General features: G+C 43.4%; 3 protein-coding genes across 13 annotated transcripts; 2 read left to right on the plus strand and 1 right to left on the minus strand.

Moving 5' to 3' along the window:
- The first annotated feature begins 5,443 nt into the window (after positions 1 to 5,443).
- C15H12orf76 (chromosome 15 C12orf76 homolog) lies at positions 5,444 to 16,362 on the plus strand. 2 transcript variants are annotated; one of them, XR_009534510.1, is made up of 3 exons: positions 5,444 to 5,591; positions 9,744 to 9,950; positions 16,282 to 16,362. XR_009534510.1 is itself a non-coding variant. In XM_060118598.1 (2 exons), the coding sequence occupies exons 1-2, from the start codon at positions 5,459 to 5,461 to the stop codon at positions 9,827 to 9,829; spliced, it is 219 nt and encodes a 72-aa protein (XP_059974581.1). In that variant the 5' UTR covers positions 5,444 to 5,458; the 3' UTR covers positions 9,830 to 11,009. The 2 variants fall into 2 exon arrangements, 1 of the variants encoding a protein (XP_059974581.1); XM_060118598.1 differs by lacking the exon at positions 16,282 to 16,362 and having other exon boundaries at positions 9,744 to 11,009.
- ANKRD13A (ankyrin repeat domain 13A) lies at positions 13,484 to 55,142 on the minus strand. Of its 2 annotated transcripts, none has more exons than XM_060118596.1 (15): positions 54,783 to 55,142; positions 34,464 to 34,596; positions 33,545 to 33,669; positions 31,338 to 31,383; positions 29,691 to 29,834; positions 28,824 to 29,013; positions 24,975 to 25,041; positions 23,541 to 23,622; positions 21,666 to 21,727; positions 20,785 to 20,915; positions 19,976 to 20,133; positions 19,154 to 19,267; positions 17,973 to 18,133; positions 16,350 to 16,417; positions 13,484 to 15,503 (listed from the first exon to the last, which is right to left on the minus strand). In XM_060118596.1, the coding sequence occupies exons 1-15, from the start codon at positions 54,876 to 54,878 to the stop codon at positions 15,308 to 15,310; spliced, it is 1,773 nt and encodes a 590-aa protein (XP_059974579.1). In that variant the 5' UTR covers positions 54,879 to 55,142; the 3' UTR covers positions 13,484 to 15,307. The 2 variants fall into 2 exon arrangements, with proteins under 2 accessions (XP_059974579.1, XP_059974580.1); XM_060118597.1 differs by lacking the exon at positions 54,783 to 55,142 and adding an exon at positions 51,180 to 51,201.
- A 3,763-nt stretch (positions 55,143 to 58,905) lies between these two features.
- On the plus strand, positions 58,906 to 105,766 carry GIT2 (GIT ArfGAP 2). 9 transcript variants are annotated; one of them, XM_060119783.1, is made up of 20 exons: positions 58,906 to 59,084; positions 63,228 to 63,361; positions 64,802 to 64,914; positions 65,546 to 65,651; positions 67,167 to 67,253; positions 67,371 to 67,501; positions 69,711 to 69,805; positions 78,631 to 78,676; positions 80,009 to 80,060; positions 83,351 to 83,423; positions 83,675 to 83,772; positions 84,959 to 85,070; positions 88,473 to 88,615; positions 90,669 to 90,818; positions 94,519 to 94,767; positions 96,395 to 96,484; positions 100,723 to 100,805; positions 101,424 to 101,612; positions 104,776 to 104,839; positions 105,373 to 105,766. In XM_060119783.1, exons 1-20 carry the CDS (start codon positions 59,033 to 59,035, stop codon positions 105,583 to 105,585), a joined length of 2,280 nt encoding a protein of 759 aa, XP_059975766.1. In that variant the 5' UTR covers positions 58,906 to 59,032; the 3' UTR covers positions 105,586 to 105,766. The 9 variants fall into 9 exon arrangements, with proteins under 9 accessions (XP_059975766.1, XP_059975768.1, XP_059975767.1 ...); XM_060119785.1 differs by having other exon boundaries at positions 90,669 to 90,773; XM_060119784.1 differs by having other exon boundaries at positions 80,012 to 80,060.
- Positions 105,767 to 116,501: the final 10,735 nt, after the last annotated feature.

Consider the following 116,501-nt stretch of genomic DNA (forward strand, 5'->3'; position numbering starts at 1 on the left):
ACCAGGAGGTAGAGTGTGCAGTTGTCTCATTTTGTGGATTGATATCATCAGCTTCCTGAAAAACCTGTACTGAAATGGCACATGAGAGGATTAATGTGGGGGCTGTGTCTTTGGCTTTGAAGGCTGCACAGTGGAAGAGTGTGTTTGCTCTGATCCAGGACCCACATCTCACTACGGAACAATCACAGAAGGCTGTGCATGATTCAGACACACCAAAGGTTATTCCCAACAGCCCTGTGGGCTGGATAAAAGGCCCTGTGAAGTCTGTTTCCCCTGAGAAGAAAGACTGTCTGACTCCCCCTATAAATGCCAACTGGTACATCTCAGATGAAGCAGCTGAAATGCTTTGCACACAAGCCATGCTACACTGGCTTTATGGAGATCAGGATTTTAATCCACAGACTATGCCCCTTACCCAGGACATGGTTAAGTGCTGTGATTAAAGGGCCTCTTTTGCATGGACACGCCTTGTAACCTAACTGCTGCCAAGTCAAACAGCACCCCAAAATGATTTATGAGACTTTTCTGTTTCCCCTTATGGGTCTTATAGATGCTAATTAAACAATGGCAAAAGGCAGAAGGGAGAGTCAAGGGACTCATCCCAGCAGAATGGAAATCTTTGCATGGTTTTTGAGGAATGGGATGAATAAAGTTGACCTTAATGGCATTGAAACAAAAGTCTTAATGGAGCACCATCAAAGGATGAGTGGACCAATGGGACGTGGGTCCTCAAACATGTCTTTCCACTCTATTTAACCCAGTTTGGAGCAATTTTAAAAGTCAGGAGGCAAAGACTACAGTGAGAAACCCAACTGGGAGTCACCTGGGATGACAGTCAAGCAGACTCACCTAGATAAAGACTGACAAAGGGGCCAGTGTATCTTGGCTCAAGGCTCTGCTGGGGGACCCAAAGCCTTATGCACATGAGTGGGTGGAGTGATTGGGGAGGGAGGAAGGGAAGTTTCCTGGGCTCCTTGACAAAAGAACTTCATGAACTGTGTAGCACCCAAATCTGTGTGTGAGACAGGACCTCAAAGAGCCTACAATTAAACTGAGAAAATAACAGAAATGCATGAGTTAATCGGATTCAGGTGGAAAGTTTGGATGAAAACTGGAATGATTATGCACGCTCTGTGTGAAGTGGCTGTGTCTGTTTTACCTGAACATATTATGGGGATGGATATTGGGTCTGACTGAGGAATGTTTCCCTTGCCTGGCATAAAACAGAAGGCACAGAAGTCCACTCTTCAAGCAATACTAATTGCTAAATGGGAAGCAGTAAAAATATCAGAACCTACAGAGTATAAAATAGAAGCTTAAGTGTTGGTACAGACAAATTCTCGCTACAGGAGACCCGTGGAGAGTGTAGGCTGGGGTTTATGGCAAAACCCTGTGCTCCCCTCCCAGTGACCACTGCTGGGATAACGGACTAGAGAATTTCCATAAGAGGAGCAATTATTATCTTGCTATCGGACATTAACTGACTCTGCCCTACAATTGAAGGACATAAAATAATCTTGAAACCTGAAATACCCATAATATCTTGGGTGATAGCAGAGGGACACTCTAATAGGGAGGGCAATGCCCAGATGAGCTCCATAATAAAATGGAAATGGTTTGCACAGGAGCATGCTGTGAGGGGACTGCAAAGACTTGTTCAGTGTATTCGTGGGCAAGTACACTCATTTTCTCCAGGACTGACTTTGGAACCACATGCGGAGCTACTGATTCCATTGCCACTTGGGCCAGTGCCCTATAAACAGCTCTTGACTGACCAAAAAAGAGTGGCTTAGCTTTCAGATGACAGTTCCAAGATGAAGAGATAGTTTCCTGTTTGGAAGACCATCACTCTGATCAAAGAAGGTAAAAATAAACTAGCTCCATGCCCCTATATTGCATGCTGTTTGGGTTTTTACTGAAGCATGGGTGGTGACCAATAGCTTGGCCATATGGTCAGGCCAAAAGGCAATGGAAAACTGGCCTATCAGAAGGATGCCCAGATGGCGCATGGCCCTATGGAAATCACTATGGAAATTTGAAGACTGAATTAAAGTAGGATATGTCAATGCACATCAGAAAAACCATTCTTCAGATTTGTAAGATGACTGGAATCGATGAGTTTGGATATACTAATGTGCTTGCCTGAGGTGGCCTCCTCGGTCCACGGACTGTAGAAATGGACTGAATCTGCATGCATTCCTCTTGTACCCTGAGACACAAAATGCCAAGAACTGTTCTGTCGACAAGAGAGACACAGACTGCTGATGGCCGTGGAATAGATTCCCCAGGGGGAAAGCTGGCAAGTGGATTACACTGGACTAATGCTGGGGCCCCAGGGGGCTAGACCTAAGTCCTGACAGGAATAGATACTGACTATGGACTGGAGTGTATGTTATCAGGTGGTACATGCCAATGCTCACACTACAACAAAAGAGTCAGAACAGAAGGTCCTGCCCCGAGCAACACAATGCTCATCCTCAGAGTAATGGTTTGGTAGAGAATTGGAATAGGCAATTAAAGCATTGATTTGTCTAAAACGGGGAGATAGAGGCATAACAGACTTGCTTATGTGCCCTCACAAGCGTTTGCACACTCTCACCGTGACAGGCACCAAAGGCATTTCCCCACTAGATAGATCCTTCTGCTTTTTTGGTGGATCTGAGGGAGAGGGCGTGGGAGAGGATGCTGCTTTGACTATGCAGTTCTTCCCACTGGGGGAAGATGATCGTATGATTATATGTTTTTCTTTTCCTCACCCATCGCCTCAACTTTCTTCCCCTACCTGATGTAAATAGTAGTCACAGGACTGGGCTGTAACTACAATCAGAAGCAGGCATGGGTCCTAGGCAAGAAGTTGTAACTCTACTTTTACACGTTTATGTCAATTTTCCTAATTGAGTCCTGCTTTCACTCCCTCCGCCAAAATGCGCGGAGCAACTAAGCCCGCGCCCCGCAACTACTGAAGCCCTCAACTAATGAAGCCCGCGTGCCCTAGGCTGCAACAAGAGAAGCCACCACAACGAGAAGCCCGGCGACACAACAAAGAGCAGTCCCTGCTCTCTGCAACTAGGGAAAGCCTGCGCACAGCAAAGAAGACCCAACGCAGCCAAAAAATAATAATAATAAATTAAAATAAATTTATGTTAAAAAAAGTGTTTAGTCCTAGATTCCAAATGGTTTACTAGTTGTAGGAGTTAGTTCCTGAGTCTTAACACAAATTTTGGAAGGTCATTTATGTTCCTTTACACAGAAATCCCCCTGGCCAGGGACACAGTTCTCTGGAATAGAATTGTGACTCAGTGTCATCAAACAAACAGAAAAAAGATGCAACTTTCAAAGTGCTTGAAGTAGATGTACTCAAAATGATGGAGGGCAAAAGTTGCCAAGTTGATGGCTTTAAAATTAGAATGTTGATGAAGCTAAATCTCACCTTGTCTCAGGACACAGGAGCATAAACATGATTCTGTTTGAGGAAAATGAAAAAGGCAACCTTGATTAACAATAAAAAGGACAAATGGTACAGGAGAGGACAGCTGCTTCCCTGCTCTAAATGTAGGTGAAAATATACATTTTGAAGCTGTATTTTAAATATATAACTTTCTTGGAAGCCAGTCTCTTGTCATTATTTGACACTCTACTTCTGCTGGGGTTTTAACATTTTGAAAATGCAATCTCAAGTGCCCAAGTAAGAAAAGTGGTCTAAAAGGACATGAAGGTCATATGTGGAATTCCTGTTTCATGTCAACATGCACTGAAATGAAGTAAGGACATGAGAGGGAGGAGGTGAGAGCAAAGATGGCTGGGTCCTACTTCAGCTGAAAGGACAGGTCAACAATTGAGACAGTCACTCCCTTTGCTAAAATGGTTGGGATACTTATTCAACTCAGGTTTCTGCAGGTCTACTATGTCAGGATCCTTTGGGGTGAAAATCACAGCCACCTGACTCAACAAAGAAACTAAAGCAAGAAAAGAAAGGAAGGAGGGAGGGAAGGAAGGAAGGAACGAAGGTAGAAAGGAACGAAGGGAAGAAAGAAGAAAGAAGAAAGAAACTTACTGGGTCAAGTGACTGCAAAGTCTAGCCCAGGTGTCTGGGGCTAGATGCTCAATGTCATCAGACTTCATTTCCATCTCTGCAATCATCTCAGAGCTCCTTTCTTCTGTGTTGGTTTCATCGTCTCAGCGAATGGTAAAATATGCAGAACAATACCTAGGTCAACAATACCTTGACCCAGGTATTATTCTGTGCAGCACTGGGCCAAACACTTAACTAAGCTGTTTCCTCATTTACTCAGCCAACATTCATGGAACATAATATGCTACTCTTCTAGGCTATGAAACAACAGTGAGTAAGAACAAATCTCTGCCCTCATGGACCTTACATTCTAGGATGATAGCAGGTACCCAATGCCAATTAAAAATTGTCTCTCGCCATCTGCCTCTACGAGGATGACGTCACTAGCCACTGCAGTCACTGACCTTCAACACACCCTGAAAGGAGTTCAGGGAAGAGATCAGGAATGTGGCACACTGTGCTCTGGGAAAAACTGGCAGAACAGGCCTTCAGGTAGTTAGATCTTTTTCAGGAGAAGACTTTATGAGCCCAATTTCTTGCATCTTAAATCTAAGAAAGCACTAAAATCATTGACAGAGACATCTGCTCCTCGTGACTAGCAGCAACCTTCTGCCAAAACGTGCGCTTGATTGCACCTATCCCCCTTCACTAAAATCATATATATAGCAACCTGCCCCCCCCCACCTCTTCAGAGCAGTTCCTCAGAGCTATCTGAGAGGCTGTCTCCTGGGCTATGGTCCTCATTTTGCCCCAAATAAAACTTAACTCACAACTCTCACATTGTGATTTTTTTTTTCTCCAGTCAACATCACAAAATAACAAAATGTAGGTTAAATGTATAGGGTAAATGGGGAGAAGTTAAGAGGGGATGAAAGAGGCAAAAGAGTAGGGAGTGTATATATCGAGGGAGTGGAAGGGCTGCAATTTCAGAAAAAGATGTCCAGGTAAAGACTCCCTGAGAAGATGGCATTTGTAAAATAGGAATACAGTGTCTATTTCTCAGGCCTGTGGTGGAGATTTAGTAAGAAAATGCACGGATTTGTAAAATACCTTCGATAGGTCCAAAATGGACCTAAGAAACCTCTCTGGAAAGAGGCCCGCCTAGAACTCAAAGAAAGAGGGAAACTTCGGTCAGGGTGGAACTGGGATCGAGGCGGACGTTGCCGCGATGGAACAGTGATCCCCCTGAAAATTGGCCCGGGCGGAAACGTTGGTCTGGAGGAACGTGGATCCGGGAGGAAGCTTGGTGAGGGCCGAACTCTGGCTGGGGCGTACAGTTACCCTGGCAACGACGCGCGCCCGGTGCGACGGAAGGCGATGCGCGAGAGGTAACAGGGGTGGGGCCTCCGGCGGAAGTGGGTAGGTCTCCACTGCTGGGTAGGGAAGATGTTGCGTTCAGTTTCGCGGTGGCTTTGCCTCGGACTGTGCAGCCTCCTGCTGGGACAGGCGGAGGCCCCGAGCCCCGTGGAGCCGCCGGAGCGGAGCCGGCCGTATGCGGTGCTGCGTGGGCAGAACCTGGGTGAGCGGCCGCGGGCGGGCGGGCGGGCGGCGGGGTCGGGTCTGCGCTTTTGCCGCTCCAGGCAGCCGGAGCTTCGCACGCGCGGGGCGGACGGCGGGGGCCGTGTGGGGGAAGGCGGTGCAGGTGCGACCCTCTCTCTCCGAAGGCCTGGGACAGAGGCCTGAGCTGCGGTTCAGCGGAAGGCCTGGTCCTCGGTGGGCTTGATACATGCTGGTTGCGTGAATGACCCGGGTCACTATCTGGGTCCCCTCCTCTGTGGCTGTGTGGGCCCAAGCTAGGCAATACGGCGCATGATATGTACACCATCCCCTCTTCTTTTCTAATAGAACTAATAGTCATAGTCATAATGATAACTGGCATTTGTTGAGCATTTCCTATATACCGTGTTGTACTAAGCACTTTGTGTACATGAGTTTATTTCAGCCTCACAGTAAGTTAATCAGAAAGGTACGGTTTTCAGCCCTGTTTACAGATAAGGGAAGTGAAACTCAGAGCGGTGAATTTCTTTGTCCAAGGTTACACAGCTAGGAAGTGGTGGAGGCCAGTAGGAGAACCTAAGTTTTGTGGGGCTTGAAACATACCTTTTGGGTGGATGTCATCAGCGTGCACATATATATACACACATACATACGTACATATGGGCGTACATGGCTTTGGAAGGGGCCCTGGAGCTTAAAGCTTGGCAAACTTCACAATAACTCTGCATCTTGTTCTGCCAAAGTCCTTTCTTCGCGCTGAACGTCATTGGTATGTCTGTATATCTGCAAAGCTGCTACATAGTATTGTTTCTGGATTACCTTGACTCTCCATGAACTCATTGTCTGTCATGTATTGACCACTTACTGTGTCCATAGCACTCTGCTAAGTGGTTTCCATACATTATCCTGCTTAATCCTTCAGAACAGGATTTCTCAACCTAGGTACTACTGACATATTGGACCAGATGATTCTTTGTTAGGGGGTGGGGAACATACTATTCTGAGCACACACTGTTCTGAGCGCTGTAAGATGTTTAGCAGCGTCCCCAGCCTTTACCCACTAGATGCCAGTAGCACACCCCACTCCCGGTCCAGATAATCAAAATGTCTCTCGACATTTGCCAAATGGATTTTGCCACTGGGGCAAAATCCCGCTGGTTGAGAACAGTACTATTCAAAGTGTGGTGGCAGAGCAGTGAAGTCTGCAAACTATTTGTTAGCTGCAAAGAGATGTCTTACAGCACTTGAGATTGTTTAGAAATTTAACGGTTTGACATTGTTGCAACATCCAAGCAACTCTAAACCACTTCTAGGTCCCTAACCCGGAATGCTTTCTAGGTAGAGGGAGCTGCTAATTAGTCATACACAGTAGGGCTAGGTAGTGGCCTGGGACAGATTAAAAGTTACCAAAACTAGTCCTTTACCACAGCTTTGTTTGAGAAACACTGCCCTAGACCATTCTGTGCAGTGGGTATTTTTATCTCCATTTTTAAAGAAGAGGAAACAGACACAGAGAGACTGTGTAACTTCTGTAAGGTCATGTGGCCTGTAAGTGTAGACAGGAACCCAGACAGTCTAACCCCAAACCCTGCATTCTTGACCACTGTTCTGCACTGCCTGTCTTGGTGGTAATAACGGCTTTCATTTATCATGTGCTTATTATCTGTCCGGCACTGTGTTGAGTGCTTTTCATGTAAAATATGAAAAAATGTTTGAGCTCTAAAATGAGATTTATTTGAATAAGATACATTTTTGACAGATAAAACAGTAATGATGTGGATATGCTTTTCTAATTTTCCAATATTTTGGTTGGTTGACAAACAAATGTCACAGAAGTATTCCAAATAAGAGTTGGAACTGCCAGGAATATTGTAGAAAAAGTTCACATGCAGTGAAAAGCTGGATCAAATGTCTTTTGGGACCCTTCCAAGGCTAAGATTTTCGGATTCTTTTAGAATATGCCGGCCACTTTAATTATTATATTTAAAACAATAGATTCCATGTGACAGTGTTAACTCAATCTTAAAAAAAAATGCAGTATTAGAATAGTTCCAAAACACTACAAAAACATTTCACTAGAAATTCACTATTTTAATGACATTAATATTTAGGCCTTGTGAGATGGGTTTCATCTGCCCCATGTTATAGGATAGAGAATGAGGCTCAAAAAGGGGAAGTGACCATAAGGAAGGACCTAAGTAGTCTTAACGGCTCTGTCAGGGCCTGCCATTCAGGCAACTAAAGGGAGGGAGTAAAGACAATGGTGAAGAGTGGGAGATCAAGGCCCAAAAGTATAGCTATTCCAGTGGATATCGTGTACCTAACAACTCTTGGTTTTAAGCTCATTTTTTGTATTTTTAAAAAAGACTTCCATTCTCCAATTCTAGTCCCCTGCATTCCTGCTTTGGAGATTTTTGTTTTTGTTTTTGTTTTTGTTTTTGTTTTTTTTTGCGGTATGCGGGCCTCTCACTGTTGTGGCCTCCCCCGTTGCGGAGCACAGGCTCCGGACGCGCAGGCTCCGGACGCGCAGGCTCAGCGGCCATGGCTCACGGGCCCAGCCGCTCCGCGGCATATGGGATCCTCCCAGACCGGGGCACGAACCCGTATCCCCTGCATCGGCAGGCGGACTCTCAACCACTTGCGCCACCAGGGAGGCCCTTGTTTTTGTTTTGTTTTGTTTTTTTAGAGCCTTTCCAAAACGCAAAAAAAATTGATTTAAATGGAATAAGACAGCTTTAGGTCCAATTGTAGTCAGAGCCTTAGAAACTCATGGAATTCTGAACTTTAAAAATTAGGGCAGGGGCTTCCCTGATGGCGCAGTGGTTGAGAGTCTGCCTGCCGATGCAGGGGACACGGGTTCATGCCCCAGTCCGGGAAGATCCCACATGCCGCGGAGCGGCTGGGCCCGTGGGCCATGGCCGCCGAGCCTGCACGTCCAGAGCCTGTGCTCTGCAACGGGAGAGGCCACAACAGTGAGAGGCCCTCGTACCACAAAAAAAAATTAGGGCAGGGACTTCCCTGGTGGCACAGTGGTTAAGAATCCACACGCCAATGCAGGGGGACACAGGTTCGACCCCTGGTCTGGGAAGATCCCACATGCCGCGGAGCAACTAAGCAACTTATTTATTAAAATAAATTAATAAGTTTGTTTAAAAAAAAATTAGGGCAGGTATTTAGGTAACAAGGGCTATTTTGAGATATGACATCCAACTCATGTAAGTCATAGATTTTGTTTAACAGAGACCTTTTTTTAAAAAATTTATTTTTGGCTCCATCGGATCTTCGTTGCTGCACACAGGCTTTCTCTAGTTGTGGTGGGCGGGGGCTTCTCTTCATTTTGGTGCATGGGCTTCTCATTGTAGTGGCTTCTCTTGTTGCGGAGCACAGGCTCTAGGCACGTGGGCTTCAGTAGTTGTAGCACATAGGCTCAGTAGTTGTGGCATGCAGGCCCTAGAGCGCACGGGCTTCACTAGTTGTGGTGCACTGGCTTAGGTGCCTTGCGGCACATGAGATCTTAATTCCCTGACCGGGGATCGAACTCGCGTCCCCTGCATTGGAAGGCGGATTCTTAACCACTGGACCACCAGGGAAGTCCCAGAGTGATCTTTTTTTCCGACTAAATCAGATCCTGTTGCTCTTTGCCTACAGCCCTGTCTTTAAACTTAGAATAAAATCCATGTTTCCTTCATTGTCTACAAGGCCCTGCATGAACTGGCTCCAGCCTTCCTCTCTGGCTTCATTCCCTGCCTTTCTTCCTTAACTCCTTCCTTGCAGCCACACTCGCCTCCTTCCTGTTCATTGACTTTCTGGCTTGTTCTGGCCTCAGGGGCTTTCATTAGCTGATCCTTGGGCATGCAGATCTCCACATGGCCGGCTCCTTCCTCCCATTAAGTCCCCAGTTTGTGTGTCCCCTCCTCACTTGCTTCCTCCATCACCACTCCCAGTACTCTCACATTACCGTTTTCCTCACGGCACGTAAAAGCTGCGTGACATGCTCTCATTTACGTTCTCTCCTCACGTGCATGGAGACACCCCCAGAAAGGGTCTGTCATGGCTGCTTCCCCCACACCTGGCACAGTGCCTGGCACCCAGTGGCATTTGGCATATCGTTGTCAGTGGACAACTTACAGAACCTGAAGCTGCCGTTAGGAGGTAACCTGTTTTCCTTTTGCAGTGCTGATGGGAACTGTTTTCAGCATCCTGCTGGTGACCGTGATCCTTATGGCATTTTGTGTCTACAAGCCCATTCGGCGCCGGTGATGGCCAAGCCAGCCCTCCCACAAGCCTTTGGGAGCAGAATAAGTCGTGTTGCACATGGGTCAGTGGAGAAGGTGGAATCGGAACTTAACTGCTTGGAAACAATCATCGATCTGGACAGTTGGTAAATGCTGAATGATTTAGAAAAAAAACATCTAGCCATTATCTTATCCTAACACTGTAATGCAAGTATGTGGCCACTTGAGCCTGCTTCTCAGTGTTTCTTTTTATTTCCTGCTGTACCTGTTGAAAGTAAGACCTGAAGCTCCAAAGTTCAGTGTAAAGATGGAGTGTTCACGAGAAAGAAAACATGACTTTGTGAGTGACGTAAAATCCACACTGGAAAGGAATAATCATTAATGCTTGAAAATATTAAGAAGCGTAAGACTTAACATGTAGACATTCCCTGCTTAAGAACCATTTGGTCACAACGGGTTAAGAATCCCAAATGTTTTTAATTATCCCGGGTTGGCCTAATTGCCCCGTTTGCAAAGCAGTGTCAGCTGTGGGGAACATAGGCCGCCACTCCTCACTCTGCACGGAGCTCTGCACTCAGACGCCCCCACTAAAGTCGGGGTCACACCAGCTAGGCCTGTGACCACGGGCACCCTTGGGCTGGGAGGCACTGGGGGTGGCTGGAAGTGTTAGCACTTGGCCCATCTGAAAAAGAATTGGTCCCATTCAAACACGTTGATCTCCTTGTCCTGCACTTAAGTCTTCCCAGCCCTTGGCCTAGAAGTCAGGGCAGCTTTTCTGATTCGGAATCTAAAAGAGACTCAGCAGGACCTCTTTTCTGCCCTGGGTAGGGAGGGGCTACAGAAGTGCGTGTTCACTGTGGCGGGTGGGAGTGTGTTTACACAATTTAATTTCAACTTTGAAAATGCTGCTATTCATTTGCACTGTTGGTGAACTGGAATTTTCCCCCATGGAAATACTTTCGGACATACCGTATTTATTTTAAGGGTGCTAGGTTTAACTTTGTTGTTAAATTAAAATGCTTATCTTGTTTGTGCTCCATTCAAGCACAGCACTGATTTTTTTTTTTTTAACAACCGGCACTTAATGTGAAATAACTGATGTGGGATACAGTAACTGACTTAAGGATTTTGTTTGTAACCCTAACACTGAGCCACTGAAACGTGCTTTTGAGCAAAATGTCCATTAAAACTAAAGTAAAATCTCATGTGCTGTTTTATTCCTAGTAATTATTTTCCAAGCGTTTAAAAATGCAGGTGTGTGCACATGTGCGCACACTTGAATCTGATTTAATCTCTTGAGGCACTGTGAAGTGGAATTTTAAATTAATATGTGAAATAACATTACTGCCCCAAGGCAAGCTATTGATTATTTCAGAAAACTGACTGTCAGTAATCTCTCAGGCTGGGCCAGGGGCCAGAAGACCTGGATTCTTGTCCCAGCTCCAGTTATAAACAGGCTTAACTTCTCTAGAGCCTCAGTTTTCTCATCTGTGAAACAGTGATATACACACTTTATCTTTCTTTATTATAGTAAGGATCAAATGATGTGAAAAGTAACACAGATGGAGGTGGGGTCACCACAGTTGGCCTGTGCCTTGGAAGCCTGTGGTTATTGACCGGAGGGAGGAGTGGCAGGGATTCTGAGACTCTGGCACGGACAGGGTTAAGTCCCAGGAGCCCACATCCCCGCCTCATCTGGGACGCCATGTTTTGATATCTGCCTAAAAACTTACTGCCATTTTTAGAATTTTAAAAGGAAACGGTAAAAAACTTGTCAGGCCCATAAACCTTGTGACCTGCCGTTTGCCCAGTAATCACCAGCCAGGTAATTGGATCATGTTCAGTTTTCTGAAACAACCTTGCAATAGTTATTCCACATACAGATCCAAAACCCAGCCTGCGTCGTCATCCCAGTGTTACCGTCTGTTTAAGTATGAGATTTCAGTCAAAAGTAGGACAAAGAATAACCTTTGTAGAAAAAGGCTTATTTCAGAGAAATGAGTAAAGATGAAAACATCAATTCCAGGAGCGAGAGAGCCACAAACTGAAAACTTTTATGCACCAGAAGTTGACCAACTGCTATTTTCAAGTGGAATTATTCTCCTGACCTTCATCTTCAGGAGTGCACAGGGGCAGTGGCTGAACCCTAGTTTTCCTAAACTGAACTGTAACAAACTGTAACAACATGTCCCCTAACAAACACATTCGACTAATTTACACCAATCATAAAAACAAGTTATTTTAGCAAACACTATCTTAACTTTCTTTAAAGGTGAGATTAAGAAGTCTGCAGGTGCTGCTTGAGAGTAGGGGCTTGGAGTCTTATTAGTGGATTACAGTTTTTCCCACAGAATCTCAATCTTATACCCACACTCATTTCTAGACATGGGCCTAGCTTGGACTTTGAACTCCATCATTCACGGCACCGCAGCCATTTGAAGTTGCTGTAGTCCAACTCATCATCTTTGATGTCATCTGCATGCAGGAGGAAACTGGGACCAAGCTGGTGGTTATGGTCTCTTTCCTGTCATTATTTAGAGCAGACTTTGCCCTGACACCTCTCATCAAGTATGGTGTGATGAGCTTGTTTGTGGAGCAAGTATCTTAGGAACTTTGTTACCCAGTCAGCCCTCTGTATACCACATCCGTGGATTCACTGAACCACAGATCAAAAATATTTGGGGGAAAAAAACATTCCAGAAGGTTCTGAAAAGCAAAACTTGAATTTGCCTCACACCAGCAACTATTTACATTAGCATTTACATTGTATTTATATCTATTTATATAATTTACATTGTATCAGGTATAATATGTGATCTAGAGATGATTTAAAATATTCAGGAGGATACAGTAAGTTATATGCAAATACGATGCCACTTTATAAGGGACTTGAGCATCCACAGGTTTTTGGTATCCATGGGGCATCCTGGAAACACGCCCCTGCAGACAGTGAGGGAGGACTGTACTTAATTCCCAGCACTGTCTTATGTGTAGAAGTTGCTCGATGAAAGTTTACTGCTGGTAGTGGTCCACCCAAGCTTTAATAAACCCTGAAGATAAAGTTAGAAACTATTAGTTTAGTGAAATAAGCCGTAGGTATGGCTTGTCTTGACCTAAGAAGAGTAACAGTTTTCACAATGCTCAAAATATTGCTTACTTCCCGCCCGCCCCACTCCCCCCCAAAAAGCAAAGCAGATCCTTAACAACTTCTGGAAATACCAAGGCCTCATTTCTAGAACCCAAACATTTTTTACTGGTCACTGCCTTTTTTGTTTTATTACCAACGTATTTAGGTGTACGGCAAGTCCAGGAGGCTGAATCATCACCTGAACTTCCAAGAACAGCCTCACAAAGCACTTTGGCTTCAAAGGAGAGAGCAGATTTACTGTGATGAAAGAGATCTAATGTTGGCTTGGCTTCCAGCACTCCACAGGAGACAGTCCCTCTCCAGGGCTGCAGAGGTGCTCAGAGCGGCCCGATGCTGGCTGTGGAGTTTCCATTTGAATGGAGTAGCGTGTGGGCTTGTGGACTGTGACTTGGGCAGGACGCTGAGAGGAGTGTGCCACCTTTGTCACCCACGAGCGAGGACTGGGAGGAATTCTAATGTTCCAGTAACATACATAACAGGAAGGGACTAGAAAAATGTGAAGAGAAAAAAAGACTCAAAGGCTGTCTAGAATATTGTACGAGCACCCTCTAAGGAAGCAGTCTTTATTTGTATTTTAAGAGTGAACACATATCGAAAACTGCTGTGACGGTGACAGAAAGTTCAGTCCCTTGTTAACTGACCTCCTGGGGAGAAAGCCAAGACATGGGGAAGCAGAACAATGGAATGCAAACAGATTACCTCTGTTCACCTTAGTGAGTAAACGATGGGGCCTAACTGCAGCCATTCCCAAGGTGTATCTTGGCTCAAGGTAAACACCAAGTAAACAAAATGCCAACTGTGTATCTGAAACAAACATGATGCTGCATATACTGGCCTCGTGTGCAGAGAAGGAATTTTGGTCAGACCATGAAAAGAAAGGCAGGTGGTCATATGGAATCAAAAGCACAGTTCTTTGGGAACGTTTCATTGGCAACGCTAACTGTATATACAGCCGTTAAATGGAACGGTAGTTCCTGTTTCCCTTCCCATCCCCAAAGCAGCACAACAGACAGGAAATGGACGCAAAACAGAGGAGGAGGATATTGTTACTAGGTGATTTCAGTGCAGCCTGTAGGAATGAATCCATGGGCCGGGCTGGAGTGAGGGTGCCCTCGGCCGTATTCCCCAGGTTCTCTATGTTGTGCGGTGGTTATTTACAGAAGGGTTAGACAAAATAGTTAACTACTAAGGGTATCCAAAAAAGGCCTGAGAAAATCTGGTTAAAATGTATAACCTTGTATTGCTACTGATGGGAGTAGTCGTTTTTATATCTTTTAAAAATAATAAAAAGATTCTGTTAAAAAATATATTCATCCAGAAAGATGTTGATTTGAACTCTAAAAAGTAACATAGAATCATCATTTTCCCTTTTGAATACAGAGCCACTGAGTTCCGTTTGTAGCTCCCTTTCTAGTTTCAAGCCCACCCCTTCCTCTCAGGTGCGCCCAGGGCATGCAGTGAGGTCTTCCTAGGCCTCTGCGTGGAGACCCTTCACCAGAGAAGGCCTGGAACACACCCCTGGTTTGGTGATCCTTTGGTCAGCCTGCCCACTTCAGTAACAAGCCTCGGGCTCTCCTAGCTGCTCCTTCAGGGCCGGGATTAGCTGCCTTGGATTTAGCCTGGAGGATCCTGCTCTCAAAGGAACTGCCTTTACAAATTCAAATCAGATCCCTCAATGTGGAGTGAGGTGGTTTGAAACCATTGGTAATTTTTAAGGCTAAGGCAACATCTGTTGGCATCTGTATATCTTAATTTGATGCAAATAGTTAACCCTAATATAAAATAGATCCTGTATTTATCTCCTCTCTAGCTGGGTGTGGAAGGAATGGAATAAGGTGGGGACGGAGTAGAACAGTGACAGTGCCCTAGAAACCCTATAGAAAGGTAAAAATAGAAGAGCAGAACGGCACAAATGATCCATTTCTTTGGTGAACTGTACAGAAGTGTCTCCCAAGTTCTCATACACCACACTCTGCAAAGGCTGCTGCTCTCGTATATAAAAGCACCCTGACTCCGCAAGAACTTGTTTTGTTATCACTCCTTGATAAAAATTAATGTACAAACCTTCGGGGTGGGATTGGGGATTGGGTTTTTATCTAAAGCTGGTAGTAAAAACGTGACCTGCAAGCCAGTACAGCTATGGAAAGTGACGACACTCTCCTCCCCTCAAGCCTGGAGATGGGGCCGCTGGCCCCCCGCCCCTTCACCGGGGAGCGTCGCGGATGGCCCCGGGGGGGCCCTGGCCCCGCACCTCTGTGGAAAGCAGGGGACGGCTGCCGTCCGCTGCTGCATCGTGTGAGGCGCAGTGCCTGGGCCCGCGTGCGAACAGAGCCTCCGGGAGGGAGGCGGGAAGGACTACTTGTCGGTGAGCGACAGCTGTAAGACCTGCTGCAGCTCCGCCTCCTCCTCCCGCAGCCGCAGCTCGTGCTCCTCCAGCTCTTTGGCGGAGAGCTCCATGGCCAGCTGCAGGTCGCTGTCAAAACGGCTGGTCTCACTGGAGGCGCCGGGGCACAGGCCTTCAGAGCCGGAGGGGAGGCTCTCCTGGACAGCCCTGTGTGAGAAAGACACGGGGCAGAGAAACAGTGTTTTAACATCGTCATCGTGGCAGCAGCAGCCATATTTCTTAACTGCGGACCTGGCGCGCGCCGAGCGCGGCGCTTCCTATCCCCTCTTGTACACGACGCCATCGATCCCACGTAACTCTGGGGGTGTAGGTGCTGGGTGCAAGTACATACCTGCCCGAGATCACCCAGCCACTAAGTGATGGGGCTAGGAACTGAACCTGGATCTATTTTAAAGCAAAACCCAACTTCTTCAACAGGTTTTCATATGTGCCCAGACTACAGGAAAAGGCTTTGTAAAATGAATCTTTCCAGTTTAACCCCCTTTAAAACGGATAATCTGGGAACTCCCTGGAGATCCAGTGGTTAGGACTCCAAGCTTTCATTACTAAGGGTGCAGGTTCGATCCTTGGTCTGGGAAGTAAGATCCCACAAGCCATGTGGTGCAGCAAAAATAATAATAATAATAATAATCATCTAATCATCTCTGTAGCCCTTCCCCAAAGTGGCACCATCCTTAACATTGTATAAACTTCCCACTGATGGCACCTAGACCCTCTGTGATCACACGTTCTTCGCAGAAGATCAGACCGATCAGAAAACATTTACTGGGTGCCTTTCTGTCCACGGCAATGGTTAGTGAACTGGTCAGCAATTCTATCACCAGTTCCTGGAAGCTCAGCCCCCGAGAGTTCAGAGCTCCTTTTATGAGGAATTGCCACAAGAGGAAGCAAGAGAGCTGACACTGTATCAAGTCTCTCTTGCCAGGCCCGCTGTCGTGTGTCCTAAGCGCCTGTGCCAACCTCGGGTCAATCATCAAGAGTCACATCAGTCACCTCTCGTCCTGGGCATCACAGGTATGTGCCTGGCCAGTCCCTCCACTAGAAGCTGGTCCTGAAAGCTCCTAGGAAAGACATGTGACAGACACGAATACCCCTTAGAAGGAATAAACTGTTGTACTGATAACAAAAGGAAAGCAGCAAGAACAAGATTAAGAATATTTACAAGTCCGTTATCCACAAAGCTGTGTGAAAAATTAATAGAGACTGGGGTTATCTCTAAAATGACACCCAAATGTCAGATAGTATATAGTCCACTACCCTGCTTGATTTGATATCAAGTATGAGAAGGTGGTAGCTGTCAATCTATTAAAAACAACTCAACCTCAGGCAAAGTTTCAATGAACAAAGCAGATAATTCTTCTAGAGCAAGATTGGAATACATAACTCATTATTTGTCATCTTTGGCTACTCCTCTTCTCAAAATTTATGGCCGATAAGGTTTAAGTAGCTATTGGGGGAAAAAATAAGCTCACTTATAACAGGGAAAGGAAACGCATACTGGATTAACAGTGATGGCTAGGAGAGGGAAGCCTCTCTCAAGGGAAACATGCCAGCACTGGGGTCTGGCCCTTGGCCCAGCAGCCTCAGAAAACAGAATGGCTCTAAGAACAGGTCCATGGGAGGCGGGGCTCATGTTACCCAAGCTGAGACTTCAGAAAAAAACAGGATGCCAAAAACCTCAGCTGGGGGGTGACTGGAGTGTGGGTACCATTCTCAAAGCTTAACGGCCCCATGACGGCAGGTGCTGGGGCTGCTTCATCAAAGAACTCCCAGCACCTGGCACAGAGTCTGGCACAAAGCAGGCACTGTGCAAACGTCTGCCGAATGAACGATGGAAGGACAGAAGAAACCAATGAACAAACAAATGGACAACAGGAGCCCAGGACCACACCAAAGGGCAGTGGAGGGAGAAGCAGATCCCACTCTAGTAGAGCAGGAAGCCACAGAGGGAGGGGATGGAGGAGTTATTGTCCTCAAGCCCTGGATGGTCCCAGGAAGGTGAGGCCTTGAGGAAGAACCACATAGGAAGACAAGAGGCAACTGTTCTCAGGCTGGTCTGTTCTCTCGTTAGTGCTCAAGAGTTTGGGATTATGCCCCTTACCACAGAATGAAACATCTGAGTAAAAAACAATTTTAACAATGAATCAACCATCCTTTTCATCACACACTTATTGAGCAACCACAACGCAATGACTGGTCTTCATTGGGGAGGAAGTTGGGATTAAAATCCACATACCTTTGTGTGAGACTACTGACACATAGATAACATTCTGGGGAAAATATGATGGCATAAACTAGCAAGAATTTACTGTTTCACCACTGGGAAGTTATATAGCATGCTCCGAAAGATACAAGATTATTAGGTACATCAGTGAGTATAAGGAAAAGACAAGTCTGTCAGGCTCTATCCTGTGAGTGATGCTGACTGGGGCTATGCAGATGGTCTCATATAATAAGCTTTTATAAAAGACCAGGTACATAAAATATAAAATAACCCACGTAAATACCATGAATATGCCAAACTTTTCATTTAGATAAGTCTGTCAGGTTAGCCAAAGACTGAGGCCAAACTGAGGCCAAGCTTCCAAGCCCCACCATTTATTCTGATAAATGCACCTGGCTTCTTCTGGACTCCAGTAAGCTCTGCTGGATGGCAAACTGCATTATCTCATAATCTTCATCCTGCAAATACACGTTTCTGCCGTTGTCTTGAACGTGGTAAGATTCAGGAATTTCAAACACAGATTGATCAACCTCAAAGTTTGTGAGAGTGGAAGCTGAAACACAAAAGGTGACAGTACAGTGCCCGAGTTAGTAAAATAAATTTCCACTTCAACTTTTATAAAAATTTTTTTAATTAAAAAAATGAAAAAATTAAAATGATTAAAATCAAGGTTGGCTACTATGTAAGAGAGATTTCAAGGAAGAATAATCTTGACAGAGAAAAGTACTGGAATACTGTTTTTTTCTTTTTGCCTTCACTTTTTTTTTAGTAATAAAATGCATAGTCACACAAAAAATAGACAGAAGACTGTAAAATGAAAAGTGAAGATCTCTCTCCCTACACCCTGTCTCCTATTTCCAAATTCCAGAGGTAACCAGTGTTTACTTGTGGGTCCTTTGAGGAATGTGATGTGTATGTGTATATATCACACAATCACACCAATGTGGGTTTTTTCCTTATTATGAAATATAGTAAATATATGAAAGAAGATATAAGATATCTGTAAACTTAAAATAAAAATGATAATAATAAAACAAAGGCCTGTATATCCCTCAACTGGCCTAAGACACAGAACACTATTTTACCACAATAAAAAAAAAATTCAATTACGTTTTGATATACTAGCAATGAGTAACTGGAAAATAAAATTAAGAAATAAGTCCATTTAAAATAGCATCCAAAATCTGAATTGGATTGATGGCAAAGGAGCCTGAGGAAATTTTGGGAGGTGATGGAAATGTTCTGTATCTTGCCTGTGGTAGGGGTTACGTGGGTGTATACATTTGCCAAAAGGCATTGAACCGTCACATTTAAAATGGGAGTATTTTAATACATACACGTTACACCTCAATAAAGTTGTTTTTTAAGAACAGGCTGTCTTTTTAATTCGAGTGGGGTCATACATATTCTGCAAATTGTTTTTTTCATTTAATTGAAACTAAATCTAAAATTTTCTTTCATTCAAGACAGAGATCTACTCATAAGATACTCTAATTTCAAACTGAATAATTACTATAATGACTAAATGTATGAGTTTTTTTTAAAATCACATAATCCAACTTTTTTTTTTTACCTGAATCAGATGGGGTCCCTTCCACATTTTGAGATACAGTTTCTTCAGCAGTGCTACAGCCATTAACATTTCCAAATGTAATCCGTGCATTTAAGACATGAAACAAGGGAATTTCTAATAAAATAAAAGCTTTTATAAATAAACTTTACTGAGAAGAATAACAGCCAGCATTTACTGAGCGCTTGCTATGCTGGTACCATGCCAAGTATTTTTTATAAGTATGATTTCATTTAATCATCATAACAACCCTTCCCAATATACAGATGGGAAAACTGAGATTCAGAGAGGTTAAGCGACTTCTCCTAGGTCACAGTAAGTGATCGAGTCAGGATTCAAGTGGATACAGGATACAGGAGCCAGGATACAACTATCCAAAATGTAAATTCTTCACAAGTAATATGTATTATATGTGGTATCACGCAGACTAATTCAAGCCCAGAAACATATTAATGTATCAAAGGATCTTAGTGTCAATTGTCTTCCTCAAATAATAAGTTTAATTTGAAGTTTCACTTAAGTAAGGTTTCATATTAAAACAATGAATGTGTCACGTTTTTATGCCTTTTTCATCTGTCAGCACCAACTGTAAATAGAATTGATGGTGGGGGGGCGGGGGGAATCTCCTAATTTTAATATGCAAAATGAACTAAGAATCATGACACTTCTTTAAACCAAATTAAACTAGAGGATAACTCTGCCCTCCTCCGTTAAGTCTACTGTCTGCTTCTTTTGCCTCAGGTGCTCCAATTCCCTGAAGCACACTCTGTCTCTCGCAAAACCGGGCAGAACCTATGGGCGCTCCTGTGGTTTACTGAACGGTACCTATTTTGACAGGAAATCCAGGTGGGAATTCCAGTTTGATGAAGTCTCTCAGTCGGGCAAAATGCGCGCTAGTTCGGGCCATCAGGTCAATGATGGGGATGACCTGCTCCACGAGAGACAGAGGAAACTCCTCACACATCCACAGCATTGCTTTAAACCTGCCAGATTGGATGAGAAAAGACTGAGGCCATCTCCCTCAGACAGGGAGACTGCGTTACTTCTACGCAGTAGGCTAGACAACGTCAGCTTCCTTATGCCCCACGCCCCAGCCTTCCCAGTCATCTTACCTCCCCTACGTCTGAGCTGGGAAGGGATTAGAGCCACAGAGAACTCCCATCACCCTGAAATCGGGCAAGCAGGGGAAATGACCTGCGCTACAAGCCTTAATCGATAGCAAGCAGGAAGAACTGGTAGCTGGTGGAAACCATTTCATTTAATCAGCTGAAGCTTGTTGGCAGTTAAAAAAAATAAATAAGGAATTCTTATATCCAATCTATATTCTATTTGGAGAAGGTCGAATAATAAGATGGGCAATCTACTGTTACCTTTCATCAGATAAAGTAATTTTTGTTTTGGGGGGGTTTTTTTTGCAGCATGTAGGACCTTAGTTCCCAGACCAGGGATCAAACCTGTGCCCCCTGCAGTGGAAGGGTCTTAACCACAGGACCGCCAGGGAAGTTCCAGTAATTTGAAATTATTTTTAAAGGAAGGGAACAGAGGAAGGACCGAACATGACACTGGAAAACAGCACGACTTCTGAAATAAACAAGAATCCGTTAAGTTGACAATGGCTGCTGATTCTCTCTTACTTTTGTGTTCTAATCGTCAGCTCTTTCGGCCTTCCGATGTCTCTGTCCTTCAGATCAAACTCTTTGTTGAAGTACTCATCAGGCGTGATGGCTGTGGGGTTGTTGGCGGTGGCACACTCTGTGGTGAGGTCCTGCCGAGCCAGAACTCAGGGGAGTCAGAAATGCCAAATGATGCTGACAAGTGGAGGCCTAGGGCACCTAGCTTCTGAGGTGGACATGTTAACCAGCTACAGAGCAGGAAGTTCTATTCATTAACTTTTTTTTATTAAGTTAACTGCACAGAACAAGAAAATTGACAAACAGATTACCAAACTACATGACCAAGTCTAATGGATTTCTCCATTTCAAATCATTTCTCCACTCTCCTTTTATCTCCTGATTATAGAAAGGAAAAAGAGAGACAGACAGAAATATCTGAAAGCACATGGGATCTGGAAGATTTGGAGTTCAAGTTCCAGCTCTGTCCTTCTTTAGCCTGTGACGTTGGAAAGGTAATTTCATTTTTCTGACCCGCCGTGACCTCCACGGCAGCAATTTCATATGGTTATTGTGAGGACTGAGAAAGAAAATGTTTGTTCAGGTGCTCTATTAAAATATAAAGTCCTGAATCCTTTTTTCAGTTCAATTTTTATAGAGAGGGCCTAGTTTAAAACAGGAGAGAAAGCAGCTGATTTCTATAATCACTACCTGCCTCTAAAATCTTTATTTTCAAAGACTCATTCATCTTGTTCTCTTCCAAAAGAATATCTCAGATTCCAGATGGGGAGTACTTTTTAGCCTTTTCAAATCGAGTGGTCTGCTCAGGATTCAGTAAATGCCACCACAAGCAGAGGAAAGTCATCTCCTGTTAAACCGTGCCGGAAGCTCACGCTTCGACTTACCCCTTGAGCACTAAATTGGTGTTCCACAGTCCCCAGCAAAGACTCCAGTGGGTTCCTGTCCGCTACAAAGGAGGGAAAAGTTGAATGTCGAATATTATACCTTAATTATGATTACAGAAAAAGATTCTCATCCTACCTTCATGTTTCTCCATCATGCATTAGGAAATCCATCTATGGACAGGCCAATAAAATCATCCCCAATAGCCATCAGCTAACTTATCCTTTTTTGTTTTCGTTTTTTTTTTTTTAATTATTTATTTATTTATTTTTGGCTGCGTTGGGCCTTTGTTGCTGCACGCAGGCTTTCTCTAGTTGTGGTGAGCGGGGGCTCCTCTTCACTGCAGTGCACGGGCTTCTCATTGCGGTGGCTTCTCTTGTTGTGGAGCTCGGGCTCTAGGCACGCAGGCTTCAGTAGTTGTGGCATGCTGGCTCAGTAGTTGTGGCTCGCAGGCTTAGTTCCTCTGCGGCATGTGGGATCTTCCCAGACCAGGGATCGAACCCGTGTCCCCTGCATTGGCAGGCAGATTCTTAATCACTGCGCCACCAGGGGAGCCCCTAACTTACTCTTTCTAGGACACTTTTTATTAGGATCTCTAAGCTAGATGAACAATAGTTATAAGAATTCAATCAGAATAGTAGAAAAAATTTGGATTTAGGAACGAGCCAGCTCTGGATTCTAACTGCACCTTGGCTGGTTGGAGGCCTCAGCTTCCTCACCTGTCAAACTGGACTAATGGGAACGGTAGTGAAGGTGTGAGTTAACAGTGGCCACGTGCTCACCGCATGCTGCAAGCCCCAGTCTCAAAGTTTACGTGTAATAACTCATCTAATCCTCCCGATGACTCTAAGGCAAGTCGGGTAGCACTCGTTTCACTGCTGAGGAGACCAAGGCACAGCAGGTAGGCCCTGAACTGGCCCCGCGCCAGCTGGGACATGGTGCCCAGGTATTGGCCATGTTTTGGCTCAGAGCCCAAGTTCTGTCCAAATCTCTCATTGTGATAGTTTGGACTAAATCACTCATTCCGGTGATAAATATTCTCCAATATCCTTATCTACTTTTTCAACCGAATCCAACCATTGTTCTCTATAACACATAAACAAGCCCTGTGAATGGCTTTCATTACAGCTGGAGCCAACCACAGGGGAGGACCTCCAAGAACGAGTCAGACTAAGGAACATTTTATAAAAAGGAAATTTGGATTGGCATGACCTAATCACATGAACCCCCAAATTTAACAGAGGCAACAAAGACTTCCTCTAGGCTAAAAAAAAAAAAAAAAAAACAGGGCCTCCCTGGTGGCGCAGTGGTTGGGAGTCCGCCTGCCGATGCAGGGGATACGGGTTCGTGCCCCGATCTGGGAGGATCCCATATGCCGCGGAGCGGCTGGGCCCGTGAGCCATGGCCGCTGGGCCTGCGCATCCGGAGCCTGTGCTCCGCAACGGGAGAGGCCACAGCAGTGAGAGGCCCGCGTACCGCAAAAAGAAAAAAAAAAAAAAAAAAAAAAAAAAAGAGTGGGGAGAAGGGGGACTTCCCTGGTGGTGCAGTGGTTAAGAATCCACCTGCCAATGCAGAGGACACAGGTTTGAGCCCTGGTCCGGGAAGATCCCACATGCCACAGAGCAACTAAGCCCGTGCGCCACAACTACTGAGCCTGCGCTCTAGAGCCCGTGAGCCACAGCTACTGAGCCCACATGCCACAACTACTGAAGCCCGTGCTCCTAGAGCCCGTGCTCTGCAACGAGAAGCCCGCGCACCACAATGAAGAGTAGCCCCCGCTCGCTGCAACTAGAGAAAGCCCGCACACAGCAACAAAGACCCAACGCAGCCAAATAAATAAATTTATTTTAAAAAAAAGAGAGAAAGGAAGAGATTACCTTTATATCTCTTTTTTTCTTCCTCAGTCAGGTGTTCTGTCCGTATTTTGGTTATCACACTCACATTGTTCACTGTATAAACCTTGAGAGATGTGTGCGAAAGGAAACAGTGACACGGGGAATCAAAACTCAACAAATAAGCATAGCAAGAGCAAGAATGCTGAAGCCAAAACAAAACAAAACCCAGCAAAATAAAAATGAGAAATGGTTAACATTCATTAGAACCCTTCAGAGAAAATACACAGCTACCAACTTAGAAATGCATCAGCAGTTACTTTGCATCTCTGACATTTTTAATTACCCCTGAGTAGTTAACGGTGACAGGCTGCACTTTCCAACTTGCCCTTCTTGTTGCTAAACACTCTCAAAGAAGGTCCTGCAATTTAGGCCTCCCAGCTGGATTTCTACTAAGGGGCCCAAACCTGCATCGTGTACTTGGACTGATGTGTGGTAATCTTATACTCAGACCAACTTAGACAGCCATCGGACAGAAGGAAAAAGGAAGGAACACAAGGTTCTCTACACTGGTAAGATTTAGAGAAAACCAGCAAGCCACTATTTAAAAGGTATTCCGTATATTGACCTCAAATTATTTTAACTGCCAGGGTCAATGCTCTGTTTTCAAGGTTGATTGAAGAATACTGGGGTCTGGAAAATCAAACATCACAGTTCACAGAGAATTAACTGTATATGCCAAAACGTGGATTCCCAACGTTTAAAGATTCAGGAAACACACCCAGCACTGGAAGGACTGTTTCTAAGTGCATCTCACTGAGCGTGACGTAAGCTTTCTTTGCTCACTCAGAGGTCACCAGAGGACCCTGCAGCTGCTGGCAGCACTGTTGTGAGCCATCAATCCCCGCTGCACTGCAGGGCTAACAAGAGGCCAGGAAACAGCTTTCCAGCTGCCACAGTGCCAGATGACTTGAGCAACTGTCGTCTCCACTATGACAACTATCTTCTAAATTCACTGACATCATGTAAGTGGGCTGGAAGCCTACTGGTTACAATTAGGCTGACTAAAAATATTGGGAGACTCATAAAAGCTACTTTACAATATATATATTTTTAAACCCACTCAGGTGATTAAAAAAAGATGAACGAGCATGTTAAATCTAGTCCTTTCTTTTTCTTTTCTTTCTTTTTTTTTTTAAAAGAATTAAAGGAATTGTCACTCCCACCAGGACAATTGGTACCTGGACTCATTTCTCTACAACATAGTTTCTCTTTGCCATAACTAGAGACCTCCTTGGGATATGCTATTCCATTTTCTGAAAGTCAAATAAGATAAATCCAAGGAAGAGACACACTAGACAGAACTTATTCCCCAGAGCACCTCCATGGCACAGATGCATGACAAAATCTGAACAGACTCCTCATTTGCATAGAAGCTAAATAGCTATGTTAAATCTTATTTTAAGAGTTTCCTTTTACCTTTGCTTCGTAACCATTAACAACTTCTGCTTTATCTGTCCTCCAGCCCCAGAATCCGGATTTAGTTCTGATAAAAAGTGAACACCACAAATTTCCACATGTACAATATGCCATTCAGATTTATCCCTGCAGCCTTTATAGGTTTTCTCCCCCAGCTTAAGTTAGTGAAGGACACTTGGAAATTAGGGTCCTACTGTCCACAAAAGGATGTTATTAACGACAGATGGCTCAAGCATCCCCCACCCCCTCCCACAGTTATTAATCAATTTGCCTCACCCCCGGCAAGAGAAAGCCTCCATTCTTGGCTTCTTTACGAAAGCTGCCGGCAGAGGCAACAAAGGTGGTGACATTTATTGGACAGCTGTCCCCAAGAAGTGAGTGCAGATGACCAGCGTCCAAGGGCTCGCCACTAAGGTGGTATCTGGGCCAGAGCATTCATCGGGGTCATCCCAGCCGTGGGCAACGACAGAGTCAGTGGCTCTATCCCCATAAGCAGCAGTATCTCAATCGAGGAATTCTTAGAACAGTGAGGCACAGACCATCCTGCTCCTGGGAGAACATGGGTGAGGCAGGAACTCATCACTGTGGAGAGCTGCTTGCAGAAGCCATTAGTGCCTGTGGAAAGGCTTGGGAGTCGCCCGCGTTATCAGGTTTGGTGCAGCGGGGGGGAAAGAATATCAAAAGCAGTTTTTCAGCCCAGCCGTTGAGTCCAGCTCTGTGGAACTGCTTTTAAAGCAGCCCAGCACTTCAGCAGCAGCTGTAGCATTGATAAAGTGCCCAAACACCCAGTTACTCAACTCAATATACTCCTGGAAGAAAAATGCATTTAGGAGCCAAATGCGGCCAAGAGGCTCTGATTCTTTTCCAAAGCAGCTCACCCTGGGAAATGCTCCCACTCCCGGGGGAGCCCTGCCCAGACTGCCCCTTTGTCTAGGACATCACATCCCAGCTCCGCTGTGACTGCTGCACTTGGGCCTGTGTCGGGCAACTGGCTGCCTCCTGCTCCGACCCCGGGGTGAAGCAGGACACCGCGCAGGAAGCTCCAGAACGGTGGCCGGGAGGCAGTTTTATCTACATGTTGTGTTTCCAAACAGTTTGCTTTTCTTCTAATGAGATTTGGTCAATGCAATTAGTCCAGACAGGGTATGCGGAGTTTTATGTGTATTACAGTCCCCCAGAGAAAGGAGGGACAAGAGCTTTAACTTTCCTATTCATTACCCCAGTTAGCACAACATGACTGATGGAGGGAAAGAGAGGACTCCTAAAGGGATGATACCGCATGCTAGCTATCTCCAATTTACATTCCAGAAACAAATTTAGGGACCGCACCTGCCTCATTAATGAACCCGAGTCCCCTTTTAGTCAGCGATCAATGAAAATCAAGATATCCCTTTGGGTGAACATTTCGATCCTCAGCTCCTGTCTCTCACTAAGAACCTGGTATCCTGGCCCAGGAAATCATCGCTTTCTGGCGCTCGGACTGAAGGATGGCTACGTCTGCTCCACTTGGTCCTTCGTGGACACTGAGAAGTCAGAGCCGCACTTTCTCCCTGGGAACTGCCACACTCCTCGCTCACCCACATCTGCTCTACCTGCAATCCTGGCTGCTCCATTTCCTTCCCCACATCCACTCTCTGACAGCTTCGTTATTAAACTCAACATCTACCTCCTATTTTAAAACCAAGATTCTAATAAATCCTTGGCTCCTTGATTAACTGTACATGCAGAGGCATCTGATCATGATAGGAGAAAACCCAGCTTCCTCTTTTGCCATTTTCACCTCTGCCCGTCTCCACTGAGACCACCATGCCAAAGGCCACTTAGCACATGCTGGGACTTGGAGGCTGCCACACAATGTGGAGAAAGGCTCTGAGGGTGGCAGGGAATACTCTGTTTAAGGTAGGCAAAGCAGAACCTTTCAGAGGAGAGACAAATCCAAACTGCAACCAGAGGGTATATTTCCACAGGCCCAAAATTCACTCAGGCAAAAGTATTACTTTGCAAACATCAAGCTCAGAGTAAGATTAGGAGAAAGAAAGGGATGAAGAAGACTATCATAATATAACAGGCCCATGTCTTCCAAATTTAATCAGCTGAACACTAGCTCACACCTCGGGTCAGAACCAGGCAAGCACACTTTTTCTAGCAGCAAACCTCACCCTCAAGAGGGGCCCAAGCCCTTGTTTGAACCACGAGAAGCTCACTAAGCACCTATTTCATTCCAAGCACAACCAAAAACAGCAGGTGCCTTCTAGAAATTCTCTCTCAGCAACTCTCTGATGCTCACAAAATGAGGGTTAGCCTGAACCATCTGAAAACCCCGGGACCACAGGAATACAAAATGTAACTCAGTACAAATGGAAGGGGGGCTGTCTACCCTCCGCTGGGTAACAGCCAGTAACCATCACATTCTCTGTAAATTACACTTCAGAGCAAACAATGAGGCTACAACTCTGCTGCTGAACTAGGGGGAACAGTGGCTCCTCTATGACATCTGAGATTTCGTCTTGAGATTCACTCCTTTTTTCTTTTCAGCTGAGGAAAACAGGAACCTGAAGATGAAGTCGCTTGCTCAGAGCTGCACAGTTAGCAGCCCTGCCGATGGCACCAGGTTCCTCCAGCCCTCGGCTCCCCCGTCTTCCAGCTTTATGAGCAGAGCCCTAAGCTGGCGTGCCCTCCCGGCCTGCAGAGGCGAATGCTGAAGCCTGGAGATGTTTTCCCAAGACCCTTCCAGGTAAAGCCACGGTCAGTCCCTAAACCTTGCTGTCCCTGGAAGACAGCGGCTGTCACCTGGTGAGGCCGGTGTGAGGAGGTTGGCAACAGGGGACTGACCCTGCCTCAGGGGGTGTCACTCCCAAAGCAGCAGCATACCTGGCATTTTCTCTTCTGTTACCAACAAATACCCTAATTCCACAGCTTGATCTAAATTAGGGGAAAGGGGCACTTAAACCTTATGTTTGATTAAACCTAAGACTCTCAGTTTTATTAATAAATTTTATACTGGAAACAAAGAAGAAAAGGAAAAGAGAGGTCAGTATATTCATTAAGAGGAAAGAAAGCCTAAATCCAGAAGAATAGTGTCCATGTCAGCTCAGGCTACGCTGCTTTGGTTTACAGAGAGCTGGATGTGACATCCTAGGCAAACACTCAGGGCTCTTACAGACTCCCTCAGTTAGGTGTGTTCTGCGGTAGAAGCACTCAGGCCAACAGCTATGACAGCCTCTGCCCCCTTACAGAGCGCCCCCCCCCCCCGCCTCAGCTCTGCCCACAGGCAGAGGCCCAGAAATGGTGTTCTCACCTGGGTTAACCGAGGCACAGACCTCCCCAGAGGTTTCTCCAGATAAAGTCTGGAACAAAACTGAAACCCCTCCAGACTCTTGCTCTAAACTATTAGGCCTCATGGGGAAGCAGGAGGTGGATGAGGGGGAGAACCACATTGAATTGTATGATAAGTGTGTATTTGACTGACTAATATCAGTATAACCACACTCAGTACTGGACCGATTCTACCTCGGAAACTCAAAGCTTCATGATTTGGGACTAGGGAGTCTTGTGGATTGCCAAACACAGAAATAAAATTCAAGCAAAATCCATGAGAAAAGGGCCCATAAAAGAACATGAAGACATTTCTCCAAGACTTAACCAATGTGCCATAAAAACGATACATGGTGGAGGATGTCAGCTGTGGTTTGTTTGGTTAGAGCAGAGATCAACTTTAAAACCCACTAGTGTTTCTTACACCATATTAGAAAAATCCCAATCCACCCATACTTTCCAATTAATATATACATGGCACTAAAGATGGCAGTAAAGGGATTAGACGTGAAAATACAGAACCTAAATCCATACCTTTCAAAAGCAATGTTTTTAGTGTCAAGGCTGGTGTTAATGACTGGGCTTGTGAGCCGCCTCTCAACCTCCCTGCCTTTTGGCTTCATCAAGTCCAGAGTGAGGCGCTCCATTTCCTGGGAAAGGTCAAAGTGTTCGGTGGTGACCACTTTGTCATCGTGGTTGACTTCCATTAACTCTGCCCAGTTGTCTGCTCATGGAAACAAGGGCATAACTAAGCACAGTGCAAGGAAGATGCAAAACCAAAGAAGCTTTGTATGTTAAACTGCATCATCTTTCACACACACCCCATACCCCCCCACCCCATGGTGCTATCTGATAAAACCTAAAGACTATTGATTATCGATTACCTACTTGCCCAGGAATGATCTGGCCAACTTTCCATAACTCAGAGGACGCTCTGGGCCATCTTCCCCAAAGATGCAGACTTTTAAAATAATTTGTATTTTTTGTTAGCAACACATTTCATCTGTGTACTTCTTTAAGTATATGATTACCTAATTAATATAAATTATTTATGCACAACACTGGGTTAGCCACACCATTTCTCACCCTCCATTAGGGGACCATGCCTGATTATGGAGGCAACATAAAGAGATACAAGACAGAGTCTTGCACTCAGAGGTTTAGGAACGTCATATGTCAAGAGGGTAACAGTGTTGGGTGGTAAATGATACGTGCAAGAGAACTATCCAGGTAAGAAATAAGATATAGGAATTGAGAGTTGAATAACTAATAAGAATAACAGCAACAACAACAAAACCTGCCCCAGAGACAGGCACGGAAAAGGCACATAAATGTGAATACACTTTGATGGTTAAAAAATCACTCAGGAAGAGCAGTGATTACTAAAATAGAACCACTCACCTTCTCCCTTAAAGATAAAACTCCGCCTCCCTCTTATCCAGCTCATGTTCTCAAATCCCAGCAATGTGATATCCACACGCAGTTTGGCACCACTTTTCCAAATGCGACAGACATCATTCGGGCATATTCTGGAAACCAAGGGCACTGGAGAAGAGAAGTGTACTACTGAGAAAAGCCTGAGGGCCAAGCAGAACAGCCAGGCCCCAGAAATCAGGATTCTGACTTTAATGAAAGGACAGGAGTGGCAAGATGGTGTCGGTCATACAGAACTGGGCTTGGCTCCCACACTTACAATACAAGGAGACATTCTTAAAAAATAAAAATGGACTTTCTGTTCTACAGCTGTTTATAAAACTGCAGATCTATGTCTTGTCAAGAGAAAATGCTAAATCAATTTCCCAAGAGCATTCTCAATCCCGAGTGAACCCCTCTCACTGACTACCATCAGGGCTAGAGTGCCTCCATCTGGCTGTCCTTATCCACATATGCTACTCTCGCCATCTGGCTGAGGCCCCCCTATACTGTCAGGCCCACCATTCAAGATATCAAATGTCTAAGATATGCCGCTTTTTAAACAAAAACTGAGATCAGAGTGGTTATTTGCATTAAAAAGAACTCAGTTTCATAGAAGAAGCTGAAGTTCTGTTCTTTCATATACTTTTTACTTCATTTAAATGTTTTATTACAAATATGACTTCTTGCCTGAAAGGGAAGTCTGGAAGTGAAAATAGCTGAAAATCTGGGAGTTAGAAACTGTCATTAACTGATCTACAAGAAACAAAAGTAGAACATCTAGGAAAATTACTGTCAGTCAATTTGCCTTACATAAGATTTTGGAGAAATACATCCATTTTGTTAAAAACAAGCTATTCCAATATTCATCTCATCTTCTTCCTTAGAAACACAAGTTTAGGACTTCCCTGGTGGCGCAGTGGTTAAGAATCTGCCTGCCAATGCAGGGGACACGGGTAAGAGCCCTGGTCTGGGAAGATCCCACATGCCGCGGAGCAACTAAGCCTGTGCACCACAGCTACTGAGTCTGTACTCTAGAGCCCACGAACCACAACTACTGAAGCCCGCGTGCCTAGAGCCCGTGCTCCACAACAAGAGAAGCCACCGCAGTGAGAAGCCCGCTCACCACAACGAAGAGTAGCCCCCGCTCGCCGCAACTAGAGAAAGCCTGTGTGCAGCAACGAAGACCCAACGCAGCCAAAAATAAATAAATGATTAATTTTTTAAAAAAAGAAAAGAGAAACAAGTTTAAAATGATCGCGTTGAACTCCACAAGGAAATGAGTAACTGATTTATGATAAACCTTACTAAGATTTTAGCCATTTAAAGTGAGATATTAAAAAACAAATAATATGGATAAATGTCAGCGATAACTGATAAAAGGAAGAGACAAAATTGTCTATATATTGTACTGATGAATGCTTGGGAGAAAAAGTCTTATGCAGGCGGGAAAAGATTGGAAGGAACACACCTAAAGCATTAACAACAGTTGTGCTTATGTGGGACTGTGGGTGACTGTCTTCCCTTATTCTCGTCTATTCATTTTCTAGATTAAAAAAAATACATATAACTTTTATAAAAAGTTATATAAGCCTATATTCAAGCTAAATAAATTTCAAGCCCACAGCCACTCACCCCAGCTGGTGAATTCCCACTTCATCTGCACGTAGAAATCCGGAGCCTGAAGGACAAAGGTTTAAAATAAATTACCCCTTACAGCGGAAACTAACACAACATTGTAAATCAGCTATATTCCAATTAAAATTAATTTTTAAAAAATAAAAAATAAAATAAAATAAATTACCCTTGGTACCATTAACTAAACACAAACACAGTAAGGTTTATTAGGGTTGTTTAAAAGGGAGAGGGAGAAAGAACAGAGAAGAAGAAACATAAATCGCAAACCCATCAAACTAAATCCTTATTTTATGTTCAGGCTGTTATTTTATCTCAATATAAAATATGTCTACACAGTTAATAAAGTTAACTGCAAGTGACAAGGAGGGAGATGGAGGGAGATAAAGTCAAAGTTGATTTAGGGGCTCAACCGTGTTCCTAACAGTAATGGCCCATGAGACAGGAGGATGGGCTCAAGCACCACCACAAGATATGGGTCACAGGCTGGTCTAAGCAGAGAAGAGGGAGCATGGACCCCATCTGTTCTACGGGGAACTTGACTGTAAAAGGCTTTGTGTGCTGGGAAGTGCTTGGTGTTTATCGGACCACTCTGAAACCAAGAGGCTGCAAGACATCACTGCCCCCAGAAAGTTGAATTTTCCCTCCAGTTAACAGAAGACTTTTGCCCCACTTTCCTCTTAAAGTTTTAGGATTTGGCTTCTTGAGGTTTCACACCACCAGAGCAGGCCTGTTTAGGATGATTTTCTGACCTACCATGAATTCCTACCGAAGGTTCTTGGAGAGCTACTTAAGAAATCCAACAGTTAGCATGAAGGAAGGAAAATGCTAGAAATTCCAGGTGTTTTTCTGCTCAAGAAAAACCAGATTCCAATGATGGGTGAAGACACTCCGAGGGGCAATGGATAAGAAATATGGACACGTAACAAGGAGACACTGTTGAAAGACAAGCCGTCACGCACGGCCTCTGGTGCCACCAAGCACCATGTTATTTGTGGGCTGTCTATAACCTCCAGCAGAGAATACCACTCAGTGCAGTTCACTACTATGGATCAATACAGGTAAAAAAAAGAAAGTCTTTTATACTGAATTTTTTAAGTGTGGGTGACTCCATATTAAATAAGTCATTTTCTGCTTTGTCAAATGGACAAATGATGTCTTTAGTTCCTCCTACAGCGAGTTAGATAAGGAAACAAATCTATGTGATCTTTCTGCACTCAAACACACATCTATTTTAAAAACAGTGGATACAACAATTTAATACTTCATGGACTTTTTTTTGTAGTATGTGTAAAATGAATGTCTTCGGCAGGATTTAGCTTGTGTCACCGAAATTTTTTTTAAGAAGAGTGCTCAGATAACAAGCAGTGATTGTCTCACAGCAAAGTTATTCCTTTTCTCAACAGGATTGTTAATTTTTCTCAAGAAATGTAGAAAGCCGATTTATCTAGCAAATATCTTTGGAAATACTTGGGGAGCTCACTTCTGTGTTTAAACTGAGAATAAACAACATGAAAATTGAACCGCTGGTACTTTCTCGTCTCCTGCTGCCTCGGGAATATTGCACATGGTTGACCAATAAGACAGTTATTGCAAGTGACAAAGGTTATCTGAAGAATGGTAACCATCATCCAAAACAATCCAAGAGCCTAGAAGTAAAGTCTTTTAAGAAAATTCTCTGTCACAGAGCCCATACATCATTCACAAGAGAGAGAAACTGCCCCAAAGCCAATAACTATAAATAAATTAAGGGAATGGATTAGAAGTCACAAAATACAAATGGCTAGAAGTGACAGGGGTGTCAAGGAGAGCTGCACACAGACTTCTGAGCCTCAACAGGCCCTGAAAATCCCCATATAGTCACGATGTTCATTACAATTTCCCCAAGATGACCTGAGCTCGGGATGCTACTTGTAAGAAAACAGGCGGCTACACAAATTAATTTCTTGATGTCCATTTGTCTTTAGTTCTAATTTTTAAATAACACTTAAAAGAGTAAGTCTTAATGACCCGGAAACGTAATCTGTGAAAGACTTCATACATTTAACAAGTTGGAAAAGCAAGGAATAATGCTATTTGGTATTCAGTACATCGTATTCACGACTCATAAAACTCCTTAGGAAGGCACACCAGGATGTCAAACTGTGTCTGCAGCTGCTGTTTCAGCATTTAACTCCAATGATGGCACTGTCAATTTTTATGGCTACCTCGAGAATTTTCTGGAGCAGCTCGGGAACTCCCTCGAGGGCCATGGATGTGTTGTGGAAGTCCCGATGCTGAAGGACTGTGTACACCATCTCGGGATCACCAGTGCTCACAGCCTCGTGCAAAACTGGAAGGCAAAAAAGTGAAATTTGATCCCCCTGTATTCTCACACTTTCTGACAAATTCCAAAGCCACTGTGAAAAGTATCTATCTGGATCAAAGGCCAATATTCTCTTCAAAGTGGGACACAGGCTGAAGCCCCCCCCTGATCTTTATGACCATGACTACTTACTTCGAGCCCTTACCTGACTGAGACGAGAACACAGCACTCTTAGCCTCTTGAGCAAACCCTGCCGTCATTCCCTTTCCCCCTTTCTTACCACTGGCTCTGAAATACTGACAGTGTCTTCAGAGCTGGCTTTCACTGTGTGATCACATAACTATGGAGATGGGCAGGTAGGGTTTGTGTTGTGTATATCCTTGCTCAGTCAACTCAAAATTACTCTGACCAGTAGTATGAGAGTGTGCAAGACAAGCGAAGTGCCAGGATTTCACTGGAAAATACTACGTTCAGCTACAACTTTTTTGATTTTGTCTATCCTCATGGATTCGCTAGAGTTACCACCACATTCCTCAGGGGAAATCCGGCCTTCACACTCATGTCTGATGCACATAGAGCCACTTTCCGGATAAGGAGTCACCCTCTACCCAGGGCTCTTGGCCCAGGACATAATTCGGACCACTGTGCTGCAGACGACCCAGCAGCATCCGAGGCTCTCATCTTCTCGCCCAGCCCCAAGTTCCAAGAGAGAAAGAGTCTTAAGATAAAGATGACGTGGGACAATAAGGATTGAAACTGGCCTTTATTCAGAAAGAGAAAACGAAATGAAAGGCTTTAAATCATTTTACAAGTATACTTGCCTGTCCATCCCTCGCGATTTTCTTTTGTAACGTCTGCTTTATGTCGGAGCAAGACTCTAGCAGATTCCAAATGTCCCAAAGAAACAGCAAGATGCAATAAGGTTCGACCTCGCGGATCCAGAGCCTCCACATTCTGTAAAGTAAACACTGGCATTTATATAATTGTATATATTGCATAAAAACGTGGAAAGGAGTTTGAGAGATAATATGCAGTATAAAAATTAAAAATAGGAGGGTCTGGGAGAACCCTGTTGACATAGCATCACACAGAAGGGATTTGGCGTGTTCACAGTGGTGGCAGAAGAATCTCTCTGACACATCTGGGCCAAAAAGCAACCTCAGGCTACTGAGACAAGACTCCCCATTCTCCTGCAAAGGTAAGCCCAGGAGGCTTGAGGCAGTACCCTCAATGTGCTGTGGATGGTAAATGTCATTTAATCCTAAGACAGTTCAGAATTAAATATGAGAAAGATGAAATACACCAAATCCACAGTATTCATTTTTGTGTTAACGTTAGTAGTATTCTGTGTAATATGGCATTTTCAATGTTTGTAAGATTTAGATAATGTATCAGAGAATCTGACAAATTAGCCTGTGATTCTAATGTAAGATATACCATTGAATAATTGATTTTGGACTCGTATTAGAGATTTTTACTAGTGTGCAAATAATATTAAAAGAGAGGAGGATTGGTTCAAGATAGCAGAGTAGAAGGACGTGTGCTCACTACCTCTTGCGAGAGCACTGGAATCACAACTAACTGCTGAACAATCATCGGCAGGAAGACACTGGAACTCACCAAAATAGACACCCCACATCCAAAGACAAAGGAGAAGCCACAATGAGACGGTAGGAGGGGCACAATCACAATAAAATCAACTCCCATAACTGCTGGGTGGGTGACTCACAAACTGGAGAACACTTATACAACAGAAGTCCACCCACTGGAGTGAAGGTTCTGAGCCCCATGTCAGGCTTCCCAACCTGGGGGTCTGGCAACAGGAGGAGGAATTCCTAGAGAATCAGACTTTGAAGGCTAGCGGGATTTGACTGCAGGACTTTGACAGGACTGGAGAAAACAGAGACTCCACTCTTGGAGGGTACACACAATGTAGTGTGCGCATCGGGACCCAGGGGAAGGAGCAGTGACCCCATAGGAGACTAAATCAGACCTACCTGCTAGTGTTGGAGCGTCTCCTGCAGAGGCGGGACAGAGGTGGCTGTGGCTCACCATGGGGACAAGGACACTGGCAGCAGAAGTTCTGTGAAGTACTCCTTGGCATGAGCCCTCCCAGAGTCCACCATTAGCCCCAGCAAAGAGCCTAGTAGGCGCCAGTGCTGTATGCTCCAGTGCTGGGTTGCCTCAGGCCAAACAACCAACAGGGAGGAAACTCAGCCCCACCCATCAGCAGACAAGCAGATTAAAGTTTTACTGAGCTCTGCCCACCAGAGCAACACCCAGCTCCACCCACCACCAGTCCCTCTGATCAGGAAGCTTGCACAAGCCTCTTAGATAGCCTCATCCACCAGAGGGCAGACAGCAGAAGCAAGAAGAACTACAATTCTGCAGCCTGTGGAAGGAAAACCACATTCACAGAAAGACAGACAAAATGAAAAGGCAGAGGACTTTGTACCAGATGAAGAAACAAGATAAAATCCCAGAAAAACAACTAAATGAAGTGGAGATAGGCAACCTTCCAGAGAAAGAATTCAGAATAATGATACTGAAAATGATCCAGGACCTCAGAAAAAGAATGGAGGCAAAGATCGAGAAGATGCAAGAAACATTTAACAAAGACCTAGAAGAATTAAAGAACAAACACTAAAGAACAAACAAACAGAGATGAACAATCCAATAACTGAAATGAAAAATACACTAGAAGGAATCAACAGTAGCATAAATGAGGCAGAAGAACGGATAAGTGACCTGGAAGACAGAATGGTGGAATCCACTGCCACGGAACAGAATAAAGAAAAAAGAATGAAAAGAAGACAGCCTAAGAGACCTCGGGGACAACATTAAACGCAACAACATTTGCATTATAGGGGTCCCAGAAGGAGAAGTGAGAGAGAAAGGACCCGAGAAAATATTTGAAGAGATTATAGTCAAAAACTTCCCTAACATGGGAGAGGAAATAGCCACCCAAGTCCAGGAAGCGCAGAGAGTCCCATTACAGGATAAACCCAAGGAGAAACATGCTGAGACACATAGTAATCAAACTGACAAAAATTAAAGACAAAGAAAATTATTGAAAGCAACAAGGGAAAAATCACAAATAACATACAAGGGAACTCCCATAAGGTTAACAGCTGATTTCTCAGCAGAAACTCTACAAGCCAGAAGGGAGTGGCATGATATATTTAAAGTGATGAAAGGGAAGAACCTACAACCAAGATTACTCTAGCCAGCAAGGATCTCATTCAGATTCAATGGAGAAATCAAAAGCCTTACAGACAAGCAAAAGCTAAGAGAATTCAGCACCACCAAACCAGCTCTACAACAAATGCTAAAGGAACTTCTCTAAGTGGGAAACACAAGAAAGGAAAAGGACCTACAAAAACAAACCCAAAACAATTAAGAAAATGGTAATAGGAATATACGTATTGATAATTACCTTAAACGTGAATGGATTAAATGCTCCTACCAAAAGACACAGGCTTACTGAATGGATACAAAAACAAAACCCATATATATGCTGTCTACAAGAGACCCACTTCAGACCTAGGGACATATACAGACTAAAAGTGAGGGGATGGAAAAACATATTCCATGCAAATGGAAATCAAAAGAAAGCTGGAATAGCAATACTCGTATCAGATAAAATAGACTTTAAAATAAAGAATGTTACAAGAGACAAGGAAGGACACTACATAATGATCAGGGATCAATTCAAGAAGAAGATAGAACAACTATAAATATATATGCACCCAACACAGGAGCACCCCAATACATAAGGCAAATGCTAACAGCTATAAAAGAGGAAATTGACAGTAACACAATAATAGTGGGGAACTTTAACACCTCACTTACACCAATGGACAGATCTTACAGACAGAAAATTAATAAAGAAACACAAGCTTTAAATGACACAACAGACCAGATAGATTTAATTGATATTTATAGGACATTCCACCCAAAAACAACAGATTACACTTTCTTCTCAAGTGCACACAGAACATTCTCCAGGATCGATCACATTTTCGGGCACAAATCAAGTCTCAGTAAATTTAAGAAAATTGAAATCATATCATGCATCTTTTCCGACCACAATGCTATGAGATTAAAATCCATCACAGGGAAAAAAATGTAAAAAACACAAACACATGGAGGCTAAACAATACATTACTAAATAACCAAGAGATCACTGAAGAAATCAAAGAGGAAATAAAAAAATACCTAGAGACAAATTACAACGAAAACACAATGATCCAAAACCTGTGGGATGCAACAAAAGCAGTTCTAAGAGGGAAGTTTATAGCAATACAAGCCTACCTGAAGAAACAAGAAAAATCTTAAATAAACAATCTAAACTTACACCTAAAGGAACTAGAGAAAGAAGAACAAACAAAACCCAAACTTAGCAGAAGGAAAGAAATCATAAAGATCACAGCAGAAATAAATGAAATACAAACAAAGAAACCAATAGCAAATATCAGTAAAACTAAAAGCTGGTTCTTTGAGAAGATAAACAAAACTGATTAACCTTTAGCCAGACTCATCAAGAAAAAGAGGGAGAGAACTCATATCAATAAAATAAGAAATGAAAAAGGAGAAGTTACAACAGACACTGCAGAAATACAAAGCATCATAAGGGACTACTACAAGCAACTCTATGCCAATAAAATGGACAACCTGGAAGAAACGGACAAATTCTTAGAAAGGTATAACCTTCCAAGACCGAACCAGGAAGAAACAGAAAATATGAATAGACCAATCACAAGTAATGAAATTGAAACTGTGATTAAAAATCTTCCAACAAACAAAAGTCCAGGACCAGATGGTTTCACAGGTGAATTCTCTCACACATTTAGAGAAGAGCTAACACTCATCCTTCTCAAACTCTTCCAAAAAATTGCAGAGGAAGGAACACTCCCAAACTCATTCTATGAGGCCACCATCACCCTGATACCAAAACCAAAGATACTACAAAAAAAGAAAATTACAGACCAATATCACTGATGAATATAGATGCAAAAATCCTCAACAAAATACTAGCAAACAAAATCCAACAACACATTAAAAGGATCATACACCATGATCAAGTGGGATTTATCCCAGGGATGCAAGGATTCTTCAATATATGCAAATCAATCAATGTGATACACCATATTAACAAATTGAAGAAGAAAAACCATATGATCATCTCAGTAGATGCAGAAAAACCTTTTGACAAAACTCAACACCAGGGGCTTCCCTGGTGGCGCAGTGGTTGGGAGTCTGCCTGCCGATGAAGGAGACGCGGGTTCACGCCCTGGTCTGGGAGGATCCTGTGTGCCGCGGAGCGACTGGGCCCGTGAGCCACAATTACTGAGCCTGCGCGTCTGGAGCCTGTGCTCCGCAGCAGGAGAGGCCGCGATAGCGAGAAGCCCGCGCAACGCGATGAAGAGTGGCCCCCGCTCACCGCAACTAGAGAAAGCCCTCGCACGGAAACGAAGACCCAACACAGCCATATATAAATTAATTAATTTAAAAAAATACTCAACACCAATTTATGATAAAAACTCTCCAGAAAGTGGGCATAGAGGGAACCTACCTCAACATAATAAAGGCCATATACGACAAACCCACAGCAAACATTATTCTCAATGGTGAAAAACTGAAAGCATTTCCTCTAAGATCAGGAACAAGACAAGGATGTCCACTCTCACCACTATTATTCAACATAGTTTGGAAAGTCCTAGCTATGGCAATCAGAGAAGAAAAAGAAATAAAAGGAATACAAATTGGAAAAGAAGAAGTAAAACTGTCACTGTTTGCAGATGACATGATACTATACATAGAGAATGCCACCTGAAAACTACTAGGCTAATCAATGAATTTGGTAAAGTTGCAGGATACAAAATTAATGCACAGAAATCTCTTTCATTCCTATATACTAACAACAATGAAAGATCAGAAAGAGAAATTAAGGAAACTATCCCATTCACCATTGCAACAAAAAGAATAAAATACCTAGGAATAAACCTACCTAAGAAGGTAAAAGACCTGTACTCAGGGCGTCCCTGGTGGCACAGTGATTAAGAATCCACCTGCCATGCAGGGGACATGGGTTCAAACCCTGATCCAGGAAGATCCCACATGCTGTGGAGAAACTAAGCCTGTACGCCACAACTACTGAGCCTGCGCTCTAGAGCCCGCGTGCCACAACTACTGAAGCCCACACGCCTAGAGCCCATGCTCCGCAACAAGAGAAGCCGCCACAATGAGAAGCCCGCACACCACAACGAAGAGTAGCCCCTGCTCAACGCAACTAAAGAAAGCCCACGCGCAGCAATGAAGACCCAATTCAGCCATAAATAAATAAATAAACAAACAAATAAATAAATAAGAAAACCTTTACTCAGAAAACTATAAAACACGGATGAAAGAAATCAAAGATGACACAAACAGATGGAGAGATATACCATGTTCTTGGATTGCAAGAATCAATATTGTGAAAATGACTATACTACCCAAAGCAATCTATAGATTCAATGCAATCCCTATCAAATTACCAGTGGCATTTTTTACAGAACTAGAACAAAAAATCTTAAAATTTGTATGGAGACACAAAAGACCCCAAATAGCCAAAGCAGTCTTGAGGGAAAAAAACGGAGCTGGAGGAATAAGACTCCCTGACCTCAGATTATACTACAAAGCTACAGTAATCAAGACAATATGGTACTGGCACAAAAACAGAAATGTAGATCAATGGAACAGGATAGAAAGCCGAGTTAAACCCACGCACCTATGGTCAACTAATCTATGACAAAGGAGACAAGGATATACAATGGAGAAAAGACAGTCTCTTCAGTAAGTGGTGCTGGGAAAACTGGACAGCTGCATGTAAAATAATGAAATTAGAACACTCCCTAACACCATACACAAAAATAAACTCAAAATGGATTAGAGACCTAAATGTAAGACCGGACACTTTAAAACTCTTAGAGGAAAACATAGGAAGAACACTCTTTGACATAAATCACAGCAAGATCTTTTTTGATCCACCTCCTAGAGTAATGGTAATAAAAACAAAAATAAACAAATGGGACCTAATGAAATTTAAAAGCTTTTGAAAAGCAAAGGAAACTATAAACAAGACAAAAAGACAACTCTCAGAATGGGAGAAAATATTTACCAATGAATCAACAGACAAAGGATTAATCTCCAAAATATATAAACAGCTCATGCAGCTCAATATTAAAAAAACAAACAACCCAATCAAAAAATGGGCAGGGGAAGCTTCCTTGGTGGTACAGTGGTTAAGAATCCGCCTGCCAGTGCAGGGGACACGGGTTCAAGCCCTGGTCCAGGAAGATCCCACATGCCACGGAGCAACTAAGCCCACGTGCCACAACTACTGAGCCTGTGCTCCAGAGCCCGTGAACCACGACTCCTGAAGCCCGGGCACCTGGAGCCCGTGCTCTGCAACAAGAGAAGCCGTCGTAATGAGAAGCCCGCACACCACAACGAAGAGTAGCCCCCACTCACTGCAACTAGAGAAAGACTGTGCACAGCAGCAAAGACCCAATGCAGCCAAAAATAAATAAATAAAGTAAATAATAATAAAATTAGAAAAAAAATGGGTAGAAGACGTAGACATCTCTCCAAAGAAGACATACAGATGGCCAAGAAGCACATGAAAAGCTGCTCAACATCACTAATTATTAGAGAAATGCTAATCAAAACTACAGTGAGGTATCACCTCACACCAGTTAGAATGGGCATCATCAGGGCTTCCCTGGTGGCGCAGTGGTTGAGAGTCCGCCTGCCGATGCAGGGGACACGGGTTCGTGCCCCGGTCCGGGAAGATCCCACATGCCGCGGAGCGGCTGGGCCCGTGAGCCATGGCCGCTGGGCCTGCGCGTCCGGAGCCTGTGCTCCGCAACGGGAGAGGCCACAACAGTGAGAGGCCCATGTACCGCAAAAAAAAAAAAAAAAAAAAGAATGGGCATCATCAGAAAATCTACAAACAACAAATGCTGGAGAGGGTGTGGAGAAAAGGGAACCCTCTTGCACTGTTGGTGGAAATGTAAACTGATACAGCCACTATGGAGAACAGTACGGAGGTTCCTTAAAAAACTAAAAATAGAATTACCATATGACCCAGCAATTCCACTACTGGGCATATACCCAGAGAAAACCATAATTCAAAAAGACACATGCACCCCAATGTTCACTGCAGCACTATTTACAATAACCAGGTCATGGCAGCAACCTAAATGCCCATCGACAAAGGAATGGATTAAGAAGATGTGGTACATATATACAATGGAATATTACTCAGCCATAAAAAGGAACGAAATTGGGTCATTTGTAGAGACATGGATGGATCTAGAGACTGTCATACAGAGTGAAGTAAGTCAGAAAGAGAAAAACAAATATTGTATATTAATGCATATATGTGGAACCTAGAAGAATGGTACAGATGAACCGGTTTGCAGGGCAGAAATAGTGACACAGATGTAGAGAACAAACGTATGGACACCAAGGAGGGAAAATGGCAGGGGGATGGTGGTGGTGGTGGGATGAATTGGGAGACTGGGATTGACATATATACACTAATATGTATAAATAGATAACTAATAAGAAACTGCTATATGAAAAAATCAAATTCAAAAAAAATTAAAAATAATATTTGCACATCATGACAGCACTATATGGGAAAATGAATGCTTGCAAGTGGGCAAGACTGAAACATGACTCTGGGAGCTATACATAAAGATGACAGTTACTAAGTTCCTTTTTCTATAAAGTTAAGTGCCTCATAAACACTGGCTATAGGCCTCAGATCATTGAACACAACCTTAAGCACGAATGGCACTCAACACAACAGCACTCAAATTAAGTCTAAATAAGGCTAAGGGCTTTCATGGAAATGCAACCACCCTATGACACGGAACATGGGGGATTTCTCCAGCACATCTCAGCATTCAAGTCAAGAACAGAAAGTGCAGGACTTTAATCAAAACCGAAAGTACAGAAGATAATTTGAGTGAGAATAAAATTACATTCTCTAGCTGGATTCCCACCAAAACACCACTCTCATTATTGTGTGTTGAGTGCCCCAAAGTAGCAGCACCCACAGGTTCCACAGACAACCAGCATGATCCACCAGGCATGTGTGTGGACATATTTGCAGATAAATGTCCATTTGGCTTTGACTCTTCATTCCTATTTTGGCCCTCCTCCCGGCACCTGCGCTGGGTCTCCAGAGCTCAGTCTGAACAACTGAGTGCTGCCTTCCAAAGACGGCTCTGGATGTTCTTCCAAGGACACAAGAAACTGCCATGGGGCTTTTGGAATATAAAAACTTTTACGTGCCATGATACTGCTTAGAAAATGTGCTTTATGTTGATTTGAGATGCTAGTTGTTGTGCAGCCTCCAGAGATATCCAGAACAAGCCACTATCGGCCACAGGAAAGGAAGGTAAGCGGGACTGTGGGTAAGCAGCTTCTATCCAACAGCTACTGAGCTTCCCTGTTTTGCTAATTGTATCATGGCTATTCTGGAGTGAAGACAGGAACTGCTACTGACGAAAAATAGAAGTGGTCGAAGACATTCTGCTAAGTGAACTCGTGTCCTCCTGGACCAACCCCAGACCTCAGCGTTCTCTCAGGTGCTGAAATGCCAACAAGTCTCCTGGAACGGGGCCCACACCACCTCCTGGGATTCCCTGACTTTTCCCAAGGGGACGGCCTGTCTATCTCACCAAAGCGTCCAAAGGGCAGGATCCGAGTTTCATATTTCTTAGCTTCTGCCACCGTAGACTCTAATTTGCATTAAATCATTGTTCTTTAAAAAAAGTAATATGGGCTTCCCTGGTGGTGCAGTGGTTGAGAGTCTGCCTGCCGATGCAGGGGACACGGGTTCGTGCCCCGGTCCGGGAAGATCCCACATGCCACGGAGCGGCTGGGCCCGTGAGCCATGGCCGCTGAGCCTGTGCGTCCGGAGCCTGTGCTCCGCAACGGGAGAGGCCACAGCAGTGAGAGGCCCGCGTACCGCACCTAAATAAATAAATAAATAAATAAAACAAAATAAAATAAAAATAATAAAAAAATTTTAAAAAGTAATATGACTTTAAACTATTAACTAAGCTGAAGTTTATTAGGCAAGAAATAATTAGCAAATTTATTATTTTCTTTCATGTCTCTTACAGATACTGTTTTCTTACTCAACAAGTTCAACGTACTACATGAAAGGTGCTAGGGTTAGCATACTGCCCGACACAGGAGATGCTTAACAATATTTACCACACAAAAGGGGAAACTCTACTTACTTTAATTCATACCCCAGAACAAAACTAACATCTCGGACTAAGCTCCTGGGCAACCATTAAGATACAATGTATAAAATGAAAGCCAAATATATTTTGTCGACTTTTTTCTGTTTTGGACCATGGGGAAAACTGTATGTCGGAGCCACATAGCTGCACACTTTGCATGGCTAACTGTTCAGAGCCTCCTGTGCCTCTCCTCATTTGAAAGGAGAGAAGGAAGGAAGAATAATATAATATATTACGGTGACAGTATGATTTAAAACAATGGATGAATAACAATTAGAGTGGGAAAAAAGGATAGAAAATCAATAGAGAAAATCAACAAAACCAAAAGTTGGCTCTTCGAAAATATCAACAAAATTGACAAAATTTCAGCTAGACTGACCAAGGAAAAAAAAAGACTAAAGTTACCAAAATCAGGAATGAAAAAGGGGATATTACTAACAACTCTACAGAAATAAGAAGTATTATAAATGAATGCTATGAACAAACGTATGCCAACAAATTAGAATTTAGATGAAATGCACATACTCATAGAGAGACACAAACTAGGAAAACTGACTTAGGAAAAAATAGAAAACCTGAAAAAAAATATATAACAAGAAAAGAGATTGAATCAGTAATTTTAAAATTTCCCAGGAAAAAACCTCAGGCCTAGATGGCTTCACTGGTGAATTCTACCAAATGTTTAATGAATTAATACCAATTCTTCACAAACCTAAAAAAACAGAAGAGGAAGGAAAACTTCCCAATTCATTTTATAAGCCCAGTATTATCCTGATGTTGAACACGTCACAAAAAAAGAAAACCACAGACCAGTATCTCTTTTTTTTTATTTTTTTTTATTTTACAAATTTAATCAGTTATACATATACATATGTTCCCATATCCCCTCCCTTTTGCGTCTCCCTCCCACCCTCCCTATCCCACCCCTCCAGGCGGTCACAAAGAACCGAGCTGATCTCCCTGTGCTATGCGGCTGCTTCCCACTAGCTATCTACCTTACGTTTGGTAGTGTATATATGTCCATGCCGCTCTTTCACTTTGTCACAGCTTACCCTTCCCCCTCCCCATATCCTCAAGTCCATGCTCTAGTAGGTCTGTGTCTTTATTCCTGTCTTACCCCTATGTTCTTCATGACATTTTTTTTTCTTAAATTCCATATATATGTGTCAGCATACAGTATTTGTCTTTCTCTTTCTGACTTACTTCACTCTGTATGACAGACTCTAGGTCCATCCACCTCATTACAAATAGCTCAATTTCATTTCTTTTTATGGCTGAGTAATATTCCATTGTATATATGTGCCACATCTTCTTTACCCATTCATCCGATGATGGACACTTAGGTTGTTTCCATCTCCGGGCTATTGTAAATAGGGCTGCTATGAACATTTTGGTACATGTCTCTTTTTGAATTATGGTTTTCTCAGGGTATATGCCCAGTAGTGGGATTGCTGGGTCATATGGTAGTTCTATTTGTAGTTTTTTAAGGAACCTCCATACCGTTCTCCATAGTGGCTGTACCAATTCACATTCCCACCAGCAGTGCAAGAGTGTTCCCTTTTTTCCACACCCTCTCCAGCATTTATTGTTTCTAGATTTTTTGATGATGGCCATTCTGACTGGTGTGAGATGATATCTCATTGTAGTTTTGATTTGCATTTCTCTAATGAGTAAAGATGTTGAGCATCCTTTCATGTGTTTGTTGGCAGTCTGTATATCTTCTGTGGAGAAATGTCTATTTAGGTCTTCTGCCCATTTTTGGATTGGGTTGTTTGTTTTTTTGCTATTGAGCTGCATGAGTTGCTTATAAATTTTGGAGATTAATCCTTTGTCAGTTGCTTCATTTGCAAATATTTTCTCCCATTCTGAGGGTTGTCTTTTCGTCTTGTTTATGGTTTCCTTTGCTGTGCAAAAGCTTTGAAGTTTCATTAGGTCCCATGTGTTTATTTTTGTCTTTATTTCCATTTCTCTAGGAGGTGGGTCAAAAAAGATCTTGCTGTGATTTATGTCATAGAGTGTTCTGCCTATGTTTTCCTCTAGGAGTTTGATAGTGTCTGGCCTTACATTTAGGTCTTTAATCCATTTTGAGCTTATTTTTGTGTATGGTGTTAGGGAGTGATCTAATCTCATACTTTTACATGTCCCTGTCCAGTTTTCCCAGCACCACTTATTGAAGAGACTGTCCTTTCTCCACTGTACATTCCTGCCTCCTTTATCAAAGATAAGGTGACCATATGTCCGTGGGTTTATCTCTGGGCTTTCTATCCTGTTCCATTGATCTATATTTCTGTTTTTGTGCCAGTACCATACTGACAGACCAGTATCTCTTATGAATATAGGTACAAAAATCCTCAACAATATTTTAGCAAAGTAAATTCACCAACATATAAAAAGGGCTATTGTACACCATGACCAAGTGAGTTTATCCCACAAATGCCAAGGGTGGCTTAACATCTGACAATCAATTAATGTAACACAGCATATCAATAGAATAAAATAAAATAAAAAACACATGACCATCTCGATAAATGCATGCTGTGGTCTGAAGGTGAAGTGTCCACCCAAACTTTGTATGTTGAAATCCTAACCTCTAAAGATGATGGTATTAGGAAGTGGGGCCTTTGGGAAGTGCTTAGATCATGAGAGTGAAGCCCTCATGAATGGAATTAGTGCCTTTATAAAAGATGCTCCAGAGAGCTTGCTAACCCCCTTCTACCATGTTAGGACACAGTGAGAAGGCACCTGCTATGAACCAGGAGGAGAGCCCTCAGCAGCCACCACACCTAACCTGCTGGCACCATGATCTTGGACTTCAAGGCTCCAGAACTATAAGAAATAAATTTCTATTGTTTATAAACTATCCACTCTATGATATTTGTTACTGCAGCTCAAATGGACTAAAACAATGCAGAAAAAGCATTTCACAAAATCCCACACCGCTTCATGATAAAAAAACACTCAACAAACTAGGAATGGAAGGGAACTTCCTCAAACAGCATCCGCCTGTGAAAACCCCACAGCTAACATCATATTTAATGGTGAGAGACTGGATGCTTTCCTCCTAAGATAGGAACAAGACAAGAATGTTCTCTTTCATCACTTCTATTCAGCATTGTACTAGAGGTTCTAACCAAGGCAATAAGGCAAGAAAAATAAACAAAAGACATCCAGATTGGAAAGGAAGACATAAAACTACCTCTACTCACAGACAACATGATCTCATATGTAGAAAATCCTAAGAAATCTACTTAAAAACTATTAGAACTAATGAGTTCTGCAAGGCTGCAGGATACGAGAGCAATACAGAAAAATCAATTGTATATCTACGCACTTGTAACAACTCAAAAATGAAACTTTAAAAATTCCTTTTACGGGGCTTCCCTGGTGGCGCAGTGGTTAAGAATCCACCTGCCAATGCAGGAGACATGGGTTCAAGCCCTCGTTTGGGAAGATCCCACATGCCACAGAGCAACTAACCCTGTGGGCCACAACTACTGAGCCCGCACTTACAGCCCATGTTCTGCAACAAGAGAAGCCACTGCAATGAGAAGCCTGCGCACTGCAACGAAGAGTAGCCCCCGCTCGCTGCAACTAGAGAAAGCCTACACGCAGCAACGAAGACCAAATGCAGCCAAAAATGAATGAATGAATGAATGAGTTTTTTAAAAATTCCTTTTACAATAGCATTGAAAAGAATAAAACATTTGGGAATAAGCAACAAAAGAAGTATAAACCTTATACTCCGAAAACCATAAAGCACTGTTGAAAGAAATTAAGATCTAAATAAATGGAAAAGCATCCCATGTTCATGGTTCAGAAGACTTAATATTTTAACATGTCAAAACTCCCTAAACTGAGCTACAGAGTCAATGCAATCTCTATCAAAATTGCAGCTGACTTTCTGCAGAAACGAACAAGCTTATATTAAGATTCATAGGAAATGCAAGGAACCCAGAATAGCCAAAACCATCTTGAAACAAAGAGTAAAATTTGAGGATTCACACTTCCCAATTTCAAAACTTACTACACAAAGCTACAGCAATCAAGACAGTGTGGTACTGGCAAAAGGACAGACATATAAATCAATGGAATACAATCTAGAATCTAGAAATAAACTTATACATTTATGGTCAATTGATTTTCAACAAGGGCGCCAAAATAACTCAATGGGGAAACAATAATCTTTTCAAAAAATGGTGCTTGAACAACTAGATATCCACATGCGAAAGAATGAAGTACTGTATATACCATATGCAAAAATTAGCTCAAAGTTGATCAAAAACCTAAATGTAAGAGCTAAAACACTAAAACTCTTAGGAGAAAACATAGGATTATATCTTAGTGAACTTGCGTTAAGCAAAACCTTCTCAGATACAACACCAAAAGCATGAGACAAAAGAAAATACAGATAAACTACACTCCATCTAAACTGAAAACTGCTGTACTTCAAATGACATAAAGAAAGTAAAAAGACAACCTAAAGAATGGAAGAAAATATTTGCAAGTCATATGCTTAATAAGGGGCTAGTATCCGGAAAATATCAAGAACTCTAACTACACAAGAATAAAAAGACAAATAATCCAGTTGTAAAATGGGCAAAGGATTTAAATAGACATTTCTTCAAAGAAGATATGCCAATGCCCAATAAGCACATGAAAGATGCTCAACATAACTAATCATTAGGGTAATGCAACACAAGACCACAAAGTGATAATACCTCACCCCCATTAGGATGGCTACAATCAAAAAGACAGACAATAACAAGTGTTGACAAGGATGTGGAGAAACTAGAACCCTCATACACTGCTGGTGGGAATGTAAAATGGTGCAGTCAATTTGATAAAGAGTTGGCAGTTCCTCCAAAAGTTAAACATAGAATTACTATAAGACCCAGCAATTCCACTTGCAGGTGTTTACCCCCCAAAAATAAAAACATACAACCACACAAAAACTTACACACAGATATGCATAGCAGCATTATTCATAATGGCCCAAAGGTGGGAAAAAACAAATGTCCATCAACTGGCAAATGAATAAACAAAATGTACTCTATACATACAATGGAATATTATTCAGCCATTAAAAGGAATGAAGTACTAATACCTCCACAACATGGTTGAACCTTGAAAACATCATGTTAGGTTAAAGAAGCCAAACACAAAAGGCCACATATTGTATGACTGCATTTACATGAAATGTCCAGAATAAGCAAATCTGTACAGGTAGCAAGCAGCTTGCTTAATGGTTGTCTGGGGCTGAAGGGGTTGGGAGGAAATAGGGAATGACAGCTAATGGGCGTGGGGTTTCTTTTTGGGGTGATGAAAATGCTCTGGAATGTGATAGTGGTGACAGTCACACAACTCTGAATGTACTAAAAAAAACAGTGAATAATATACTTTAATGAGTGAATTGCATAAGTGAATTATATCTCAATAAAGATGTTTGAAAGTCAACATATGTATGTGGGGTTTTTTGTGTGTTTTTTTTTGCGATACATGGGCCTCTCACTGTTGTGGCCTCTCCCGTTGCGGAGTACAGGCTCCGGACGCGTAGGCTCAGTGGCCATGGCTCACGGTCCCAGCCGCTCCACAGCATGTGGGATCTTCCCGGACCGGGGCACGAACCCGTATCCCCTGCATCAGTAGGCGGACTCTCAACCACTGTGCCACCAGGGAAGCCCTGTATGTGTTTTAAGTAAGACATAAAACTAATCTACCCTCTATCTATATGCTGTTTGATGAGTTGCTTAATTTCTCTTGAGCTTCAGTTTGCTCCCTTGTAAAACGGGATTAAAAAAAAAAAAACCCACCTACCTTACAAAGTTCTTACAAGGGCAAAGACACAAGCCTAACCCCCACAGAAAGCACTTTGAAGAGCCAGCATGTATTATCATACACCTACATTACATAGTTTCATATAAGCCATCACTTTCTCCCTAAAAGGGATTTGTTCAAATTTCCTTATAGTTAATAGTGGAGCTTAGGGTCTTCAACTAATGACGTTAGCTTAGTGAGCAAGAGCTTTCAGAATTTAACTGGAATTCACTGTCGAAGCTGACCATGTAAGTTTTTCCTTTAAGTTTCTTCAGTCATGAGCCGTACCAAATTAAAAATCCTCACCCTCTTAACTATCATCGTGCCCCAAAAGAAGAAAAGGAATGAGATTTCTACACGTCTCCTTATGTGATAATGTAAGACTTTTCTCGTCCAAGCCCTCTTTGCCAGCCCGCTGTCCTCCAGCCGCAGTCAAGGCGCAGCTGAGTGCGGGCTGCAGGGCCAGACAACCGGGCCCACTTCCGGACCCCTCACTAGCCTTGGGTGGATTACTCAACCCCTCTGAGCCTTGGTCCCTAGCACACAGCCAGAACTTCAGCAACTCTCACAGGGGCCTCCTGGGGAGGCCTCGGGTAAGAGGCTGCTAAGCAGCCCTCCATTCGCTTGAGAGAGTCAACCACCCTCATTCCTGTGCACTCTCAGACCGCCCTGGTCCTCTGCGGCTGTGGCCTGAGCTGGTTCTCCCACTCCGAGTCAGGGGTCGGGGGCAGATAGCCATACAGGCCTGGTTCCTAAGCTGAGCCTGAGCCCCTGAGGGCTGAGGAGGAGCAGCTGAGAGGAGGCTCCAGGCTCTTCCCCTTGGATGCAAGGCTCTGGCTCACAGTGGGCCTCTAGCCAACAGGCACTGGCTTGAATGTGTGCCCAGTGGCCTCACCCAGCCTAGCCCCGGGCTGGGATGAGAACCCCAGGGTGGTTCCCTGTCAGACTCCCAGGCACTGCTGCTGCCTAGCACATCCTCTTCCTCTTGCCCAGATTTTGTACTGGCTCCCTAACAGGGGGCTGGCCCTGGAGTCAGGCATCATATGCCAACCTCCACTCCACTCGATCCCAGGGCTTTCTCTCCCCTGCTAAGGTGCACTGACTGACCTTTGCATTTGTCCCCTTAATTTTTCATTCATTCTCCCAGCATCAGCAGGAAGGCCAAAAGATGTTTAACAGACCTCTCTGGCTAAGTGACAAATGACATAACCATAACACAAATCATTTCAACTGCACCAACCAACTTCAAGGCCCCGCTGAATATTAAAGGCAGTAGAGCGGATGGGTTAAGAGGCACTTAATAAAGTGCCTCTGCTGAGTAAACGTTGAAAGCATGAAACAATCTCATCACTGGCAAAGTTACACAAGCACTGAACTCCAGCTATTAGCAAGACGGTGGCACTGGGGCTGACTTACACTCAGAAACACGTGCTTATCCTCTTCATCTGGATAAACTTGATTCTTTCTGTGCCACTGTTCCTAGAACAAAATAAAATTCTTACAGCTACCAGTGTGCCTGCTTCACGTCTCACTCGTGGGATGGAAGGAATGAAGGAACGGACAGCAGAAAATTACTGGCAAACAAAGCCTCAAGTGAAACAGCTGGTTTTACTGTCGGGGTGATAAGAATTTTTTTGTTTTTAATTATGCAACCAATACGTGTTCTTTGTAGAAAAATTGGAACATACATAAAAGAAGCTACATTCCCAGGATGATTATAATAGTAGCAGCAAGTATGGTAAATGTACTGCTCCCATTTACTAAGTGCCTTTGCTTTCTGACCTGTTCTCTGCTTCATTCTCCAGAATCCTGAAATGGAGGCACTTTCACTGAAAGAAGTAAAGCGGAAGGGTTAAGAATACAGGATTAAAGCAGACTGTGACTTTCTGGGTTGACATCCTGGTTCGACTACTGGGTAAGCAGGTGACTGAACCTCTCCACCTCCATTTCCTCATCTGTGAAATGGGAATCACAATAGCACTCACCCCAGGGGACTGATGTGAGAATTAAATCTAAAACTTCACATAAAACATTTCAGCACGGTGCCTGGCAAAATAGCAAAATACCGTGTTTTGACAGGTGATGAACCGATTCGGCAAGGGTAAATTAAGCACCCAAGCTCACAACCTAACCTGCCATAGCACTGGCTATTTTTTTTTTTTTTTTTTCTTTTTGCGGTATGTGGGCCTCTCAGTGTTGTGGCCTCTCCCGTTGCGGAGCACAGGCTCCGGACGCGCAGGCCCAGCGGCCATGGCTCACGGGCCCAGCCGCTCCGCGGCACATGGGATCCTCCCAGACCGGGGCACGAACCCGTATCCCCTGCATCGGCAGGCGGACTCTCAACCACTGCGCCACCAGGGAGGCCCAGCACTGGCTATTAACCTAACTGCCTCCAAGGCACAGGTATAGGCAACTGTTTCGTAATTAACAGAGGATCTCAATAAATATGAAAGCAGAAAAATATTCCCTGCCTTGTACTTTAATGACATCAATTATCAACTTCTTGACCCTGAAGCAGTTACATAATTTGCAGGACCCAGAGAAAAATAAAAATGCAAGGCCCCTTAATCAAAAAAAAAAAATTAAGAATTTCAAGACGGTAACTGCAGAGCATTAAGCCAAGTACGAGGGACTTCCCTGCCTGGTGGTCCAGTGGTTAAGACTCCACGCTTCCACTGCAGGGGGCACGGGTTCGATCCCTGGTCAGAGAACTAAGATCCCACATGCCGTACAGCACAGCCAAAAAAAAAAAAAACAAAAACAAAAACCACCAAGCACCAGCCACTTCTGAGCACAAGGCCCTGTGCAACTGACAGGTCACACACCCTTGAAGCCAGCCCCATGTCCACCCCTTCAATGGCCAAGTTCCAGGATCGAAATTGGATTGCATGGGCATGACACTCAAGCTTCCACAGTCAAGATGTTCTTTCTGAATACACTTCAACTTTCCCCAGAGAAAACAGGATCCTGTGGTATGATCTACAGTGATAACCAATAACAAAGCCAAAACCAAATAATTAGCAAAGATGAATATTCTTCCCTGACCTCCTTGCCAGTCAAAGGCATTAAGGATCAATTTACTCCAGGACAACCTGCTGCAAACTTATAATTCTCTAATCGCAAATGTCCTTAATGTTTTTCAAGGTAAGGGGCATAGCGAACTTTTGATGAACATGTCTATCACAGCTTGCAGGAAAAAGAAATAATTCAACCATGCCACATTGTAGATTATAAACCAAGACTTGGTCTTATCGAACAAGTTTTTCTATAAAGAAAGACTGCGCTTCATTTAAACTCTTTCCCTCACTCCAATGAACAGAGAGCCTGCTGCTTTCAGAAATCAGTATTGAACGTGTGTGTGGTTTAAGGACAATGATGAACCTCTCTATCAAATAGGATTTTAGTTTTGTGACTTTCCTTGTACTTTATCTCAATATTTCATAAGAAGCTGGGCAGCCCCGATACCGAGGAAGTGCAGAAGCAAAACATAGCAGAACTAAAAACAAGACTGTCCAGTCATTTTTAAAGTGTCCAAGGTGAGACTGAAATCTGAGAGCAAAATCATGGAGGATTCTCTCTGAGCCACGTTTAGTAAGAGAAAGGGAATTAAATCATCAGGTATACTGCAATATCTAATGGTGAATCATTTACTCTGGGGGCATGATCTAATTAACAGCAATGACTCTTACAACGAAAGTTTATTCTGTCTGGGATAGAGAATTTAAATGAAAAAAGAGCAACTTTTGACTTCCAGTGGGTGCTCAACAGACTTAAAAGGGAGATGTCAAGGTACAAGAACACACTTAGCAGTAACCGTTCATCAAATGGGGGGATGCTGACCTTGCTCAATTTTTGCCAACCATAAGAAAACCAATGCCCCTTTTCCTCTAAAATTTCTTGACAATTACAGCATCAAGTTGGAGCCATTCAAACACCAGAACTTTAGCACACTGGATAAAATGAAGTCAACCAGAACAATTATACCAAATAATTACAAATCCTCATCCTAACTGCTAAGTCTGTTAGTTTGTAACTTGAGGATACCAATACCTCCCAGAATTGCTGGGATGCCTTTAAGGCAGGGTTTCTCAAGCAAAATGCTACTGACATTTTGGGACAGATAAATCTTAGTTGGGGAGGGGGGTGTCTTACGCATTTGTGCATTATAGGATATTGAGCAGCTTCCCTGGCCTCTACCCATTAGATTCCAGTAACACCCACTCCCCACTTGTAACAACCAAAAATGTCCCCATTAATTACTAGATATGTGGGATGAGGGATGAAATCACTTCCAACTGAGAACCACTTCTTATAAAGATGGGAATAAATAAAAGGTAAGGAATCAAAGCACTTTAGAACAGAAAGTGATTTTAAGGATGCTGTGCACCACTGATTCTCAAACTTGACCTATTGATAATAGTCAAGTACAAGATTTGCCCACAGGAGTATCAACACCCTCATTCTACAAATAAGTGGACGTGGGCCAGAAAAGGAAAATGCCTTGCCCAAGGTCACAGGGCAAGTTAGAACCTGGACTCCAAACCCAACCAAGCCCTTCCTTACAAAAAGTATGGGTGGGGTGAGAGGTGTGTGTTGCTCATACATTTTGGGGAGAGGCAGGCCTAATTGGTTAAGACGGTGCACGCTGGAGCCAGCTGGCCAGAGTTAAAAATCCTGATTTGGTATTTATTAGGTGAGGGACCTTGTGTAAGGCACATAACCTCTGAGAGCCTCAGTTTACTTCTCTGTCAAATTTAACGATAGTACCTACCTCCTAGGGTTGTTGGAAAGGCTGAGAGAAATAATATATATAAAACCTCGACACAGGGCCTGGAACACATTAAACACTCAATACATGTTCTGTTATTATTATTATTATCATTATTGTCCCACGACTGCAGAGTGGAAGGGGTCTGCGGGCCCCCGAGGGCAGAGGGCTGGAGATGGGCTCAGGGAGGCGATGCGACCCCCGACTCCCCCCTCCTCTCGCCGGGGGCGGACCCCCGCCTCGCCCCTCACCTGGCCCTGCAGCTCCTTCTCCAGCTGCCGGTAGTCGTTGTTCCAGACCAGGACGTGTAAAGGGAAGTGGCCGCTAGCGTCGCGGACAGAGGACATGGCGAGGAGGCCGCAGCCGGGCCCTCACCACCCGCTTGCCAAGCCTCAGCACCGGCAGGGTCTACTGCGCCCGACCGCCCGCCCGGCGGCCGGCGAGCGAGAGAACCAGGGGAGCGAGCGAGGGGCGCGGTACGAGGCAAGGGGGACTAGCTGGCCAGGTGAGGGGCACGCGCGGGAGGTCGGCGGTCGCGGGCCGGGTCGGGGTCGGGGACGGGGTCGGCCGCGCCCACCCCGCGCCCCGCCGCGCTCCCGCCTGCGCTGACAGTTCCCGAACCGACTTCTGCGGGCAGAGCTGCCCCAAACAGGGAAGTGCGGGGAGCGAACCACCGCGCGCCGTGGAGGGGGGGAGGAAAGGACAACCACCTGGTCCGGGGTCCGCCCAACCCCACCCACCTGAAGTCCACATCTGGAAACACAGTAATGTCCAAAACAGAGCTAAAACTCTCTTCTTTAGCCCAGAATCTCTACATGGAAAACTCGGTCTACCCTTCATCACCCCCTTTCCCCCTGCTCCAGCTTTCTCATATGGTTCGGTCCACAACTGGGCCTCTTCCACCGGCTCTGTGGTCACAGGGTGACAACTGGCGCCTGGACCAAACCATTCTAGTTACTGACTCCCTAGCCTTTTTGGACCTGGGCAGATGCTTCCATGATTGGTCAGGAGCCATTTTGGAAGTGGGCAACACCAAACAATTTTCAAGGGGGAATTATAAACTCTGGAGAAGTGGCATTAAATAGTTGCACAATAAGAGGATGGCTCTATCTCAGGATTTCTCAACTTCAGCACATTTTGAACCACATAATTTTTTTTCTATTCTGGTAGCTCTGATTCTTTTTAATTTAATTTTTTTTTTACTTTTATTTATTTTTATTTTTTATACAATTTTAAAAAGTTGCTTTCCAGGGCTTCCCTGGTGGCGCAGTGGTTGAGAATCCTCCTGCCAATGCAGGGAACACGGGTTCAATCCCTGGTCTGGGAAGATCCCACACGCCGCGGAGCAACTAAGCCCATGTGCCACAACTACTGAGCCTGTGCTCTAGAGCCCGCAAGCCACAACTACTGAGCCTGCGTGCCACAACTACTGAAGCCCGCACGCCTAGAGCCCGTGCTCCGCAATGAGAAGCCACCGCGATGAGAAGCCCGCGCACTGCAACGAAGAGTAGCCCCCACTCGCTGCAACTAGAGAAAGCCTGCGCACAGCAGCGAAGACCCAACACAGCTAAAAATAAATAAATTTAAAAAATTTTAAGTTGCTTTCCATTTACAGTTTTTACTAAATATTGGCTATATTCCCAGTGTTGTACATCCTTGAGTCTATCTTACACCCAATAGTTTGTGCCTCCTCCTCTACCCTTATATTACCCCTCTCCCGCTCTCCCCAGTGGTAACCACTAGTTTGCTCTCTATATCTGTGAATCTGCTTCTTTTTTTGTTATATTTACAACTTTGTTGTATTTTTTAGATTCCACGTATAAGTTATATCATACAGTATTTATCTTTCTCTGTCTGACTCATTTCACTTAGCATAATGACCTCCAAGTCCATCCATGTTGCTGCAAATGGCAAAATTTCATTCTTTTTTTAATGACTGAGTAGTATTCCATTGTTGAATACTACACAAAGGGAACATACCTCAACATAATAAAGGCCATATATGACAAACCTACAGCTAACATCATACTCAATGGTGAAAAGCTGAAAGCATTTCCTCTGAAATCAGGAACAAGACAAGGATGCCCACTCTCACCACTTTTATTCAACATAGTTTTGGAAGTCCTAACCACAGCAATCAGAGAAGAAAAAGAAATAAAAGGAACCCAAATTGGAAAGGAAGATGTGAACCACATAATTCTTTATGTGGGACTTGTCCTGTGCTTTGTAGGATGTTGAGCAGCATCCCTGGCCATTCTATCCACTGGATGCCAGTAACACTACCCCCAGAATGTCTCCAGACATTGCCAAATATCCCCTGGAGGACACAAATCCATCCCCCACCCCCCACTGTTCTACCTGAACTCCAAACTGGGTTATAATTCAGTTACCTAAGGTGGTGGTTTATTCCACATATGAATGTCATCTATTTTTGAAGCTAGCCATTTGAATTTGGGGTTATGGCCAAAAGGACTAATAGATAATACTTAGACTTGACCACAGTCAGCCACTATTAAGTTCATTCTTTGGGTTTCAATGTAAGACACTATAACTCCTTGATTCAATGAAGAACCAAGTCAACTTACAGCTACTCACCAGCCTAAGCTTTCTGCCCAGCTGTCTACAACTAGACCACATAACTGGGCAAAGTTATTTAATGCATCCTGAAAGCATACCCTCTGCCTTCCCTGCTTGTGCACATCCAGCTTTTCAGATGCCTGCAACAACAGCTGTTCAAGAATCCTGGCCTAATCCATTCTCCACATGTGTTGGGTCCAGAAGATTTGTTAGTCTGCAAACCAAAACAGGATGCAGGAGCATCAGGATGGAACCCAGAGGCTCTAACTGTGGAATGTGTGGGAATTATGTGGTTATGCCCATATCACACATTTATAAAAATGGAGAGATGAACCAAAGACCAGTGCTTCTGAGACCTCTTCCAGGACTTCTATCCTTTCAGAAGCCTTGTGCAATTTAATTTTCTTTCTCTTCATCATCCTATGTTTATTGAACATTTCTCTTAATTCATTAGTCGGAAAACTCCACGATAACTGCTCACCAGAGTACCTAAAGTTAAAACAGTACCTGGCCCACAATAGGCATGGAATATTTGCTGAAGGGAGATCATGGTTGTGTTTACATATAATACATACAATATTCATTAGCATTAGGGTCACATCTCTGCTCTTCTTCACACTGCTTAAACTCATCTCATTGTGTTTATCTCACACCATCCTGTGAGTTAGATTATCTATTCTTATCCTCAAGACAAAAAAAAAAAGTTGTGATTAGAAAATAATAGTAATATCAAATTCCAGGGCTTCCCTGGTGGCGCCACTGCCACTGGACTTGGAGGTCATTATGCTAAGTGAAATAAGTCAGACAGAGAAAGATAAATACTGTATGATATAACTTATACGTGGAATCTAAAAAATACAACAAAGTTGTAAATATAACAAAAAAGAAGCAGATTCACAGATATAGAGAGCAAGAATCTGCTCCACAATAAGAGAAGCCACTGTAATGAGAAGCCCCTGCTCATCGCAACTGGACAAAGCCCGTGCGCAGCAACAAAGACCCAACTCAGCCAAAAAAAAAATATTTTTTTCCAACAATAATAGGAGCTACTATTATTGAGGGCTTACTATGGGGCAGGCACACCACACTCTTCTGTAAATTATCCCATTTGTCCTTAGCCAGACAGTAAATATTTAGCTTTGCACGTCATATATGTTTTGTTGAATATTCTTCATCCTATCCCTCCTCTCCTTTTTCTTCTTTACAACCCTTTAAAAATGTAAAAATCATTTTTAAGTAACAGACTATACAAAAGCAAATCATGGGCTACGGGTAGATACTTATTATCTCCATTTTGCAGATGAGATTAAAACTGCAGCGTAAGGAAACATCTAACATAGTCCTCTTATACTTATTGTAGATCTAGTGCAGTTGAAAGTAAGCTCCATAAAGACAGGAAATTTCGTCTTCTTGGCTCACTGCTCCTTCTCCAGTGCCTGGAGCAGTGTGTGGAACATAGTAGATGCTCAATAAATATTTGTTGAATAAAGGAATGCATAAATAAGTGAACTTGGCCAAAGTTATGCTAAATGACTTGACTATTGATTGCCTCAGGAAGGTTGTGTCTGCATACCTCTAGTCACTAGATTTTGCTGCTTCCCCTGGTATTAATCAGCGCTGGGAAGAAGCGAGTCTCTTCCAGAGAAGGAGACACCAAATCAAGGAAATTTGGAAGTAGGACAGAAGACACCTGCCCTCACTCAAGATGGCGACAAGGCAGCGTGCCCTTTCCGGTCACATGACCTGCCCGTCGCCGAAGGGCGCCTCCCCGCGCGTGCGTGCTGCGCCGCGGCTGTGAGGCGCTGAGGGGAGAGGCGCCGCAGCTAGCACCACCGTGGGGACCCGTTAGAGCGGAAGCGCCGCCGCCGCCGCCGCCTTCGCTGTCCCGGGCCACCAGGTTCCTGGCAGGTGGGAGGCGGGAGCCATGTCGAAACGGCTCCGGAGCAGCGAGGTGTGCGCTGACTGCAGCGGGCCGGGTGAGTCGCACCAGCCGGGCCCGCTCCCTTCAGCTCTCCTGGCCGGGACCCCTGTCCCGGGGCCGCCCCCTCGGGCCGGGCGGGTTCCGGCTGTCGAGCTCTGCACCCTGTGCCTTGGGTCGGGACGAGGAGGAACCTCGGCGGCCTTGGGGCGGGACCGTCCCGGGCCTGTCAGAGCCGGAGCGGGCAGGGGGTCGCCGCCCTCCCGTCCCTTCCTTCCCTCTCCTCCCTGTCCCAGGCCGGGCGGTGGAACGGCGGGGTCGGGCCCGCTTTCCCAACAGGAAGGGGCTTGGGCAATCTACAGGAAGGCCAGTTACAGAAGTGAAATCCGAGCGTCCTCCCGGCTGCGGCCCCCAGAGGCTGCAGGTGTCAGCCCCCTCCCCACAGCTACCCAGACTCCCGCCCCAGGAGGGGGCCCTGGGGCCCTGCCCGGAGTGGGCGACACTCGCCGCTTCCCTCCACTGAGACTCGCCAGAGGACCCCCATGGATGAGTTCCCCGCTCCTTACATCCCTACTCCCACTCCACCGCGGAGAATCTCCAGGGGTCTTGCAAATGCCACCAGCACTTAGGAGGCAATGCCGGTTTCAAGTTCCGAGATCTAAACGAGCTGAGTTCAAACTAGATTTTGCCTCTGGGTGACCTTGGGCTAGTGACTTCATTTGGCCAAGTCGTGATTTCCTCATTTTTCCGTTGAGGATAATTGGGAGTACAGTGCTCAGGGGTAGGGAAGATTCAATGAATATTCTTAGAATCATCTCATTTAAGGCGGTTTTTTTCCTTTTTTTCTTTTTTGTACTGTGTACAGAACCTTTATAGTCCCTTAAAGCTATAGTTGAATTTCTAAATCATACATTAATTACACCTTACAAAACAAACACACACCAAATCACGGGCAAGTATACCCATTTGTGCATTCAGGCAGTATAGGCATATGGGAGCATTGAAAGGCCAAAACCATTCCTCCCATGCATAGTTTTCAGATTTGGAGTTCAGATCCATCTTAGCGGTTGGAACTGGGTTGACAGGTCTCTATGCTGTTTTCAGTGTTTGGATTTATCTGCTTTGAATTTGAAGTTGTAAGATGGCTTCTTTGGCACAATAGCGTCCAATAAACGATCTTAACGAAATGAGCACCAGTGTTTTTGCAACTGTTCGGAACTTCATCTTGTCATATGGAAGTGGAGACTGATTTTAAATAGTATTATGATAACTCAAACCTTATGTGGTTATTTCACGGCCTGTATACTGTAAGTGGGGTTACCAGTTTCCTTTGAAGATAGGGAGACGGGTGGAGGAGTTTAAAAAGAAGTGTTTCAGAAACCAAGTTAGTGTGTTATACGAGCTCCATTGTATTCTCTAAAAATGTTATTTGTTCCACTTCCTTATTTTCTTGCCTGTTTTCAGTTGAACTTTCTGTGATGTTTGATTCACATGAATTTAGATTCAAACTTCCTGTTGAAGTGCATTTTCTTTGCTTCTCAGTGGATGGTATGGGGCAAAGGAAAACTGTATCTCCATTGCCACAGTAAATACTCAACTAAATAATAAATACTGTCTTGCACTTCTCCGGCGTTTTGTGCATTTCAGAACATTTTCTCTGCCATTGTTATCTTTTTAGTTGTTGTCTCATGCCTCATCTACAGAGACTTGAGTCACTTCCTTCCTGTTTTGAATATAATTAGGCTACCTTGAAGTGTTCTGAACTTGAGCAGCTGGGAATTTGTGCTGCCTTTTCTGCAAAGGTCTAGTAAAAGAGTTACCTTTAGGGTTGGGGATCCCTTTGAGATTCTTTTTTTTTTTTTAATTTATTTATTTTTGGCTGTGTTGGGTCTTCGTTGCTGCATGCGGGCTTTCTCTAGTTGCAGTGAGCAGGGGCTACTCTTCATTGTGGTGCTCGGGCTTCTCATTGCGGTGGCTTCTCTTGTGCGGAGCACGGGCCCTAGGGGCGCAGGCTTCAGTAGTTGTGGCACATGGGCTCAGTAGTTGTGGTTCGCGGGCTCTAGAGCGCAGGCTCAGTAGTTGTGGCTCACAGGCTTAGTTGCTCCGTGGCATGTGGGATCTTCCCAGACTAGGGATCGAACCTGTGTCCCCTGCATTGACAGGTGGATTCTTAACCACTGTGCCACCAGGGAAGTGACCCTTTTGGAATTCTGATGAATGCTCAGGCCTTCTTCCCAGAAAATGCACACATGCTTAACTCTTTCACGCAGAATTTATGTTAAGATTTCTCAGAGGGGTTCTAGACATTTCTGAAGCCCATTAGTTGTGTTCCTAGAACCCAGGTTAAGAAGCCCTGGAATAAAACATTCAGATAAACTGGAAGGGGTTCACCCACCCTCAGTCGTACAAACTTGATTTCGATTTTACTGTGTTGTTAACATTCTGATGTTCTCTCTATGGGATTCTGATTCACGATGTTAAGGTGATTAATATAGAGCCTTGCTTAGTGTGTGTTAAATCCTTGTTGTCTTGTTCCTGTTTAATTTCCTCCAAGAAGATTGTGAATCCTCTGAATGATATCTGAGAAGCAAAGGTAATCTTCAAAACGAATAGTCTTTTTTGTATGTGTGTCATTAGTCGTAGTACCATACTGCAAAAAGCAAAGTTGTTATGTATCTTTGCAGGGATCCTTCATCTTGGTGTTTCCAATCTTTGTTTTTTAGAATGACTTAGTAGTACTGACATAGTTGTACTTCATTGAATAATTTTGTTTCTGTTTTATTTCATGGCAAACATTTGACTATGATCAAATCTTAGTATTCAATAAATAGTTTACCTTTTTTTTTTAAGTGAATCTAACTCATATCCTACTCTGAGTTCAACTACCTGAAAACTCCACTGAGATTTTTCACTGTAGTAAGACAGTGTTCATGTGAAACATTCAATGTTTCATGTATTAGCAATCAAAAACTTTCCCTAGTGGCCATGAATTTCAGTGGGCTCTTGAAAATATTTGAATGGTACTTAACAAAATAATTTGGAAATATTACTATATGCAAGGAACTTCACTTACTCTTTATATCCTCACCACCCTGAGATGTGTTGTTCTTCCCGTTTGATCCATGATGAGGACCCTCAGAGAAATAACTTGCCTGAGATCATTATGCAAGAAGTGGCAGAGTTGGGGTTCAAACCCTGGACTGCTTATCTCCAGAGCCAACCCTCTTAACCACCACACTCTTTGGCTCCCAGTTTGTCTTTGATTGAAATCCCATAACTTTTCATTATATGGTTGGAAGGGGTTTGAATAAACTGTTAGAAATGGTAAAGATGGTGTACATGCATTTTAGAGATTTTTGTGGACATTGAAGAATTTTTAAATATACCCCTTAAGCCAGGCAGCTTGAGCAGCACCTATTGTCACCCCATTGTGAGTCTGATGAAATGTAGAAGGTCCGTCTTTATTTTGAGTTTCTAAATACTCAGTTTACTTTCCCAGTGTGAGTTATTCTTACTGCTTACCAAGTGTGAATTATTCCTTGTTTCAAAGGATGTCTAATGAAGCTCTGTGGGACTTCACAGGAAAAAAAGTATTGTGCACACACCAAAAGTATTACTCACTTGTATTTTACATCTTTGCTTCTGTGAAGCCGCTGTTTTTACAGCTTCTGTCCTTTCAGATCAGTGGTGAGATCGGACTCAACAGTTTATTTAAAATACCTAATGGGTATGAAAGCACATTTCCTAGTGCAGGAGGTCAGGTTTCCCAGTCTGTGTTCAGAACCATAGCAGCTGAGCAGTTGTATAGTTGTGTCACTTGCAGCTTTCTGCTAAGCCCAGTGGCATGTAGATGTGTAGCAGTTGTAGGGTAGCTGTCTTTTCACCACTCACTTCACATAATGCTGTGTGGATTGTTCACTGACACAGTTATGTTATCTTGCTACTTGTGGAGATGGATTCGAAATGATTCAGGTGAATCCTCTCAATTTGCTTCTCTTAGGTTGATTGAAAGAGCACACATCTGAGATGGTAGATCTCATTAGGGCATCAGAAAAACTCGCCGGCTTGATATGTTGACTAGCATACTAAAACAACAGAAATGTCTTGTTTTTCTGAAAAACCAAACCTCAGTCATCTTTTGCCATCTGGCGGAATAGCAACCACCTGGTATCCTTGCCACTGATTTCATTCTTCTTTCCAGATCCTTCCTGGGCATCAGTAAATAGGGGAACTTTTATATGTGACGAGTGCTGCAGTGTCCATCGGAGTCTAGGGCGCCATATCTCTCAAGTAAGGCATCTTAAACACACACCATGGCCTCCAACATTGCTTCAGGTAAAGAATAAGAATTCTGCTCATGGTTTGTAATTTAAGTTTTTAGGGCTCACTGTTTTAGCACTAAAATTATACTTCTTAAATCTTACAAAAATGTTTGACTCATAATTGAGCAGAGGTGCCATGCTTATTGATGCTATATATAATTACTGATTTCATCATTTGAGATTTTTTTCCCTCCTAATGTAAATCTTGTCCCAAAATCTGAACTATAGGTAGACAGTCATTAGAATTTCCTGCTAATGTTTCATTGCTGACTTTCTAGAATGTCACCAGAAATTGTTTTTAAACCGTCTGTCTTTTCCACATACCGTGATGAATGTTTTTGAAAGTGACTGCCTTAGAAACTTTTCATGATGTTGACCGCTTTGATAGAAGCATGGACTGAGATTCCTCAGAAATTTCTGAAACATCTGATTTAAGTTCTCTTAAAGTTCTTGTAACCTGTTAGAGACAATTAAGTTCTGTTTTGATTGAATGCCTAACACCCTGCTAAGTGTTCAGGGGGCCCTTTGTTTTATTTGGGGGTCCATTGTCATGTCACCGGTACTTCTATTTCGGGGTACACATTCTTCGAGTTCTGTTGGAACTCAGACTTACGCATGTGTTTCGCCTTCATTTGTTTTGAGTACATATTTTACTAAATCTGTGCCAGCTGCACAACATGTCCTTAAAACTTGCCTATGTGTACCAAAGGATCAGAACAAGTGAGTGTGGATCTTTGATGTGACAGTATCTTCACTAACGTAAAAAACAGATGGGGCCATGTCAGGAGTCATGCTTTGAAATGAAATTGGGGGACATGGTTTATTAATAACTTTTGCTCAGAAGTTTCTAACAGCTCATTCTCATGTGAAAGTGGGTGTTTACTGCAGTCAGATTATACAGAGTACTCATTATATTATAGGATCTGAATAAAGTTCAGAGATGAGTAGTTTAAAATGCCAGATTTGACCCTAAAACAACAATTCCCAGAGTATGGCACGTGAACCACCAGTGGTACTCAAGGTAGATGTAGGTAATACTCAAATATTTATTTAAATGGTTGCCTAAAACTGTAACTAGCACATCAAATTATAATTACTAGTGAAAGTTTTAGAAAGTAAGTGGATTTAAAGAAAAATATTAAGAATCTTGAAAATAGCATTTGGATGCTCAGGCTTGGGAAATACTGTCCTAAAGTGTCAAAGTACTCTTTCTTCATCATCTGTGAGAAAATGTAATCAAACCCATTTAAGTACTTAGCTATCCTGCTGGTCAAACCTGAATCCTGCATACAGGTTCATCTTTCTCATTCTAAAACAGAAGATAATGACGTGTGTGATATTCCAGTCATGCTAGTGTTTGTAATAGGGCTTTGTTTTCCCAGTTCAGTCACTGATTCCCACTGGATGTTTGCAGAAAGAAATTTAAATATGATTTTATACTGCTTGGTTTTAGATGGTTGAAACCTTGTATAATAATGGTGCTAATTCTATATGGGAGCATTCTTTGCTGGACCCTGCCTCTCTTATCAGTGGAAGACGCAAAGCTAATCCACAGGATAAAGTACAGTGAGTGAAATGTTTATAAATACTCTTATTTCTTCATAACCCCTGGGGCCCGCTGAAAGGAGTGCAGCTGTTTTTGACCAGCCCCTACAGGGGCAGCACGGGAGGTAGTCACCCAGTTTTGCATTGACCTCTTTGCTATTAGGAATGCAGAACAAAGCCAGGCATGGGACCATCTCTTTTGCATGGTTACCCAGCAGAATTCAGTGGTTTCTCTGGTTTAAGACTAAGGCTTGGTGGCTTTTGATGTAATCACATTTGAGCTTTGGCACTCAAACAGTAGGCAGTCAGACCAGAAATCTCGGTTCTGGGCTCCAGTCTGCCTGATGCCGCACTTATAAGATGGGATGAAGAGCTGCTTCCTCACAAGGTTGCTAAGTCCGTTAAGAAAATTACACAGAGCAGAAAGATGCTATAAAAAGCAGGTATTCTGCAGTCCTGGCCATTATAATGACTAATGTATGTTTTCAGACTTCAGGCCTGACAACACACTGCTGACACTTACTTCAGTATTGTTCATTCTATTCTTGAGTGGGGGATGTGGGTCACTTCCTCTTCTTTTTACAGTCTGAAGAATGGGGAATGTCGTATCTGAACTGCAAGTGAACTGTTTTCTTTTTTGTTTTCGAACCAGTCCTAATAAAGCAGAATTCATCAGAGCAAAGTATCAGATGTTAGCATTTGTCCACCGCTTGCCCTGCCGGGATGACGATAGTGTGACTGCCAAAGATCTTAGTAAGGTGGGTCACACCTTTTAAAATCCCTAAAATTGCTGGATGAAGCAGCGTATCGTCTCATTTGAAAAAAACTTAGAAAGAAAAGAAAAACAGAAACTCCTTTCTGTACACCGAATAATTAGTAACAGCTTTTTGTGCAGTTGGTTTCTCCTTTCATCTTACTTCAAATGGCAGCCGTTCATGTTAGTGGAGGTGTAAGGAGCAGAGGGACAAACGAGTATCCAGAAAACTCTCTGTGTTTTTCAGATATGGCTCTATAAGTGTGTCTCTGTAAGTTTTTGTTTGTTTAGCTTTGAAATAGGAGCCATCTCAGCGTTTGTTTCTAGGAGGGACTAGAAGGTTTGTGGGACTTCTGCAGGCTTCTAGGTTGCACGCTGAGTGGGATCTTCAGGAAGCAGGGTGTGCCTCACAGCTGTAGTACATGGGATGGTTTATTAAACTTGCAAAGTGAATAGATGGTTTTCTTTATGTGGGCCTTTACATGTGTTTGAGAGATGCCATGAAAATACATATCCTTATTTTCAAAGCACTGCTTTTGGCAAATGCTCACACAGATCGTAGGCACTCATAATTCAGAATTTTAAACTCTGCATGGGAATGTATATGATGGTTACTTCCATTTATTAATAAGACTTGGTATGTGTTTTTTAGCACAATTTTTAAAAATAAAATTAATTAAAAAATAAGACTTGGATACAGATGTTAGTGTCGATTTCTCCATTGCTACGATAAGAGTTATTGCATTTTGGACAATTCTAGGTTAGACTTGAAGGAAGGCAGCTCATCTTCTGAATGTATAAGGGCATTTCTGTGGTGGTACAGAATTTGGTATAGCACAGGCCTATTTCCCACCCTGAAAGACTTCATTAAATCATTGTATACAAGGCCAAGAATAGTGTTGTGGAGAGGATGTGATATAAGGCAGAATCCTGTGATTTGCACAGTATAGGATATGAAGCTCTAAAGCCCTAGGTTCAATAATAACAACAAATAACAACATCAACAATAATAATAGCAGGTATATTCTTTGAGCATTTCCTATGTACCAGGCTCCATGCTTTGTTATATCATTGAGTCCTTATAGTAACCCTGTGAATAGGTGGCATTATTATCACCATTTTAGAGATAAGGAAACTGAGGTTCAGATTGCTTAAAGAACTTCCTCAAGGTCACACAGCTTGAGAGGTGTATGGTTTGAAATTCAGACTTCAGAGCCATGCTCAGCCACCTCTTCACACTCCCTCTCACTCAAGGTCTGGTTGTGCCACTTAGATCATGCATTTGGGCAGGTTAGCCTTCCCAGCCCTAGTTTCCTGTCAGGAAAATGGGCCTGACCCTGCCTTAGAGCCTGGGGATGGTTGTGACCAGCAAGGGAGAGACTGCTTCATCCACCTTACTGAGCTAAATAAAGATGATGTAGTACTACTATAATGTGTATTAAAATAGTCCACCAGCTGCTCTGCTACGTCATTCTTTACATTTTTAACAAATATTCTTTCTTGTGTGTGTATTTTTCAGCAACTCCATTCAAGCGTGAGAACAGGGAATCTTGAAACCTGTTTGAGGCTATTATCTTTAGGAGCACAAGCCAACTTTTTTCACCCTGTAAGAAAGCATGAATTGATTCAGATATTAAATTGAAACTAAATGGGTTGCATTCGTGTAGCCTTTCGTTTATTTAATTTTGCTTCTTTTTGTATACTTTTTATTAATGATTCTTAGGAGAAAGGAAACACCCCACTCCATGTTGCCTCCAAAGCAGGGCAGATTTTACAGGCGGAATTATTGGCGGTATATGGTGCAGACCCAGGCACACAAGATGCGAGTGGGAAAACTCCTGTTGATTATGCAAGGTAGGAGACTAGATTCTTGTCACCTCTCTCTGTTTGGGATTATTTCTGTTGTGTATGATTCATTGTTAAGTGGCTAAATTGTGTATGATTAACATTTAACCCCTTCAGAGGTTTGCATGCTATTATTTTGCAGATGAAGGTATTTCAAACGCATATGATCTTAGAGCCAGCTAAAGTCAGGGAGGGTAGAACCGTTAACCATTGTGCTTAGCTTCCAGTCTTTCATTTCTTTTTTTTTTTTTTTTTTTTTTGCGGTATGCGGGCCTCTCACTGTTGTGGCCTCTCCCGTTGCGGAGCACAGGCGCAGGCTCAGCGGCCATGGCCCACGGGCCCAGCCGCTCTGCGGCATATGGGATCCTCCTGGACCGGGGCACGAACCCGTATCCCCTGCATCGGCAGGCGGACTCTCAACCACTGCGCCACCAGGGAGGCCCTCATTTCTTTTTATCCTTTAAACGCAGTGGTATTTGAGCCATAGTTGGAGTACAAATCAAATATGAAGAATTGCAGAACCCACTCCTCAGTTTTTTAATATTTTTAGTCATTGCTTGAACTTAGAAACAAATCTATATGGATAGATATGTGGCTAAACAAGTATAGTAAAACTGTTACTTGCAGGATTTAGGTAGTAGACATCTGGGTGCTTGCTATAAAATTTCACTTTTTCTTTGTTTCAACATTTTGGCTGTGAAGTGCTGGGAAATAAATAAATACATCCATAGATTAGGCTTGAATATCATTTAAATGATAGAAGATGGATCATCTTTCCTTCTTTTTCCAAATTAACTTTATTAACTGCAAAGAATTATACTCTGCAGAGGATAAAATGACAAGTGACAACTTGAAAATGGCAAGTAAAATGAACTCTGCCCTCCTAGAATTTACTCTTAGGGAGGAGAGGGTTCATAAATGCATGTAAGAGTTAAATGAGGCAAGATAATGTAGAATTCATTACCAAAATGGATACATATATAGGATTTCTTCACTGTGGCCCAAATCATTAAGAAATGTCTTTAGTTGGTCTTTGAAGAGTGGATTGGATTTGGGTGTGTGAAGAGGAGCTAAGGTGTTCCAGGTGAGAAGAAGGGCGTGGGTCAAGTTCAGGGGGGAGGGATGGACAGGCGTGTTCGGCACAGCAGGAGACCTAACTGGATAGAGCAGAGTGTGTCTGGGAATAAGAGCTAAGGTACTGAGGAATACAGTATTTCATCAGGTCTAACACTCCACTGTTTATATGGGTCATCATTATTTCATATACCATTAAAAAGGAAAAGACTCAACCAATTAAATGATGATGTACTATCAACTGTAGGATACCTCCTGATTTCACAGATGTTAAAAAATGAGAAAAAAAGATGTGCATCACAGAAATCAAAGATTTGTGGGTAGGTTGGAGAATATTTTTGTAGTGCCTTGTATGTGGGAAGAGAAACTGGCAGAAGCTAGACTTCATCTTTTAAGGGGAACAGAGCCTCAGTAAATGATACTTATCACTTACCTTGGAATATCCTCTTGTACCTTGCACATAATAGTCTCTCAGGGTAATGATTTATTTATATGCCTTGTTACTTAAAGGATTTCAAGCAGCTTAAATATTTGTTTCAAAGGCAAAATTAATATTTTCTGTGATGGAAATTAAAGACAAGGAGGTGTGAGCTATGCATTAGGTTGGTCTGTCTCTCCCTGAATCAAAGACCTTGAAGTGGTTACTGAACTCTAATCCAGAGGTCAGGCTGGCTGCATGAGAAGCATCTAGGGGAAGGACCTTTTTCAAAATATTAATGTCCACACTGCTCCTGTTTTTATTGATTCAGAATTTCCAAGGGTGGGTCCTGGACATCTGTATATTTTTTTTAAATGCTAGTTAATTTTTGAGAACCTCTACCCTTGACCATTTATTAGTTTTATTTTCTACCTCATTAGATGAAGTTATTCTTTGTCCCTCTCATAAGTCCTTGAATTCCTTGTTAAGTACTCTGTCTTATAAATTAATAAAGGAAAGGTGATAGTTGAGATTGTGAAAACAGTTTTTATAAAGGTGGGAATCGAAGTAGACCTTGACAGTTTACCTCACACAAAAAGGTTGATTATTCTAAAAAGTCACGTTTGATAAATGACTCAGGTATCTCAGGGAACGTCTCTGTACTTTTCTATTCTAGCTCCAGTGGCCAACGAGCAATAAAAATGGTACTTTGTTTTCTCTTGATAGGCAAGGAGGGCACCATGAGCTGGCAGAACGCCTCGTAGAAATACAGTATGAGCTGACTGACAGACTAGCCTTCTATCTGTGTGGCAGGAAACCAGGTGAGTTGAAAGGACAGCAGCCTCTCCACACCTCCAGCCAGTCAGTCTCTGGAAAAACAAATTGGGACACTGTTATTTATGATCTCTGCTTTAACGTATCCTTGAGAAAATTGCAAATAAGGATTTCTGTTTGCAGTGATAGCTACAGCGTTTTTTGTTATATGTGAAATATGTAACATCGGTCAAATCTTGAATTTTAGTTTTAAAAATTTTAGCTCTACAGTAGTGACTGTTTCAGGAATCAAAGAGCATAATTGAACCCAAACTGAACGTGCACCACGGTTCTTGTGATTAATGGGAGTAGGAATGGAAGAGCAAAGGATTAACTTTTGTAGTTATTTGCAGAATTCTGCTATCTAAGGAATGGGAAAAAGTAAAAAAGTGAACTTTACCATTAACCAGCTTTGCTCATGAGGTAGAACTGGGGTCAGCAAACTGTGGTCCATGGGCCAGATAAGCCTATCACCTGTTTTTTATTCAAATAAAGTTTTATTGCAAGATAGCCATGCCCATTCATTTACATATTATCTAGGCTGCTTTCACACTACAGCAGCAGAGTTGAGTAGGTTGAGTAGTTGCAACAGAGACCATACAGCCACAAAGCCCAAAATATTTACAGTCAGGCCCTTTGCAGAAAAAGTTTGCCAACCCTTGATATAGAATATCCACATACATGTATACAGTGGTTCTCCACCCTGGTTGTACAACAGAGTTAAGAGCCCTTGGTGTTGTTCCAGTTCCCAGTGAGGTAGAATAAGCACACCCCCACCCAGTCTCTCCTGCTGAACACAATTATAAACTATGGACCAAATACATGGAGTAGCTATCTGAGGACTGTAGCAGGTAGATTAGGGAACTCAAAGTACCATCAAGCTGGTGGTGAGTGTCCCCTTTATTTTGCTTCTGATATGGCATCCAGGATAGCCTAAAACCTGGAACTGCATAGCAGGTGCAAAGAAGCCTTCTCTGTGTGGTCTGAGGAGCAGGAAATGGGATTCCTACAGGACAGAGAATAGGGGAATTCCCCTGGGGTTCTTTTCTCTTCCTTTTTCCCCCACCCTAGTCCCTAGGCAATCCTATGGCTTCAGTAGTGGCAACAGCAGTGGCAGCACAGGTGCCTAAATCTCTGACCAAGAGCCTGAAGGGAATCCTGATTCCTTTTGTTTTTCTCTTTATTCTCTCACCACTTGGCCCCGGAGACAGAACCTCACCTGGTCAGGTGCCTGCTAGAACAAAATATTAACATTCTCCATAGAGTTTAAGGAAGATTCAGAGTCTCCACAACGTAATATGCAAAATGTCAGGGATACCACCCATAATTACTCCACATATGAAGAACCAGGAAAACCCCGAAGACTTGCATGGGAAAAGGTAGTTAACAGATGCCAACCCTAGATGACTCAGATGTTGGAATTATCAGATAAAGATTTTAAAACAGATAGTAACGTCATGCTCTAAGAAGTAAGTGTGAACATTCCTGAAACAAATCTAATATAGACAGTCTCCACAGAGAAATAGAAGATATAGAAAAGAACAGAACAGAAATGTTAGAATTTAAAAATCCAATAACTAAAATTTTAAAACTCACTGGTTGGGCTTAATAGCAGATGGAGATGGCAAAGAAAAGAGTGCATTGAAAATAGATCACTAGAAATAATCCAGTTTGAGCAACAGAGAGAAAAAAGAGTAGGAGGAAAAGAAACGGAGCAGAGCCTTAGGGACCTATGGGACAAAATCAAAACATTTGTATCATCACACTCCCAGAAAGATCATAAAGAATGTGATGCAGAAAAAAATACTTGAAGAAATATTGGCTAAAAACTCTAAATTTGGCAAAAGATGTAAGCTTACAATTCAAGGGTCTCCGATAACTCCAAACAGAATAAACTCAAAAGAAATCATCACTCACACACATCAAAATCGAACTGCTAAAAACCGAAGAAAGAAAATGTCTTGAAAGCAGCCGAGAAAAAAAATGACGTACCATACAAAGGAACAATTATTTGTATGATTGTGGATTTCTCATCAAAAACCATGGAGATGAAAAGGAAGTAGAACAATTTTTTTTTTTTTTGGCCATACCACGGGGCATGCAGAACTTCCCCGACCAGGGATCAAACGTGCACCCCCTGCAGTGGAAGTGGGAGTCTTAAGCACTGGACCACTAGGGAAGCCCCAGTAGAACAATATTTTTTAAGTGCTGAAAGAAAAGAACTGTCAACCTAGAACTCCATTTCCAGTGAAAATAACCTTCAGGAATGAAGAAAAAATAAAGACTTTCTTATTTTATAAATTTATTTTATTTATTTTTTTTATTTTTGGCTGCATTGGGTCTTTGTTGCTGCATGCAGGCTTTTCTGTAGTTGCGGCGAGCGGGGGCTACTCTTTGTTGTGGTGTGCGGACTTCTCGTTGCAGTGGCTCCTCTTGTTGCGGAGCACGGGCTCTAGGTGCACGGGCTTCAGTAGTTGTGGCTCATGGGCTCAGTAGTTGTGGCTCGTGGGCTCTAGAGTGTAGGCTCAGTAATTGTGGCGCATGGGCTTAGTTGTTCCACGGCATGTGGGATCGTCCCAGACCAGAGTTCGAACCCGTGTCCCCTGCATTGGCAGGCGGATTCTTAACCACTGTGCCACCAGGAAAGTCCTGAAAAAATAAAGACTTTTTTTTTTTGGACATCAGCTCAGCTTTTATTTATTTATTTATTTATTTATTTACCTTTGGCTGTGTTGGGTCTTCGTTTCTGCGCAAGGGCTTTCTCTAGTTGTGGCAAGTGGGAACCACTTTTCATTGCGGTGCATGGGCCTCTCACTACTGTGGCCTCTCTTGTTGCGTAGCACAGACTCCAGACGCAGAGGCTCAGTAGTTGTGGCTCACGGGCCTAGTTGCTCCGCGGCATGTGGGATCCTCCCAGACCAGGGCTCGAACCCGTGTCCCCTGCATTGGCAGGCAGACTCTGAACCACTGCGCCACCAGGGAAGCCCCTGAGACATTTTAAGATGAAAGAAAATAAGAGAATTAGTTGCTCTAACAGAAATACTAAAGAAAGTTCTTTAGGTAGAAGGGAATTGATACCAGAGGGAATCTTGGAACTTCAGAAATGACAGAAGAACAGAAATGATAAGTATCTGGATAAATACAATAGGCTGTGTTTTCTTCTTCTTTTTTTTTTTTTTTTTTTTTTTTCTGTACGCGGGCCTCTCACTGTTTGTGGCCTCTCCCATTGGGGAGCACAGGCTCCGGACGCGCAGGCTCAGCAGCCATGGCTCATGGGCCCAGCCACTCTGCGGCATGTGGGATTTTCCTGGACCGGGGCACAAACCCATGTCCCCTGCATCAGCAGGCGGACTCTCAACCACTGCGCCACCAGGGAAGCCCTGTGTTTTCTTCTTAAGTTTTCTAAAATATGTATGACAGTTTAAAGCAAAAGTTATAGTATTGTATGGTGGGGTTTTCAGCATATGTCATTGTAATGCATTTGACAATTATAACATAAAAGGGAGAGGGTAAAAGAAATATGGAGGTAAATTTTTGCATTCTTCTTAAAATGGTAAAATACTATTTCTAAGTAGATTATAAAAAGTTATTTATATTTTAATCCCTAGCGCTGAAAAAAGACTATACAGTGATATATGGTCAGAAACTCTCGAGATAAATTAAAATGGACTGTTAAAAATTACCCAAATAATCAAAAGATGTTTTGATTCAAAATATTCAAAAAAAGAGAGGAAAGGGGAGAGAGAGGAACAAAAAACTGAGGTCCAAATAGAAACTAAATAATAAATCATAGACTTAAATCCAAATATAACAATAATTACATTAAATGTTAATGATCTAAACACACCAATTAAAAGCAGAGATTGTCAGACTGGATTAAAAAAAAGAAAACAGGCCCTAACTATATGCTGTGTCCAAGAAACCCACTTTAAATATAATGGTATAGGTAAGTTAAAAAGCAAAAAGGGGTAAAAAGATATACCATGCCAACACTAAGTAAAAGAAAGCTAGAGTGGCTATATTAATATCAAACAAAGCAGACTTCAGAGCAAAGAAAATTAGCAGGGATAGAGAGGGACACAACATGATAAAAGGGTCAACTCACTAAAAAAATGTAACAATTCTAAATGGGTACACACCCAGCAATAGAGCTGCAAAATATAGGAAGCAAACTTTGATAGAACTGAAAGGAGAAAAGGTCAAATCCACAATTGTTGGAGACTCAACAGTCTTCATTTAGTTAATAGATAGAACTAGAAGTAGAAAATCAGCAAGGATATTGAACTGAAACCATCAACCAACTGCATCTGGTTGACATTTATAGCATCCTCTACCTAACAACATCAGAACATATGTTCCTTTCAAGTACACAGTCAAACATTCCAAGATAGACCATATTCTGGGTCATAAAACAAACCTTAGCAAATCTAAAAGAGTTAAAATCCTAGAAAGTATATTCTCTGACCATAATGGAATTAAGCTAGAAATAAATAATCAAAATATAATTGGAAAATACCCAAATGCTTGGAAATTAAACAGCATACTTCTAAATAATCCATGGGTCTAAGAGGAAGTCTTAACGGAAATTAGAAAATATCAGATGAACAAAAATGAAAAGACAGTGAATCAAAATTTGTGGGATGCAGTTAAAGCAAGGCTTACAGGAAATTTTATAGCATTAAATTATTATGTTAGAAAAGAAGAAAGGTCTCAAATCCTAATCTAAGCTTCCCAACCCTCAAGAAACTAGAAAAAGATGAGCAAAATAAACCCAAAGCAAGCAGAAGTTAAGAAATAATAAAGAGTAGAAATCAATGAAATTGAGAAAGGAAAACAGTAGAGAGAAATCAATGAAACCAAAAGGTGATTCTTTGTAGAGATAAATGATATTGGTAAAGGTCTAGACATACTGACAAAGAAAAAAGGAAAGAATACACATAGGAAGATATCACTAAAAACCCCACAGACATTAAAGGGTAATGCAAAATATAAATAACCATACATATAAATTGGACAACTTAGATAAAATGAACCAGTTCTTTGAAAGCCACAAACTACCAACACCTATCCAAGAAGAAAGAGATAATGTAAATATATAATCCTACATTTTAAAGAACTTGAATTTGTAATTAAAAACATTCCATTAAAGAAAACCCTAGCCCAGGTGATGACACTGGTAAATACTGTGAACCAGCTGAAGTGGTATTGCCATAGAGCAATACAATCAGTGTGGCTTATGACTCACATGGCTTGCTAGCTTTGCAGTTATAATTCTTAACAGATATTTTTAAGTATTTGGAATTCACATTTCAGGTTTTGCACATAAAATGAGACTATCCTACCAAACATTCGAAGAAGAAATAACATCCGTTTTATGTGATATTTTTTAGAAAATAGAAAGGTAGGGGGGACTTGAGGGCATGGGGAGGGGGGAGGGTAAGCTGGGACGAAGTGATAGAGTGGCATGGACATATATACACTACCAAATGTAAAATAGATAGCTAGTGGGAAGCAGCCACATAGCACAGGGAGATCAGCTTGGTGCTTTGTGACAACCTAGAGGGGTGAGATAGGGAGGGTGGGAGGAGATGCAAGAGGGAGGAGATATGGGGATATATGTATATGTATAACTGATTCACTTTGTTATAAAGCAGAAACTAGTGTACCATTGTAAAGCAATTATACTCCAATAAAGATGTTAAAAAAAACAGTAAAAAAAAAAAAAGTGGGGGGCAATGCTTCTCAAGTCATTTTATGAGGCCAGCATTACCCCAATACCAAACCCAGCAAAGATGGCACCAAAAAGTATCCCTCACTAACAGGGACACCAAATTTCTCAGTAAATTATAAGCAGATTGAATCCAACAATATGTAAAAAGGAAAATGTAATATACCAAGTGGGGTTTCTAGATATATGACTGATATTTGAAAATCAGTTAATGTGATTCATCACATTAACAGACTAAAAAAAGAAAACTGGATAATCTGACCTGTTGATGCAGAAAAAGCATTTAATAAAATTCAGCATCCCTTTGTGATTAAAGAAAAAAGAAAAACCTTAGCAAACTAGGAATACAAGGGACTTCCTTAATCCAATAAAGAGTATCTATTGAAAAGCCACAGCTAACATCATCCTTAATGATGAGAGATTGAATGCTTTTGCCTGAAAATCGGAAACAAGGCTAGGATGTCCACTGTCACCACTTCTATTCAACATTGCACTGGAAATCCTAACCAGTGCCATAAGGCAAGAAAACCAAATAAAAGGCACACTGATTAAAAAGGAAGAAATACAACTGCCTGTATTCATAATGAAATGATTTCCATGTAGAAAATCCCAAGGAATCTATAATAAAGTGTCTAGAACTAATGAATGAGTTTAGCAAGGTTGCAGAATGCAAGATGAACAACCAAAAATCAGTCATATTTCTGAAGACTAACAGTGGACAATTAGAACCTGAAACTATGTGGAATCTATATGCTAAAAATTACAAAATGCTGATGAAGGAAATCAAGGAAAGCCTGAAAAAGGGTTTCTCCTATGTTTATGGATTGAAATACTCAATATAGTTAACATGTCAATTCTCCACAAATTAATTTGTAAATTTAATGCAATCAAAGGATTTGCTTATTGACATGGATATCCTGGTTCTAAATTTTACATGGAAAAACAAAGGAACTAGAATAGCCAAGACAGTTTTGCAAAAGAACAGTAGTAACATGGGAGGAATCACACCACCCAATTTTAAGACTTGCTGTAAAGCTCTGCTGTACTCAAGACAGTGGTTGTGGTGAAGAGGTGGACATACAGATCAATGAAACTGTATAGAGAATCCAGAAATAGACCCACACAAATATGTTCAATTGACTTTTGACAAAAGTTGCAAAGGCAATTCAATGGAGGAAGGACAGTACAATATATGGTGTTGGAACAACTGAATATCCATGTGCAGAAAAATGAACTTCAACCTAAACCTCACACCTTGTATAAAAACTAACTGAGGGGGCTTCCCTGGTGGCGCAGCGGTTGAGAGTCCGCCTGCCGATGCAGGGGACACGGGTTCGTGCCCTGGTCTGGGAAGATCCCACATGCCGCGGAGCGGCTGGGCCCGTGCGTGAGCCATGGCCTCTGAGCCTGCGCGTCCGGAGCCTGTGCTCCACAACAGGAGAAGCCACAGCAGGGAGAGGCCCGCGTACCGCAAAAAAAAAAAAAAAAAAACTAACTGAGGGGACTTCCCTGATGGTCCAGTGGTAAAGAATCCGCCTTCCAATGAAGGGGACATGGGTTCGATCCCTGGTCAGGGAACTAGGTTCCTACATGCCAGGAGCAGCTAAGCCCGCACGCCACAACTACTGAGCTCGCACGCCTCAACTAGAGAGCTCGCGTGCTGCAAACTACAGAGCCCACACGCTCTGGAACCTGCACGCCACAACTACAGAGCCCATGTGCCCTGGAGTCTGTGCGCCACAACTAGAGAAGAGAAAACCCGCACGCCACAACTAGAGAGAAGCCCACGTGCTGCAACAAAAGATCCCGCATGCCTTAACAAAGATCCTGCGTGCCGCAACTAAGACTCGATGCAGCCAATAAATAAATAAATAAATAAAAATATTTTTTAAAAAACTAACTGAAAATGGATCATAGATCTAAATGTAAAACCTAAAACTTTAAAACTTCTAGAAGAAAACATGGGAGAAAATCTTAGTGGTCTTGGATTATATAAAGTACTTAAATGTAACACCAAAAGCACAATCCGTAGAAGAAAATATTGATAAGCTGGCCTTTGTCAAAATTTTAAGCTTTTGCTCTGCAAAAACTATAGTTAGGAAAACGAAAAGACAAGCCACAGACTGGGAGAAAATATTTGGAAATCACATATCCAACAAAGGACTTGGATCCAGAATATTTATACTTAAAACTTTACAGTAAGAAAAGAAACAACCCAATAAAATCTGGGCAAATATAATATACAAATGGCAGATACATGGAGAGAGAAGTTCTTTAGCCATTAGGGAAATACAAATTAAAACCCAGTGAGATACCACTAAGTACCTATTAGAATGACTGAAATAAAACAAAACACAAAAAACCAACACAAGTGCTGGGGAAGGTGTGGAACAATGGTAACTCTCATACGTTGCAGTTAGAAAAATGATAGAGCTACCCTGGAAAAAAGTCTAGCAGTTTCTTACCAAGTTAAACATGCATTTACCTATAACCCAGAAGTCCTAGGTATTTACGCAAGAGAAGTAAAGACTTATGTTTACACAAAAACCTGTATGTGAATGCTCATAGTGGCTTTACTCATTGACACATGATCAGTGTCCTCCACAAGCTTGATTAGGACTCAGCATTATAGGAGACAGAGCCCGTGCCTGCACCTGCCCAGACCACCTGGGCCAGCCCTGACTGTTTATGCTAATTGATTAATTTGAAGGTAAGCCACTAAAGCTCAAGGAAGCCCCACCATCCCACATGGGAGAGCAGATGGAAGCCTGCTCCAAGCTACTTCAGCTCCCTAAATGTCCTTTCCATGGCTGAAGATCATTAGTTATACTGGGGACAAACAGCGTAAGGATTAGGGTGAGCATAGGCTTTCCACTTAATGACGTTGGGACCTTTGTACCAGAAGAAAATGAGGAAATGATCCTTGCTACTGGCCAGATTTTGGGAAGTTGTAGTCAATCTGGCAACATCTGTTTCTCCCACATAGATCATAATTATGGGAAGATACTAATTGCAAAACATAAATTGAGAAAATAATGATGGTATTCCTTTACAGATCTTATCAATATTTATATGAACAAAACTTTGACTTGGTTTCTGTTTCAGATCACAAAAATGGACAGCACTTTATAATACCTCAAATGGCAGACAGGTAAGGCCATTGAAATACCAATCAATATTATCTGTCACTAGTATTTCCTTGGTTGTATAGTGTTTAAGTGTATTATACTTCGTGTTTAACAAAGCCCATACATTTTTCTCTTTTATGGCTATGCAATTTGGAAATAAGATGGCTGTAAGTAAACCACCCTATAAAACTTAAGTTTGAAAAAGCACAAGTAAGAAATTTGCTAAGAAAATTGGAGTTAGAGATACTGTCACAGTTTTAGCTAGTTGTGACAGTATATTGTGTCTCTGGATATATCACAGAATATTCCTGTTTATAAGAGAGTGTAGCCTTTGTCTATGACAGGGATCAGCAAATTTTGTTGTTGGTAAGGTCTAGATAGTAAATATTTTAGGCTTTTTGGGCCATACAGCCTCTGCCACAACTACTCAACTCTACCAGTTGTAAATGAAAGCATCCATGGACACTATGTAAATGAGGGCATGTCTGTTCCAATAAAATTTTATTTCTGGGGCTTCCCTGGTGGCGCAGTGGTTGAGAGTCCGCCTGCCGCTGCAGGGGACGCAGGTTTGTGCCCCAGTCTGGGAAGATCCCACATGCTGCAGAGCAGCTGGGCCCGTGAGCCATGGCCACTGAGCCTGCGCATCCGGAGCCTGTGCTCCACAATGGGAGAGGCCACAACAGTGAGAGGCCTGCGTACCACCAAAAAAAAAAAAAAAAATTTCTGGATACTAAAATTTGAATTTCATATAATTTTCATATATTATAAAGTATCATTTGTTGGTTTTTTTTCCAACCACTTAAAAATGTAAAAACTATGCTTAGCTCATAGGCCGAACAAAAAGTGGGTTATAATCTGTTGCCCCCGGTCTATAAGGTCAGATGAGTTCACAGCTGCAGAAATGAACTTTAAACCCTTATTTAGCCAATAAACTTTGCATAAATACTGTCAAGACTTTATGAAATGGTTAATTGCTATTCCATATGTAATCTTGCCATTCTGTTTTTTAACATTCTGCCATTTTTGTGTTTTCCTCTGAATGCTTTTTTTAATACTTTAAAAATTATGACTTCTCACATAAAGGGCCTGGGGACTAACCTGGCAATAACTTTGCCTTTTGGTTAGTAGGTGATTATTTTTCTGTTTACCACTTTGCATGATTATGGTATTTCTAGGAGATACTTTCACTAAGTTCTGTTAAGTTTCCTCACTGATGATTGGGCTGTAGAATTTTGGCCTCTGACCTTGTCCATGAACTGTAATTAATATCTTAATCCTTTGGCTATCTTAATCTTCTACAGAGCTCATGAAAATGGTTTTATTTATTTGCTTATTAGTTTTGTACACTTTCTTAGCAGCCTGGATTTGTCTGAATTGGCAAAAGCTGCTAAGAAGAAACTTCAGTCTGTGAGTATCTCTCTTTCCTAGTGAACTCCAGTATGGAAAACCATGTGTCCTGCTAATACCTGTTCTTAGCCCATTACCTAGTACATCAAATAACTTTGTTTCATGCTCTCAGATGTTAAATCAGAAGCAGACCATCAAGTATGTAGCAAAGAAGAATGAAAGTACTAGTAAGTTTAGTATATCCAATTTATTGGCTTGGCTTCAAATAATGGCATTTTTCTCTGTCATTTTAAAAGCAAAGACTGTGCCTTTGACATTAGGAAGTTGTTTCTCCCCGTAAGAGTTCCCTAGTTTCTCTCAATGTACATGAATAAGTGGGACACACTTCTTGGGATTACTTCCTGTAGCCTCATAGGATGCTAGAGAATGATAAGAGCTGAAGCTGGAATAGTGAGTACTGCAGATTGACTCGCTGCTATTTGGGATCCAGCCACCGCTAATTGTCGTGTGTGTCCCACGCCATTCATCAGAGTTTTGTAAATGTAGGCTTTTAACTGCTGGTTCTGCCTCAGCTATGTGCTCAGAGTTTGCCCAGTTCTGCAGGTCACAAGCTCACTTTAGTCTCTGTGTTCCTCTTCAGCCTGCCCATTTCAGCCTTAGTCAGGACCCCGAGAAATCTACTCCTCTGGGAATAATTTCTCTCTGTTTAGTCCCCACAAATGAAGCCTCGCCCAGTGCTTCCCCAGCTGTTCTAAGCACCCGATTACCCGCCTCAGCTGTTCTCATTGCTCTCAAGATCAGAACCAAGATTCTTAGCTTCTTTTCGTAGCCTTTATGGGCGTCATCCCACTCTCACCCTTCAGTTCTTGCCCTGCTTCCCATCTGGTTCCCACTGTGTGGGTGTGGGTGTGGGTGGGTGCGTGCGTTTAAATATTTCTTTAAGGGTTAGCACCCTCGGAGGCCAACTTCAAGTCCTCTTTCAGGAATCCTCATTTGCCTGCTGTGCTTTCCCAGCTACCCTCCCTTTCATCATTCAAGTAGCTGAAATCTGACCCCCTTCACAGTGTAGGTAGGAGTTTTCCCAAAGCCTAACTCTGAACTTGCAACTCCCCTAATTTATGTCTTACTCTTCATTCCCCTTTTCATAGAAGACTCTTTACTAGAATTTCATATAATATTAAGTACTAAATATTACATAAAATGAATTTCTCATTACTAGCATTTAACTGTAATATGAAATAAATGTATTTTATGCAATTTGGTGTCTCTGTGTTCTCTATCTGCAGTTTTGTGTGTATGTGTTTTTATTGCCTTTCTTAAATTAAGGAGGTCATATAGTAAGATGATTAGGATGATAAGCTTTGGAGTCAGCACTGAATATTCTGTGATTACCTTTTAATTACTTAACAGTATGTAAGCCAATTTTCATCTTAAATAATTCAAACATGGATAAAATCCAAGCTCCCCTTGACTATCCTATTCTACATTTGCTAGGCTGAAAGCTGGGGTTATGTCTGTAATATCTCTAGCGTGTGGCAGGCACTAGATAAACATCTGGGACAAAGTTGAGTATAGCTCTCAAGAACTTGGGCTCTGGGTCAGACTGGTCAGGTGTGGATCTCGGCTCTGACGAGCTCCTTCACCTCTCTGTACCTCGGTGTCGTCTCCTAGAAAGGGAGATAGTGATCCAGCAGAGGCAGCAAGTCAGAGCTGCCCAGTGAGTGTGAGCTGCCCCCACCCTGTGGTCTCCGCCTCCTATCAGTGCCAATTCAGTGTTTATCCCACAATATCTCCCTCTCTCCCTCCCTCCCTCCCTCTTTCCTTCCTCCCTCCCTAGTGAAAAGCTGGGAGAAATATAAGACCACTAATGTATTCCTTGAATTAGTAAATATTAACATTTTAAGAGAAACTTGCATCCCAGGTCCATCACTTCTTGGCTTTGTGACTTTAGGTAAGCTAACTTCTATGCCTTGGTATCCTTCTCTGTAAAGTGGTATAATAGTAGTTCCTGTCTTCAGAGATGTGTTGTATTTACAATGATGATGGTATTAGCAAGGCGCCTGGGATGTAAGCCCGCAACAGTGTTGCTGCTGTAGTTATTGTTAGTAATAATAACATCAGCTTGTAGCCCCTTAGAGGAAACAGATTGGGTGTTTATGGTACAAGTTCAGTTTCTCAATCCTTCATCACCTTATCCAGCAAAAGGCTCTTAGAGTTTATTTTTAAATATAAATGTAATGTAACCACACTAGATAAAATTTGGAAAATAGAGAAGGGGAATCATCCTCATGTACTATATTCTTAATGGGTTCACGCTCAATATTTTGGTATATTTTTTCTAATTCTTGTTTCAGATGCCTGTCTTTTTTTTTTTAACTGAAGCGTAATTATAGAATTTTATATCCTGCTTTTGTCACCTAACAATGTATTGTACCCATTTTAACGAGTTTAATGAGGTGTGTGCAGCCAGCTTTAAATTCTGCATGAAGTACCTTCTGGTCAGTGTGTGAATGGATATTTACTGAGTCCCATCTTGGTGCCCAGTACTGTGTGGGGATGTAGGGAACAGTAGAGAATGGAACAAATTCAGCATCTTCCCTCACAGAGTGGGGAAGCAGTCAACTCAGAAGTAACAGCCACCGAGCGGCAGGGTTTCATGAGGCAAAAAGTGCAGAAAGAGCTGGAGCCAGCCTGGTAGGGGCTTAGCCTCCTCTGGGTTGAGGAAGACCCAGTTGCTGCCAGGAGGGCACCCCAGTCTGTGGGGATTGTTTTGTTGGGACATTGCACAGTGTACTGATTAGACGGGCTGTCCTTGGTAGGGGACGCTCAGGTAGTTTTTTGGGGGTTTGGGGGACCCCTACTGAGGAAGACAGCAGAGAGACTTAACCGAGGTCTGGGTGGTATTTTCCTTCAGTGGCACGCTTTATCCTCTGGTGTGTTTTGGCTTCTTAATCCTACCAGGGGTTTCAGATCCCGTATACTGGGGGCAGAGCGGGTACTGGCAAACATTCTCAAAAGAGCAGAAGAGACTTTAAAAAGGTGATGTCACACGAAGGGCGGAGAACTGGACCCTGCCTTTGAGATACGCACTTTAGTTGCCTCTTGCTTCCCTTATGGCACAGCCCTATCTGCGTATCAGGAGGGAGGCTGCTGTGGGTGGCAGGTATTTCTAGAGGATCTGTACTATTTTGGAAATGTTACTGTCTGTTTAATAGTGGTGGGCATTTACTAAGTAAGCACTGGCTTTGGATAAGACGTTGGAAGTAGAAGGGTGAATAAGTCGCAGTCCCCACTCATTCTCCTAGTGTTAATCCTTGTCCCTTGTGTTCCTGATATTTTTTTACTTTCAGCTAAGTAATCATTTGTTTGAAGAACTTGCCATGGATGTGTACGATGAAGTTGACAGGCGAGAGACTGATGCAGGTGACTTAACATGTGGCTTTATCTACTAAGCTTCTGTTATCAGTAGGCAGCAGCAAGCTGCCAGCCTCAGTGTTTTTACTTGCCCAATTTCTACTGTCCTGATAACACGCGTGTCAACATTGACTCTTGTGTATGCTGGCTTCGGAGTGTGCTGCCCCTAGTGTACCTAGTAATGCGAGAGCCGCGGCTCTTAGAGGAGCAGTGGCACCCGTGGTGATGAGACTCTATCTCTGGCTCTTTCCTCTGGCTAGTCTGGCTTGCCACGCAAAATCACAGCACCCTGGTGACTGAGACAACCGTCGTCCCCTTCCTTCCGGTCAATCCCGAGTACTCATCGACACGGAACCAGGCAAGTGGCCGAGTCCAAAAACTCACTAGTAGTGATATTTACGGAATGGCTGATATCATGGTATTTTATTTTCCCAGGACAGGTATGTAAGATTTTTTGATTGATTAAAATGTTAATATCCTTTACACACACACACACACACACACACACACCCTCACAAATTGATAAGAAAAGCAATAGAAGTTAATAGATGACTGGGAAAGAATATAAAACAATTCACAAAAGAAATACAGATGGCTGGAATTCCCTCACGGTCCAGTGGTTAGGAGTCTGCACTTTCACTGCTGATAGCACGGGTTCAATCCCTGGTTGGGGAACTAAGATTCCACAAGTGCAAGGGCAAAAAAAGAAAGAAAGAAAGAAAGAATAAATGGCTTTCAATTGTGAAGAAATGTTTAATCTCATTAGTACTCAAAGAAAGCAACCTGAAGGCATTAATGAAAGTTTTATCAATCAACTTAATAAAGTATCAATACATAATAAAGGATACTCCAGACTGGTAAGGATGTGGCAAGATGGGCTTTCTCATGCTACAGATAAGAGTTTAAATTGCTGCAGACCTCAGAAAAGCAATCTGTTAACCAGTTTCAGAGGCCTCAAAATTAACTGCATCCTTCCACACAGGAATTCCTCATTTGGGAATATGTTCTAATAAAATAAAAATACAAAGCTTTATGCACATTTTCATCGAAGCACTGTATGTAGTAATAGAGCACTGAAAAAAGCCTAACCATCCGTCAAGAGCAGTGAAGCTGAGTAAATTATGAAGCTCTTTTCATTTTTATTGATTATTGGTTATATATAATGATAAGAGTCCCAGCATCTAGACTATAACTTTATGTTGAAATGTTAAAATTTGTCCCTTCAAATTAATTTTTGATTAGTAGGCCTACTTCAAAACTGAATTGATATTAGAAAGAAAGCATTAAGAGAACCATTTTGTTTCAGTTCACAAAAATAGATACACATTGTGAGAACTTAAATGTTATATTGTTCTATTATGTAAATGGTTTTAAACTGTTCACAAGGAAAATGTTAAATTTGATTCAGTTATGGCTGTGGTTGATGATACTTTGAGCATGCTGGAAGGTCTTTGCTGAAGTGTAACAGTAGTCTGACTAGTTTTATGTGAATATGTTTGTATTTTTACATCTGGGAATATTTCCAATTATTTTCTCACCCTCAGGGCAGACAGAAACTAGCTCGGTTTAACGCCCATGAGTTTGCCACCCTGGTTATCGACATTCTCAGTGATGCCAAGAGGAGACAGCAAGGCAGTCCTCTCTCTAGTTCAAAAGGTAACTGTTTCAGACCTCTAAATGTTTGCTTCTTTGGCCTTAAAACTTCACACAAGTGTTAAAGTTATAAAAATAATTAAAGCAGTCATTGACACCACAGCTTAGTTAAAGCCCTGTAAGTTTTATTGGTGCTATGTTGTGACGACAAGTTTCTCTCTTGAGTCCTGGTGAATTATAAATATTTCAGCATTATTAACTGTGATTCAAATTTATCTTATATATGATTTTTTACCTCTTGGGTCACCTGTCTTCCCTAAAAAATTGCGTTCTGAAATTAACTCAAAACTCTGACTTAGATCTTGTTAAAGGACATAAGAAACTAAACCCTCTTGACTGAAATTCCAGCTCACCTGCTGTTGTTTACCTACAAGACTGAGTTCTCCATAATTAGAATTTGTTGCTATAAACTTTAGATGTCTACAGCAAGAATTATTGGGGTTAAAAATTGTGAAGAGAGCACCAAGCACCTATTTCCGAGGTGCCCTTTGAGTCTTGTTCAGTAGCTCAGGGTCCTGTCTCCATGCTTGGGAACCTACTTCCTCCCCAGCCCTGATGCTGTATCTTTGTTGTTTTTTTCTAATTGTAGAAATAATGCATTTTTAAATTGAAAAACATGTAAACAGGAAAAATACATACCATAAAGATTCAGTTTTCAGTCAGCATCACATTCCCCAGAGATAGTAATCGTTAACTGACAGCCATTTGTTCTTGATTTTACTTATTCAACCAGACATAAACAAGTTCTAAGAAACTTTATTAAATTTTGGTGAAGGTGCAGTGATAAGGGTCCTTTAAAGTCTCAAAATGCACAAATTCTTTGATTTGGTGGTTCCATTTCTAGGTGTTAATTGAGAGGAAATAGAGATGTTACATGTATGTTATATATAGCACTGGAAACATTAGAAACAAATAAGCAATAATAGAGCAATTATTAGTTACATATTTGAATAGTGCACACTTTTTTCAGAGACTATGTAATGACATAATATAAAGTAATAAATTAATTTTTTTAAAAAGCTTTAGTATAATCCAAATTTTGTAAGGAAAACATTTATATATATACATATGTACAAGTGAATATATCACATGTAAATATAAATATACCACTAATCCCCATTACTCACGGATCTCATATTTGCCAATTCACCTATTCATTAAAATTTGTTACCTCAAAATCATACTGACAGCACGTTGATGGTAATTTGTGGATGTATGCAACATGCTGAAAAATTTGAGTCACCCAAAATGCATGTTCCCAGCTGAGATTGAACAAGGCCATGCTCTGCCTTATTTCAACTCTTATACTGTAAACAGGTGTCCTTTTTGAGATTTATTTAGTGCCACAGTTTTCACATTTTTATGCTTTTTGTTGGTGATTTCACTATTTGAAGTGGCCCCCAAGTAGAGTGCTGAAGAGCTATGTAGGATTCCTAAATGCAAGAAGGTCGTGTTGTGCCTTGTGGAGAAAATACATGTGTTAGACTAGCTTCGTTCAGGCGTGAGTTATAGTGCTGTTGGCCATGAGTTCCATGTTAATGGATCAACAACATGTATTAAAGATGTCTTTAAACAGAATCACATGTAAAACGAGGTTATATATTTATCAGTTGACAAAAATGTGATCAGAGGTTTGCAGGAACCTAACCCTGTGTTTCCAGTCAGAACAATGGTTTAATATTTGCTAATTTGTTCTTCACAGCAACTTTATAGACCGTAACTGCTACAAATAATGAAATTGACTGTATGTATGTTTATATGCTTAGGAAAAAGACTGGAAGGAAATAGAACAACATGTATCAGTAGCTATTAATGATTACTCTATCAGTTTCAATTTTTCTATATTGAATCTTTATCACTTCTATAATCTGATGGCACATATATATTTTATTTTATTTTATTTTATTTATTTATTTTTGGCTGCATTGGGTCTTCGTTGCTGCGCACAGTCTTTCTCTGGTTGTAGCGAGCGGCGGCTGCTCTTCATTGGGGTGCACGGGCTTCTCATTGCGGTGGCTTCTCTTGTTGTGGAGCACGGGCTCTAGGCACGCGGGCTCAGTAGTTGTGGCACGTGGGCTTCAGTAGTTGTGGCTCGCGGGATCTAGAGCACAGGTTCAGTAGTTGTGGTGCACGGGCTTAGTTGCTCCGAGGCTTGTGGGATCTTCCCGGACCAGGGCTCAAACCCATGTCCCCTGCATTGGCAGGCGGATTCTTAAGCACTGTGCCACCAGGAAAGCCCTGGCACGTATATTTTAAATATTAATTTTAAAAATTAAAATTCCTTTTAAGTAAACATAATTTATCACCAAGATATTATCCATCAAAATATCCAGAAACAATATTGGAAATTAGAGGTTTGCTTGAGTTGCCTGAAAGAAAGTGGAGAGACTTGGATAATTTGTGAAATCTTTCATTCAAAATGTGTTGGAGCCAATGGAGTCATCCCTGCTTCCCTATAGACCATACCTTCCTGGTGTGCCCATGTGTGTCCAATGGGTCATTCTCCTCTTTCTCTCTCTCTCACTGGCATTCAGCTAACGAAAGGCCGATGTGCCTACTCTTTTTTTTTCTTTGCCGTACGCAGGCCTCTCACCGCTGTGGCCCCTCCCGCCATGGAGCACAGGCCCTGGACGCACGGGCCCAGCTGCTCCGCAGCATGCGGGAACCTCCCGGACCGGGGCACAAACCCGCGTCCCCTGCATCGGCAGGCGATGCCTACTCTTTGATCACCTAGTTTCTAGGCTCCACTTTAACAATTTCCTTTCTGTTTTGACTTGACATTACCTTGTAAACAAGGTACAATTATAACTAAATTGCAGTTAATCTTACATTAGTTACAGCTTTATTTTCATGATTTCGAGCTACACCCTGTTTCCTTGAATGATTACGTATTTGGGAACCTGTCCCCATATCTGAGCAGCTTTTTCATAAACCATCTAATTAATTTGCCCACATTTGGCAGGTCACTCAGAGGGATGCTTAAATCTGTCTCTGCAGTTTTTAGTAGACTCTCTGTCCAGTTGATAACTTGCTCTGTTATCCCTTTTTGGGGTGAATATAACCTTGCTATTTCTGTCATTTTCTTCCAGTCTTTTATTTTTTTTTTTCACCTTTTTTTTTTTTTTTTTTGCGGTAGGCGGGCCTCTCACTGTTGTGGCCTCTCCCGTTGCGGAGCACAGGCTCCGGACACGCAGGCTCAGCGGCCATGGCTCACGGGCCCAGCCGCTCCGCGGCATGTGGGATTTTCCCGGACCGGGGCACGAACCCGTGTCCCCTGCATCGGCAGGCGGACTCTCAACCACTGCGCCACCAGGGAAGCCCTCTTCCAGTCTTTTAAATGGCTAGTTTTTTAGGAAAAAAAATTTTTTGCAAGCCTGAAGTAAAGTTTTTTGCTTCTATTGGTAGACAATGTGGAGCTCATACTGAAAACGATCAGTAACCAGCACAGTGGTGAGAGTCAGGACAATGACCAGCCGGACTATGACAGTGTGGCATCAGATGAAGACACAGATCTGGAAGCCACTGCGAGCAAGGCACACAGGCAGAAGGTGAGGTGGCACACTGCACACAGAAAGAGACTGTGTTTTCTTTTCAGATCTTTCACCCTGAAAATTTGCCTGCTTTGTAAGTCACTTGAGGGCTAGGCTTGTGAAAAGTGCTCTGGAAGTAGAGTCGGGTTTTCTACTAGCTTGGGCCAAGCAAAGGTCAATGAGGTAAATAGTTTTAAAATAGGGGGTCTGTTATCCCTGAGTCAGTTGTTGACTCACAGCCCTTCTGCAGTTTTGACTTTATAAAACCTGTGAGGAAGGACTGGTGGGTTTTATTCTTTCAACAAATGTTTACTTTTGTTGGATAGTTATCCAGACTTCCCTGGATAATATTTTCCTGAGTGAGGCCTAGTCCCTTTCCTCTACGAGGCCGTCACTGCCCAGGAGAGAGAACTGCAGTACAAGGGTCATAAACACAGACACAAGCCGGGGGTGGGGTGGTCAGCGGAGACACAACTTGTCACTGAGGAGGAGTATCAGGGGAGACTTTAACGTGTGCCTTGAAGAATGCCTGGGGAAAAAAAAAAAGAATGCCTGGGATGTGGGCATGTGGAGAGGCTGGGGAGGGTGGGCTAGACAGAGAGGAAGTGAGACAGCGGCGTGGGTGGTGGGGGGAATCTGGTCACATGTGGAGTCAGCCTGAAAGGAGTGGGAGTCAGAGCTGCAGCAAAGGGCAGGGGTCACACCATATGCAGGAGTGTGACGCCAGACCAAAGAGCCTGGACCTTGGCCAACAGTGCAGAGCCCAGGAAGCTTTTAGGCAGGGCAGGAGGGCGATGTCAGCCATGTTGGGTCCTCTGTTTTGGGAGGACTGTTCCGGTGGACCAGGGTGTGGAGAAAGGGAACCCAAGTAGGAGGTGCTGACGAGGTCCAAACAAGAGGTGAAACAGGTTCACCTCAGGGCCTTGGCTGGGAGGGTCTGGATGGAAGAACAGTTACTGGAGCAAAGTGTGAGCCCGAGGACAGGGCAGTAGGGGCCTGGCTGGTCCACCCACTGCTGAGTGTCCCAGACCTGGCCCACAGAGGAGCCCAGCAAACATTTGAGAATGGATGAACAGGAGGAAGATAAAAAAGGCAGGGCTTGGCAATAAGTTGGATGTTTGAAGTGGGAAGGTAGACTTACCGGAGTTGTGTCCAGGGCTTTCCAGCTTACACAGCTGTGAGAATCAGTGGTGCCACTGGCAGATGCAGGGAATGTGGAGGGGATAGCAGGAGTCACCTGTTCCATCTGAAACATCTCTGCCCGGTCTCCACAGAAGCGCTGGGTTCACTCGAGTGAAAGCTGGGTCATGACAGGACCCTACACGACGGGGTCCCTAGACTGGCCGGCCTCCCCCTCCTCTCCGCCTTGCACACCCATTCCCTCCAGCTGAGCCCTGCTGCTGGCTGTAACACCCTTCCTTCAGACAGCCATCTGACTAATGACCTCCCCTCCTGCAGGCTGTTGCTCATGTCCCACCTACCCACCTGTCAGGTTAAAATGCACCCACCTTCACCCCAACTTCAGCTCCCCAACCCCTCACTCTGATCCATTCTATTTATTTTCCATAGCACTTATCACCTTTCTCCGTACTATATAGTTATTTATTTTTATTTTTTCCCTCTCTCACTCTTTTGGGATGTAAACACCATGGAAGCAGGAATCTTTGTCTATTTTCTTTTCTTATGTATCCCAAGCCCCTAGAACACTGCCTGCTGCTTAGTAAAAAAGCATCAGAAAAGTTGGAATGAGTGAATTAATGAAATAATGAATAAAAAAAGAAACATGAATGAGCAAGAGAAAGGCAGACAAGACAGATCTGCATACTCATTGTCAGAATAGATTTGTAGCCCCTCTGTCTGATCTATTAGAAAATATTGACTTTAAAATTTTTCAAATACTTTAGTAGCCCTACCTTTATGTTTTATTTTTGCATTACGCTTAGAAGCCTTGATTTGGTTTGATTAACTTTGCGATCCAGCTGGCATGGTCAGAATTTGAAATTCTTTAGCAGTTAGTCTTGAATGTTATCATCGTCTCAGATTGTGAACATTTTCCCCAATTTATTTTTAGAGCCTAGATTCAGATTTATCAGATGGACCAGTCACTGTGCAGGAATTTATGGAGGTCAAAAACGCTCTAGTGGCTTCTGAGGCCAAGATACAACAGCTAATGAAGGTGAATAACAACTTGAGTGACGAGCTGAGAATTATGCAGAAAAAGGTAACATGTCAATAAATGCCAGGATGGTTGCTCTTTAACCCCATAGTATAAGGAAGAATCCCAGGCATGATGCTTGTGGTCAGAGGGAAGAAACACAGATCTAAAAATCTTTGGGCCAAGCTGTCTTTTTGGAAGCAGTATGTATTTTGGATATTTTAAATGAAGTAGCTTTGATTAGAAATAAATCCAGTGTAAGTTTCCCAGGTAGGAAAACATTACAGCCTATTAAGTGTTTGTGTCAGTTGTAGAAACCCTTGCACTATCCTGTGCTTTCTGGGAAGCTAGACCCCACTCCATGGATGTGATTCTTCCTATTTATTGCTTGTTCTAAAGAATAATCACGCCATGAAGACAGTGCAGACGAAAGCCCAGGACAGGTGTATGTGTTTATCCGCATTCCAAACCCCATGCCACACAGGGGTACTGTCCCTGTTCACTCTAGTCTAAGATATTACCCACCCCTGCCCTGGCAGCCCAGTCCCACAGCCCCGCTTTTTTTTCACCAGTAATTACCACTAATTTATCATGTCCTCAGAGCCACAGAATAGGTACTCAATAAATGGAAGAAAACATTGCGTTTGCACCAGCGAGAACTGTACGCTGGTAAGAAACAATTTCATTTGCTCGGCATTTCCTTGTTTGCCGCCTTTTGAGAGAGTTAGAAATATATAAATATATTAATCTCTATCTCTAAAAAAAGTATGGCTAATAGTAGCAAGGAATATGCTTCAGAGGGGATTACGTATATAACTCTCTATAAGAATGCTAAGAAGAAGAAGTGGAAAGATTCTAAATTCTGCCCGAGACTTTGTGGGTACTGCTCCCATCATTCACTGCTCTACAAAATGAGATTCTGTACACTTCCTTAAACAGAAACAAAACAAAGTATATATCTGTGTCTTCCTACTATCATTTGAAGAGTGATGCTTCAAAATCATTATCAAGAACAGAGGACATGGTACACCTCATTTGTGGCTGGGCCCTTTTCAATGGTGCTTCCTAAAGGAAGGCTGAAGATCTAAGAAGAGGTCCATGCCCCTCTGCTTGTCAGGGAAAAACACTGCAGTGCACCCTTGCCTGCGGCTTGGTCCAGGATTCTTTTGAGTTCTAGATCATTTTTGGAGACGTTTTGAGATATATGGCCTCAATACCTATAATAGAAGGGGACAAGAATGCCTGAAGATCAATCAGATTTTAATCAAACACTTGTTCTGTGCCACCCTGGCCCTGTCACTGGCTGGTGTGCAGCCATGAACAAGACAGACAAAGTGCCTTTTTGCCATAGCACACAGGGCTTGCACTTTTTCTGTCTTTTCTGAAATATCTTTTGTTTAATGAATTACAGTTTGTCTCATTAATTGAACTAATGCATTTTTTGAGGTGACTTTTTCTGAAACATACTGACCTTGCCACTGCAAATCAGTCTGCTAAGCATCACCATTTTTATTCTTATTATTCTCCTTTTAGTATTTGTAGAAATCACCAGAGATAACCTCAAATCTCTGAAAGCAAATGTCTCAAGCTCCTTTAAGAAATGCAGAGTGGAATTATTTGCCGTTGCTCATGGATTATCTCCTCAATTCTTAGAAATGCTTTTGATTTATGAACCTATTATCTATAACTTTTCATGCCCTGTTACACTCCTTTCAGACAAAAAAAGTGTAGTCTGGTTCTTATTAAGATAAGCACCATTCAGATTTATCTGAGGATATCTCGCTAAGTACAGAGTACTAAAATTTTAAAAAATTGAGACCAGGAACTAGTGGTCATCAAAGCACATTCAAGCAAAATCCAGGCTGGATGTTTTAGAGTGAAAAGTGTGAAGATAAAGTTTAAGATTTCAAGACCTTGTCTAAAATACTCTAAGAGGTTTTCACATAGACACACAAGCCTGTGACCAGATCCCCCAGTCCTACACTGAGGACCATGTGTCAGTTATGCTCCTCACTGGTTGGACCTTGACCATTTCATTGTAGAATATGGGTTCCCTAATAAGTAGTTTTGACAGGCACTTTATGCCTGTCTGTTTCCTGGAATGTAGGAATTTTCAGTAGCTGCTTGTCACTTTGCAGCTGTTCTTTCTTTGGAAAGGGAGTTGCAGATATAAGTTACGCCCTGAAAGCCTTTCTGGTGAAGAAGCAATCTATCCTTTCTTAGGGATCACGCTTTGAGAAAACTGAGAATGAGAGTATTTCTGTTGCAAAGACAGTAAATCAGACTTTCACAAAAGTTTGGCACTACTAATATAAAGTATGTGGAACTTGTTTATTTAGCAAAGATGCATTGATTTTATTTCAAAGTTAGGTAAAGTTTTTTAATATATATAGTTGACGAAGTAGCATGATTTGTGTCTGATCTTTCACATTTAACAGTTGCTTGGAAAAGATGCTAATTAATGAAGAGGAGCAGCCACTATTGGTGTATTTTTCACAGATCGGTGCTTTTCTAAAATAGAAATTGAAAGTAACTCCTAACACTGAATGGGCTTGCTATTGAAAAAGTAATGATCTCCTGGTGCAAACACAGTTGCTTGTGGACTTAAGCCTTGGCCCTGGTGGGGAATTTGGTCACATTTTACAATCTCTGTCAAAGAGTAGACAGCTGAACGCACACCACACCCAGCTTATAAAATGTCCTGGAAGATGGAGGAGCACCAGAGGGGAAGGACGTTGTGCAGCCTGGACTCAGTTAATTGTGTTTAAAATGCCAGATGCTAAAGAGTAACTCGGTTCCTTGCTGATCCCTTAACTCTAATCCAGCACCATGAAGCAGCCTGCATGTAAGGAATGGAAAGAGCATTCAGGGTCTCCAAGTGACAGCCTCTAACTCAAACGGGGTGGTGCCAGGCAGATTAGAGTGTTTAAAGCTGACACCACCACCGTTGCATTTTTGGGCGGCAGAGCCAAAGGAGAGAGAGGCCAGGTATTCCGGCCCTGGCTGAAAGATGACCGATCACCAGAGGGCAGCGCGCACTACGTGGAGCGTTCAGATGAAGATGTCGATAGTTCAATAGGTCTCCGGTTTTCTTCGTGATATGTTAATATAGCAAACTTAACCAAGATCTGGTTCCCTCTCTTTTTAAAAAACTGCTAAATTGTTTGGAATTTTAAAGAGTATTATGTAATAAAAACTTGTTGATCTTATTTTTTCTTGTTGGCTTTTTGGGAAGCAGTAGTTCATCTGATTTTTCGTAAGCTGAATTTCACTGTCTTTCTTGCTTTGCAAAGCAACTCTAGTTATCTTTGTGCTGCTTCCATGGTGTCTGCTGACATTTTTGGCATTTGCAAATTGCTCAGGGCTCATTTGAAAAGCAAGTTACCTGAGTGATGTCTTAATGATCTCAAACTCTTGCTTGAAACAGCCTTAGAATAATCCAGAGGGCAGCTTGCCTGCAAACATTTCCCAGGCCCACCATGACCAATTTTTACGTGGTTAGACAGTTTGCTTTTAAAAAGTCCAAACTGCAACTTTTTCACATTCAGAAATTAGCTATTTAATTCGCTTAAGTGACAAAGTGAGTTGATTGCGTTTCACTCATTCTAGAAGAAAGAGTTTTGGTTTGTAGTTGCCTTTGACTTTCAACCCAGCGAGCTGTTACTGTTCTTATTGTTAAAGCTGGTAGTTGTATGCGTTTACTTGGTGTTTGCTTTTTCTGCTTGCTATAGAAAAACACAGTCCCACTGCCAAACATGTCTTTCAGCTTCAGACACTCCAGAGTGAAAATTCGAACCTCAGGAAACAGGCCACAACCAATATATATCAGGTGCAAACTGATTCTGAGTACACAGACACTTCCAACCACTCTTCTTTAAAGAGACGTCCATCTGCCCGGGGCAGTAGGCCCATGTCCATGTACGAGACGGGATCAGGTCAGAAACCCTATCTCCCAATGGGAGAAGTGAACCACCCCGAGGAGAGCAGGACGAGACTCCAGCCTTTCCCTGCGCACGTAAGTAACACCACTGGCGCTTCTGCTTTTCACTCTCTGTCCAGCCTGACTCCCGCCTTCCCTCTTCTGAACCTGCAGATCCCCAGTCTCTGCTTTGCCAAATTGGGCTACAAGAGTCGTCCCTGTGTTTGCTGTATTAACATGTCGACAGGTGCTTGCGGTGTTCCCACAAGCACTCAGGGCCACTGGCCGAAAGTTTTCCAACGACCCTGGGGATTCTGGCTCTTGCTCAGCCCCTCTCCCCTTTTTCTCCCCCGTACCCATAATATCTTTCCCAGCCAGCCACTACTGGAACTTTTTTGGTAACAAGCTTCCTTCCCTATTTCCAAAAACAAAAGCAAATTATAAAGGTTACCAGCGGCAGTGAGTACCGTCTTCTTCGAGGTAGACGGACATGTGCCCCCTTACAGGAGCCCTGAGAATTCAAGGCGCCGCCTCTGCTCCTCCCAGTGGAGCGGGTGGCGTCTGTGGCCTGGGCATGCAGGCCAGGTCTGGAAGCCTCTGGGCCTCCGCAGCCCCTGCACCTGTGGTCAGTGTGCCTGCTTAGCTGCATCCTCCTCCCTGCGTGGAGAAAGTGTTGCTTTTTCAGTTTATAAGAATGAGATGTAAGAATTCTATATCGACCTTACAAGCGTTAAATTCCAAAGATCGTATTCTGTAACAGGCTACTAATGCTCCTATTTTACAGTGGAATAACTATTGTGTTGTGAGGGTTTCAAATATTATATTTCTTGGGGATTAATTTGTTTTTAAAAACCTATGTTTTGACAAAATGTTGCAGGCATTTTGAACCTATGTGATGTTTTCTCAAAGAGTAATATTTATCTTTTTGAATGTCAGAGTCATTCTTCAGTCCACTCTTACAGGAATTTCCAAAATAATTCTCAGAGTAAATAGAAAGTAAAGGATATGGTCTAGGAAATTAAGCCCTAGTTTAATTTTGTCAAGCTTTAATGTGGTAAAATTACAGTGTTGTTATATTGTAACTGGGAGTCTACTACTTCAACTTTTTAAGTTGTTTGGGCTGAACATTCTAAAGCAATTGATTTGATACATTTGGTGTAATGGGAATGCCATTGAACTAAGTTAAGAATCTTATTTTTGTATAACTGAAAACAAAATTTAGGAAAAGCCACTCTGTTAGTTTTCACAATGTACTTTTTTATTTTAGAAACATTTAAAATGTAAGAACGTCTTATTATTGTAAAAGTTCTATATCTGTACTAAGGAGCAGATTGATAGTGTATACCAACTTTAAATCATCTGTATAGTTTTTCATTTCATATCATCTGTCCTGGTTAAAAAACAAATATTTCTTTAAGGCTATCTATTAAAAAAAAAAAGAAACATTGGCAAATTTGACAAATTACGCTAGGTATTGTCTTTCCCTCATAGAAAAGTAGCCTTCTAAATTCCAAGTAATTTCCGAGAGGCATTTCACTAAGGGATTAAACATCTCTAGGGATCTGTCATTGGCTAGCATGGAAGTTTCAGCACTGATCTCATGTGTGTAGTGAGTTGCTTTTCAGGATACTTTTCTGGGAAACCTGGGCTGAAGCCAGGGTAGGAGGTGGGGTTTTTTGTTTGTTTTGTGTTTTCCCGAGTGTGTTTCTTTTTCCCCTTCCAGATTGGGAGGAGTGCGCTTGTGACCTCCTCTTCGTCTCTGCCTTCCTTCCCCTCCACACTTTCCTGGTCAAGGGACGAGAGCGCCCGAAGGGTTAAGTACACTCTGAATGCTCTGCTCTCTGGAGAAGGGGCAGCGCTCCTGGCGCTCTGTGCTTCTCCCAGCCCTCCCTCCCTCCGCTAACTGCTCTCTGTCCTGCATGAGGCAAGCGCTTCCCTCCTGGTGTCTCAGCTCTCAGCACTCACACACGCATGCATGTCTGCAGGAGGCGGGCTCCATCTCCTCGAACTCCACATTGCTCAGTCTCACGTGACATTTAACACAGTCTGCAGTTCACCCTGTAACACTGATTCTGAGCATTCTGTCTTTTTAAACAATCAGAAAATTAGCTGGCTGCTGGCTAAATATTACAATAGGGCAAATCTATCCAAATTTGTTCAGAGAACTAGTGTATTTGGACTAACGGAAACACTAAGACATCGTGCTCTTTATTTTTTATTACCTCTTGACATATTTTACCTCAGCACCTTACTTGACAAACCAAGGTTTTGCAGTCCCTGCGTTCTGCATCCAGATAGCAACACATGGCAGCACTGGAGGTGTAGGCACCTGTTAGTACGAAGCTGTTCACTTTGATCTTTGGTCAAGTCCAGCTTGCCGACGTGTAATTTACATTCCCAGTAACAGCACATGATACAGGTAAGCTCCTTTTAGAGTAGCCAGGCAGCAAGTATTTATCAAGCACCTTGTCCACACCCAGCCTTTTGGAAAGTCAGTTAAAGGGTCCTGGGGACTTAAGTGACCTCCCTGCTCCCAAAGGCACTGTCAGTTTAAAAAACAGTTTAATGCATGAAGAGTACATGGCAGCAAGCTGGGAAAGTCATGACAGAGCACAGGCTTTGCAGACCTGCATTCAGGTCCTGGCTCTTTTGTTTTGTTTTTGTTTTTGTTTTTGTTTTTGTTTTTGTTTTTGTTTTTGCTGTACGCGGGCCTCTCACTGCTGTGGCCTCTCCCGTTGCGGAGCACAGGCTCCGGACACACAGGCCCCGCGGCCATGGCTCGCGGGCCCAGCCGCTCCGCGGCATGTGGGATCTTCCGGGATCGGGGCACGAACCCGTGTCCCCTGCATCAGCAGGCGGACTCTCAACCACTGCGCCACCAGGGAAGCCCTGGCTCTTTTGTTTTTTACTGGAAGGGCAGTGTGGCTAAAGTGAGAGCAGGGAAGGTGGGTGTGGGTGAGGGACCACCTTTACAGACCAGGGGGGTTTGCACTGCTCTTTGTCCGTTCCCTCCACATCGGCAGGAACGATGGAGAATCTTGCCCACTGCCAGTGCCTTATGGCTCGTGGAGGCCCTGGGGGTTCTTTTCTGCACTTCTGAGGTAATCTATTTAAAAAAACCTCTTGACATATGCTACTATCTTCTGAGCAGTTCTGAAATTGAACTGCACTGTTTATATTACAGTATTTCAGTTAAAGTAAGGGGCAGTTAAATAGAAAATCTTACTTGAAATGTTGTTGCTAAGAGTCAAGTAAACCTCTTTTTGTCCACTGTGAAAGTTTTTAAAAATTTTTTGGTAGTTTTGAGAATTATTGCAAGGACTGCTTACTGAGACAGCGTTTTATACCAGCCATTTAAACGGGTGATGCTCATTGCTCCTGACAGCTTCATCGTGAGGTTAGGCTCTTATGGCATGTCTGTATGCGGAGAAAACTACCAATCTATTAAATAAACTGAACCAGCACCAGCTATAAGGTAACTTTTCTATTAACAGCTTTGAGAGAGCAGCACTTTTAACTAGTAGACCTTAGTTCTGCATGTTTATAATAATTTTCATAAAATTAATGCTGACTAATTTGAAATCCTGAAATATGCTTTTGTTGATAATGATGAAGGATTTAATGTAAGTAACGGATTTCCTGGGTGGTTATTGTTGTACATTGTTTTCTGTATTTGAGAAACATTTCCTGAGTACTTTTATTAGATATATGAGTCATTACTCTTCTAAAATGTTTCAATGAAACTTGGTACTTTTGATCATTGTGGAGGTAATGCATTTGATTTGTAATTATCAAATTTACATCAAGGAAGGCAAAAAGATCCATTATAAAAGGGTGGGATTTTTCTGGGTTTAATTCTGTTTTCTAGCTTTTTCCACCGGAGCAGCTCTGGACAAATGTCCCAGAATAATTATTTAAATGCAAAGTTTTTACGTTCCATTTTATGCTGTGTATGTGCATGTACACACACAAACACACACTCATTTCTGTGTGTGTATGTATATATAAAAACTAAAGGAAAAGAAATTTATTAGTCAGACATTCACTGTGAAAGGTAAGAAGATTTTTTTTGTTTTGTTTTGTTTTGTCTTTTGTTTTTTGTTTTGTTCTGTTTTTTGAGGTCATCTCTGCAAGAGCCTGGTTTCACTGTTCCCTGCCTGCCTTTGGTCTTCCATGTAGATAGCCAGTAGCCAGTAACTCACTGATTGATCCATAAAGCCAAACCAAAAGCAGCAAGTGAAGCAGAACTGCTTGCTGGTAGGAGATACAAACAAAGGGGATCTTAAATGTTACAGTGGTTTTTACAGAACTTAGCTTTACAGACTCTCTTTATAGCTGCAGGCCAACATTTTCAGTCATTTGCCAGATGTATTTGAGTGGTTTCAGTACGAACTCGTATTGAACTTTAGGAGCCCAGTGCAAGTGTCTTACGTTAAGTGGCTGGGACCAAGTAGAGCATTTGGGGGAAACATGAAAGACCTCAGCAGACAGAGAAAGAGTGTTCTCCCTGGGAGAGGACAGAGAAGGGTCATGGGGATAGTAAGCAACACGTGGTGTGAATAAGGAGCCTTTCCCCATCTCAGGGCTGCCCGCCCGCCTGCCCGCCCGCCTGCCTGCCTGCCTGCTTGCCTGCCCACCCGCCCGCATAGGGCCTTCAGAGGGCCAAGCAGCATTATCAGGAAGGAGCAAATAATTAAACTTTATGGAGACTTACTTAACTGACTCACTCTAGGGGAGCCATTCATTTGAGTGAAGCTACAGGGTCTCCGTATGTTTAAACAGGGCTCTGAATTTACAGGCTCTATATCTTTAGCCACATTTTATTGCAGCAACAATAAAATTCCTTAGGCACATGTTTTGATTAACTTGGATTAAATTCAAGTTACAGAGCTAGAAGTAGCTCATATTTGTCTTTTGCAATTGGTAATCAATTTAGGTTTTAAATCAGCTTCCACTGATTTCTGTTCAAATGAAGAAATTCCCAAGCACTATGGGTAAAATAAATACTGAGGGGAGATCCTTTGTATTAAATACTCCAGAACTAACATAGTCCCCTTCAGAGGAATGTGGTCCCCTTCAAATGTTATCACCCCCGAAGGCCCTGTCCTTAGCAGTGCTGCCATTTGCTCAAAACAGTTGTAGGGTTCCTGTGTCCCATTTTTGTTGCACCGTATCTTTATGTTTTAAGAGATAGATGTTTGGGGAGACAGGGGAAAGGGGTTGGAAACCAAGTGTCACACCGGGTTAATCCATTTTGGTTCACAAACAACGTGTGGCAATGAATGAATGGTTTCTGGTTTCCTTGTGTGGCTCACACAAGCCGTCTCTGAGGATAGTCCTTGGAGAGCTGTGTTGTGGGCAGTGGTGGTCCTCAGGGCCCCAGGTGTGGGGTATTGGAGGTAGCTGGGGACAGGAAGCCCAGGTTCTTAGTCCAGGTTTTCTACTGACTCTTTGGCCTTGGGGGTGACCCCCAGCTCTTTTGGCCCTTCCTTTTCCCATCTGGTATTAGACTAGCTAATCTGCAGGCAACTCCCAGTGCTGACATCTATGGATATATGTGCGGACCCATTTGCTTCTTAAATGGGCCCCATTATATTATAGTTAAGCTCCATACTCCTCAGAGAGCTAAACGTAAGCGTTGCCTTGCATGTCTGTTAGTTTGTACCAGGGATCTGTGTATGGAGCAGCTAAGAAGCAAAGAAGAAAATGGGGCAGAGAAGGAAAGAAACCGTTTCTGGATCCACTATTCATCTGTTACTAAATTTTTAAAAAATATTTTTTTTTAATTTTCTGGCCACGCCATGCGGCTTGCAGGATCATAGTTCCCTGACCAGAGATCAAACCCGGGCCCCGGACAGTGAAAGCACCGTCTCCTAACCACTGGACCACCAGGGAATTCCCTGTTCCTAAATTTTTAATAAAGCATTGGCCCCCGTCCCAGATGAGATCTGGAGCATGAAGGCCACGTAGCCTGACAGGTAACAATTCCTGAGAAGGCACCCAAGAAGTGTCTGGTGCTCTCAACTAATGGGGTCGCCTTTTCTCTTGTAGGCATCCAGGCTGGAGAAGCAGAACAGCACACCTGAAAGTGACTATGACAACACTCCCAATGACAGGGACCTGGATGACTTGGGGTACATGTGCAGGAAGAATGCCCTGGGGCTAGGCTCTTCAACCAGAGACCGAGCAGCGTGGTCAGGAGGCACACTTCACCACCTGCACCCGCTTCTCTGTTTTCAGACCCATAAGGTCCTCAGATGTTAAGGCATAAGTTCATAGTTCACACCTCTTCCCATCTCACATTATTGCCACAGGGACCTTTTTTCCTTTTACCAGCGGGTTAGACTCATCTCTGAGTCTCTGTAATGTGCTTAAAGTCAGTTCTCCATTTCATTTTCGAGTCAGCGTTAGGTTATATCCTGCATTTGTATCCCAAGGAATTGGCTCGATTAGGGTGGCTTCATAACCACACACCCTCCCTGTTCCGGTTGTTCCCTCCCTTTCCCCATCTTTAGCCTTCCTACGAGGGTCATCATTGTCCACCCCCGTGGTAGAATGAAACAGCCTCCCTATGAACTGTGGCTGCCTGCTGATGAACAAGCCTTACCCTGAGTCTCCTGCCAGACAGGATAAAGGAAACCACAAAAGCAGCCCACTCATGCCTTCGGCACATGCACATGCAGTGGCTCCTAGAAGCAGAGAGGCAGCTGATCAGTACCTGTCACATTTAACCACTTCTTCAATGCTCACAGGTCAAGCAGGAAGGGAAGGCAAAGAAGTACAGTGTGGCAAGGTGATGGCTCAGGCCCAGATGTGGCAGAGCCCCACACGGCCCCGAGCCCCGCCTTCCCCAGCACCGAAGACGTCATCCGGAAGACTGAACAGATCACTAAAAACATACAGGAGCTCTTAAGAGCAGCCCAAGAAAATAAACACGACAGGTAAGGGGGCTTGAATATCCGGCCTGGCAGAACATGTGCACATGCTCTGGAAGAGATGCTGCTGCTCCCTTATAGACGGGGATTTTTTTTTCATATGCTCACTTCAAAAGTTGTTGAAAATTTCAGGTTTATGTAACAGGCTTAAAAACAGATTTGTCTTTTTTTTATGTAGTAGTTTTAATCTTTCATCTTCTTATGAAGTGCTCTGAATATAGCTGCCTCTAGAGATAGAATTGCGGCGTATTTGGGGTAGTGACATTCCCAGTTCTTGAGGTGAAAGAAGCTACCTCAAAACTGACAACACATTCTCCTGGCCACACTGCTGTCTGTGGCCTCCTTAGCTGGGGAGAAATCTGCCATAGAAGGTATCCTGAAATGAACCTGATTTCTTACCTTTTTCCCTCGTGCATGTGCACGTCTAAGAAGCAAGTGGTTTTTAGAAAAGTTGATCTAATTGTCACCCAGATCATTCTCTGCTCCTGAATGAAGAGTCTGCTCACTCTGGGCAGAACCATATCTTGCAGAGTTATTTCTTACTGCAGAGAAGGGTCCGGCTCTCGTTCTAACTCACCCCTCTGTTCTCTGGTAAGTTGTTAGCTGTTGCAGGTGGTATCGTAGTCTCACGCAGCTGGCCTGCTCCAGACACAGTCATGACACATTTAACATCATCCCACTGAGTTTATGAAAGTGGCAAAATTTCATCAAAACCCAAGAACAATCTCATTTTTTTCATTAGGTCAGCAAAGTTTAGGGCTTCAGTGAAGAACTTCTCTCCGTGCCTTTGCATGAACAAAAGTTGTTCAAGGAACACAGTACTGCTGCTTCTTTTTCCTGTTCTCTTCTGTGAAAAGATGCACCAGTGTCTTTTGCATTCTCCGTGTCCCTCGCACTGCCATGCTCACCTCCCCACTTTCTACCCTTTCCCGTTTTGCTGTATGGCTCAGACTTCTCCCAGTGTCATTATTCCCCTCAGTAGGAGAGGAGTGGTCAGTGTTCACTGAAGGAGCAGAGCTAGTCTTCATGGATGGAATGCTGGAGGCTCCTCAGAGAAAAAGAGGAGCCTGCATAATTCCTCAGCCTCCTTCCACGAAAATTAGATAGCTGCTTATCTCCCCCCCACCCCCGGACATCCTCTTTATCACACGCCCTTCCTGCCTCACGCTACAGGTGTGGAGTTCCTCTGCTCAGCACCACAGCCTTGGCAACAGGTAACTTCATTACCACATTACATAAAGCAAAACGTTTCACACCTCAAACGTATCAAGGCACCGTGATAACAGGGTGAACTCCTTCCCTGGGGCTCTCCCACCATTGAACAACATGCTTCACTTCTCATTTCCCCCAGCTCAGAAGTGCCTTGCTCATATTTCAAACAGCAACCAAAAACTATGCTTACATTAAGTTTCTCTCTTTGTTGGTTGTCAAAAATATAAATATCTGCCCTGGAGCTGTTTCTGGCTTCAAAGATCACACACAATATGTTGTGCTTGGTACAATTTGGGAAGTTTCTTTTTTTTTTTTTAAGATATCCATTCAATGTATGTCATGATCTGTTTTCTGTAAGAACCATGAGAGAATGATGCAGAGATTTTTAATCATCAACTCACTCTTTTGGTTTAAACTAGAATTGGTCTAGAGAATTTATATTTTATAAATTGTTCAGTGTTCTTTTAAAATCTCTGGTTCCTTGCATATCTGAGACACTTTGTCTTTTTTTTGGCTGCATTGGGTCTTCGTTGCTGCGCGTGGGCTTTCTCTAGTTGTGGCGAGCGGGGGCTACCGCTCTTCGTCGAGGTGTGCGGGCCTCTCATTGCACTGGCTTCTCCTGTTGCGGAGCACGGGCCCTAGAGTGCACAGGCTTCAGTAGTTGTGGCGTACGGGCTCTAGAGCACAGGCTCAGTAGTTGTGGCACGCAGGCTTAGTTGGTCCACGGCATGTGGGATCTTCCCGGACCAGGGCACGAACCCGTGTCCCCTGCATTGGCAGACGGATTCTTAATCACTGCGCCACGAGGGAAGTCCCGACAGTTTCATTTATAATCTTGCCTTATACGAATTAAATCCATGCCTTTTTCTCTTGTTTTCTCCTCTCGATACCCATTGCTTATGCTCATCCTAAGTGCACCAGTAGCCCATGCAGGCACGGTCAGGCTTAGTCCTGGTCCCCTGGGCTGAGCAAGCTCCCCACAGCCCCTGACCTTCCCTCAGCCTGGTCCCATCCCCTCAGCCTCTAGCCTCACTCCCTGCCTGTCTCTGTTTCTGTCTTTCTCTCTTACACACAATTACACAGTCCAGGAATTACTACATATTATGCACAAAAGCCTTTTCAAGGAAAGATAAGTTGTGAACATGAACTCCCTCTGGTAGAGAAGGAGGAGGACTTTGTCATTAATCTGCATGTGCTTTCTTTCGTGGCTTATTGAGGACTTCCTAAAATATGTCGTAATGAGTGAGTTTTTGAGAGATGTCCTTAGGAAAAATGTCTCCTCTATGTAGCAGGAGGAAAAGGTGAATTATATTTCTGGGTCAAAATGAAAACCATAACCAGCAAAACATAAAACTCTTAGGTGTGGATCTCAGTTAATGCTCAAGAAACATTTGTGGCTGATACAGTGGTTGCTGTGGACATTGCCTTTTTTTGAGGGTCTTTGTCACCAGATGGGTTGTTGCCCCTTCACATTTACAAGTTAAATAATTCCTGTGCATTGGTGTTTTTATTATTACATGGTGTATGTTTCTAACTGCTCATAAAGGTAAAAGTCGGGAATTCCCAATTGGAAGGCATTTTGGTATAATTCAAACCAATTTCTTGAGATGCAATGATTTAATTAAAATGTAGGCAGTCTTAATTTGAATGACCACCTTGAGGAGGTGTAGATATCTTTACAGACTAACTGTTCTGTGGCTCCACCTGGCTGGTAGTGGACGTTGCCTACATTCATACCTGGAGACTGTTTTTGTCTGATGGAATGAACTTTCAAGAAAGGGTGGGGCCCCTTGCTTTATCACAGAGCGCCTCCTGTTGATGTGGGATCCACAGCAGGTTGGCCATGGCCTCAACCCCTTTGTTACGGGAATGTAAATGGGACCTGTTCTTAGCCGAGTATTCTCTGTCTCTGAATTATTTTCAGTGTCTTTGAATAACTTCTTCAATATTCTTGCAGTTATATTCCCTGCTCAGAGAGGATACACGTAGCTGTTACAGAAATGGCAGCATTATTCCCCAAAGTAAGTCACTCCCTACCAACTTGGTTCAGATCCCTTTTAATGAACCGTAAGAAATTTCTTTATGACCTTTACATTATATTAATCTTTTTGTAGCACAGAAAGTTTTGAATATGCAAATAGCCATATAGGGCTTTGAAATATTTTTTGTGCTACATGAGTATTGATTTGGGTTTAGTAAGACAAGAATGTACAAGCCAAATGCTGAAAGGTAAAGCATTAATACAATGAAATTTTATCTGGAATATTTCACCCAAGCGGATTAATATTTTTCAAAAACCACTTCCGTATAGCACTACTAAATGCATACTACTAAATGCACTGCACGCACTTTGACCTTTGAGACAGCCTTCAGCATCCGCCACACTGTGGGTTGCCAAGCCTGCAATGTTCCAAGCACCCTCAGTGAAAAAGTGCTGGACAAAACTGCTGTTCACTGTGGAATAGCTTGAGTTGTTTTCTGAGGAATGCTTGTCCCTGCTCTCGGATACATCCACCCTGCAGTTCATGGCGAATGCCTGTGTTTTTCTGTTTAGAAACCCAGGTCCGACATGGTGAGGACTTCCCTCCGCTTACTGACATCCAGTGCCTACCGACTCCAGTCGGAGTGCAAGAAGACCCTCCCAGGCGACACGGTCCCGCCCACGGACATCCAGCTGGTCACGCAGCAGGTCATCCAGTGTGCGTACGACATCGCCAAGGCCGCCAAACAGCTGGTCACCATCACTACCAAAGAGAACAACAACTGAATGGCAGGGCTGGCCCGGCCCTTCTGTTTTTGAGGCTTTTCTAAGTCTGGTTTCCAATTTAGACATGGAACTCTTCCGATTTTTACAGAAACAAACGTTTAATGAAAATTTAAAACTTTTTAAAAGAAAACTCAGTATTATTTTTGCATGTTTTCTAACAAATTTTCAACTATTAATTTAACCCACTTGCCTTATTTGTGCCTGTTTGCCAGTTTACCTTCTGACGTGCTGTTGTGCTGTCCATGACCGTCAAGTTAATGATCATAGATATCCAAAAGCAGATCTTCATTGTTTAAAGTATTTTAGAACTTTTCCATCCCTTCAGACTCCTTGCCTGTGGCTAAAACTATAAGTGAGAGTTTTACTGAAACATTCTCTGGAGAGAGTTGGGTTAAAAAAAAAAAATCAACATTGTCTGTTCCCTATCAAGTATTGTGCAATAAGCAGATTTTCCAGCCTCTACTGCAGAATCTCTTAAGTTTGGGGTATCTCCAAGCAGGCATGTTAGAGAAAGGACTTCGCCACTTTCTAAAAATAGTGTAACAATCTCTCTTGGAAGGAAACAATGAAGTGTTCAATTTCTTTTGACTGTTCTATCATATTAGATGTTCTGTCATCTAATTTTTCGATCCTATCTTCTGTCTATTTCTATTTTACTATCATCCTGAAGTCTCCATGGCATCCGATAAGCACTCATGCTCCCTGTCGTGTGTCCCTTGGCTGTGTTATTATGCACACTCTGCGGAGCCTCAGTCCCACAAGCCGTAACTAATTTTGTCCCTCCCCATTCAGATAGCACTACCATAAACGATGACAGGAGCAATGATCTGCTCCCCTTACTCCTCTAGCCGCCTACAGCCTTCCCACACGATCTGCTTCGCATATCTCGCCACCTTTAAGGACTTCTTATGAGGTAAGATGTGTACAATCACCTGAGTTCGCTTCTCTTCCATCATCTCCCTGGTACTTCACAATTAGACATCACCTTTCAAGGGACTTCCAATGCAGGGGGTGTGGGTTCGATCCGTGGTTGGGGAGCTGAGATTCTACATGCCTCATGGCTAAAAAAACAAAACATAAAACAGAAGTGATACTGTAACAAATTCAGTAAAGACTTGAAAAAAAATGGTCCACATCAAAAAAAAAAAATCTTTAGACATCACCTTTCAAGAATTCCCTGGTGTGCTCTCGCTGACTCCCCACTATCCCAAAACTATGAAAGCATGCAGGTGTAAATTCTGGAACATACCGAGATTAAGTTAATCTCAACTGAGCCTTTTAAGTTACTAAGAAGAGCTTTGTTGTTCTAAAAGCTAAAGCCTGTTCCTTCCTGCTTGTTACCGCAGTTTTGTGTGGGTGTGGCTCAGACCCTGACCTAGACCAGAGGGGCCAAGTGGTACTGACATTGGTGAGTGAAGCGAGCCAGGTGCCCAGGGCAGGGGACAGTGGGGGAGCCCGTAGCACATCAGTGGTCACAGCAGCTCCCTGGCTCCACTCAGGCTGCCATGTGGAAAAGTGGGCCTGGGGTTGCTGGAGCTTTGATTTGTCAGGAGACACCAGATATTTTTTGTGCCGTCTCTCCACTTGTAAATGTTCGCCACTCATCTAAAAGTGTTCATGGCACACGTGTGGGTGAGCTTCGGCCTCTAGGCTGCCAGCTCACAGCTCTGCTGTGTAGTGTGAGGGCCTGGCTTCCCTGGTCTCCCCCGGTTTAGCCTCTGAGCCTTACCTGTAGCGTGGCCACCGTACCCTGTGATCAGTTGCTGTTAGTCCTTGTTTCACCCATCTTTTCTGTCCCATAGTGCTCGTTCACACACGTGAAAAAGTCAAAATAATCAAAGTTGCCTAAAAACATCCTCAATAAGCCTGTATTTTCACAGAACTGTTTGATTCACAAACACCTTTGTAGTGTGACCGAATGCTGTCAGAGAGGAGCACCGCAGTGGTGTTTGGTTTACTAAGTCACTGTGAGCGGGTGCTTTCGCCGGCTTTTGCTGCACTGAGTAGTGTGGGGAAAGGGTCCACATCTCCAAGACTTGTCTGCACAAACCTAAGTGCCATGCTCTTATTGGATGCTGAGGGGACGCCTTCTCGAGGAATGTCTTCTACCTTAAGTTCAAGCATTGTCTGAGTACCTTTTCTGCATGCTGCATGTACCAGGCTGTCCCTCCTCTTCCTTGCAAACACGTGTCCTCCTGCCAGGCCTACATGGGCTCCTTGGGAAAGGCCCAGCGGCAGTCCAGAGTCAGTGCCCTTGGCCTCCCGGGGAGGACGGGCTTCTGGATAATGAGTCACCTGCGGTGGGTGAAGTGGTGTCTTCACTCCAACACTCAGGACCTGCAGTGGAAGACACTGTTTCGTGCCCCTGGAGAAAGTCAAGGAACGTGGGGACCACCAAAGCATTTCCAGTTGTGAGAACACGACAGGAGGTTGCTCTGTTAACCCACAGTGCCAAAACCCGGGAAGGAAGTTCCCAGGTGGAGTGACAGGAGGGCCACAGCTCATCCGTCTCATCAAAGTGCCCTGCCCGTTTCCTCGGCCCTTAGAGGCCGGGGTTAGAGGTCCCCGGGGCCTGCGGACAACTCGCACCTTGTCTGAACGGTCGTTCACCGTCTTTTGCACATGGGTTCCACAGCCTTGCACTAGTGTCTGCGTTCTGTAATGTCATCCTCTTACCCTTGATTCTCAAATCCCCGCCCCCTCAAATGCCCCTCGGAGCTGAGAGGTCGGAGGTAGGAAACCGGCATTTGCCACTTCCTGCGGGGAGACGGCTCCACCCCTGAGCTCCTTCAACTGAAGTCATCTTCTGCCTCGGCATGCAAATACTTCTAACTTGCCAAAGAACAATGAATCGGGCCCAAAGACCAAATACAGCATCTCATCAATTGGAACTATAAACGCACAACTCAGGAGCTGTCCTCCGATTCCTCCAGTGGTTTTAAGCTGCAGAACCAGAGTGAGACCAGCATGAGTGTCCTCTGCAGCCACCCTGAGCTCCCCAAGCAGAGAGTTTTCCTTCTTTCCTTGTCCTGGTTGAAGGTCACCTTGATTTTACAAAAGAAAATGCTGCATAGGAAAAATGAAATGCCTTTTATTCCAATGTGTTTTATCCGTGTCACCCATTATTCTGTACTTATTTTTCCTGTTTGTTGTACATTCTATTCCTGTAATTATTGTTCAACCCTTTAAGCGTTGTAAAATCGTTTTGGAATTCGTGCCTGCTAGTTATGCAATAAACAGGCTCTGTAAGTGTCCTTGTGGTAATTCTGTGCTTCCCATCAATAAGTTGATGTTTCCAGGTACTAGGTCAAAGTTCCTAGAAAGTTCTTCCCACAGAACCCCATCTTTGATGAGAGACGGTATCAAATGTGCCTCCACCCTGGGGGGGCGGCTCTGTCCGTTTTCAGAAAGGGTGACCTTTTCCTCCTCTGTGCTCAGCAGATAGCTTTCTTACATGAAGCCCTGCATCAGGGAATCAGTTCCACGTATCTTATCATGATGCATTTACTCCTCACGTTAAATTCTGTAAATTCAGCGAAAGCCAGCCGAGCGCAGGCGCCCTCACTTCTGAGCAGGTGATCGGGTGGCGAAGTCAGTTCGGTCTCTCGCGGCCCCCAGTCTTTTACTTTCAGAGCCAGGCTGTTGTGCGAGTTCACATGGGAGAGCTGAGGGATAGATCCACACTGGGTTCAACGAGGACACCCACAGTCCCCGACAACTGTCCTCCCGACGGGTGACTTGGGGCACTTCTCCCAAACGGAAGAAGGGGCGGGGCAGCATGGGTGCCTTTCTAAGCGAGAAGTCCGGGGAAGACGGAGCATCCTCTCTGTGTGATCCAGCTCGTCCGAGGACCTTGCAGTTCAGACCCATCAGCTCCCTCCCAGAGGCAGCTCCTGGGGCGGGGGTTCTCCAGCGAGCCAGCACCAGAGCCCCTGCAGGGCTTGTGAAAGAGTCTCCTGTTCATCTCTGATTCAGCAGCTCTGGGGCAGGGGCCCAAGAATCTGCGTTTCTAACAGGGTCCCAGGGATGCTGCTGCTGGGGGTCCAGGGACCACACTCTGAGGAGCACCGCTGTAGGCCGTTTTTAGGCCCCGTCACCACCACCACACAGCTCCTTGCCTTCTGCTTTCGAGACATGCCTGGGACCTGGGACCCTTTACTGCAGTGTTGCAAAGCTTGCACCTGGACCCACCTCGCCTCAAGCTACAAAATACAGAGTAACTATATTCGACTAAAAATAACTGTGTGCATGGGCAGTTGGGGCAAATTCTGGACCCAAAAGATACAAAAAGACAAAAAAAACAAAAAACAAAAAAAAACCCTGCCATTTCTGAAGATCCAGGAGCAAAAGCAGCATGTTGGGAGCAAAAGTAGGGTACTGAGCATGCCCCCTGCACTCAACACCACCTAAGGGGGAGCTAAAATACCTAAGCCACCCCTCCAGCTAGACCTCTGGACACATCCCTACCCTCACCGCATATAAGGAACAGGCTTGCCCCACCTGTCAGCTAGCGAGCAAGCCAGGGAAACTGTTGTTTGTTCTTGCTCCCCCCTGCTGCAGCAGGGGCCCCAATAAAGCCCTGCCTGAATTTCATGTCTGGCCTCTAGTCAATTTCTCTTGATTGGGGAAGGCCAAGAACCCTGATCGGTATCACTTTTAGCCATGTTTTTATAATAATTATAATTAAAGCTAACATTTATCAACTATTTACTGTGCTGGGTTCCTTATGTATATTAACTTGTTGAATCCTATCTGCAGCCCTATGAAGCAGGAGGAGTTGTTCCCATTTTACAGATGAGGAAGTTACACTTGAGGTTACGTCCTGCAACCAGGGATGAGGGAGAGCGTGTGAGTTATTGTCAGTCCGGTGTGTCTTCCTCGTAATCAGCCAAGGTGGGTTTTCATGACCCTAGAGGGGTCTGTGACTAAGGAGCTCAGAGAACATGGCCTCTGTGCAGAGGTGAAGCCCGGGGAGGCTGCATCCCTGAAGGTCTGCGTAAGAGGTGATGTGAGATTATGTGAGTAAAGGGCATTAGTAAGTAACCAGGGTACAGTCTTCTTGTGCCCATAAGACGTGTCTCACCCTTGAGCCCCAGGCACCAGGACCCCTCCAGCTTTTGTTGAGTGACCGACTGGCAGGACTGTCCACTGTCTCCCAAGCACCATGGGCATTGCTTTCCCAACCGTGGGGCTGCACAGAGGCGGCCTCACCACAGGGACAGCTCGGGGGCCATCTGAGGTTGACACTCTGCGAGGATGTCCAGGAGCCGGTCCCCGTGGCCCACGGACGCCAGGCAGAGGTGGCCACCAAACCAGAAGCCAGAGCCACACCGGGTGGGACGGATTCCTTCATAGCTTTACGGGGGCATGTGGCAGCTCACCACAGAGCAGGTCCCCGGGGAGGGGCCTCTGAGGACAAGGAAAGGCACAGTGAAGCCCTGCTTCACCCTGCCCCCCAAAACATACCATCCTCCCTCCCCCACACCCAGGTCCTTGTTCACAAGCACAGCTTCCCTGACCTCGCTCCCCAAACTTCCCAGCCCATTTCTCACCCCAGTACATCTTCTCCCCCAAATCCCTTTTCACCCCTCACCCCTTCCCAACCCCTTCCCCTCTCTTCCCTCTCAGGCCCCTCACTCCTCTCCCTTCCTCTCCAGCCCTTGTAGCACCTCAGCCTTCTCTCCACCTCCTTTCCCTTTCAGATCCCCAGGTAATGACCTCTCACCCAGCCTTGGCCTCTTCTCTTGCTTTAGTCCTGTAAGCTCCGTCTTTCTCCCAGGTCCTACTTTCCTCAGGAGCCCAGGACACATTACGGACAGGAAGTCTGGTCTTACAATTTGCAAACACATCCCCACCCACACGATGGCCTAAGAGTGGCTCTTAGCCCCCCTCGCCCCACACCTTGCTATCTGCTTCCCTCTCCCAGCCCTCCCCTCTCAGGACCTCTCCCTCTTTCAATACTTCCCCACCCTACCCCACCCCATTCCTTTCAGACCAGAGGGGCTGAGTTCATACTGGCACTCGTTGTGTGCGGTCACTGGGCTAAGTGCAATTTTCTACGGTAGCAACTGAAACAACCCCCCATTTTGCAGATGAGGAAACTGAGGCCAGTTAGTGGTGGTGGAGCAAGTCAGAGCACAGGGCCTGTGCTCAACCATGGGGCTCTTCCTGGCACAGTGGACCCTCCAGGATGAGGGCTGCAGGAATGTGGCAGACAGCAGACCTTCTGGAAGCCGAAGAGGGTGAGGAATGGCCACGACCTGGATAGAGGTAAGGTGGGAGGGAGGTGTGGGGCAGACTCAGAGGCAGTCCTCTTGCCTGGGAGCATCAGAGAGGAAGGCTGGGATGCTGGTCTCTGTGTGGTCTTCTGCCCACCCTGGGTGCCAGGGGAGTTTAAAGGAATGTTGAACACAAAGTTTTTGTTTTGTCTTCCAATTCCGTGTTTGCCACAGTATTTCTTGTCTTTTCTGTCTGTTTCAAATTGAGACATTTGGTAACCACTACTCAAAGTCAGACTCTGATCTATGAGTGGAGGATGTTGCCCAATTCAGCTGTTTCAACAGTTCAGGGCCTCACAGATCCCACAGGGCACGTAGAGGCACCCAGGTTGGCCCTTCTGGAAGGAGCAGCCCTGTGCCTGCTTCTGGAAGCCAGGGGGGCTCCCTCCATGGGACTGGATGGGACTCCCCGCACTCAGGGAGGGAGGGAGGAAGCTGGCTCCTGGCCTGCTTCTTCCTATTCAAGCAAGGTGGAAATCCTGCCGGAGTCCAGCAGCAGAGATGAGGGTGCTTCCACCACTGGCAGGTTGTTTACTGGGCAGGGGAGGAGGCGGGGATCCTCTTGGCAGGAAAAATAGGTCCATTTGAGCTTGGTGGTTTCGGTATCTATCTTACCCATCCTCACATCCCCATTCTCCACTTTTCATGGATGAAGAACTGGCCCAAAGAGGGGTCACCTGGCCCCTAAGTGGTGGGGTATCAGGACAGGAACCCGGGCCAGCCTGGGCCACAGCCTCTGCCCTTCCCCCTCTATTCTGTTCACCCTACCTCCCCCAACCTGGACTCTTTCGTACAGAAACGTGTCTAACGCATCCATGCAGAATTATAATGTGGCCCCCTGTATCTCCGCCACCAGGTCAAGAAACAGAGCATTGCCTTTGCATTAGAAGGCACCATGGGTCCTTCCTTCCCCAGACTTCAGTGCTAATTGCTTCCTTGCTTTTGGTTGAACACCTGTGTGTACCCCTTTTTAAGTAAGAGCTTTCTTTTGCCTGTTTTCAAACTTGTAACCGGAGCCACTGATGTATGCTTTTCTTCCTTCACATTGAGATTCATCTAGGTGAACGTGCGTGTGTAGCTCTATTTAGTGCATTCCCCATGTTGTGCAGTCTTCACTGAACGTATACACCACGATTTATCTATCTAGTATTTTATGGATGGACGTTTGAGTTTAGTTTTTGGCTCTTATGAAAAAAACTGCTTTGAAAAATATATCTTCTGGTACATGTATTGTATGTTTCTGTAGGTTATATGTATACCTAGGCGTGGGACTCCTGGGTCATAGAGATGTGCATCTCCAAACTGTAACACTGTTTCCATGCTGTCTTCCAAAGGGTTGTACCAGCAGAAGATGAGATTTCCCCTTGTTCTACATCTTCATCAACAGTGGTGTGTAATAAGCAGTTTTAATGTTGCCAATCCAGTGGGCTTGTATCTAGTAGTTTTAATTCGCATTTCCTGATCTATAATTCAGCTACGTGCTTTTCCATGTTTTTATCATAGCCATTTAGATTTCCTGTTTGGTGAAGTGCCTGTTTGAGTGTTTACCTATTTTTCATTAGGTGATGTTTTTTTTTCTTTTTTAATTATTCATAGGAGGGTTTTCTTTTATTTTTAATATTCTGAACATTTTGTTGCTATCTGTGTTGCAAACATCCTTGCCCATTCTGTGGGCATGCCTCCCTCTCAGGTGTCTTTTGAAGATAAGCTTTTTTAATGTAGTCAGATTTATCCATCCTTTCCTTATGGTTAGTGTGCCTTGGGTCTTAAGAAACCTCCCCTACACTAAATTACTATTATGTTTTACTTTGATATAATCGTAGACCCACAAAATAATTGCAAAAACTGTCCCCCGTGTCCTTCACTCAGCTTCCCCCAGTGGTGACGTCTTACATAACTATAGTACAATATCAAAATCAGGACACTGCTTTTGGTGCAATCACAGACCTCATTCAGATGTCATAGATTTTAGACACATTTGTGTGTGTGTAGTTCTTGCCATTTTACCACGCAAGTAGGTTCCTGTCACCACATGAAGATACAGACCTGCTGCATCACCAGACACCTCCCTCCTACTGCCCCTTGAGTCATACCTGTCTCCTGGAAACCATGAATCTGTTCCCCCTCATTTTCTCCTTTCAAAAATGTTATAGGGCTTCCCTGGTGGCGTAGTGGTTGAGAGTCCGCCTGCCAATGCAGGAGACACGGGCTCGTGCCCCGGTCCGGGAAGATCCCATATGCCGCGGAGTGGCTGGGCCCGTGAGCCATGGCCGCTGAGCCTGCGCGTCTGGAGCCTGTTCTCCACAACGGGGGAGGCCACAACAGTGAGAGGCCCGCGTACCGCAAAAGAAAAAAAAAAATGTTATATATGTGGAACCATATAGCATGTGACCTTTTGAGAATGGCTTTTTCACTCAGCGTAATACCCATCCAAGTTGTTCAGAGACTGAGGTCATGGGGAGGGGCCCCAGAAACCACCGTAGGACTGTGTCCTGACCAGAAACCTTCCACACCCATATTTGGAAATGGGTCCTTAATTTTTCCTGCCAGAGGTTAGGAAATACCTCGTTAAGGAATAGAGGCTGGGTTATTTAGTTTTGGTTTATTTTGTAGTTTTGTTAATTATCTAGTATTTGCCTTTTTTTTTTTTTTTTTTTTTTTGCGGTACGCGGGCCTCTCACTGCTGTGGCCTCTCCCCTTGCGGAGCCCAGGCTCCGGACGCGCAGGCTCAGCGGCCATGGCTCACGGGCCCAGCCGCTCCGCGGCATGTGGGATCTTCCCGGACCGGGGCACGAACCCGTGTTCCCTGCATCGGCAGGAGGACTCTCAACCACTGCGCCACCAGGGAAGCCCTCTTTGTTTTTTTTTAATAACATTTTCCCCTCATTTCAAAGGTTATAAATGTTCTCTGTGGAAAATATAGAAAAGCACCCAAAATGAGAAATACCCATTATCCCAACTTTGAGAAATGCCCACAAAGTAATATTATGTTTCCTTAAAAATGAAGTTACGTAGCTATTGCTTTTGAACAGCTTTTTAACACAGCATGAACATTTCTCCAGAATTTTCAGAAAATTTTAAGCATTCCATTTCATTTTAATTCCCTGTGTAATAACTCAAACTCAAACAGCCTCCTCGTGTTGGACATATAGGTTATCAGTTTTTGCTACTCTAACTAATGCTGTGAGGAACATTTTTTTTTTTTTTTTTTTGCGGTACGCGGGCCTCTCACTGTCGTGGCCTCTCCCGTTGCGGAGCACAGGCTCCGGACGCGCAGGCCCAGCGGCCATGGCCCACGGGCCCAACCGCTCCGCGGCACGTGGGATCCTCCCAGACCGGGGCACGAACCCGTGTCCCCTGCATCAGCAGGCGGACTCTCAACCACTGCGCCACCAGGGAGGCCCTGTGAGGAACATTTTTGTTCCAGTCTGATTGTTACTTATGTTCCTGGGCCAGGAGGCAGCTTGGTGCATTTAGGGAGGGCTCCTGGAGGGCTAGCCACTATGGGGCCTGGTAGGCCAGGGGAGGATTTGGGTCTTGGTCCTACATGCAGAGGGACACCATTGAAGACAGTGGAAGATTTTCATTTCAGGTGTGTGTTTGTAAAAGATCTGCAGGATGGAGAGAAAAGTGAGGTGGATGGGTGACTTCAGGCAGAAGTCAGTGGTAGGGATGAAAGATAGATGGTGGTGAGAGGGAGCAAAGTGGATGGACTCAGAGATTTCAGGTCAAAGTAGCAGGACTCAGTGCCCTGGGGTATGGCTCCTGCAGCGGGCAGGTGGATGGTGGTGCCACTCACTTATCTGAGAACGCTGCAGGAGGGCCAGGTGGCTGTTGCTGTTGTTTCATTTAATGATGGGAGTTCAGGAGAGATCTTTTGATTATTCTTGTTGTGCTGAGTTTGAGGCATCTTTGGGACATATAGTGGAGATGTCAGAGCGCTAGCAGATATAGGAGTCAGGACCAGAGATACAGATCCAGGAGTTATCGATGTGTACATGGCACTGGATGCCAGGGACCTGACTCACATCATGTAGGAAGGGCCTGTGTGGTGCCTGGGCCTGAAAGGCTGGCAGAGGCCAAAGTAACTCTGCACAGGTGCCCAAAGAACCCTGCTTGTATCGTCGAGAATGTGTGTGGTAACTGTAAGCCAGGCTGTTCAGTTTGTCTCAGGAGTGACAAGTCAGCAGCATGAATGACAGTGCTACACAGCTTGGTTAATCTCACACATGGGGAATTCTCAACACGGCAATGTTCTCTACCATAAATGTTTCTGCATAGAAATGGAGGATTGGGTGTTTAGGGGGAAAAAATGAGCAAAAGGGAAGTCTTTTAGGTCAGCTAATAACCAAAATGAGAAAAAGAGTGCCAAAGCACTACAAGGACAGTGTCACAACATAAAACAAGGCTTTCCCATCATTGTCACTGTAAGGCTGAAATAGTTCTTCTCGCTACCTATCCAGAGATAATCTTGAATGTGTGCAACATAAGTTATGTGTCCATATGTTAATAGAAACACTATTTTTATTTTTATTTATTTATTTACTTTTTGGCCTCGCCACACGGCACGTGGGATCTTAGTTCCCCGACCAGGGAGTGAACCCGTGCCCCCTGCATTGGAAGCACGGAGTCTTAACC

Source organism: Mesoplodon densirostris, chromosome 15, assembly GCF_025265405.1.
Source record: "Mesoplodon densirostris isolate mMesDen1 chromosome 15, mMesDen1 primary haplotype, whole genome shotgun sequence".
NCBI classification, from domain to species: domain Eukaryota; kingdom Metazoa; phylum Chordata; class Mammalia; order Artiodactyla; family Ziphiidae; genus Mesoplodon; species Mesoplodon densirostris.

Bases quoted from the DNA above. Each gene is read 5' to 3' on its own strand.
- C15H12orf76 (XM_060118598.1), top strand. From the start codon at position 5,459: ATGTTGCGTTCAGTTTCGCGGTGGCTTTGCCTCGGACTGTGCAGCCTC. The intron at 5,592-9,743 runs GTGAGCGGCCGC...TTCCTTTTGCAG, and splicing joins GCTGCGTGGGCAGAACCTGG to TGCTGATGGGAACTGTTTTC.
- ANKRD13A (XM_060118596.1), bottom strand. From the start codon at position 54,878: ATGTCCTCTGTCCGCGACGCTAGCGGCCACTTCCCTTTACACGTCCTG. The intron at 31,384-33,544 runs GTAGCCATAAAA...TTTGTCCTTCAG, and splicing joins TGCTCCAGAAAATTCTCGAG to GCTCCGGATTTCTACGTGCA. The intron at 18,134-19,153 runs GTAAAAAAAAAA...TTTGTGTTTCAG, and splicing joins AGGGACCCCATCTGATTCAG to CTTCCACTCTCACAAACTTT.
- GIT2 (XM_060119783.1), top strand. From the start codon at position 59,033: ATGTCGAAACGGCTCCGGAGCAGCGAGGTGTGCGCTGACTGCAGCGGG. The intron at 78,677-80,008 runs GTAAGGCCATTG...ACACTTTCTTAG, and splicing joins ATACCTCAAATGGCAGACAG to CAGCCTGGATTTGTCTGAAT. The intron at 83,424-83,674 runs GTGACTTAACAT...TCCTCTGGCTAG, and splicing joins CAGGCGAGAGACTGATGCAG to TCTGGCTTGCCACGCAAAAT.